At 41.9% G+C, this 144,179-nt stretch overlaps 1 protein-coding gene and 1 long non-coding RNA gene across 4 annotated transcripts; one reads left to right on the forward strand and one right to left on the reverse strand.

Moving 5' to 3' along the window:
- The first annotated feature begins 50,347 nt into the window (after nt 1–50,347).
- MSC (musculin) lies at nt 50,348–52,401 on the forward strand. The gene is made up of 2 exons (XM_075415243.1): nt 50,348–50,915; nt 51,515–52,401. Exons 1-2 carry the CDS (start codon nt 50,373–50,375, stop codon nt 51,599–51,601), a joined length of 630 nt encoding a protein of 209 aa, XP_075271358.1. The 5' UTR covers nt 50,348–50,372; the 3' UTR covers nt 51,602–52,401.
- A 4,390-nt stretch (nt 52,402–56,791) lies between these two features.
- LOC142360840 (uncharacterized) lies at nt 56,792–115,010 on the reverse strand. Of its 3 annotated transcripts, none has more exons than XR_012763425.1 (7): nt 114,836–115,010; nt 94,086–94,150; nt 92,186–92,402; nt 91,143–91,297; nt 72,653–72,764; nt 71,322–71,394; nt 56,792–56,996 (listed from the first exon to the last, which is right to left on the reverse strand). It is a non-coding gene; the product is annotated as an uncharacterized LOC142360840 (long non-coding RNA). The 3 variants fall into 3 exon arrangements; XR_012763423.1 differs by lacking the exon at nt 56,792–56,996 and adding an exon at nt 67,764–68,126; XR_012763424.1 differs by lacking the exons at nt 56,792–56,996; nt 92,186–92,402 and adding an exon at nt 67,764–68,126.
- Between the last annotated feature and the right edge of the window lie 29,169 nt (nt 115,011–144,179).

The raw sequence follows: 144,179 nt of genomic DNA on the forward strand, positions 1-144,179 counted from the left end.
CCTTTGTAAGTATCTGTGCTTGTGGATTTATTAAGTCTCATTAGTGCTTATGCTGTGGGGAGGAAGTACAATACCTCCTCAGAAATCTCTAAACAGAAGCTAAAAGCAGTGTTCCCCAGCCCCCTGTCCAGGAACTATTAGTCAATATTAGACACATGACAGGCAAGGGAATTGTAAACATGTTCTTTTACAGACAACAGACTCACAGGCACAAGCTAGCAAGTAAGCAAAGGAAATTATGAGAAATTAATGTAATAAATGAATAGTCTTATTTAGTCTGATTTTTAGGAACTTTTGTAGAAGGCTAAACAATTGTTTACTGGTTTACTTCAAGAAAGGTAGAAACTGATCTAGTTAAAGAAATGGTGAGAAGATCTGGTCCAGAAAGTCCAGACTAGAAGGAGATTCAAAGCCTGATTTTATCCAGGGTTTGGGCAAGTGAATTACGTCTGCGTCCGTATCATCTACAGTACAGGCCTAATTTAGGTATATCTGCATATGAAGATGATCTGAATAGAGTTCTTTAGCATTGATGTAGTGTCAGATTATAAAAAGCATAGACTTTTCGTGTTTATATGTTTTAATATTTAAGTCTATGTGCATTTGATGCTGCAGATTGAGGAGAAAGACATGGATAAACTCTCTCCAGCCAGAAATAGAAGGCAAGGTATGTGGTATCACAAAAAAGAACAAGGGAGTGTGATGGCTGGGTAACAGCCTTAGAAATCAGAGCTAGATGAAATGTTAACTGAGTCATGTTCTTTTATTCATTCAGCTCAAAGAATACACTCAATGCTGTGCAAGGCTGAGAGGAAGACACGATCTTTGTCCTAAGGACCTTACCATGTAACCAAATGGACCAATGGAAGTATAAAGGTAAATCTATCAGAGAAAAATTAATCCTAGCAAGTTTTAAACTCCTTCAACTTCTTTCTTTGTTTTCCCAGAAAACGGTTCTAGTGCTCTGGGGCTAGAAACAGCTGTATGAAGAGAAGCTTGAAGGAAAATCGTTTATAGAGTCCCTTCTTGCCAGGTGCTATCATGTCAAGAAAACGAAAGAAAAGAGAAGAGAAAAACTTGTATTATGCTTGGGCAATAGCCCAGGAATATGTGGAGGAGGACTCCCATCCCAGAATGTACTTCAGGCACAGCCCCTAAATCTCAGTAAATTGTATCTGGGTTCTTATTTTTCTCAGTTGTAAAATAGGCTTAATATTAAGGCATGACAAAAGCTCGTTCATCATCTGCCAAAAAGCACTTAGATATTGCATGGCAATAAGAGGATATGTGCAGAGTTATTGGGATGGTTGATTTTATTACTGTGCATTTTTGGCATTCTGTACAAACATGAACATTCAGCAGAATCTGGAGCCAGCGCTTTTTTGCCAATCAAATCAAGAGAATGGCTATGGTTTGTTTCCAGGGGCCTGAGGACCACACAGTATTGTAAAGGATACTACCATTCTCCAGACTCTTCTTCTCAATTCAGTTCTTCGGTTCAGCGTCCCTTCAACACCAACTGTAACAGTGCTCTTCTTACCGACAAGCCTTGAGGGAGAACATATGGGTGAGACAGCGCTTTGCCATATATATACGTGGGAGCATTTCTGATTCATATATTGCTTTGTATCTACACCTATTAGGCAGAATGAAATCCTTAGAATTGGTACTGACTGCCTTTATTTCAACAAAGTCCATCAAAATGGAAGTCTTTAATGTAATACTTTATCAGATGGGCAGCTGTTTTAGACCCCCTTGCTCTGTGGCATGTAGAGCCACAAATCTAGATGACCACAATAGTCCCTTCCAGCTTCAAGGTCAACGAATCTCAGGTAGCTCTCCTAAAACCCATTAGCTGTTCTGAGATGATTTTGTTAGGTTTTTAGTAATTACTTAGCTCTCAGAAATGCACAAGACTTCTTGTTTTCTCTCTGAAAAAATCCAGGTATATTGGTTTTATCGGAAGTAAAATCTTATCTGACAGCATAAGCCAAACACCTTTATTTTACTTTTTGAATTTAATACTCCCTTTTTGTGATAGCCTGGACTTCTCTTTATTCAGAGGTTGTGAAAAAATATACACAAATCTTTCAAAAATTTATCACCTTCTAATATCTCAAATCAAAAATTTTACCACAGTACATTCTGGGAATTATGCCAGCTAACGAAGTCTTTACTTATTACATCATTTTATTACTCTGCCACTGAAGTGCCGCTTCAGACTTTAAAATAGTTATTGAAAATGAGAAGTTTATTGTACGTATGCATATCCATTACTCTTAGCTAGTACCAGCAGGAGCTTGACTATGTCAGCTAAGATGATCCTGACTGTTGTGGATGTCACCACTGAGTCAGTCCAAGTCTCCATGCTTTATTTGGCTTCCTCTGTGGTCATTAGGTAAAAGAAGGAAATTAATTCTTATTCACTATGATTCAGCTACTCAGGCCTATTTTTTTGCAATCTCGACCTCCGCAAGCGATTTTTTCTTGCCCAGTTGAGTAGTCTTGTCCATATGCAAGGGACTCCCACAGATTTACTTGAACGAGTTTTTCAAGGCAGCAGACAGATCAGAGGCATGAACAGAAAACATTTTCACTTTCAAATGGAATTGTGGTCCAGTCCAAGGGGTTTCACTTGGATGCTGGGCTGTGGATGCCCTCTTTAGGAGTCCATCCTTACTACAGTTCTTTATTGAGATGGACTGGAAGGGCAGGATTCTTCTCTCCCAATGGAGCTGTCTAGAGGCAGATGCCTTCATCCAAGCTAGGGTCCTAGAATCCCATTATAATCAACATCAAGAGACCGGTTGGAAGAAGTGATTGTTCCACTATAGTCAGCATTGATGTGGCCTCACCTCAAGTACTATCTGCAGATTTGGGCTTCACAATGTAAGAAGGATATAAAAATATTATAATGTGTCCAAAAGAGAGCAACAAAGGGGAAAGAACAAGAGGGCACAACACATGAGGAGTGACTGAGGATATTGGGTATGTTCAACTTAAAGTGGAGACTGAGGAGTGACCTCATCACTGTCTGCAACTTCCTCGTGAGGGAGAGCAGAACAGGAGGTCCGGATCTCTGCTCTCTGGTGCCCAGTGATGGGACGCAAGAGAATGGCTTAAAGCTGCTCCAGGGGAAGTTCAGATGGTATATTAGGAAAAAGTTCTTCACTGAGAGTGTGGTCAGGCACTGGAACAGGCTCCCCAAGGAAGTAGTCACGGTCCCAAGCTTCTCAGTGTTTGAAAAACACTCTTTGTTTTTTAACTTCTAGGTTGCCCTGTGTGGAATCAGGAGTTGGACTGGACTATCCTTGTGAGTCCCTTCCAACTCAGGGTATTCCATGAGTCTGTAATTTGATGGCTGGCACTTGCAAAGAACAGTAAACTTCAGCCTAAAGTAGATGGTTAAAAACAGGTCAGGTGACAGTGCTTGCTGTGCACAAGAAGTGCCTCTTTCTCTCCACCATATAGCAAAAGGGAAGTGCAGTACATGCCTGCATTACAGAGTTTCAAGTTAAAATCAGAAAGATCTTTCTAGAGAGTTACAGTTAGTGCAAGACATTTGATGTCTTTCAGTTCTCAGATTTTTTTTTTTTTCTGGAAGTCCTCTTTCACCTACTACTCATCTTGACAGTGCTTAGGCAATATAGTATGTATGTGCACTGTTGTTTGACAGGATTTTCCTTTTTCGTAAAATATGCTTCAGTATAATTCCAAGGAGAGGGTTTAGATTTGTGATCAACTCAAAACTGGTTCTATTCAGAGACTTACATGTTAATCTGGGTGATAATGTATGTTATAGTTCATTTATGATCTTCTGTTTGAGTTATCAAGAATAAATCCTGTCTAGTTAAAAGGAGGTAAGTCAAGATCCTAGAATTTAGAGAAGTGTCTTCTGGGCAAGAGAATATAACCATTATTGTCTCAAATGTATTAAAAGTTGTATCTAAAATGAAATTCTAACTTCTGATTCATCTCTACTGCTGTTCATGTCTGGACTGCTATCTAAAAGACTGGATTTCAGAGATTCTTAGATTAAAATACAGAAGTTCAGAAGGCCCCACTGTTATCATCCAATTTGACTTCTTGTTTGTCTTATTCCTTTAATTTCATAGGCTGTAGCCTTAATTGTTGCATGAACAAGATCATATATTAGAAAAAAAAGATGCTTCCCATATACTTTGAATCATCCTGTCTTGTTCTGTAAGTACTTTATATTTTCTGCCAAATAATTTTATTAAATATATGAATAGAATCCCATTCCAAACACAGTTTTTGTTGACGTTTTCCCACTTTAAGTCAAAGCTTAAGACCTATGTGACAGACTACTTTCAATGTTTTGGCATCTTTAATGATTTTGCACTATATCTTTTTTTTATGCAACCTTTCTAATTTTAATTATTTGACAGAAACATTTTCACCACTTGTAGCAAGTTAAGAAGATGACCTATTCCAGGTTTAACAGGTCTTCTTCACAGCATTTGAGACTTAATTACTCCAAAGACCATTTTGGAAGATGAGGATTGTTAAAGAGAAAATATGAAAGTCTCAAGGAACTTCTTAACAATATTTTGCCTCTTGCTGTCTCCCAAGTGTACTATACTTCTTTCAGAAGCAGTTGGGTTATGTCTCTGCATCACTCCTGCATTCTGCAGTCACAGATTATACAGCACTGTGCTTTGAACAGAAAGACACAGTTTCCTTTTTATAACATTTACCTCTCTCGTTCTTTGATTGTAACGAAAGTGAGTTCCTGCTTTAAAAGTGTATAATTCACCCTGAAAAGAATACCAGGGCTGAAATTTGATATACAACATGCTGGTTACGGAACAGACATGCTTTGTTTTGTAAGAGATGCAGGTCTGTGCAAAAGCAAGCTAGGCATTTTCATGTTCATACTTTCTGTTTATCTCTACCAAAGAAAAAAAAACCCTACCTGCCTTTTTTCAGCAACAGAGTACATGAACGAAGGGGAAATCTTTGTTTAAATGCTGAGGGGTTTCTGCCAGGGATATAGGTTTTAAAATAAATCAGTAAATTACATACAAACTTGTTCCCATTAGATCTAATCTAAAGAACAGAATTTTAATTTATGTATAATTTTAATTATGGTCCTTCAGCAACTGACTGAAGTAGTGTCTGTGCAATACCTATTTCAGTGTTTGTAGACATTTGAAATGAACTCAACACAACAAGAGTCTATGTACTGTTGGATCTTTTCCCTCTTACACTTTAATGACTGATTTGGTGTTTAACTGAGAAAATACTGTTACTCTTAAGGCAGTTGTGTGATAAAGCAAAATTTAAGGAAAAGTCAGTCACGCAAGCTGTTCAGATATGAACCCATCCTGACTTAAGAGAAGGTTAATTATGTTCACCACTTGCTGGAAGGAGCTCCTCTTGCATGATTTCCATTACTTTTTCTACAAAGCTCTCAAGCATTTGCTTATTCCTTTGCTGAATCTGGGCCATGGCCTGGCCTTGTCCCATTGCGTTCCCATGTGTGGGAGCACCTGATTCATACAATAAATTCAATCTTTTTTGCAGGCAAAACCAGACCCTTGTAGCTACTTTTGTACATGCGAATTCTCTTTGAAACAGGAAAATTATTTCTGGGAGATTTTTCCTTGAGATACTTCTTTCTAATTGTTAGTGCCCTGAAGAATATGTAAGTCAGTGACTTCATCGACCCCGTTCGCTTACAATTTCCTTCTGTTATCTGATACCTCTAGCTCTTGCTGAAATAATCTTTCCTCTGAGTTCCTCTCTCACTGACTCTTCCCCTCTTTGTCTGTCATTCTCTGCTCCATAACTTCTTGCTTGGGTCTTGGCCAGCTTGCTCCCTTATGATCTTCTACTTTCTCTTTCATCCTCATCCCAGACCGACTCTGACGCTGTAACTGCAAATCCACTGATAGCCATTAAATATACAGCAATGCAAATCAAATCCCATGAGGAAAGCCCAGCTAATTATGTGCCGACTCCCTTGCTGGTACCAAGACTTGGTTGCCCTCATCAATCATCCCCAGCACTCTACCGACTATCAGACCCTGCTGTGTGTTAGTGACTCTCCTCCATGCCCTCTTTGCACAATATTCAGTCTCTTTCTTTAGCCTCTTACTAATTTGTGGAAATCTTCCTTTTGAACATTGGAAGATTCATGGATCCACTATTATCTTGAGCCAAGATGCAGAAGTTCAGCTTGATTTACCTCCAGCCTTCCTTGTCCTGTTTTAAATCTACTGATGCACTCTCCATTCTCTGCAGTTTCTCGTTTCGCTGTTAAATCCTCCATTTATTTGGAGGTCTTCCTTTGTCTTCAAATGCTGTGAGCTTCCTTGTGCACTTCAGGGTATTTAGTTAGCTTGTTTTTTTGCCTAATTTCCGCTGGTTATGGCTAAAATGCTGTTTCATTCTGATTCTTTTTCTGATTCTTACCATCAGTCTGGGCTTCACAGGACAGAAGATTAATTGTTTCTCCTGTGCAACAAGTGGTCAGACCCACCTAGAGCCACAGATGTAAACCGTGAGGGTTCAATTTGTATTAGGCAAAGTCAACGCAGCTGCTGATGGGACCTCTTGGCAAATTTCCTCAAAGACAGCAACATCCTAAAGCCGAGGTCTGTGGCTCCAGGGCAGGCTGCTAGGAGTCTGCCGGTCCTTGCCCCAGCAGATGTGCAGCCCTTGGTGATCCAGGAAGGCTGTCCCAGGGATGGTGATGCTGGGATTTCAGTGCCTGCAGGTCCAGGGTGGGCACACCGTGCCTCATGAGGGGACATGGCTGCAGAGCTGCTGCAGGAGTGCTGAAGACTCCCACAGTCCCACCCGGGGCTGCGGTTTTCTGAGCTGCCCACCAAGGTGTTATACGTAGGGCCAGCCCCAAGTTTTCTCTGCTCCCCTCACAGCAGTAGGAAAAAAATGGACAGTTTCAGTAATGGCATGGCCTGGACTGAATCACTGGGTACTGAAATACCCTGTTCGCTGATTTAAGAACAACATAGTCTCAGAAATTCTGGTTCAATCAGAGTTTTTTTGTTTCCATCGTAAGCAAAATATTGCTATTCAAATCTTGTACATTACAGGAAAGACCCTTTGTTAGTTATTTTAATTGCATTCCGAGTGTCAGCTGTTACATTTCTACTATAAATACTAGTGTACAATTATCACATTTTAATTCCAACAGTTGCTGAATAAACTTTTTTTTTTAAATCTTTTCACAATCTGTTGTTATCTTCATACAATTTAATGGTAGATGTAACTTTGATAGGCATTTATGGATGGCTGATGAATTCAGCTTGATATTATTATACACCTGCTAATACATAAATCATGTTAATGCTAATACCAGTACACATCTTTTGGCAAATCCTTTGTCAGGCCAAGGGATAAGAATTAAGTCATTAAATCTTGAAAGATGGAAAAATATGGAAGAAAATATCGCTCCTGCCAAAATTTCACTCATTAGTCATTAGACGTGGCAGGAGTTTGTATAAAGGCAGTCGCTACTTTTAAGCTTGCAACTGTCAAAGACAACCTTAAAGAATCATAGAATCATAAAATAATCTAGGTTAGAAAAGACCCTTAAGATCATAGTGTCCAACCATTGACCTAACACTGCCAACTCCACCACTAAACCATGTCCCTAAGCACTACGTCTACATATCTTTTAAATACCTCCGGGGACTCAACCTCTTCCCTGGGCAGCCTGTTCCAGTGCTTGACAACACTTTCAGCGAAGAAATTTTTCCTAATATCCAATCTAAATCTCCACTGGTGCAACTTGAGGCCACCTCTTCCCATCCTATCATTTGTTGCCTGGGAGAAGAGACCAACAACCACCTCACTGCAACCTCCTTTCAGGTCATTGTAGCGAGCAATGAGGCCTCCCCTCAGCCTACTCCAGACTAAACAGCCCCATTTCCCTCAGCCGCTCCTCATAAGACTTATTCTCCAGACCCTTCACCAGCTAAGACGAGGTCTCGGCAGGAAAAGATCTAATGGTAATAATTCACACAGCAATGGGTGAGCACTTTCAAGGCAGGGACTTCAGTTTAGTTGCACTGAGGTTTAGCAGATCAACAAGAAAACTATAAGCTGTACATTTCATCAGAGTGTACACTGATCCTAGACGATCCTGGATGACTCCCCCTTCACCTATTTAGTGTTACGGAAAAATGAGGGGATCGAGACAAGAAAATTATGTACAGAATCTACCTTTTTTGCTTATATCTGTATAAATTTAAAGTCTCTTCAGCTGCCAAGGTTAGATCGCACTGTATTAGCAGGTCCTGTTCAAACAGTAGAATGAGTATATTGAAGTCCTGCACAGAACAGAAGAACCATACAAACCGTATTCAGTAAAAAGACTTGCCTTTCTTTTAACATCACTTTTATTTTCTGCTTTAATATGATAATAAGAAAAATTCACTTATTTGAAAAAATCTTGACAGTTGATTTGAATACATATGTGCATTTTCTTAATACATATGTGCATTTTCTGGGATTTAAACTCTAATTTCCCGGTCACTGAATACTACCATTGTATTGTATGAGGCTGAGCTACACGATGAGCTGAGTTACGCTAACCTTTATCAGTGAAGCGCAAATAAAACTGCTTCTTAGGGCCTGATGCTTACATCACAAAAGTAAACAAACTGTACAGACAAAAAGAAAAAGTTGGTGCAATAAGCTGAAGAAAAAAGAAGACAAGGATCAAACACACATGGGTTATTCAAAAGCAGAACTAAGAGGAGAATGAAATAGCCCATGATTTCTCACCATCTTTTCCTATCCCCTCATGTTCTATTAAAATCTAGGGATATAATAATATGTCTCTTTCCCCGTACCTGGAGGAAAATCAGGCCTCTTTCTTCTTTTTCTGTGTGAAAATGTTGAAGGACTAAGGAGAGAGATAAAGAAGGTAAATGACATGGCTCAAAGCATTTGCAACTTTTGTTCTTCTTATAAGAGCAGGAGAAAGCAACAGCGTAATTGTGTGTATATAAAGTATGGATTAAACTTTTTTCTTTTACTACCCTTCTGGAGCTCTGCAGCAAGTTCTTGGGACCTGATTCTGCAGTTCCTGGGGGACCGAAAACCCAGAGCTGTTTCAGTTGATAAAAGGCTGCAGACTCCAGCCTTATATGGCTTTGTGTGCTGTTTGAACGTTCCCTGCTGGGATTTCTTCTTCTTTCTGATTGCACATGTATACATTACAAAAAATAGAAAAAGAGAATATCGTTAGTTTTGGCATCACAGGAAAGAGTTTTATTATGGCTGCACGGCTTGCAAAAACTTGCCAAAAGCCACAGGGAAGCTTACTAAAGAAAAAATCTCATTTCAGATAATGAGCATGGGCTCGATACAAAGCCCATGGAACACTATAGAGAGACTGCTGCTGACTGCAGTTATAGAAACCTTCAGATCGGAGTGGAAATTAATTAATCTATATTTTTCCTGGTCCACTTTTCCTGCCCAGGCATAGCTTCCTATTGGTTTATAAGTCACCTCTGGAAACTTCACATCGCATCGTTGTTTTGGAAAGTTTTTGATTTGTTGTGGGATATTTAGTAGCTTTGTGTCCTTGGCAAAGCCCTCAACAAGTGACAGAGGCATGTTACAGAGTTGTAGCTCTTCAAAAGTCACCTGTAAACAAAGTAAATCAGGACCATATACGTAATCACACATTTAATCTCCAGCAGCCTATCTCATAGCCACGTACTAGATGACTAGTATGAATGTGACCTAGGCTTTTTTTAACTAAAACTAAAAAAGCTGAGACCAAAAGAGCTACCAAACAGTTTCTACGATTCCTATATTTATCAGCTACAGTGTGGATTTATTTTTCTTTATAACATGAACACCTGAGCTGGCTCTTTAAATAGGAAAAACAAAAACAAAAAAGCCCTACAGCAAAGTTGTCAAAACATTTTTTTCAAGCAGTTTATCCACTTTCACCTAGGAAGTCAGTGGCCTTTTTGGGACTGAAACCATAATCTTCCAAATATCTTACAAATAATTAACCTAGGAGGAAAAATCTATCTGTGGATATTCTTGTAGAGTTCAGAAGGTTATTCATAAAATAAAGTCTTCATATGAATGAAAGCATTAAGCTTATATTAAGCTCATAGTAAAGACAAACTGAGAGTATAAATTTCTGTGAATAATTATCAAAGCATCCAGTATTCCCAAAAAGAAATCCACTACACTGTTACAGAGACTAAATAACATTTTAAAGTGGTTTTAATTAGATTTTGTACTTAACCTCTTTGGTGACCATTTCTTTGTAAATCCCTTTTATTTCCTGCTACCATGCTGTGATACCGCTTTTGTATGAATGAGACACTAAGTAAACCAGCTGTGCTGAATATGTGAGTGATTAGGGAATAATTTACTATAAATTACGGATTTGTTAAAGGAAAGTGGTCTATACCTATTCCTAGTGTTTGAAGCATTTAAAAACTCCCCTTTTACCAGGTTCTACAACTTCACTAACTTTTAGCCTATAAAAAATACATGGCTGACACTAGGGTGGAGGACTTTAAAAAAAGTCCTCATACTTAATCTTTGTTCCTGGATCACTGCTGTATTTTAAAAGGCTTCTTTAATAAACTTTTCGTGCCTGTGTCTGAATTTTGCTCTGTATCTGTTTAGTCAAGAAATTCCTAAATATCTCTGCAGAAACATGGATGCTAATACAGACACAGAGAACTGCATTGGGGAGTTCTGCTTAGCTTCTTGCTCAGTGTCCTGATGCCATTTTCGTGTGAAATCTATATGTACAAATTACCCTATTTTCTTCGCTACACTCTCGTTTCCATTCAAAGCAATCCCAGCATTCACCCCCAACCACCTGCACCTCCGTGTGCTGTGCCAGTTTAGGTGATCAGGGGAGCATGATTCTGTCCACACCCAGGTGCAGTACAGTCAATAAAATATGCATGTTATAGCTACTGTAAAATTTTCAACTCTGTCAATTACTCATGCTAACTCACCTTAGTATTGCTACTTCTAGACAAACCTCTTGATTCTTTGAAGTATGGGGGCTTTTATTTCTTAATTGTTTATTTCTTAGAAGAATCACTTAAATTTAGTCATTCTCATTGGATGTTAGCTCAAAACTCTAAAATTGAAATGGTGTGTTGGCTTGGCATTATGTTTAAATGAAAGACCTTTCAGAAAAAAAAAAAAAACCAACCAAAACATTCCTTATTCCATGCTGCCTTCATCAGCTTTTATAAGTGATGGGAACAACAGGATTTTCAGTGCACCCGAAGACTATCAGAGAATTATCAAAATGGATGATGTCTCACAGCAAACACTCCACCAGCAACTCCCTCTTAAAGACCTTCATTCTCCTGAGACTGCGTCATCAGGTGAAAGGATTTGGGGATTTCTGAATTAAAATCCAAGGTTTAAAACCTAGATTCCACTTAGATGCTTTAGAGAAGCCAAAGTTATCAATAACAGCCAGAGTTTAATACAGTCACCACACCTCCATTTGCCAGACAGGCTACAATATTCCAAACTATTCTTAGTGCAATGCTGTATTTCAAGTGCCTAACAGCAACCTAAGCCTGGAGAGAAAGCTGTTTGGAGAACTATGGCAGGGAGAACTGCAATCAATTTAGAGAAGAAGCTTGACAAGGTGGGATGGAGCTGTCCTGTGGTTGCAGTTCATACCTGGGCTTTCTGCAGGCTGTGCACCAGTGGTGACTGCAGTCATTCTGGAGTAGTGTTGGTTTACCTTTCTCTCCTGCTAATGTTATCTCTGCATTCATTAGATTCTAGTTCTCTTTCAATTTAGCTGACTCTTCAATTTTTTCACCCAGGGTGGGGGAGCTTGTTCTACCATTGTAGCCCCAATCAGTCAAGCATGGTGGAGATACAGAGGTAGATAATATCAGCGAAATGAATCTACTACAAACTGATTCTTCTCTAGCGCTCTGTCAGGCCCATGACAGAATCAGTCAAGGTAAGGGACAAAACAGGGCATTACAAAAAAAGAGCTCTGGGGTTATGTAGCTTGAAATATCTGAAATTATTTTTATTCTGTTCAACATATCAAACCAAAGCCCCAACATTTCCTGCTGCCATTAGTGGCATTGGAAGATAAAAAAACAACCTGCACATGCTTTTGAAATTAGACTGACAGATACAGATCTTTATGACTGAAATGAGTGTGAAGCCACAATTATTGAACAAGTATCATCAGTGGATCCAAAGCTATTTCTTAGGACACGGTATGACTGAACCATTTGGTTTCATCCATCTTGGTTGGAAAGAGCCCTTAGGCTATGTATATTTTATTAAATTAAACATTCCAGCACATTAACACCTTTAGGAAATCTTCCCGAGGACTCAAACTCAACTATTGATATGGTTAAAGTGCTAGAAAGGTTTTGGGAATGGCTCTGGTCTGGACCAGAAAGCACTCCCCGAGACAACTCCCTGGCATCGCCTGGGGGAATGTGTAGGTCACAGACACTTCCAGGTAGGCAGCTGCATGAGGCTGGCCTTTTCTGGATGAAGAAAGAGTTTAACAGTATGGACACCGGCTACTCTATGCTAGTTGGCCTCAAAGACAGAGAGCTTTTCTGGGCAGGTTTAATTCACTACGATAAAGAAAGTCTTAGAATTTTTTGGTCTTGCAAAGGTGTGAGTTACTCACATGCCGATGATCCAACAGGGATCTGGTGTCTCCAGGAAATCCATGGCAAGTGACAGTGCAGATCTCTCCTCTCTTATGTTCTCTCCACCTATGACTGCCAGAATGCAAAGCACAGATATGAGCATTTCCCACAGAAAATCCAAGCCATTCCTGGCCTCCTCAGTTTATACCCAGGAGTAGATACCAACCTCTGACTGTCCAGGAGCCCTTTTTCCCCTTCTCAAGCCCATAATTGAAAAGCCTGATGAGTTTTTCCCATGCCTTGCTTACTCAAAAGATATTTTCCATTGCCGCTTGGCGAAGGTTTTGAGGCAGCTGGGTGCCTGAGCTGGCCTCTACCTGCAGCAGGAAGATCCCCAGAAGTCCTTCCTTCCCACAGCCTCTCAGCTGCTCCTGGCTTAGCTCCTGTAGGTCCCGTTTCAAGTCAGTCTTTTCCCAGCTACTGTTTCCCGGGCTCCCTGCGGCTGCAGCAGCTGTTCACTCCTCTTGGTCTCCCTTCCTTGGGAGAAGTTTGTCCTCCCCACCAGCTGCCTTCTCCCACCCCCTCCCGCCATTCAAGTCCCAGTCCTGTTCCCTTATCTCTTCCCAGTTCTTCATGCCACCACTTACCAAGCCCTGCAGCCTTCCCTCCACACGCAGCGAGGAGGCTGCTGGCTCTGCTGCTCGCTCACCGCCATTTGAGCATGGCTGCCTCCCCTCCCACCTAGAGAAGGAGCCCAGTTGTGGCACTGTGTGGTGTTGTCCAAAATTATACACCTGTCCAGAGCACTTTGTTTCAACAGAAAGTCCTACTGAGGGAAAGGACAGCTATGGAAGACGCGTTGAAATATAATCCAGGACATATCTTAATTTATCTCTTTTGCATGTGAATTTAAGCTTATAATGCAGATTTGCTTGTCTAAAACCTCTTGGGTAAAATGTAGAACTCCGCTGTAATAAGCAATTTACCCTTATTGGCTTGCAGCATTCCCCATACCATCAGACTGCTGAAGTCTGCACGTTATGCTATGTTTGTTAACTCATGTATGTTAATTTTTTCATGTTTAATAGTTCTAGCACCATCAGTGCAGATTCTGTGAAACTGTTATGTTGCAAAAAGCTATGTCCAGTCAACTCAGTCAAAAAATTCAGTGAACTTACTTTTAGAGTGCTGCTACAGAAGCAAAGACATGGAGAATGTCACAGAAAGTTGGTTCAGAAAAACAAAAAATATGTTATTTAAGAAGAAGTTGTATGCAGTTATTTTAGGATAGAGTTAAGGTTTTATCTGAAACAAGTGTTTTTAACATAGCACTCTTACTTTCATTTTACTTTAACTGATTTCTTTGATTTGAAATGTTTGGTTCTTTCAAACTTTTCTCCATTTTAGATGATTTTTTGCTGTAATTAAATGTAACTTTAATAAATAGATCACCTTAATAATCAATGAATATTTCTGCAAAGGCATTGTATCATGCTTCATAATACTGTCTACCAATGTGAGGAGAAACAAACCTTGCATACAGCTCTGAAGTGAATATTAATTTATTAAATTGTGTTTGCAAAACTCTAGATGAAAAAATATGTCTTTCAGTCTTAGAAAAATTTAGGAAATAAGTAACATTTACATTCCCTTCATAGGTAAATTTTTAAAAGATGTGCAACTTCCTGTTAAGGGTCGTTTATAATTGAGAGATTCCTGAAATTAAACAGTTAGATGCAATAACATTTGTTCAAAGTCGAGAAAGAGATGGCAACTTGCCACATTCTTAAGATCATGTAATTGAGTGAAATCTGGAATTTAATACCTCAGCAGATGACAAGTTCAAGGATGACCCTGTTTTACAAAAGTCCAGTTGGAACGCATAAAGCCATCTGATTTTCAGTTTTCATGTGAAACATTTTAGAGCAGCAGGATTAATGAATGTATGAGAATGTGTCCTTGGATTAGAATGCATTCCTTTAGAATGAGAATAAGAAATATGAGAAATATTAAAAAGAAAACAAATGCAGCATTGTTAATTTCTTGCTATGTGACTGAAACACTTGTAACTAAGTGTCTATAATATGACTTCAGTAGTGGCTCGTTTTCTCACAATGCACCTGCATGTCTTGGAAACTGTTGTAAACAGTACATGATTCTGCTAAGAGACAGAGCCCATGAACTGCCATTAAACTCTGCTTCGTCTTCTGTAAGAGCTGGTAGATTCCTCTTCTGGAACTAACAAGATAATAAATATAAGTCTTCTCACATTTCTGGTTTAGACCACAGCGTTTTCTGTCTAAGAACGGACCTTTGTGAGGAGATGAAAAATATCATCTAAAGGCATGTGGGATAGTCATGAAAACCCATATTTGGCAAAAAAAATAAATTGGAACTCCGGTTTAAAGGAACACTAGTATCCCAGCTGCAACACAGATCTTCATCTTATGCTCCTTAGTTTAGTTGATATAAGAATACCTGATGAGCACAGGGATTGGTGAAAAATATTTTAGATGTCTACTCTATTTGTTTAAAGAGAAAGAGAAGAAAAAAAAAAGAAGAAGAAAAGAAAAAGAAAAAGAAAAAGAAGAAAAAGAAAAAGAAAAAGAAAAAGAAAAAGAAAAAGAAAAAGAAAAAGAAAAAGAAAAAGAAAAAGAAAAAGAAAAAGAAAAAACAAAAAGGAAAAGAAAAAGAAAACGAAAAAGAAAAAGAAAAAGAAAAAGAAAAAGAAAAAGAAAAAGAAAAAGAAAAAGAAAAAGAAAAAGAAAAAACAAAAAGGAAAACAAAAAGGAAAAGAAAAAGAAAAAGAAAAAGAAAAAGAAAAAGAAAAAGAAAAAGAAAAAAAAAGAAAAAGAAAAAGAAAAAACAAAAAGGAAAACAAAAAGGAAAAGAAAAAGAAAAAGAAAAAGAAAAAGAAAAAGAAAAAGAAAAAGAAAAAGAAAAAGAAAAAGAAAAAGAAAAAGAAAAAGAAAAAGAAAAAGAAAAAGAAAAAGAAAAAGAAAAAGAAAAAGAAAAGAAAAGTTGTCTGAATTATGAACTTAATTTAAGTTCACAGTTCAGTTCAAAGTGTCCCAGCTGTTCCATTAGATAATTCCTTGGCTAAAGATCATTCTGTTAATAAGAATGAAAATGTTCACACTCTCTAATGACAAAGCATAACCACTGAAGAAAGAGAATTATTACAAACATTCAAGATGCCCACGAAGCTGACTTTTTCCCATTACTGTATCTGCATCCTGAGCCAGAAAACAAATCAGAATATGCTGTTGGGTTCAGTATTTTAGCAATTTGTGTAAACAAGAAGGCAGTGTCTGCAGTAGCAGCACAAAATTTCTGCTGATTCTTTCAGTAGAAAACAGTTGCTTTTTAAAGAGTTGAGGGCTGGACACTACATTTCTTTAAAACTGGCAGGATGTATTTACTACCTCTTGTGATTGCAACCAGTCTGATCATTCTGGAGGTTTTCCATTCAAGCAAAGTTCAATTTAGTAAAAGACTATATCAAATGGGATATATCCTAGCTCTCAAAATCCATTTCTTTGGAAAGACACTAAAGTTACCTACATAGTGGAAAGGACAGGAGGAGTTATGGCATCATCAGCAATCCATGACAAAAACACAGGTGGGTGTGTTGATAAACATGCTCAAGCTGCAGCTGCTGCTGGTTCTGATGGGAAAAATGCTGTTCTAGGGATTAGGAATACACTGTAATCATGCCAGCCAAAACATGCATGACAGTTGAAAAAGAAAAGAGTGCAGCTATATAAATGGCCATGGTAACCTAAGGGATTTCTTTAAATTCACAAAAGGAACATCTTTGTAAAGTTTTTTGCTCCTTTTTGCAATGCCAGTCTCTTCATAAGAACATAAAGAGAAACTATATTTCCATGCAAAATACATTTTTAGTAACTTGCTGGGAAATTATTTTAGCCCTGCTCAGGTTTAATTCATAGAGTAACCTGAATGCCTGCAGAGCAAAAAAACATGTACCTCTTTTTCCATTAGACTACTCAGGGTGTAAGGGGTACTCTTCCTGAGAAAGGACATCAGAGTCTAGTCTGGGACATTCAGAAAGGAACCATGTACTCCTTATTCTTTTACCACCGAAGACATTTCATACCACATATGATATGCATGGCTGACATAGAGTAATACTATATCCACATTTTTCAAGCAGAGAGTAGTTGATGTGTCCATTTCCAGGGCAGATGTTTTCCAGATATGCTACTGTCACTCATTAAGATAGTAAGACTTGTATGATTTATGATATGGCACATACTATATATGCCAGCTCATCCATAAAATACTACGGATTTCTCAGATAATTCTCCCTCCGGCTTGCTTTAATCATTTCAATATGACTCTTTTGCCAACAAACTCAAGACAAATTTTATATATACCAATTACATTACAAGCACTATATGAGAAACAAACTGACAGTAATTGTTATGGATTTTTTGCATAAAATGTATTTATTGTAACCTGTACATGATTGTAACCCTTTGCCTATGTCAGGGGAAACAGAGAAAGCTGCAAGGCCTTCAGAACTTGAACTGCATTAGCAGGGGGCATAGAATGGTACAATTACATCAAAATTCTTTGTACAGTCTAACACAGAGTGCTTTCCTATGTGCTATCTGTGCCATGACAATGACTGCAGGACCATCTTACTGGCTTCTCTTTCTTTTATTTTATTTTGGGAGTGTTAACTTTGTTTCCGGATAGATTGTCCCATCTGCTAGGCTGTTCATCTGTTGTCCCATCTGAGGCAAAAATCAAATTTCCAAACCATGTTGTTGCGTTTACAACCTCTGTGCTGCATCTGGAGCACAAAGAGAGGAAAGTGCTTAGCATCCATGGGCCGAAGGCATTCTTGATGAGGTGGAACACACAGTGTCTTCGTCGTATTTTGATAGCCTAAACTGTGCGACTGCACAGCAGGACAACATGTGGAAGTGGCTGGAATGAATTTAAATCCTCTTTTTTTTTTTTTTTTTCGCAGAGGGAGGCTAAAGGACTCAGCCTGTATCAAGGCTAGAGCTAGCACAGAATATTAAAGCCACAAGTGCATAACAACCTCTCATGGATAAAGAAACACACAGTTACATCCTGCATCCCAGGTTGAATGTATTTGCTTTCATCAGACCTGGGGAGTTCACACTTGGGCAGATGTCAAGGACTGACTCAAGCCATTCTGCTCCAAACCCCACCCCTTCTGCAGAAGTGCAGCCTGTGGCTGTGACTCAGAAGCGGAATTGCTAGCATAGGCAGCTACAGAATATCTCCTTCCCTCCTTCCTCTGTCCCTTTCCTCATGTAGGAGATAACCAGTGGTTCAGGGCACTGCCTGACTTGGCTCCCATGTCTGGACATTTCCCTCTTGCCAGAGCCAGTGAGTCTTTTTCTGGACTGGCTGTTGTCTTGTTGAAGGGAAGGCGGATCCTTTGTTTGGCAGGTTCTGCAGCTCTTTCTAGGTTAGATCGCATTTAGACTGAGCTTACTGCACAAAACATGGGATGCTAATCATCCCTCCTGAAAGTTAGATGTCTCTAGTGTAGCCACCTCTACAGCCATGCACTATATTCATGTAGTCACCATCAGCTCTTTGTAGAGTCGATGAAGAGAAGTAAGGCCTGTTAAGACAAGCTGTCAGACAGCTTGCCTATTTCAGTCATCTGTTTTAGGATTAAATAAGTAATCTAAACAGAAGACAGGGTTAATTATGCCCCAGAAAAAGCTGAAAACAAAATAGCCTATCTTCTTTCTAATTCACCATTACTTACTTAAATGACTTCTGTTCTGCTGAAGCCTTCAATTTGTTGCTTCTTCCAACGGTTTTTGTACTTCCTTTCCTACTTCCTGAACTTCTACCTGCACCTGATGCCACCAGTCCTCCTAAAAATTTTCCCTGAGCCCTCCTGCTTTACAGCAATGACTCTCGAGCATTCATCTATTCACTACTTCTTTCTTTCCCCATGTCTCAGAGCTCTGGTTCTTCACCAGGTCTTCAAACTGTATATGAACACACTTCCAGATGTGCTTGGTAATTTTGGAGGATGTGGTAATCCTGCAGCGTCAAAGATTTAAAAAGAATAAAATCTCATCACCACATGTGAAATTGGGCTCTTTATAAGGACATGAAGCACCCCAGAGATTGCGACATAGTTTATGGAATTCCTCCTCCACTGAAGGCTAGGTTGCTTGACTCAGCTCTGACGTACCCTTCATTGTCCGTTTTCAAGCTAACATGAATGTTCTAGGCATGATGATGGTCTGTTTCTACATTAGCTAAAACATCTCTGTTAATCCATTTTAAAGCACACGTTACTTTCCCAGTTTTGTCTTGCCCTTGCAGGATAACCATTCTTGGACAAACAAAAAGAAAAAAAATGTCAAAACTGAGTAGTTAAGAACAATTTATTAAGCACTACTAATAAATATATTTGTATTCACTTGCTAGCCATGTCTTTAAGCTAATCAGGCAACTTAGCAAGAACACAGACTGCTTCACTGCATGTTTAGTGTATGGCTTATTCCCTGAGAGGCAACAGTGTCCTGCCCCACAGCTCCTAGACAGCAGAGGATGTAAGGCCCACCCTCCCTAAATCCTGAAGGGAATTTGTTGTGTTTAACCCAGCAGCTGGCAGCTAAGCACTAGACAGCCACTCGCTCACCCCTCCCCTTCCCCCACAGCGGGATGGGGAGGAGAAATGGATAAAAGGGGAAACCCATGGGTTGAGATAAAGACAGTTTAATAAGACAACAAAGGAAATACTAATGCTACTAATAATGAACATGCAAAACAAACTATACACCATACAATTTTCTCATCACCCAATGACCGATTTGCAGCCAGTCCCCAAGCAGTGACCACAGAACCCAGAACTTGCGAATTTTGCAAATTTCGCAAAACTCCCGAAAAAGATCAAACTCTTGGAAAAGTTCAGACTCCTAGAGAAGAGAGGATTCTGACTCTTGGAAAAGAGGATTAAAAAGAAAGGATATTCCTGTCTCCCAGACATCTCACATTTATCAGCTGAGCACAACATCCGTGGTATGGAATATTTGCATTGGCCAGCTTGGGCTGGCTGCCTGTCTGTGCTCCCTCCCAGCTCCTGCACACCTGCTCATTAGCTGAGTCTGGGAGACTGGAAAAAGTCCTTGATTTCCTAGTAAAAACTACAAACATCAGTGTTATCAAAATTCTTCTCATACTAAATCCAAATCACAGCAGCTACTGGGAGCAGAATTAACTCTATCTCAGCCAAAACCAGGACAGGATTGAGGCAAATGTTAGTGCCTTTTTTTCAATTTTTTATTTCACTCCAACTGCAGGTCAGAAGAAATGATCAGCTCTTGTTCTCTTCTCCTCAACAAAAGCTTTTGAGCTGAAATGGAGTTAATTTTCCCCGTAGCAGCCCTCACAGTGCTGTGCTCTGTATTGGTAGCTAGAAAGGTGTTGCTGACATCCCAGTGTTTTGGCTGCTGCTGAGCAGTGTTCTCACAGCATCACGGCTGTCTCTCCAACGTTGCGCCCCCCACCAGTAGGCTGGGAGTGGGCAAGATGTTGGGAGGGGACATAACTAGGACAGCTGACCCAAACTGACTAAAGAGATAATCCATACCATGTGACATCTGCTCAGCAATAAAAGCTTAGAAAAAGGAAGAGGTGGGGCGGGGCATTCGTTATTATGATGTTTGTCTTCTGGAGCAACCGCTGTGTGTACTGAAGCCCTGCTTCCCGGGAAGTGGCTGGACATCACCTGCTGATGGGAAATAGAGAAGAAATCTTTAGCTTGCCTTTGCATCCATGCACAGCCTTTGCTTTCGTTTTTATTAAACTACCTGCATCTTGACCCACAAATTCTTTCCAATTTATTTTCTCCCCTGTCCTGTCCTGCTGAGGAGGGGAGTGACAGAGTGGCTTGGTGGGCAACTGGCCTCAAGCCAAGGTCAACTCACCACGGGCAGTGTTTACCCCACAGTGCATTGGGCAGTTGAGAAGCGTGGAATTTTGTATATGCTTGTCCTAATACTACTCTCTTCTCTAGCAATACACTTTCATACACTGTCACAGAAAAAATACTGAGCTAGAGTAACTTAGTCCAGCTACTGGGTCTGACCAAGGACAGCACTTGTACAGTCTGGCGGTATGCAAGCATTTAAGCAGCATCAGTGGGAAAAGATTAAAAACCAGCAGGTTAGAGTTGTTTCTGTAACATTCCTGTCCTCCTGGACAACCAGCGAACACGCTTTTTGCAACACTTCATGTTTTTCAGGGAGGCCACCAGATCTACTTGTGAGAAGGAGCTTAGTTTTTTTGACAAACCACACCAGATCTTTGTGAGACACCACATTTTTGTTCACAGGTACTCACCTACTTCCTCTCTGTTGTGGGCAGATGAATCCTCACACAAAATGTGTGATGCAGGTAAGGCTTCAAAATCTACAGCATGATTTTTCTGGAAGTTTCTATTTAGAAAATCGCTTTCCAACACAATAGCTGAGAGCGATGCATCCAGGCCAGCTGGAGGCCATGGAGTCTTTGTAGGACATTTTTTAACGTGGTCATCTTGTAGTGTGTTGTGGATGAATTTTGTTACAAGGCCTTTCCCACTCGTGAGATCTCACTCCATGAATAACACTCTGGAACTTCTGTTCTAGCCTTTACTGCACAGGAGCTTCAATAGTAAAGTTTTCCTTACAACATCAAATGTTCAGACTGGTTGCAGCTCCTCTAATGTTCAAATGTATATGTCGTATTTGTTAGGGATGCTGTACCTAACAGACTAATATAAGTTTGTTTGCATATGTGTGTGTATTTACATGTGCATTAACCAAGAAGCAAAAGTAAGAGAAACTTGATGAAGAGGAGTTGGGTTCATGAAGAATGATATCCATGCACTTAATGTAATTCACATTTTCAAGTCTGAAAACAAAACCTGAAGCTTAATTGCTGTGGTCATCTTCCTTCCTCACCCTTGTCGCCATAGCACACATCTGGCAGACAGGTGTAAGTTCTCAGTATCTGGGTTTTCCTGACACGTCTCAGACCGATCTTTCAGGATGTTTAATCGCTGTCAGTAAAGTCAGGCTCCGTATCATCCTCAGAGAAAAATGTTAAGGTTATTATCTGGTATTTGTTTTTCACATCAACTTTAAAGAATGTTCAATATATTGAACTTGGGTAATGCCTCTGCTTCCCACTGCATCAATAACATATCCTCAGAGTAAACACTAGATGGTGGAAAAATCAAGTGCAGAATAGGACATGTTACTGATGCCCAAGCATATTAGTTTTTTTCTCTTTACATTATTCAGTGCTTTTCATTTATTTGGTAAATTAAAATACGATGTTAATAAATGTTGACTGCCATATTGCCATTTGACTCTTGTTTCTCCCACAAACTCTTGCTGCTATTTCCATGCACTCAGCAGTGTTACCTATAATACAGAGTGAAGCTTTATTGCTGATTTTTAGAATCTGGACATAACTTCTGGGCTGTATGCAATGCTGGCAGACACAAGTGGCTGTGTGAGGAATAGCTGGTTGAACAGAAAAACACATTCTGCCAAATTTTCTTCTGGCACCATTTAAGTTACTGGAGTTTCCACAGGATAAACACAAAGTAGGGTGAAAAATTAGGTCCATCGTTATAAATCTAGAAAACAGCTGCATTGCAGAATAAAATTAGATGTAGGGCTTACTACTCACTTTGTTGTATTATTCTAGCTATGTCTATAGGAGGCTGCTCAAAGTACAGGAGTGTGTTTATCCACACAAGCATTGGATTCCCTTGTTGCATGTGACTTCCGTGAAAAGGTATCCATTAATTTGCCTGTATGAGGAAGTATCAGTGCACAAAACATTTTAATTAAGTGGGTTTGTGTGGAAATCCAGCACATATGGAGGTTCAGTGAAAATCATGCACAGTTTGAAGTTTAACTGAGCTCATTAATAATACTCTTCAGCAGTGTTCAGTGCTTCCAGCTGTTTACAGTACAAGAGCTCAGATGTACCAAAAAGCTAAACATGAACTAAACAATTCATGTTTTACCAGAGAATGAAGTGTTATTGGACTGAAAACATCTTTTAGTGGTGAAATCTAGAAGCTAATGGTACTAAAGTGACAGGTCACATATTGTCAGGCTTTGTACCACACGGCACTGGTGATAGAACTACATCGTACCCATTTATACTATGCCTATAGTCATTTTGTCATTAATACAAGAAATTACCACATAACAGTTAACAAACTGTATTATACCTGGAAATAGCTGTTTATGTTTGGTCAATCTTTTATCATTATTTTGTTCAAGTTTCACATGTGGGATCTACACTAGGAACCAGTCTGAGATAAAGTTGCCTGAAAATTTTCTCCATTTCACAAAGATAGAATTTATTCTACTACAGCAGAACAACCCACTCTTTTCTTTTGCCAAGTTATCATCCCCCGAGCTGCTAGTAGTTTTTTATTAATAGGTCCAGCATTGTAACTCAACAGATTCCTCTGACTGACAGATCCTGGATCTAACTATCTTAAAACTTCTGCTTTTCATTGTCCCTTAAATGATTGCTATTCCAGGCCATTCCTACTGTACGTACACCTATTATGTCACATGCTTTCCAGCATTTATGGACTTTCTTTTTTAATGTTTACCTTAATTTAGGTCTCATGAGATGCAATCAATAATTTTTTCTTAATGGTTACACAAACACAAAAGGTCTTGGCCATGTTCCAAGTTTTTCTCTGTTGTACTAAGGTAATATCTACTTTTTATGTCCCTTCCCATTTCTCCATAAAGGCAGCCTTGTTTTCTAGCTTCATTAAAATTCATTACACAGAGAAGAGATGGCCTTTGAGATGGCATTTCCTGTCATTGGAGTTTCTGTCCTTCTTCCACAAGACTAGGTATTACAAATTGGAAATACAGTTCAAGCTGGTATATTGATAAGTCCCATAAGAGCTTTGATGTACCCCATTCTGGGATGGGTTACCACTGCAGAATAATTGGTTGGCAGCTGAGCGTTCTTTCTTCCCTTAGTGCTGAATTTGATAAATTCAACTGTATGCTGAATTTGATAAATTTACAAAAGCTCTTGATTGTTTTTCATGGATAGAAGCAAAGAACCTAAGGACCTACAAGTTCTGTGTAAGAAATTTCACTACAGGAGCTGAAACACAATCTTTCTTTCTCCACCCTCCCCCCCCCGCCAAATTTTAGGGATTACAGAAAATTAGGAGTGAAGGAAACATATTTAAAAACCGTTGTGTTTCAGTGTTCATCTGCATTCAGCCAGGTCACTGTGACAGTGTAACAGGCACTCAGACATAAAGAGGAAACATATCAGAAGTGGAAGAAAGGACAGATGACCCAGGAGGAATGTAGAGACACTGTCAGAGCATGCAGGGATGGGGCTAAGAAAGCAAAAGCCCATCTGCGGTTGGATCTGGCAAGGCACATGAAGGGCAGCAAGAAGGACTTCTGTGGGTACATCAGAAGCCAAAAGAAGAAATGTGGACCCACTCTTGAATGAGGCAGACCTGGTGACAAAGATATGGGAAAGCCCAAGGTACTCAATGTCTTCTTCACCTCGGTCTTTACTGGTAAGATAGGCCTTCAGAAATCCCAAGCCCCTGAGATCAGTGTGAGAGTCTGGAGCAGGGAAGACTTACCCTCTGTGGAGAACATTCAGATTAAGGAACACGGATTTATGAAGGGGAATTCATGCCTGACCAACCCAATAGGCTTTCATGATGAGATGACTGACTTGGTGGATGAGGGGAGAGCAGTGGTTGTGATTTATCTTGACTTTAGCAAGACTTCTGACCCTGCCATCCACACAGAAAAACAGATGAAATACAAGTTATTTAAACCAACAGTGAGGTGGACTGAAAACTGGCTTAACTGCCACATTCAAAGGATTGTGATTAGTGACACCTATTCCAGCTGAGGCCAGTCACTACTGGTGTCCCCCAAGGTTTGATACAAGGACCAGTCCTGCTTAACATCTTCATTAATGGCATGGAGGATGGGATGGAGCAGACTCTCTACAGAAGTGGGAGGAGAGGTCTATACACCAGAGGGTTGTGCTGCCATTCAGAGAGACCTGGGCAGGCTGGAGAAACGGGCTAACAGGAACCACAGGAAATTCAGCAAAAGGAAAGGTAAATTCCTGCACCCGGGGAGTTTGATGGCTGTGAGCGGCAGGGTCTGGGCAGGAGAAGGCTGCTGGGGTGACGGGTGTGGGAAGAGGCTGTGGACCACCCTGTGCCTACCACAGCCAGTTCCCAAGGGCTCTGGCACCGCGTGCACCAGAACTTCAGGCAGTCAGAGGAGCCCACAGGGCCTGTCAGCAGATGATTTAGGAAACGGGCAGCTGCGAGGGTGGAGTGGGGCTGAGGGGCACATGCACACACCCCTGAGGGACTGCGGACATGGGCCACCTGTCGCAGGACAGGGACATCCCTGAGGGACTGCTGCCACAAGCCACTCAAGCCAAGGCAGGGACACTAAGAAACAAGGGGGGGTGGCGAAGCATTTGAAAGCACAGTACAGCTTTGAAAAATAAGCACAGAGTGTCAGACAGAAATCATTCAGCAAATGACCCCAGCCAGCAGTGAACATAGAGGACACTGACACTAGGAAATGGGGTAAGAGACGGAGAGATGTTTACTTCGGTGTTTGTTTAATTCTTTATGTCTTCTATTTCTCAATATCAATTCAGTGATTGGAAGTTTGTGCTAATTAGCAATAAATTAAATTAAGAAAATATTCACTGCTGTGAGACATTTTTGCCTGCAACAGGGATGATAGCCCCCTGTGCCAGTACAAGCTGGGGGCTATCTGACTGGAAAACAGCTTGGCAGAGACAGACCTGGGGGTTCTGGTGGACACCAAGGTGACCTGAAACCAGTAACGCACTCTCACAGTAAAAAAGGCCAATGGCATGTAGGCTGCATTAGGAAAAGACTTGCCAACAGGTCGAGGGGGTGATCTGTCCCCTCTACTCAGCACTGGTGAGGCCACATCTGGAGTGCTGGGCCCAGTTCTGGGCTTCCTGGTGTATGACATACTGCAGTGGGTCCAGCGGTGGTCAAGAAGATGATTAAGGGTCTGGAGGGTCTGTCATACAAGGATAGGCTGGGACTGTTCAGTCAGAAGAGACAGCTCCAGAGGATCTCATCAATATGTACAAATACCTGATTATGGGAATGGATAAAGACCAAGCCAAACTCTTCTCAGTGCCAGGACAAGAGTCAATGGGCTGTCAATCTCACCCCTGACCCTGGCATGCCAAGCCCGGGCTCATCTCTACTGAGCTGGGCGATGTCCCCTTCCCCCTTCGAACCTAGTTTAAAGACCTCTCAATGAGCCCCGCCAGCCCGTGGCCAAGAATCCTTTTCCCCTTTGAGATAGCTGCACTCCGCCTGTCGTCAGCAGGCCCTGTGCTGTGTACACCTTCCCATGATCAAAGAAGCCAAAATATGACGGGTGGCACCAGTCCCTGAGCCATTTGTTAACCACAGAATCACAGAATCACAGAATGGTAGGGGTTGGAAGGGACCTCTGTGGGTCGTCTAGTCCAACCCCCTGCCGAAGCAGGGTCACCTACAGTAGGCTGCACAGGACCTTGTCCAGGTGGGTCCTGAATATCTCCAGAGAAGGAGACTCCACTACCTCCCTGGGCAGCCTGTTCCAGTGCTCTGTCACCCTCAGAGGGAAGAAGTTCTTCCTCTTGTTCAGACGGAACTTCCTATGCTTCAGTTTGTGCCCATTGCCACTTGTCCTGTCGCTGGGCACTACTGAAAAGAGCTCGGCCCCATCCTCCTGACACCCACCCTTCAGATATTTGTGAGCATTTGTTAGGTCCCCTCGCAGCCTTCTCTTCTTCAGGCTGAACAAGACCAGCTCCCTCAGCCTCCCCTCGTAGGGGAGATGTTCCTGTCCCCTCACCATCCTGGTAGCCCTCCGCTGGACTCTCTCCAGTAGCTCTTCATCTTTCTTGAACTGGGGAGCCCAGAACTGGACAGAGTACTCCAGATGAGGCCTCACTAGGGCAGTGTAGAGGGGAAGGAGAACCTCCCTCGACCTGCTGGACACACTTCTCTTAATGCACCCCAGGATGCCATTGGCCCTCTTGGCAGCCAGGGCACACTGCTGGCTCATGGTTAACCTGTTGTCCACCAGGACACCCAGGTCGCTCTCCGCAGAGCTGCTCTCCAGCAGGTCCGCCCCAAGCCTGTACTGGTGCATGAGGTTGTTCCTCCCCAGGTGCAGGACCCTGCACTTGCCTTTGTTGAACCTCATCAGGTTCCTCTGCGCCCAACTTTCCAGCCTGTCCAGGTCTCGCTGAATGGCAGCACAGCCTTCTGGTGTGTCTACCACACCTCCCAGTTTGGTGTCATCAGCAAACTTGCTGAGGGTACACTCTAACTCTTCATCCAGGTCATTAGTGAAGAAGTTAAACAAGACTGGGCCCAGTACTGACCCCTGAGGGACACCACTTGTTACCAGCCTCCAACTAGACTCACCGCCGCTGATTACAACCCTCTGAGTTCTGCCATTCAGCCAGTTCTCAATCCACTTCACTGACCACTCATCCAGCCCACACTTCCTGAGCTTCCCTAGGAGGATATTATGGGAGACTGTGTCGAAAGCCTTGCTGAAGTCTAGGTAGACAACATCCAGGGCTCTCCCTTCGTCTACCCAGCCAGTCATGTCATCATAGAAAGCATGATTTCCCCTTCATGAATCCATGCTGACTACTCCTGATAAACTTCTTTTCCTCCACTTGCTTGTTGATGACCTCCAGGATACAGGCCGGTCAGCCTCACCTCCATCCTGGGAAAGGTGATGGAGCAGCTTATCCTGGAGGCCATCATCAAGCAAGTGGAAGAAAAGAAGGTTATCAGGAGTAGTCAGCATGGATTCACCAAGGGGAAATCATGCCTGACCAATCTGATAGCTTTCTACGATGACATGACTGGCTGGGTAGACGAAGGGAGAGCCGTGGATGTTATCTACCTTGACTTCAGCAAGGCTTTTGACACAGTCTCCCATGATATCCTCCTAGGGAAGCTGAGGAAGTGTGGGCTGGATGAGTGGTCGGTGAAGTGGATAGAGAACTGGCTGAATGGCAGAACTCAGAGGGTTGTCATCAGCGGCGCTGAGTCTAGTTGGAGGCTGGTGACAAGTGGTGTCCCTCAGGGGTCAGTACTGGGCCCAGTCTTGTTTAACTTCTTCATCAACGACCTGGATGAAGAGTTAGAATGTACCCTCAGCAAGTTTGCTGACGACACCAAACTTGGAGGTGTGGTAGATACACCAGAAGGCTGTGCTGCCATTCAGCGTGACCTGGATAGGCTGGAAAGCTGGGCAGAGAGGAACCTGATGAGGTTCAACAAGGGCAAGTGCAGGGTCCTGCGCCTGGGGAGGAACAACCTCATGCACCAGTACAGGCTTGGGGTGAACCTGCTGGAGAGCAGCTCTGCGGAGAGGGACCTGGGTGTCCTGGTGGACGACAGGTTAACCATGAGCCAGCAGTGTGCCCTGGCTGCCAAGAAAGCCAATGGGATCCTGGGGTGCATCAAGAAGAGTGTGGCCAGTAGGACGAGGGACGTTCTCCTTCCCCTCTACACTGCCCTGGTGAGGCCTCATCTGGAGTACTCTGTCCAGTTCTGGGCTCCCCAGTTCAAGAAAGATGAAGAGCTACTGGAGAGAGTCCAGCGGAGGGCTACAAGGATGGTGAGGGGACTGGAGCATCTCCCCTACGAGGAGACGTTGAGGGAACTGGGCTTGTTCAGCCTGAAGAAGAGAAGGCTGCGAGGGGACCTTATAAATGCCTACAAATATCTGAAGGGTGGGTGTCAGGAGGATGGGGCCGAGCTCTTTTCAGTAGTGCCCAGTGACAGGACAAGGGGCAATGGGCACAAACTGAAGCATAGGAAGTTCCGTCTGAACATGAGGAAGAACTTCTTCCCTCTGAGGGTGACGGAGCACTGGAACAGGCTGCCCAGGGAGGTTGTGGAGTCTCCTTCTCTGGAGATATTCAAGACCCGCCTGGACAAGATCCTGTGCAGCCTACTGTAGGTGACCCTGCTTCGGCAGGAGGGTTGGACTAGATGACCCACAGAGGTCCCTTCCAACCCCTACTATTCTGTGATTCTGTGATTCTGTGATAAGCTGCTCCATCACCTTTCCCGGGATGGAGGTGAGGCTGACCGGCCTGTAGTTCCCTGGGTCCTCCTTCTTACCCTTTTTGAAGATTGGAGTGACATTGGCCTTTCTCCAGTCCTCGGGCACCTCTCCTGTCCTCCTGTCCTCCAGGACCTCTCAAAGATGATGGAGAGTGGCTCAGCAATGACATCCACCAGCTCCCTCAGCACTCATGGGTGCATTCCATCGGGGCCCACGGATTTGTGGACGTCCAGATCACTTAAGCGATCCCTCACACAGTCCTCCTCGACCAAGGGAAAGTCATCCTCTCTGTAGGCTTCCTCTCTTAACTCTGGGGCCTGGGATTCTTGAGGGCCAGTCTTAGCACTGAAGACTGAAGCAAAGAAGGCATTCAGTAGCTCTGCCTTCTCTGCATCCTCCGTCACCAGGACACCCACCTCATTCAGCAGCGGCCCCACATTGTCCCTAGCCTTCCTTTTACTACTGATGTAGCTGAAGAAGCCCTTCTTGTTGTTTTTGACATCCCTTGCCAGCTCCAGTTCCAGATGGGCTTTGGCCTTCCTCGTCGCATCCCTGCACTCTCTGACCACATTCCTGTAGTCTTCCCAAGTGGCCTGCCCCTCTTTCCACATTCCATGGACCTTTCTCTTCCACCTGATCTCTGCTAGAAGCTCCTTGTTTAACCATGCAGGTCTCCTGCCTCCTTGGCTAGATTTCTTTCTCAGGGGGATGCACCGCTCCTGAGCATGGAGGAAGTGTTGTTTAAAGAGCGACCAGCGCTCTTGGACTCCCCTGCCTTCGAGAGCCCTGGCCCACGGGATTCTTCCCAGTAGCTCCTTGAAGAGGCCCAAGTTAGCCCTCCTGAGGTCCAAGGTTTTGATCCTGCTTATCGCCCTGCTTCCTCCACACAGGATCCTGAACTCCACCATTTCACGGTCTCTGCAGCCGAGTCTACCTCCGACCTTCACATCCTCCACCAGTCCCTCCTTGTTTGTTAATACAAGGTCCAGCAGAGCGCCTTTCCTTGTTGGTTCCTCCGCCACTTGCATCAGAAAGTTATCGTCGATGTTCTGTAGGAACCTCCTGGATTGCGCCTGCCTAGCTGTATGGTCTTCCCAGCTGATGTCAGGATGGTTGAAGTCCCCCATGAGAACCAGGGCCTGTGACTGTGAGGCTGCTTGCAGCTGCCTGTAGAAGGCCTCATCAACTTCCTCCTCCTGGTCAGGTGGCCTGTAGTACACACCCACCGTAATGTCACCCATGTCAGCCTGTCCCTTAATTCTAACCCATAAGCTCTCAACTCGTACCTCATTTTCCCCCAGGCCAAGCTCAATGCATTCCAGTTGCTCCCTCACATATAGAGCAACTCCACCACCTCTCCTTGTTGGTCTGTCTTTCCTAAAGAGTCTGTAGCCATCTATGACAGCATGCCAGTCATGCGAGTTGTCCCACCACGTTTCTGTGATGACGACCAAGTCGTAGCTGTCCTGCTGTATAATGGCTTCCAGCTCCTCCTGTTTATTGCCCATGCTACGTGCGTTGGTATAGACACACTTGAGCTGGGCTGTCAATCTCACCCCTGACCCTGGCACGCCGAGCCCGGGCTCATCCCTACTGAGCTGGGCGATGTCCCCTTCCCCCTTTGAACCTAATTTAAAGCCCTCTCAATGAGCCCCGCCAGCTCGTGGCCAAGAATCCTTTTCCCCTTTGAGATAGCTGAGTTCCACCTGTCGCCAGCAGGCCCGGTGCTGTGTACACCTCCCCATGATCAAAGAAGCCAAAATTTGACCGATGGCACCAGTCCCTGAGCCACCTGTTAACCAGGTGAGTTTTCCTGCCCCTTTCAGTGCTGTCCCCTGCCACTGTTGGGATGGAGGAAAACACCACCTGCGCCCCTGATCCCTCATCCAGTCGCCCCAGTGCCCTGAAGTCCCTTTTGATGGCCTTGGGACTTCTCTCTGCTATCTCTTCACCGCCAACCTGCATTACCAAGAGGCGGTAATAATCAGAAGGCCGCACCAGACCAGGGAGTTCCTTAGCAACATCCCTAACCCGGGCCCCAGGGAGGTAGCAGACTTCCCTGTGGGATGGGTCCAGTCGGCAGATCGGGCCCTCTGTTCCCCTCAGAAGGGAATCACCTGTGACAATGACCCTCCTTTTTTCCTTAGCCGAGGCAGTCGTAATCGGGTGAGTTTTCCTGCCCTTTTCAGTGCTGTTCCCTACCACTGACGGGATGGAGGAAAATACCACCTAAGCCCCTGAGCCCTCCTTTAAATACACTTTTTTAGTTTGATTTTTTTAAAACTGAGGCAGTGAGGTAAGAGCAGTGAAGCTCCTATGACAGCAGCTGCTGCTAACAGTGTTGGACCCAGGCTGGTACAGACCAGCAGTGCTACTGAAGGCAAACATCAGCCAGAGATTTTTCCTTCTTTATTTCTTAAACTGATTGACGGAGCACTGGAACAGGCTGCCCAGGGAGGTTGTGGAGTCTCCTTCTCTGGAGATATTCAAGACCCGCCTGGACAAGGTCCTGTGCAGCCTGCTGTAGGTGACCCTGCTTCAGCAGGAGGGTTGGACTGGATGACCCACAGAGGTCCCTTCCAACCCCGAACATTCTGTGATGCTGTGATTCTGTATTTAAGGCACCAACTTCATGTTATAATAGGGAAGACTAAAGCATTAGCAGAGTAAAATGAACCAAATGCATCAAAACCATCTGCACTGTCTCTAAACAGCACTTTCTCAGACACTTGAGCAAATGATAAATCAAAACTGACATCTGAAGCATAAGCAGATACATGAGGGTGATCCGTTTGCTGAGAAAACTATTGCATCTGATTAAGAAACAGTTACTGTACAGATGGAAAAAGCTAGCAGATATCACAGAGGTTAGAGAAATCATGGCAACTAATTCTGAAATTTATTAAAGACCAACAGAGGACAACAGTGGTTAAGTGCCACGTGCGGTGGATCGCATATCACAAAAGCAGCCAAGCACCAAATAAGCAAGACAGATCATGAACGGCGAATAAAAAAGAGAACTGTTGTACTGGTGTGCAGCTAACTTGGCAATAATGTTCCCTCGGAAAGGGAAAAATGATGTTTCTTGATTACACCAGCACTAATCAGATAAGATACTTGGCTCCTTTAATGGATTAAAGGAGCTCTGCCTCCTTTAACGGATTAATAGATATTCAACTATACATACTCTTATCTTTAAGATAAGGTGTCTCCTGAAACGAGTAAAAGATACTTCCAAGACAAAGAACTTCAGGACTGTAATTTTATTATAGTAGTGTTATGAATCATAGGATTGTTGCATTTTAAACTGCCTATCAACTTTTGTTGCTGTCTTTTGTCCCAGAAGAAACTATGTATTCCTTCAGGAAAAGTCATGTGAAGGTTACATGCTGAATATCACTAATACGTTGAATACAAGTTTGAGAACGGTAATGTTGCAGTAGTCGTATGTGTATTCCTGACGGCAACATAAGACACCATAAACAACCAAAGACTTCTTGCTAAAGGAATACTGAAATTAAAGGTCAGCATACAGTGTGGCTGACACAAGCTCTATGAGAAAATCAGTGAATTTATGTAGGAATGCTCAAGAAACAGAGGCAATGGCAGAGACAATGAAGTGTCTTATCAGGAAAGATGCTTTTGCCCATACTATTCAATGAACCTTTACCACAACAGACTACTGCATCAGCTGTCAAGCAGCTCAGCCACAGAACCCTAAGCAAATCCCTTTCATCTCTATGATAAATAGTTTATTGTAATTTGGAACACGGTGCCATTTGCCTACCAACCATGACTCCTACCAGAGCTCCAGTGGTGCTTAGTAATGCTGGATCATGAGCTTTGCTTTAGGTTTCTTATGAAAAAGACAAAACCTCAGGTAGGTCCCAAAGAGTAAATGCTGAAAAAGTTCAGTTATCTGTGGAAGATCAACAAAGTAACATTGTAGATAGTGCATTTGCACACTATAATTCAACAGGTCAATACTGAAGTCTTTCATGGAAATAACAGCACATGCAAAGAAGTTTGATATTGTATTGAGTAACTGCTAGTATTATTTAATCCACCATCATTGATAATGTAAACCAATGAATGTGACCAGTCCATGTATGTGCCAGGTAGGATGAGAGCAATCTAAATGGAAGCAGAAGGCACACAACAGACTGAAAACACAAGACTGACAAAAATTACATAGATTTCTTGTCACCCTCTTGTTAAAATGGCAGTGATATGTACATAATTAAGAATTTGAAGTTCACTAGTCATTTTTTTAGTGCAGGAATGGAAATGAATGGTGTTCCCAAATATCCACCTGTTGGCAATGAATCCAGCTAGCTAGTCTGGAGACATCTAAATTATCTCCAGATGAGAACCAGGCAGAATAAAAGACAATATGCAGAAATGGGACCTTCGTAAAAACATCGACACATACAAACCCCAGGGACACCTATTGACTCTTGAAAGATTCAGGTAACATTGAGGGTCAGACCATGATGGCAGAAAAGATGTTTAAGTATTTGTCCAAATTAAAAAAAAAAAAAAATCTGTTAGCAGAGAATAAAATACATGAATTCAAAGGCAGTGATACCAGGCTGAGAAACTATGTCTGCACCACTCTGAAGGAGGACTCACAAGAGCAAATGGGAGGTGGGTGTGCTCCCAGATCTGTCCCATGTTTATATCGCTGCCAGCTGGACAGCCTGCAAATTGAATGCTGACAATGAGGAAGGTCACGCAAGCAGTCAAGCCTAGATACACAAGATACTCAAGGTGCTTTTAGCCCCATTTGAGACCTTGGTTCTGGATTTGGTGTCCGAATAAACAGTCTGGTCTTTAGCGAAGTTTCAGGACGCTCTTTGATAGGCAGCAATTTCATTGAACTGAATTAAGTTGAGTTGGTTGAGTATAGTTTAAACAGATACTTTAGAATTTACTTGAATAGAGTTTATTTAAGTGAGAAAATAAAAAAGGACAGGCTTTTCAAGCTTTGTCTTGCCATTTTAACTCAGTACTCTGTGCTATTTTGTTTTAATTGACTAACAGATTACATCGTGTGTTGAAAAGGATTACATGTGTCATCACAAATCTTTGCTGATGACAAAACATTTAAAAGACTGTGTCTACTGTTTGGGTCCAAATCAGGTCATGTAACCACACTGACAGAGGAGCATATCTCAGAGATTCAGTTTGGAAACAGGGGGTTTAGAAAGCTTTCTTCTCAGCCAAGTTCAGTGCAAAGGTACATTGCAAAAAAAGGAAACTTCTCCCCACGAGAAAAGCTGCACCAAGCTAAGAGACATTATTCACTTTGAGGATCCACGAGAGTCCTGTATAAATGCAGCAGCTACCACTTGGATTTCCTCAAGAGCTGTTTTTGGTGTCCATACTGGCTGGAGTTGACATAGGTAATTGATTTCTGGCAAGTCATTTGTTTTAACCACAGCTATACAACTAAGCCAAGCCAAATGTAAATTTTTCCAATCCAACAAATCATTTTTTAATTTTGAAATAACGGAAGGAAAAGTCATCTTGCAAAACTGATGGAGGTGAGGAGGAATATTGACTCCTGAGTCCCTCATTTGTTTAGACCACACAAATGCAAATGTATTTTACAGCTGTTTAATCATGGTTTTCTGTGTTTCATATTTCAGATTTGACATAACCTATTTCATAAAATTATATCTGGTTGAACTTATTAATTTCTTCCAGGATACAAATAATAGATTTTCATGGATAGATAATTATTAGTAGTACATCAACTATATATAGGGCAGACCTATATAAATCTTACTTCTTTTGTGCCTTCAGTAAAGATGTTGACCACCAAAAGAAAATCGGGAAAATGAGCAGAGAAAGAGGACAACGCTGTTCAGGTCCTTCTTACAGTTTAATTTCTTAAAAGAGTATTCCATTAATTTTTATCCCAGAGAGTAACAGAAATGCGCTTATGCAAGTCACCCCACAAGTCTGGTCCCTCTTTCAAGAAGAATGCATGATTTAATGTTGATGCTTTTACTGTTAAATGATAGTAATAAATCCAAGGTGAGGTTGAACAGGGCTCTGAGCAACCTGGTCTAGTTGAAGATGTCCCTACTCATTGCAGCAGGGGTTGGACTAGGTGGCTTTAAAGGTCCCTTCCAAACCAAACTATTCTATGATAAATTTTTGTATGCTTCCCCATCCTCTGCACCCGTAAATTATGAACTACATGCCTGTAAATATAAGCCTATACTTGTCTAACGTTACCATTCAATTCTTCGGTTTATCCATCAGATTGAGCAAGAATTCAATGGATTCTGGGATGCCTAATCATATTTGTGAGGGTAGGCTCTTCGTAAGAAAAGTGCACACAGCAGTGTTACGGAAATTAACTGCAGAAGAAGGCAGTATTAGACAATCTCATGCCCATCAGTATTCCCCTCCCCCTCTCCAAAAATAGATATTCTAATTTCTAGTAGTATCTTAGTACCAGAGATGCTTTGCTTCTGGTTTCACTTACCCTTATAATTGCTTCTTGTAAATGATTCTTATGAAAAAATACTGAATAAATAAAAAGGGGTGAAATTAACCGCACTTTGCACCACTCACTGAGCAGCACTTTGTAGTGGTGGTTTCTGGAATCTGCTCTCTCAGCCTGAATGAGATCCACGGAGTACTTTTCAGGACTCCGTGAAATATGACTAGGAAAAGCAAGTTCAGCCACATGATGTCTCCAGTGATGGCACGGAAAGTTCCTTGAAACTTTTCATTCCTAATTGATTCCTTGTCTCCTGAATTGCCATGGAAGTCTCCTGAATCTTTTTAAGCAAGTTTTTGGGAGGACTGTAGAGGTCTGCAAATTTACCACTGCTACCCAGAAGGCTTTTGCTCAAGAATTCATTGGTATTTCTGAAGCTGCTTAAAATTTTCCCTTGGACCAACAAAATTTTCTCTTGGACCAACAAAAACTTTCCTGTAAACATCTTTGACGGAGATCTGACAGCAGTAAAGCAAGTTGCAAGAAAAGCATCTGCTTTCTGGGTTGAGTTTTTTTCCCTTTGTTCCATGTGGTCATCTTCCAGATTTGGGTGCCGGCAGTTTTATGCTAGGTCAGAGAATTATCTCTGCTTCCACGTCCAGAGCATCCCATAAAAGGGAGCAATGCAAAATCAGTGGGCTTAATCTCAAAAAAGTTGTGGTCAGGGACTTTGATGGGTCTTGCAATTCAAAGCATTAGCTAATAAAAATCAGAAAACAGCTGGTCTTTGCTTCTTCCTGAAAATTAAGTATTTTGACATCATAGGCAGAAGAGAATTTGCTGCAAAACAGAAAACAAGCCATGTCAATGACCCTCCATGCACACTAAAGCACTTGGGTCTCAGTGTGCAATCCCCTGAACTGCAAAGCCCAGTCAGCGACAGAAACCCTCCTCCTACCCGCAGGGACAGACGGGAGCATGGCAGCCCTGAGGGAACAGGCAGCCAAGCAGCCTGCGCCTCTCAGACAGCGCTGGAGCTTGCCAGACTCACCGAGCAGCTGAAGGTGTTCAGAACGAACTTGGGGCCAGAATGAAGAATAGTAACTACTTGCCTTGTTTCTAGATGAGTCTTCAGGAGTGTGCTTATTGCCAACTTACTTGCATATGAGAAATACAGGTTTGAAAGAGGGTAGCTGGAAGATTTTTTGGTTCTACCTATGCAAAAGTGAGATACTTTTTATGGAATACATGTGGTTGTTAGTCTCATACAAGAAGATTGTATTAACTGGGTGAATGAATAAGGATTTGTACATATCATAAAAGATCAGCAACAAGAAGCTCAGATGTTCCTGTTGTAAAGTACTTGATTCGAAAATGGACGTCTCTTCCTGGCCTTCTCTATAAACCTGTAAGCTACCTGGGCAACAAAGTAACGGTGGTTACTTTTTCTCTTGATTTAATAATCCATTTTTAATAACAAAAAAGGTCCCCAAATATTTCAGTGTTTGATTGATGACACTAAAGCATTTGTGAAGAAACTTCAGTTATAGGTGTCTTCAAGAAAAGAAAACTGGTACACTAAGCTCCTGAAATCTGGTGTCTAGAAACCAATGGTCAGTCAATGGCAACAAAAAGAGTAAACTAAAGGAATGTTTGTTTAATCAAAATAAATTATTTCACTGAAGACTGTGGTCCCATTTTCAACAGTACCAAGGAAGATGAGTAAACATTTCACTGATGGAGGGTGGAATCTTCAATTTATACAGAAACTCCTTGGCTGATACTAGTTAAAACAGTAAAAGGGATTTGGCAAATGAAAGCATTTGGTCTTTCCATATATTTTCAGAGACAAGACATGAACTGTGTTTAGGAAAAGTACGTTTCATCAAACAGCTTATGGAGAAATTTCCTATGATAAAGCCACTACAGGAAAATTATCCAAACTGTTCGTGATTCTGAAGCTCTGTTCTAGGTCGTTGCCTTTGATTGTAGTGTGACTTACTGGACTTTGCTTGCAGTGCACTGTGTCCTCCTTGTAAAGTTGGGGAAACCCAGAGGTGGAGGTAATTATAATGTCAAGATAGGCACACAGTGCTGTCGTCTCTTGCTGTTCAGATGGCACAAAATGCATCCTGCAAAGTTTGATGCTAATGCTAAGGGATTATAACCCCCAGGACAACCATGTGATCAGGCCCAGTCAGCATGGGTTTATGAGATGCAGGTCCCATTTGATTAACCTGATCTCCTTCTATGACAAGGTGACCCACTTCGTGGAGGAGGGAAAGGCTGTGGGTGCTGTCTGCCTAGACTTCAGTAAAGCCTTTGATAAAATTTCCTACAGCATTCTCCTGGAGAAACTGGATGCTCATAGCTTGGACAGGCATTCTCTTAGCTGGGTAAAAAAATGGCTCAATGGCAAGGTCCAAAGAGTGATGGTGAATGGAGTTCAATCCAGTTGGCGACCAGTCACAAGTGGTGTTACGCAGGGCTCAGGTTTGAGGCCAGTTCTGTTTAATATATTTACCAATGATCTGGATGAGGGTACTGAGTGCCCCCTCAGTAAGTTTACAGATGACACAGAGTTGCGCGAGAGTGTTGATTTGCTGGAGGGTAGAAAAGGTCTGCAGAAAGATCTGGACGGGCTGGATCAATGGGCTGAGGCAAATTGTATGAGGTTCAACAAGGTCAAGTGCCAGGTCCAGCACTTGGGTTACAACAACCCCATGCAATGCTACAGGCTTGGGGAGGAGTGGCTGGAAAGCTGCCTGAGTAACAAGTGATAGGACGAGAGGCAATGGCCTCAAGTTGCGCCAGGGGAGGTTTAGATTGGATATTAGGAAAAATTTCTTTACTGAAAGAGTGGTCAGGCATTGGAACAGGCTGCCCAGAGAAGTGGTGGAGTCACCATCCCTGCAGATATTTAAAAGATATGGAGATGTGGTGCTTAGGGACATGGTTTGGTGGTGGAGTCTCAGATCACAGTTTGAATGGAGTCTCAACATGTCTTCTGTCCAGCACTGGATGTGATGAATTTCCGTCTGAACATGAGGAGGAACTTCTTCCCTCTGAGGGTGACGGAGCACTGGAACAGGCTGCCCAGGGAGGTTGTGGAGTCTCCTTCTCTGGAGATATTCAAGACCCGCCTGGACGGGGTCCTGTGCGGCCTGCTGTAGGTGACCCTGCTTCGGCAGGGGGGTTGGACTAGATGACCCACAGAGGTCCCTTCCAACCCCTACTATTCTGTGATTCTGTGATTCTGTGATTCTGTGAATCCACTGCACCAGTCCCACCCAACTGAAATGCACATTCATAGGAAATATGGCACACAGGATTAACTACGTACATCCAATGCAGACAACACAGTCTGCATATATGATTTTGTGTGCTCTGCAGTAGCCTGAGTCTCCTATAAGGTTCTAAATTCACCCTTACTCTGCTCCTAAATTAATGAAAGTGATTTGTCACCCTATGTGTTTAATTAGGCTTTGCTGCAGAATACTGGAATGGTAAAAGCATACATGCATTCCAAAGTCAGCTCATGGCAGAAAAATCTATCAAGGTCCATTACATTTAAAGACTAAATGTCTGGCTCAGAAAATTACTGAAACTCAAATCGTTGGCTGTTGAGAGAGTTTTCTGAGGAATATCACTGCATTCTTGTTCTTTACACACACACTTTTAGAAACTTACTTTTAGCCACTTAGGCAGGACTGTATTGAATGGACCTTAGGAGTCAACATAATCTTTCTTCTTAAATTCGTTTTTGATGTGCTTAAAAAGCAAGACCTGGGGGAAGGGAGGGAGTGGAATATGTTATCCTATTCCTGAATACTTTATACTTCCCGATTTTATGTTAAAAAGGAGATTATGAATGAAGACAAGTGCCATGGCAGCTTGGAATGGGCAGTCAATATTGTTTTGTTCAGATTAAATTACTCAGCATAGCAAGGACGAGGAGAGGAATCAAAACAAGCATAAAAGTCAAATGTGTTTTTTTATTGTAAAGCATGCTCCACTCCAGTTTAGATGTTCATGATGGAGTTGTAGAGACACAAAGGACACACCATTAAGGTTTCTCTTGTTCCACTCATATACATGATACAAGACCTAAGCTGCTTCTAATCTTTTGCCTCTGCTGAAAGGCAAAGTTCTCCAGAAAAGAATGATCTTTTAATTATATTTCATTTCCTGTTCAGGCATAGTATGTGTTTCTGCCTGAATGTGCCCAAGCATCAACACCTTATTCAACGATGGGACTCAAGGGGAGGAAAAAAATCACTTTTGATGCATTTTTTTCCTCAAATGTTTACACAGAGAAAGAAATGGATGTCCATGTAGTATTTCAGTATGCTGCCCTATGAATGCCTCCCACATTTTGGCATTTCAGATAACAATTTTAACAAGATATATTTTGACCTATAAACTATCATTCTTGCCACCATTCTCCGAACTATTTGAAGTGTGATACCAAACCTTGAGATGGCTGAAATTAGGTGAGATTAACTCCACCCTAAACAAGATTTATGCTCATTTATCTACATCTCAAAAGCTACACATAGCTAAGTACAGAGGCATTAGCTATATATCTCACATAAATGCCACTTTTGAGGCAAAGCGTGGCAGAACCTGTCCCCTTGAATCATCCTACGATCCTATGAGCAGAGTGATTTACATAAAATCATGTAAAGGATTAGCCTTATGGATCTTGGACATGACCTTATTCTGCTCACTTCTATTGGATTTGCACCAGACAGATGCCAACATAAATTATTTTTTTAAAAATGTATCATAAAACTGAAGAGAAAATTATCTATACATTCTTGAAATGAAGTGTCCCTTTGTATATTTTTGTTTTACTGTGTATTTCTTCACTGGAAAACTTACCCATCATTAGCGCAAGTGGCTACTTCTGATGGCAGGCACACTTAGTTGCTTTGTGTGGTCATCATCTATCTGTGTCTTAGCGTGGCAACAGCTAAATCTTGGCTTGCTAAACCTTTCAGATGCTTTTGATAAAAAGAATCTGTTGTTTCACTAAAGGCATCAGAAGGTATGTTCGGACCTGCCTTCCAATGTTTCCACTTATGCTGATTATGCAGGCGTTGATCAATATAAATGTATGGTTGATATATTTGTTCCAAACGAATACATAATCCATCCAAGTTCTTCCCTATCCATCTTTATATCCTTTTCATAATCTTATGCAATTTCCAAACCCTGGTAACAATCTTTTCAGATTGCATAAATCTCTGCAGCATTTACTCTGTAAGTCCAGGCTCCGTTTAGGATGACTGCTTCACCAATACTACTGGGAAGCTTTTGTTTCTGAAGTAGTATGGGAAACCATACCCGTACCCTTCCTGTTGACTCCCGACATGCTCTTTTAGATAAGCAAGTTCAGCATTTTGGTCTCACATTTGGTTTGTCTTTCCACAATGTGATAAATAACAACAACCTTGAATATAACAGTTACATCTTCAAAGGTCTGTTAGTTGGACTGTTTGCTCCTTTATGCTTGGCTGGAACTTAAGGGCACAATTTTTTACCAGACTGTGATGTCACAGGTTTTTTAAAAACACCTATTTCACTCACAGAAATGTTCAGTGCTTGAAGGACTGATTTTATGTAGATCTTTTATTACGCATATCCTACCAAGAGTCTGAAAATCTGGTAAAATCGCTGAACCTGGTGAGCATTCCCCGAAGCAGAGCAATAAACTGTCTGCTGTACCCATGCCCCCCCAGTTCCCAGTAGCCTTGGAGTTACTCATCTTTCACCTTATTCTTTCGTTTTTATGAACAGCAGCCAAATAACGCAGCCCTTATTTTGTGTTGGGTCTGTACATCAAGCCCTCACAAAGCAGAATGCACAGCAGTAAGATTGGGACAGGTCCAGCCAAAGCACTAAGTGACATTTTAGGCGATTCTCTCTGTTTTCAGAGCCTTGTTGTAAGCTAACAGGCATAACGTACACATTAACATAGGAATATCCTCAAAAACTCAGAAGCATTTGGTCTTTGCTTTTGTACACAATCTTGTGCAATAACTTTTGACTCTTGCTCATTAAGCAACTGTCGCATTTCTCCAAGTACAATGAACACTTCACTCCTTAGGCCAAATAAACTTGATAGAGTAGACATTCAGAAAATGGCTATATTAAGCAATGCAGCTTTTCCTGCTTTGAGGTTAGATAATTTCCATGTTTTAAACATCATGTTATTTGAAGTGTTTCTGGTTTTGTAGGGAAGAGTAATAGCTCAACCATTCACTTTTCCTTATTCAACCAACACTATGAAGATTAATGTGTTTATCACAGGTGCAAACTATCTTCATAATTTTGCTTTAGAGACCTTAAACCAAAGCATAATAAAAGCAGACTTGCCAGCAACTGACTTCTTGAAGTTGGTAGATTGGATAGCATATCATAATTTTAAGAAACAGAGGGTGAATGCTTCACAGATCTCAGTCCTATCTTCTATTCAACGTTCGTTTGAAGTAAATGTAGGATTGGTTAGGAACACTTTTATGCCAAAATTAAAAAACAGGAACATATATTGATGTCCATGCAAATTAAAGTAATTTCTCATCTTCTTTGATTTATCTCCAGATGCAGTTAAAGCTGATAATTAAGTCATTAGACTTAATGGTGAATGTGTGTGAAACCTAACATCCTTGAGATTTCTAAATCTTGGGTTGGAACACGGGCAAACAATTTACTGCCTCTGCATTGGTATTAGGTTGAAACAGGGAACGAATCAGTTTCAGATAACCTTGTAATTTGAATCAGATGATACTGTGATTGTCTGTTGAAAGATATGTGTGTTCAGGAGTTTCAGAGACTTTAAGAAAAATACAAAGATAAACACATAAAACTTGTAATTGCTCTAGTCTGTGAGTCACTTCTTCCAGGGCTTTTCTAATTGAACTGTAAGGAAAGTATTCTGTTGCTGGTTTGACTTGGAAATCTGGGGCAATGAATGTACAAATGGTAGAGCATCATGCTCTTCAATAGATATATCAGCTGCACTTCCTCCTGTACAACAAGTCAGTTTAATTTCTGGTGACTGTTTCATTGCTTTGTTTGAATAGAATAGACGTGTGAATTCGGTCTACAAGTACACAGACCAAAAAGAATTAACACGTTCCAAAACAATCATAACAACTTGCTGGAAGCATTATTTCCAGTTGAGTGGGTTGCACTAACTTCTGCCTTGTCAATCATGTCACTATCCTGCCCCTTGTCACTTTGCTCCACTTGCAGCAGAGCACTGGCCATGTAAAAGGCAATGTTCTCCATTTGACTCTGTAACACACAATATGGTGCAGATCCATGAAACCGAAACAGCATCACCAATTACTTTTTTGGCACCAATTACTTCATGGCATCACAGGATCGTGACCTCTCCTGGGCAGTGCGATCTCGAACCAAGTGCCTCGTGGTGAGGCAGCGCAACCACAGCCAAAGAGGTAAGAGGACAACTGCAAGTAATAACAGTCAGGGTAAGTCAACTGTAAAGGTACTTTCCTTTAACTACCAATTATGAACAGTTAGAAATGGGAGGGCACATTGCACCTGCACTTTTTAAGCCAATTAAGGTGAACAAATCAGCAAGTCTTGAAGCATGTTATGCAGTAGTCTAGTGCAAGTGCACACAAGATTGGATAACAAGGCCATAAAGCCATTATATTGGTTCCTGAAAAGCTTTCCTCAGAAATGGTCAACCAGTAGGACAGTAGACTTGCACTAATTAGAATTTAAAAGAATTTTGCAGTAGCTGCTATGGAGATCAAATTTCATCTTGAAGTGGGCAACACTACTTTTGATAAGACCCTGGGTGCTTCCTAAAATAATCTTTTCTTTTTTTTTTTCCCTAGTGGAAGATATCTAAAATTAATTCTGAGAAGCTTATTTACCAGGAGAACAGGTATCTCACTCTGTGCTTGTTTCCAAAAACAGGTGTTCTTTAATACATACAGCTTTGTACACTGACAACCATCCAAGTTACGCTAAGTACACCTGTGAGAGAATTTGTAAATGTCCTCAAACGCAGGTTTCATACAGAAAAACATCCTTGAGAGAGGACCATGGTAGTCTCACTCTTGGAGGGGCCATGGAATCCATCACTGAGTATTTTCAGTTGCATCAAGAGGTCCTTAGTCAAGCACTCATTTTTTCCAGATCTATGCCAAATGCAATTCTACTTATTTTGGCATGAATGTTTCCTGTTTTAACCCAGGGTCCACAGGAAAAGACCTAGACATTGTGAATGAGATTTTCAACTTGTGTCACTGTGTCAGCTTAGTTAAAATTGGTGTGTTTGTAGTTTTTTTATGCTAATCGATGAACTTGCTCAATAGTTTGTCACTTTTCTGTTCACAGGCGTCCATTCAAAATACAAGGTATGCTTCCAATTTCCAGTGGGAAGCTGCCCAGTGGAAAAGTATCTCGGGGTGTTGCCTGACAGCTGGCTGAACATGAGCCAGCAGTGTGCCCAGGTGGCCAAGAAGGCCGACAGCATCCTGGCTTGTACCAGGAACAGTGTGGCCAGCAGGAGGAGGGAGGTAATCATGCCCCTGTACTTGGCACTGGTGAGGCTGCACTTGGAGTACTGTGTTCAGTTTTGGGCCCCTCACTACGAGAAGGACATTGAGGTGCTGGAGCTTGTCCAGAGAAGGGCAACAAGACTGGTGAGGGGTCTAGAGAACAAGTCTTATGAGGAGCGGTTGAGGGAGCTGGGGCTGTTTAGTGTGGAGAAGAGGAGGCTGAGGGGGGACCTTACTGCTCTCTACGACTACCTGAAAGGAGGTTGTAGTGAAGGAGGTGCTGGTCTCTGCTCCCAAGGACGAGAGGCAATGCCCTCAAGCTGCATCAGGGGAGGTTTAGATTGGATATTAGGAAAAATGTCTTTACTGAAAGAGTGGTCAGGCATTGGAACAGGCTGCCCAGGGACGTGATTGAGTCACCGCCCCTGGAGGTGTTTAAAAAATGTGTAGATGTGGCACTTCGGGATATGGTTTAGTAGGCATGGTGGTGTTGGGGTGATAGTTGGACCTGATGATCTTAGAGGTCTTTTCCAACCTACGATTCTATGATTCTATGATTCTATGAATTTTGCAAGATTAGGTTAACTGCTTTATTTAATTTTAAGTAATAATTCTAAAAAGGTTCTTGTGTGATGTGTACAGGTTTTTTTTAATAGCACGGGTTCATCCTTGCCAAGAACCCTGGTATTGACAGAGCAGCCATTTTGTTTAGCATAACGTAGATAAATACAGATAAATTTTATTTTGCAACGGCTGACTCAGAGAAATCTACCATGAAAAGAAGAAAGAAAAGTACTTTTTGCAATGCTGGTTTGCTCTTGTTAATCAGCTATTAACATAATTCAAATTGTAAAGTAAGGAAAGGCAAAGGACAAAAATCTGTCCCCACCTGTGCCTGCTATGAACAACAAAAAGTCAAAGAAAAACAGCAAAGTTTAAAGGTCTGTAGAGAGTAGAAAGAGATCAGTTCCCAATGGCATTGGTTTAAGAGCTGATATTCCAATACAGAAATTCTACAGGATTGAATCATCTGGGGCATATCTCCTAGCAGCGTGATCATCACTATCCGAAATCTGAATAGCTTTTTCTAAAACAGAAATTTGCTCTTGAATATAGAAATGAAAGACAAAAACCTTCTCTAAAGGTTCACTATTCAAGTTGTGAATATGACAGCTATATCTATGAAAGCTTATTTCCCTGCCGTTCGTAGGGCATCTGCTCCAGGCGTCCATTCTTTTGTTCAGGTCTTGTTCCTTCACCTAAGCAACACAAATTTTAAAAGGCCATGTACATTAATATGGCCATAATCACAAAATAAAAAATGAAAGCAGACTCCAAAATAACTTGTGAAAAAACTAATCTTCAGCCATCAAGAAGCATCTGCAGAGAGCATAGTGTAAGATGGTGACAGGAAGCAGCCTGGGAGACTCTGGAACATTTTAGCTACTTAAAATATAAAGCACTACTACAGTAATGAAGTGTTTTCAGATGTAGGAGCATTTTTTAGAAGTACTGTAAAAAGAACAAAATTTCTGGTTTAATACTATGTAGGATATGGAAACAAGCATTCAGAAAGTGGGAAAATTGGTGTTAAAACCTCATAGCTGAATTCTTAACCTAACAATTTAAGCTCTTCCTTTTTAAATACAGACCTACCTATACATGTCAAAATCACATGGTAGAAGAATCATGTGTATTACAGCTGAAAAATCATTGTCAGGACTGGGTCATCCACCATACATCTCAGATCCAGAATTAACACAGCAGTGAGGGACGTGGTCACCTGTAATTTTGTCAACTTAAAATCTAGGTGCATCATAGGCCACCAATTCAAATAGCTGGAAAAGTGAGTATTACACTCGGATACACAATATTCTATGAAGGGGGAACCCAGCACAGCCAGAATGATGCTGTTTCTTACAGGAGAAATAGCATCTATCCTGACATGGCCTGCACTTGGTTTGGAAGCCGAGCGCTGTTGAGGTGTTGCAAGATGCTGACGTGCCTGGTGTTCAGGAGGCTGCCTAGGTGTCTTCCACAAAATACTATTCCCTAGCGAAAACGAGGAATAATTTCACCAGAAAACTGAATGCAAGGCTGCCACGACCGCAGTCTGCGTGTGTTGTACGCCCTTTGCAGCGTTCCCTCAGTACAACTGGTGACACGGTGCCAGAGTGACAGAGTTTTCTCTGACTCCAGACAGCTCTGGGCAGTGATTTTCCCCCTGCTGACCACGAAGATGTCTCACGGGCTGTGTGAGACCCCCCAGTGACTTCACCAGCGGTTCCTAGGGAGGCTGCACTCCTCCGCCTGCCCTGCTGTAGCCCAGCCAAAGCGAGCGAGCGTGTGCTGGAGCGTTCAAGTATAATGAACTGCTGTAGTGGTGTTATCTCTCCCCATCTCTTCCGTCTTGCTCTGGTGGGCTTCCCTCTCAGAGTGAAACACAAGGAGGAGACTAACACAGTGTTTCCTCTTGCCTGATGTTTGCTTGTTATTCCAGCTAATCTGCTTCAAGAGAAGTGAACTGCAGTTCAAACTGCACCATTAATTCTGGTCCTTCCAGGCCAACAGCGCATCTCCAGGCACCATTTAAAAAATAGAATCAGTGAAAAAAAACTTATTTCTCTTATTCTAATTAACAAAAAAATCCCCATCTCCCCTGCCTCCAACCCCCCTGCTCGGGCTGATTGACAAAGTGAGCAGAATCCATGTTCTCACACCGGCGGGTATCTATTACATGAGAACTTTCTTCTGGCGCCAGGAGGTATTTAGAGAGTTTGCCTGGCTATTCCACGGGGGAAACCCTGCTGAAGGTTGGGGATACCTGAAGAAAGCTCGCTGCTGGCCAGACTCCGGGGAAAGCGGCGATCCCTTGCAGCTGATAAAGTCTCGTTGTCGTTATGGCGCTGGAAATGCCGGGGAGGAGGAGTAAACACCCGGGAGAGACGTCTTCCCTCGGGGAAGATGCTCCGGCCTCCCACTGCGGGGCGGGATCCCCTCTGGGGAAACTAACGGCTCCAAGGACAAAGCTGCGGGGCTTTTTAATCCTAAAAGCATGTCCCCGCTTACTCTCAGGGTTGCCAAGCGAGGAGCACGACCCCTCTGCACCCCCCCCGCCCCCCAGCCCCGGCGATGTCACCAGGCCCGCAGCCGCCCGCAAGGCATCCCCGGGATCCCCCCCCACCCCGGGCACCCCGGCAGGGTGCGGGGAGCGGAGCGGGGCCGGGGCGGCGGCGGAGGGGCGCGGAGAGGCGGGTTTTAACCCCGGGTGTTTGCAGTCCCTCGACCAAGTGAATCCCTGAGCATGTCCCTCGATGGGAAGGTTCGCACTCGCTAGGCAAAAAAAAATCTAGTAAATACTTTCTTTTTTCCCCTTCCAGCTTTTTCCTTCCCCTGTTTGCTTTATTTGACATGGCTTGACCCACTGACTAGTTTTTAATTTTCTTCTAGGTCAGAAAGCCACTTTTTTGGGGAAGTCCCCCCCGCCAAAATACACACACCCATCTCCAACGGCTGCTCGGGCGGGCGGTTCCTGCATACCCCCGCCATGCTTTCGGGGTCCCCCCCAGCCCCAGGGGAGCCGGGCCAGCTCACAGGGAGCATCCCCAGCTGGGTGCCTGCCGGTGAACCGGGACACGGGCTCCGCGGCGCTGCCACCTCGCGAAGCGACCATAGGAAAGGGCATCGTCCTTCGGCAGCTTCAGCGGGGAGGGAGACTGGTGGGGGAATGAGGTACACCGCACGCTTCAGGCGCCTTTGCCGGGGGATCGGAGCCACGCAGAGGCGTGTTTGCTCTAGGTGCCATTTAACAAAGGTAAGAGTAATTCATCCACCCACTTGCCGTGCGGGTCCGGCGATGCCAAGCACCCCGCCCGCGGCAGAAGCCCGCTCACGCTGGGGAGGGGACCAAGGCCGAGCCGTGCGGGACCCGCTTCCCCTCCCCCCCCCCCCCCCCAAGCACCCTGCCTTTCCCACCCTGCCTTTCCCACCGCTGCGAGAAACCCAGTAAAAACGCCCTTGCCGCGCTGAGGTCTTTCCGAAAAAGTCCGAGTCCACTGTAGGTCGGAGCGCAGCGACTCGGTAACGCCGCCGGGTTCGAGGAAAGGACAAAGGCCACCGGGAAGCCTTGTTTAAAGCGCTTTGTCGAGAACACATCACCTCCCTCCTCCCCCCGCTCCGTCGCTGCCAACACCCCAGAGCACGGACGCGAAAGACACGGGGCTTTTAGCAGTTAGCCCTCCGATCCTCGGAGGTAACCTGCGTTCTACAGACATGGCTCTGCACTTTTTTTTTCTTTTTTTTCGCTCTTTTGCTTTTTTGCTATAGTTTATTCTGCAAGTTGAGGAAGAAGATGACAGGGTTACCCCCCCCCCCCCCCCCCGCCTCCGCCCGGACGAAGCCCGCCGGGCGGAACACCCCGGGCGGCTGCGGCACAGAGAAAGGAGAAATCCGGTGTCGGTGGACTCCTCTCTGCTTGGGTTGGGTGGTTACAATTATTTACCAAATAAATCGCCTTCTGGAAAAGTGTCAGCAAAAAAACCTACTCCGTCCCAGTGCGTGCCGCCTTCCTGCCCCCCCCCTCCCCTTCCAAATCAGGGATCCCCCCCTCAGCAGAGAAAAGCTGCTTTTCGTGGCCTCAGGGCCAAGGACGGTGGCAGAGGTCCCCGGGGAAGGCCCTCTCTGCAGCTTCTGCCCACGCAGGAGCCGTTTTAGCTTCTGCTCCTCTGGCTTTGAGGACCCGGGCTGCGCCCGCCGGCACCGCACCCGGCGCGCGGGGACGGACCATGTAGTGCTTTTACCTTTCCACGGAGAGAAGGGAAAGCGACCGCACCTGATAACGGGCGTAAAATGTTGCCCTGACACACCGGGGGAATTTCCCTACTCAGCACACGGAGAGCATGAAGGGTCAAAGTCTGGACTAGGGGGCGAATGGAAGGATGACGTCATGCCCCGGCCCCATCAAAGTCTCCATCCTGAAAACGGTATCTCGGTCAGGATCGCAGAAATCAGCGGTTTGATGGATGTGAGGGGGTTCAGTTCTGCTCGGTTTCGTTGGGTGTAAACCCGAAGTAACCCCTGAGGCTCACTCCTGGTTTACTCCACTGCATTTCCCGCTCCCTTTGCCAACCAAGCAGCAGGCAAAGACGGTCTGAGAATTCGGCTGTTCGCAGACCCCCTGCCCACGCACAGCCCCTGCGCTAGACGGGACGGAGCGCGCTCTGTGCGTCGCCCTCAGCCCGCCGAGGCAGCGGTGGGCGCGGAAGGTGAGGTTGGCTATCGTGGCCTTGGAGACCGGGTACCGTTTTCTTCTTTGTTTAAAGAAATTCGGCACTTTCTGCCATTAATCTTTAGCAGGGAAAGCGCTCAGCCGGCACCTGTATAAACAACCCAGGCGGGGGGAAAAAGTAAACCTATCTCTCTTCCCCGGCAGTATCTTTATATATATATATATATATATATATATACACACACACGGATGATGTAGGCTAATTGGGGAGGCAGACCGGAGCCCCCCCCCCCGGTCAGCCCGCCGGACTGGGGGGGGCGAGGGTCGAGGGGGCGGCCGGCGGTGCCAGGCAGGCCGGGCGGCAGCAGCCGGGAAGGTTCCGCTCGTCCCGGAGGGAAACGGAGGGGAAAAACCGAGAGCAAAACTCTCGGGGCAGGATCTTTTCCACCTGCTGTAGCCATCAGATTCCTTCCCGCGAGCTGAATTTCTGTGCTGGCTAACCGCATCCAGGCCGGGAAGGCCAGCGAGGAACCAAATGCTGGTCATTCGCCTTGGAATGAGGAGACATTTTGGGGTGTGGGAGGGATACAAGTTGCCGGTTGGGTATTTATTTATTTATTTGTTTGTACCCCTGCTGAATTTGCAGACCACCATCTCCCGCGGAGGCTGCGGCCCCCCGCTCCCCCGCGGACTCTATACAAGCTGTAGGCAGGAATTATTTTAAAAAACCCCGCGGATCGCCCCAAGAGCTGTCTCGTCTCATACGCCCCGCGACACCGAGGCGTGCAGAGCCCGATTAACTGGCTTTTAATTAATCTCTCTGAGGAGGGGGAAGCCCTTGCACACGCGTCGCTCGTGGTTTCGCCCCGCGTCACCGACACCACCGCGGCCCGTCCCGCACCTTCCCAACCGCGTCCCGCAAACCGCGAACCCACCCACGAACGCCCGCCCCGGGACCCGGGGGGAGACCCGGCTGGGAGCGGGGCAGGGGGCTGGGGGTCCTCCCCTCTCCCCGTTGCGGGACGGGCCCCGGGAGTGCCCTCGGTGCTGCGGGGCGGGGGGAAGGCTCGGTCCCGGAGGGAAGGCGCCGCCCCCGACAAGGGGCTCGGCCCGGTCCGACTCCCCCCCCCCGCCCCCCCCGCCCCGAGCGGCGGACCTCTCGCAGCCGATATATAGCGCTGCCGAGGGGTGCATCCCCCCCGCCACCCCCCCCCCCCCCCCCCCGCCCCGGAGCCCCCGCGGCGGGGCCGCCCCGCTCGCCTCGGCCGCCCGCCCCCTCCCTACCTCCCCCCCCCTCCCCGCCCCGGGGCCATGTCCGGCGGCTCCGGGAGCGAAGCGGAGGAGCTGCCCGAGATGGACCTGCGGGCGCTGCAACTGGGCTACCCGCCGCCGCCGCCGGGCAAGCGCCAGCCCCGCGGCGAGCCCTTCCCCTCGGGGGACAACTCCTCGGCGGCGGAGGAGGAGGAGGAGGAGGAGGAAGAGGAGGAGGAGGAGGAGGAGGAGGAGGAGGACGGAGAGGGGAGCTGCGCGGCGGGGCCGGCGGGCGGCGGCTGCAAGAGGAAGCGGGCGCGGGGCGGCGGACCCGGGGGCAAGAAGGCGGCGGCGGGGCCGCGGGGGCCGGCGGCCGAGGGGAAGCAGTCCCAGCGCAACGCGGCCAACGCGCGGGAGAGGGCGCGGATGCGGGTGCTGAGCAAGGCGTTCTCCCGCCTGAAGACCAGCCTGCCTTGGGTGCCCCCCGACACCAAGCTCTCCAAGCTGGACACCCTGCGCCTGGCGTCCAGCTACATCGCCCACCTCCGCCAGCTCCTGCAGGAGGACCGCTACGAGAACGGCTACGTCCATCCCGTCAACCTGGTACGGTGCGCGGCGACGGGAGCCCCCGCGGGGGAACCCCCGGCCTGGCGTCCCGCCTGTGTGCGTGTCCCCTCCCCCGCCGCCCCGGGGGCCGGGCCCGCGGTGCCGGCGGGTGTGTCCGCTCCGGGGAGCCGGAGCGGGGGACCCCAAAGGGATACATTCTCGGGGCGTCGGGCGAGCTCGATGCCCGAAGCAGGGGCGAGCCGCTCTGCGGGCTGGCCTGGGTCCGCTGCGTGCCGCGGGGGTCGGGAGGTTGCCGGCGGAGCGGCTGTTTCTGAATAGCTTATAGGCTTCTTGTTAACCAGACGGCGCAGACAGCTGCGAAGCGAGAGAAATGTTGCGGGTTTTGGCGAGAGCGATGTGTCGCCGACCGTCGCAGCCCTGTCGCGGGGCGTTTAACGACAGCGAAAACCGCAATGAAAGCATTTGTCAGGGGAGCTCGGCGCTCCCTGGGCTTCCCACGGGGGCCGAAGCGCGGGGACGCGTTTGGGGCTGAACGGAGCTGGACGTCTATGGGTAACGTAGCTCCGGTTTCGTACCGGGACAAAACTGTCTTTCTCATGCGAAATGCCTTTTTTTTTTTTTTTTTTTGCTTGCAGACTTGGCCGTTTGTGGTTTCAGGAAGACCCGACTCCGACACCAAAGAAGTTTCTACTGCCAGCAGATTATGTGGAACTACCGCATAGTCAAAGTAAATAGTTCTTTGCTGATGATGATGATCTTTCTTTTTTGTTTATGGGATGGATGCTTTTAAGAGCTGTGATTTATCGGCTTGAGACTAGAAGGTGGGGACAAACCCCCATCCCTAACAGTGTTAGACCTGCGTCCCCCGCCGTTCTTTTCCCTTCGAGTTCCGAGGGGAGTTTATTTAAAGCAGTAAAGAAGCGAGGCGGTGGAAATCAGAGTTTTTATCAGCCGACTGCAGCAGCTGAAGTCTGAGATTTGGAAATGCCCTTCTTCGGCTTCGTCATTCTTGCCACTGCCTCAGGACCTGTTCTGAGGCTTTTAAACTAATGGAAGAGGAATATAATGACATAGAATTAACAGCATGGACCAAAATGCAACTCTACAAACTAACCCCAAGCAGTGTTATTTGTATTCTAAAGCAAAGCAGTATTTTAGAGTAGCTTTGAAACTCAGATAGATTTATAATATATTTTGATGGCTTTTGTATTCATGGATCTGGTTTACTGCAACTATGCAAGCAGTTTAGTAATTTTTTTTTGTCTTTTAAACAAGAGTTTTCTTAAAAAACGCGTAAGTGGCTACTTCCTGCATTTAGGCTACCGTCCACTGGAATTAAACTAATTCCTTTGGTTACGTCCTGGAGTGCCACATGCGGGGCTGTCCCTAGAAACGTGGCAGAGTTTCTGTGCCTTAATCCGGAAGGGAATTCTGCTTACTGTAAGGCCAGGGTGCATGTGCTGTAAAGAATGAGTTTGTATGATGCTGCAAAAGAACAAGAATTCATAGTATTTTAAACATTTTTCCTGTACTGTCATGCTTATCTTTGAAAAGTTTACCCTCAAATGAGTTCTAGTGACATTTCTTCACTGACACAAATGCTGTAATAAAAGAGGATGCCATCAAATATGTTGCAAATGTAAATAACTCTATTTTTTTATAAATGACATTAAAAGCTCGGTTAGAATGACTTACTGGTACTGTCATAGTGTGTGGCTGCATCAGGAACATCTTTGTAACGCACGTTCTTGCAACCCACTTTTGTAAACACGGTTATCTTCCTCGTCTCTTCAGAGCAGACACATCTCCAGCCAAAGAGTCAGATAAGAACACTTTCACCCCAAATAATTCATGTGAGGTACAGTACTGGATCAATCAGCAGAGGAAATCACATTTCAACAACTTATAGAATTCACTGTCATGATCTCTTCTGGGAATCAGGAAGATTAATAAATGCAGATTAAGTAATGGATGTCAGTAATTTGTTCTGCTTCGTAGCATAAAGGACAGTGTGATAGCTCCTTTTGCTGTTCTTTGTCATTCTACATTCCATCCATTGTCTGTTTTGCTTTTATTTGTATTTGTGCAGTGGGAAAATCAATTTAGTTTTCCTAGTTGGGAGCAGACTTCTTCTGTTTCAAGAATAAAACTCCTGAGATAATATTTTCTTTCTCTCAAAATACATTATCAGCAGTTAACTCACAGTAAGGGAGAAGACTGAATTGCTTTAGGGAAGCAAAAGCCACCCCCTCTTTGTTTAAGCAGCCAGGAGGAAGAAAAATTTGCTTAACGAGAACCAGTCTAACCTGGTTTCTTGTCAGGTCGTCCTACGTCATGGATTTCTGTTTCGAAATACTGCACAGAAGCCCAAGACTGGTTATTGGGAGTGCCTTTCAAGTAGATGAACTGCAGAAAATTGCTTTTCTTCTTGTAAAGTGTAAAATAGTCCAGAGCCACTGCAAAATGAAATGAAAGCTCAGTCCATGATCTGCTGAAATTACTGCTTTCGGTAATTTGAGGGCAAGCTGTACAGAGACCATAATCTAATTTATCTTCCAGTTTTATCCAGAGAAAGGCTGTGAAGGAAGGGGACTATCCTAATTTGCAGTTCTGTAACTGACGTGGGACTCCAACTGACCTTCTCTAGGAAGCTTCATAAAAAAGAAAAGAATATAATCAGTAAATCAAACAGGAAGGATCTTTAGGAAGGCATAAGGTATAAGAAAACTCAGCCAATGTTTATCTGAACCCTAGAGAAAAGATTATTCAGCAATTTAACTAAGGTGCCACTTGAGATAATCTCAGTTATGATACTTAGCTGGTTTTGGCCTTGATCCCAGCTGTAATTGGTTAACGACTCTCGGAGATCGGAAAAACAAGGAAAGCATGGAGAACTTTAAACAGTATAGAAAGGTCCATGCGAAATGATGGAAAAAAGTGTTCAGGGTGAACTCCCAAATATGGAGTGGTTATATTAAGTAAACACAGTAGGTCAAAACTGGGGGTGAGGAGTGTGACATGAAGAAAAACACAGTATTGCTCCATCCATGTGCCGTGCTACATGCTCTCAAAAGCTTTTTTTTTTCCTTGTGGTCATAGAATATATAAAAATATCTTCTTCATAAAACAATGAATGCACTTACTGTATTTATTACTGTAACAGACACATCCACATGACGACGGTGCCCCAATAGACTATCACTGGTTTTAGAGCAGAAGCACACAATGGCCACAGATGACATTTCAGGTCAAAATCCAGAGAGAAAACTACAGCTTTTAGATAGCAAATGTTGTAAAAGACTCAATTCTTTGTTTTGAACGCCTCTATACAGAGATACATGTATTAGTGTGTCCTTATTTATCTTAATATGGCAATTACGCATGTTTGGATTTCTCTAACAAGGATCTGATAATTCAAGTCGTTAATTTTAATACTTGGGTTCATAAATATTATTATTTAAAAGTAAATTAATCTTCTTCTTCTCTCTCAGTGAGAAGTATTATGTGATTAGGAACAGGTTCAGACAATTGAACAGGCTCCTTGTGGGTTTGCCCTGAGATGCAGGCTGCTGTCTTGCCAGGGACATGCCAGGTAGGTCACGTATTCTGGCATTCTGCACCTATAAGGAGACACCAAGAACACATGCATGCAGTTTTGAATTCTTTTTTTAAACTCACGAACAGATGAAACTCAGATCAGTGCTTTACATGAATGAGGTAACAAAAACATTCTAACATGCTATTTTTAACAGCATTAACAGATTCCGTAGGAAGATAATGTGTTTTGGTCCTTTTTTTTTAATGAAGTTTTTGCCTACCTGATAGAGTAAATTGATTTCATTTTTAAAGTCTGAATGTTTTGTTTGACTGGGTATAAGTTACAGAGCTGGGTGAAGGGGAGACTTAAAATGAAAAACTACCTTACATTTCTACGGTCCACAAGCATGGAAGGTAAGAAATAAACATTTTTTTATTAGATTTGGCAAGTATACGCTTGATGATTTTTTTCTTACATTAATGACATCTTTGTTCCTTGGCACAAGGTACAAGGTGAACGCATCTTGATCCCATAAAGGCATACAAATCTTGCTACAGCTGTTTTACAGATAAAATGCCAAATCATCTGCAACTCATATTCAGCCAAGACCTGCTTCATGTGAAATCTTAAAGGCAGAATACCTGCATTGACTTTCCTGGCAGGCAGTCCATATATAAAGAAGAACAGTTGTCTCCCAAAAATATTTTAGTGACTTTAGAGTTGTAAAAATGTTGTGTACAACTTCGTTTTGTCTGTGTTTTATGGGGCACTCTGATAGAGCAAATCATTACCCAGAAAGTTTGCTTCTCCATTGTGAAACCATTCCTTTCCAAGACGTGTTTGCTTACACACGGAAAATACATCTCTCATGTTGGAAATGTTAACAGTTCTGATCCGAGCAAAAGAAACATAGCTTGCATACAAGAAATACCTAAGCCATACCTTTCCCATTTAGTGACTTTATATGAGTATTATTTAAAGAACTCTCAAAAATTCAAGTTTCTCAGCTAAGTAAAGGTGACTGTATGAGAAGTACAGTTGCCACAGGGGTCTCCCAGGCGAAAGAAGTAGAAGAAATTAATTTTAAGATCTCAATAACCATCTGAAAGTTGCTCTGTCTCTGTTGACTCCAGAAAGACCTTAAGGTGACCGGCTGCATGACTCAGTTAAATATCTAATGTTTTAACTACCTAATGTTGGGAGGGATAAAGCCAGGTTTCAATGACCAAGATTTACATAAGCCAAGTAAGATAAAACGCAGGAAGAAGTGGGATTTAGAGCTACCCACCAATACAAGCTTATAGTAACCTTACATTATAAGCAAATAATAGCTATATTATTCAAATGAAACAACACAGAGAGCTGTCCATTCCACTGGAGAACAGTCACTTCTTCACAAGTAGCTAATTCTATATAATAGTGAATTTACATTGGGTATGGCAGCACAGATTCTCACCAAGGCTAATGGCAATTATACCTAAGAATTAGGTTCCACCACTGGGCAGTGTTTATCACACTGCACTCTAGCTGAAAGATGTGTACACAGATACTTTCTGCAGTGTGGAGAGGATGGATGCTGAGTTGCCTTCCAAACCCTAAATATCTAAATTGATATTTTTAATATATTCTGCGAAGACTGCATTGGCATCAGTTGCTACATTATGCACGGACTTGCGTTCCAACAGTGCAGGCTGGTTAGGGTTCAGGTACTAGGAAGAAACATGTCTCAGTCTCTTCACTGGCTCTGAAAAATTTGTAAATGCAAATTAGTAAAAAATAACTGGAGAAGTGCCTTATCTGGAATGCAGCACACAACAATCTCACTAGAGTTAAAATTCCTAGAAAGGCTAACACAGCTGAAAAGATTCACACAGGATCTATCCAACAGGACAGGCAAGACTGAGAAAAACTTGTGGCTGACATAGCGCTGAAGAATCTCTGCTGTGATGGTGGGGTGCTGGCAGTCTGGTGGGGTCTGGGAGTAGAAACATGTGGTGACATTCAGAAGAACTATAGTTAACCTTGGTGATGTGATCGGAATTTAGCCAGCAAAGGTAATCACCCAATCTGCTCATGCTGGTGAAATTGTTAAAAAGAATTCAAAATGTGACAACAAGTCAGGTGGAGCGGTGAGTCAGAATATATACACAGACACAACCCAACCCAAGCAAACAGACTGCTCAGCATCTGGGACAAAAAGTCACACGAACAGCAAAGGATTGCATCACTTCATAAGAGTTACACAGGCCCGTGCAGCGAGCACAGCATGCATGAAGGGGACAGACAACAGCAGCTTTAGTTTATAGGACTCATCATAGAAACAACAAAAATAAGACAAACAGATAGCAATCCCCAAAATAAACAGATCACTTTTTTATTTTAATTCCAAGTTCCTGTGATGGCAGAAGCAACATCATTAGCACTGTAAGTCCCATAGTCTGTAAAAGACAAGAAGTAAATGTAGGCAGGAATGTTCACAGAAAATTGAGATTGTAACAGCAAAAGGAACTTCTGTATTCCTCAAATACAAGCAGTATAAAGTAGTTCATGTCCTTAATATCACCAAGAGGGCATGTCATCTAGAGGAAAAGGGGACAAAAGTGAATCAGAAGTCTGTTGCAACAAGGAGATGAAAGATTCCAACTGTCCTGTGATTCATTCCTTCAGGGAAGTCCCTCTTGCCCCGTGAAGATGCCTGAAGAGGAGTGCAGTAGGTCAACGTTCTGGGAAGCCTCAAGAAAGCAGATGAACTGCCAGAAGAGATACAGTCTGTGGTCACTATGGGGAAAACCAAAACAAACACAATGCCATTTCTCCTGTAGAAGTGTCTCCTCCCACCCTCAAAATAAACATACGTGCATGAAATGTTTTCCACGATCTAGAAGGGAGATCTTGGGAAGATGGTTAATACCACATCTTTTTACTTGCACTTGGGGCACATGTACAGTCTGGACCTGTCTGCATCCCTTTCGGGCAGATACTGAACACATGCAGTAACGTCATCTGCTCCAGGGAGCAACCTGTGGTCCCCACTCCAAGCAGCAGAGAGTGCCTTGCATCGCTTGATCTAGTCTCTTTTACAGCAGACTGGTTGGGTCCACCCTGGAAACCACTGTTCATCCTCCTCCTCTGGGTCCCAGTGAGACATCAATAACCTTTAAAAGGGGCAAAATAATGAGAGATACATTGCTATTTACTAGGAAGGTGATTTGAAGTCCTGAGGAAACGTACTATATTCCTGGGCGTGCCATTTTCATGCTACCTATGGGTATGCTTGAGATTTGTAAGGACTATTAGGAAAGCTCTGTAGAACTGCGGAGGTTAAACAAGGCCGCCCCTCTGCATGCAGGAAGATCCCCGGGGCTGTCCAGTCCCAGAATCACAGTTAGGTTTCAACACAGGAAGAACACACATCCATTTGGGTTGTTGCCCAATTTTTGCTGTGTTTCATAGGAAACACAGCAAAACTTGTGGTACTTGGGGGAGGACTGAGTAGATGGCATTTTGACATGGGAAAAAAAGGAAAGAAAACAAAGATAAATTGAACTAATTTCTGTAGAGCCCCTGGATTAAAGCTAAACTGTCATATTGGTGAAGTTTTGTGCATAAGAGTAACTGGAGGCAGAAGCTAGCAGATTGAAATGTACAGGCAGACCATACTAAGAAATAACACCTCAAGAGTAAATTTGTCTCCATCCATTAAAAATGACAGTGTCAGCTAATACATGGATATATATGTATAAAATTTAGCTGTCTGTAAAGATATTCGGATTAGAAGTTTAGTGTTTAACGGCATGACAGTGGTGTTCATGGAGCATGAATGTTCATGGAGCATTTCTCTCTTGAAAGAAGGGCCTGAGGTGTCTTACATTGGGTAAGGCATAACTGTCATACATATGCGTTGCAGGTTATTTCTCAAGCCATTAATCGTAACAAAACACCTCTAACTGCAAGACCTGCTACCAATCTGTTTCTCATAGTAACTTGTTTTGAGGTGCTTGCTCGTCCTATGAACAGTTCTTTTATCTCAGGGAACAACAATTTTGGAATTCTTTTCCACTCTATATAATTCCCCCTGAATTGATATGCATATTATGTCATAAACACCTTTGTTCATGAGGCTTCACAAGCAAGAAAAAAAATTTCCCCCTTCTAGGCTAGATACAGCCATGATGTGGATGGACCAGGTGTGCAGATAAACCCACTTTTGCTTTTTTGACCTCCCCCACTGTAAGTAAAGCCACACCAGCATTCTCCATGAACTGCACATACTGTATCATTTGGGCATATCCTTAGTTTGTAGGATAGAAGTAGTCACCATAAATTAACACCACTGGTATTGCCAAAATTGTCATCACTTTGACCACCACTTCAAGTTCTGGAACAGACGCCAAGGGCTTGACTGACACTTGAGAGTCTCCACTCCCAGAGTCTCTGTGCAAAGGGACTGCAGCTAGACTCATTCTGAATGGAAACACGCTACTCACATACTCGGTTTACGATTTGTACCTCAGCCTACGCTAAACCTGCTCCATGGTGATGGCACAGTTACTACCAAAAACACGGTGCCAGGGAGCATTCCTGGGCCCTGCAGCTTCGGTGCCTACGTATGCTGTCACATCGTTGGAGAGGTCCCTGCACGGCTTGTGGCTTTGGTACGGCCCCGGGCCATTGTCCCAAGCAATGCCAAGACAGAGTTTGTGAGTCAGCAACAGACAGGGATCATTCACAACGTACAGTTTACACGGAGTCATCTTATTCTGAAGACTGAGAGCGCATGGGCATAAGCAGTAAGGACACAAGCTAGCCCAGGGCAGTTGGCCTTGAAGCCAACTGTCTTGGTATGAAGTGTCTTGGTATGAGGACAGTCGTGGTATGAAAGGACAGTTCTTGATGCTATTTAGAAGTTTAGACGTAACCTCTGTGTGTCGACTGAAGTCTTCAGTTCACAGCACCTCCCATGTTTTATATTTGTTCTAGATTAGTCTGTAAGCTCTGCTAGGCAGAGACCATGCCTCCCTTCATTTTTATGTACGTAGCACAAAGAAGCCTTACATCTCATTAGGATGTGAACTAACTTCAGGAGCAAAATGAGCGATAATCCTGACATTAACTTGTAGATCCTACTGCTGAAGCTGAATAGGTGAGTGATTTAAGGCTTTATGTCCAGCCCCCTTGTAATATATGTCTAGTGGCAAGTCTAGCAGTGGATGGAAAGAAGGCAGATCAGTTCTTCTGAGCGCGGTTTAGCACTAAGAAATAAAACCTATTTTTTCACTTCTCAGATAGGCCTTTACACCACCATTATTGGAAAGCCAAAAAAAAACACAACAAACTTTGGACGCCTGCACGCCCAGAAAGCCACAGCACCCCAGCCTGCGGAACCCCACAGCAGAGCCCCCAGCGCAGCTCTGACCCCGGACGCTGGTGTGGGCCAGGGGTACGGGGAGAGCCCCGGGACAGCCGCCAGCACCATGCTGCGACAGCCCTTCCCTTCCCTCCCCTCCCCTCCCCTTCCCTTCCCTCCCCTCCCCTCCCCTCCCCTCCCCTTCCCTTCCCTTCCCTTCCCTTCCCTTCCCTTCCCTTCCCTTCCCTTCCCTCCCCTCCCCTCCCCTCCCCTCCCCTCCCCTTCCCTCCGCCGCCATGCGGCCGGCCTGTCCTCCGCCCGCCCGGCCGCCACGCTGCCTCCGCTGAGGGGGGTCCGGCGAAGAACCGGCAGTCGGGCGGGAGAGGAGAGCAGGAGGGAGCAGTGCAGGTGAGAGGGAGAGAAAAGCGGCTCCCTCCCTCCTCCTGCGGGAACGCCACCGGGCGGCGGCCGGGCAGCGGGGCAGGCGGCGCACGCCTCTGGCGGGGCGGGGCGGGGGCGCAGCAATGGCCGCCGAGGGTAACCCCGCCTCGCCCCTCACGGCAGCGTCCCCGAAGGCGGGGCGCGGGCGCCACCCGGTGGCCGCCGCGCCGAGGTGCCCGGCCGGGCTCGGGCGCGGCCGTGTCTCCCTCTGTCCGCCACCCTTGCCCCAGCAGGCCCTGTGTCCGCCCCAGGCAGGGCCGGCGACATGTTCTTGTGGTGAACGGCTGTGGGGACACGGCACGGGGATGACCCCGGGCTCCGTGTTTTTCCAGCACAGGCTCCCCGCAAGGCGTTCCCCTTCTGCTTGCATTGCCCGGCTTACTCGGTAAAGCAGTGAATGCTGGTAATCTGCAGGAGAAGCGTCGGTGTGGAAGGAGGCACCTGCAGGTTGCCGTTGGAACGAGGGACGGGGAGTGTTCTCGTTTCCTGGGCTACATAATGCCCATCTTTTAATTTACAGAATCACAGAATCACACAATGGTAGGGGTTGGAAGGGACCTCTGTGGGTCATCCAGTCCAACCCCCCTGCCGAAGCAGGGTCACCTACAGCAGGCTGCACAGGACCTTGTCCAGACGGGTCTTGAATATCTCCAGAGAAGGAGACTCCACAGCCTCCCTGGGCAGCCTGTTCCAGTGCTCCGTCACCCTCAGAGGGAAGAAGTTCTTCCTCATGTTCAGACGGAACTTCCTATGCTTCAGTTTGTGCCCATTGCCCCTTGTCCTGTCGCTGGGCACCACTGAAAAGAGCTTGGCCCCATCCTCCTGACACCCACCCTTCAGATATTTGTGAGCATTTGTTAGGTCCCCTCGCAGCCTTCTCTTCTTCAGGCTGAACAAGACCAGCTCCCTCAGCCTCCCCTCGTAGGGGAGATGTTCCTGTCCCCTCACCATCCTCGTAGATCCTCCACTGGACTCTCTCCAGTAGCTCTTCATCTTTCTTGAAGTGGGGAGCCCAGAACTGAACAGAGTACTTCAGATGAGGCCTCACTAGGGCAGTGTAGAGGGGAAGGAGAACCTCCCTCGACCTGCTGGACACACTCCTCCTAATGCATCCCAGGATCCTGTTAGCTTTCTTGGCAGCCAGGGCACACTGCTGGCTCATGGTTAACCTGTTGTCCACCAGCACTCCCAGGTCCCTCTCCACAGAGCTGCCCTACAGCAGGTCCACCCCAAGCCTGTACTGATGCATGGGGTTGTTCCTCCCCAGGTGCAGGACCCTGCATTTGCCTTTGTTGAGCCTCATCAGGTTCCTCTGCGCCCAACTTTCCAGCCTGTCCAGGTCTCGCTGAATGGCAGCACAGCCTTCCGGTGTGTCTACCACACCTCCCAGTTTGGTGTCATCAGCAAACTTGCTGAGGGTACATTCTAACTCTTCATCCAGGTCATTGATCAATAAGTTGAACAAGACTGGGCCCAGTACTGACCCCAAATTTCACTGTGCCATGCTTGCCTTGTGGCTTTCAGGTATGTGTTCAGCTCCGAAGGCCCTTCAGGCTTTGTAGGAGAAATTAAAAACAAGAAGTAGGAGCAATGGCAATATTTTGTTACTATGACTATCTTTCGATGATTAGAAATTATGAAAAGATAGCCATAGTACAACAGCCTGTGCTGGTGTTTTCATGGATTGAATGGTCCTTCTAGTTTGCCTCTCTTTTTTTGCCTTAGATAGGAGAGAAAGAGACTTTTCTGTGGCTGCTGTGTAGCAGGAGACTGCTTGAGTCAACCCCTCCGCATAACTTTCTGATCTTTTTATTGGAATAAACAGTGTTACACATTCATTGCTAAATACTTGTTTTATGCTCAAATGAAGTATTGAGGGAGGAGAAGTGAAGCTGACTTGATTTCAGATGATCCCACCATCCACTGAAGAACAGTTTCTCAAAGTGGGCTCTGCAAAGGGTCAGGGCCAGGACAACTGGCTGCAGGGATGGAGTGGGAGGGACAGGAGCCAGACGCAGCCCTGTGCCGTATGGCGCGGCAGTTCTCAGCTGCGTGCCTGGGCAACAGGAGCGAAGCCTCGTCCATGCCCGCAGGACTGAAGCTGGTGACTTTCCAGCAATGGCCAGCGTAGCAGATGCACAAGACCCTTCACATTTCTTCCCATTGTTGCCTTAAGTGCAGGAATGAAAGAAATAAAACTTTTCCCACTGCTACTTGTCCTGTCTGACAGCTGCTCATCCTTGCACAGGGATTAAAGAAATGAAACTTCTTCCTGTTACAATTTATGCTACCTCACATCTGCTTATCCGAGGTAGAGATTTCAGTCTTATCTCTCCAAATGCAGTACACAGTCACAGCATAGAGGAGGAGATGTACCACTTCTTAAGCCAGAAGTTCTGTGTCAGATCAAGAAAAAATGCAGAAGTTTCTTCTTCCTGCTGTATCCAGAGACTGATTCAACAGAGATATAGTGACTGTAGCTAGCAAAGTCTACCGATATCAGATCAGTACCAGCCTGTAGGAAGAGTGGAAATGGCACTACAAGGATACCTGGAATTACTGTGTCTCTGTGTTGTTTCTTGTTAAGTAACGAAACCAGAAACTTGAGATATCTCCTTGTACCTTCTCCTTTTCAGTTTAACTCCAAGTTGATAAGCTAAAATCTAGCTTGACTGGAAAATGTGGTAATGAAATACTGACTTGGATGAAAAACTGCTGTCGAAAATCCTTTTGGCATTAGTGGGATAAGATTCATTCTAAGAATTTAGCACATTCAGATTTTTTCTCTTTCTGCTCTTCTAGTTTAGTAGTGATCCAGTATGAAAACTTTTACTGGTGTGAAAAAAACTAGATTTAATGCATCAGAAACAAATTTGTTCAGCTCCTGAGAAAAAGCGCTTCTACCTTTTTAGCCTTTTTTTTTTTTTCTCCAAGATTTAAACAACCAAGAATCTTTAAGGAGGGCCCGTGTCATCACTCGCCTTGCCTGGATAGTGCAATCCCTGCCCTCCTAGGAATCCTGTGTCCCTGGGTGCTGGAGGGCTGTTTCCTGGGCAAGAGAAACTCTGTAAACCACTGCTGCAGAATGGCTGTATGGCAGGAACAGTGTTCCTTGCAGTGTGGGAGCACAGATGAAACGCACATGAAAGGTGATGACTGGCTCTCTGTTGTGTTTTGTTTTTCCTTATGATCTTCTGACACTCATTCTCCAAGCATGAAGTGGAAAGACTGTGACAGCTTCATTAAGAAACTTCTTTCATCTTGCCTTAGATGCTAGCTTTTTCTGTGTCGAAAACAGTCTACCCCAAAAGCGAAAATCTGTGCGGGCAGAGTTGCAAATTTTGTCTATGCACAATAGGTTTGGACTGAAGATCTTGACTGTCTTAGATTGCAACAGCCCTTACAGAGCTGTGGTGAGACCCTTTAGGCAAGCCCACTTCATATGGTCTATGAAAGACTCGGAGGTGAAAGGCTGGGTTGCCCTGACTGGAAGGTGAATCAGGACGTACAAAGCCCTCTTCTCTCATCTGCCTCGTTAGATCCCGTTAGTCTTGGTCCACCAATAACTAAGGGTGTCTGAGAAAATGTGGAATCCTTGTTTTCTTCCCAGTTTTCTTAAATGGACTCTTGGGGATTGAAAGAGGAGACCAGTCTTTGTCTTGGGAAGGGACAGTGTGTATTACTTCCAAATCAGCGTATCATCACAGAGTTCCATGTCTCTGAGACAGAGTTCTTCCCAGTTCCACTCTCTCCATCTCTGTTCTATGTTACCATATACAATGGACCCCAGGGTAAAAGCACATTTTATCCCAGAATAAATTTTTATAATTCAGGGCTATACGTCAGCTAAACACAGCAGAGATTGTTTACGTATGTCGGTATTTAAGTTTGCCTGAAGCAGTCATTCTGCCACTGCAGTAAGTCCTGCTGGGATTAAATGCTCATTTGAATCTTTGTTCTTTTTGGTTTTAATCCAAGAAAGTGAGAAAAGGCCAACAAAGCTTTCAGTATGATATTCAAGATATTAGCTCTGGAATCTCAGCTGAGTTCTTCAAGCGTAGAACATGCTAAAACTGTGGCTGCTGAAAGTGCCTTGGACCCAGTAGATTCTCAGACTATAAACCTGTTCCTGTGCATAACAAAAGTGATGAAACTGTTGCAAGAATTTATTTCAGAATATTTCAGAAGCTCTTTCTACTTCACATCATGTATTTCCCATTCAAGTCAGTAAGAATTAAAATTTAAAAAATCTTGTCACTAGAATTTTTATGCCTCTACAAAGAAAATTGTCCCTTTAAACAGCAAATTGTAAATTTGCAATGTGGTTTGCCAGTTTCCGGTAAAGTGACACCAAGCAATATATTCACTTTTAAACCATAGGAAGTATGCACACATTCTAATTTCAGGCATATAATTTAGATAGCAGCTAAGATCATTTGCAGAGAAACTGAAGCGTGCTGATTTGCTCTCCAGACAGATCTGCTTTTCATGACTCACTGTATAGGAGGTGCCTAGTTTCCTTCCTAATTTAAACATATATTTTGTATGCCTTTAGTTAAATAATATGGCATTCCTTTCCTCTTGGTGTCTTGTTCTTTGAGCTACTAAAGGCTACCTCTTTTGTTCCCTGGGCACTTGCCGTATTTACTCAACAGCACAGCTGCTACTGCCCCTCAAAAATGCCTTAAAAAAGCAGTGGAATCAGCTTCAGGTACATACAAAGAGTGGTGAACTTGTATAAAAGCATGACTTCTTGAAAGGACAGGTTTCAATGCGCAAAAACTGTCTCATATCCTCAGATTTAATAAGGAAGCCTAGCTCACTGGCACTAATTTAGATTATTTTGTTGACACGTTGTAGGTATGCAGTTTGAGTTTCAGCTACACTGCACCTTTCCTATTACGCCTGGCAGGCGTAACCTGCGCATACCTTTCTGTCCCCTGCAGGTCAGAAGCAGTGATACTGTCAAGCTTCAACACCTCCAAACTGTGGTAGCACAAAGAGATCTCTCTGTGATGGTGGAGAATGTCGTGTGCCTGCTGTCCCAGAGGTGGACATCCAAGAACCATAGTGGAGGTGTGAGATACAGGCTTCCCTCTGTGTTGCTGGGGCGGTGGGAGGAAGGGATGCATTAACAAGCTTCTCCTTGGAGTCAAAGGGTGACACTCATTGAATTGCCTATCAGCAACTCCAAGTAGCTGATGTGCCAGTCATATGGATGCATGAGCACATGTAGAGAAATGTGTTCCAATCAAACCATACTAGAGCCATAATGTACTTGCATGACCTTTTTAAGCTTAACAATAATTTTTTTTCACATTTATTTGTTCCTAGAGCAACCCTTTATGTCCTGCAGCTCACTGCAAGAGTACTAATGTGAAGGCATTTTTCTGGGGAAACTGAATTTTTTATGATGAAAAATATCTGGATGCATTTAGGCTGTGTGGGAAAAGATGGTACAACCTGCATGAGAACATGTGAAATTTAACTGGAGGTTGAAGTAATTTGCCCAGACAATCATTTGGTTCTTATTTCATGAAGTCTGGAAGAATTCAAGCCAAGTAAGAGAGCAGAATGTAATCTTTGTGAGGTGATGGTTCTGAACACTTCAATGCCCCTATTTTGTCATTTTATAAAACCTGAGGTAAAAAGAGTTATGTTTTTGCTCAGCTAGACTAAACCATGCAGCTCACACAAGCCACGCTCCATGGCTTGATGTAACATTGTTCTGCCTGAATTCATGCCAGTAACAGTTTGTACACCACAGCAAACCACAACTTGCTTTATTTGTGACACTTACTCAAGAGAACTTACTGTAGAGTTTTAAAATTACTGGCTGATACTAAATTTCATTACCCCATCATTCAGGAGAGAAAAAAAAATTGAGGAAAAATATATATTAAAACCCTCCAAAATAATTTTAAACAGCTTTTCTCTAATCAAAGCAGTGTATTTTGAAAATCAGTACTTAAAATGCTGGGGTTAGAAGTGAATAGTGGTCTGTATATATCACCAAAAACATACTGAATCCCACTGTACAATATTCTGTTGTAATACACTGCACTGAATTGCCAGTCTGAAACAGTACAGTTTTATCTGGCCTGTATGTTTGGTAAGACCAGTAACAGAGTGAGAAAACAATTAATTTTGTTTTGGGGTGGAGAAAAATTGCATTAAAAAAAGACCTCTCGGTGCTTCAGAATCCAAAGTGCTTTATTTAAAAAATAGACACAAGTAATGAAACTTTTCTGATATCCCAATTACTTGTTTATGTGAAATCATTCTCAAAAATATTCTCTAAATTTACACAATGTCATGGTTGTAATTATATCATAGTTTATGTATTAATATAGAAAACATAATATAGTATTATATCTTCTATTTTTTTCAAATAAAGCATATGTACAAACTTTTTGCCCCTCTGTTTGGCATATATAAAAGAAATACATGACACAGACATCAAAAAAACATAAAGTAGATAAAGTGTTCAGCTGCCCAGAGGTTGGCATCTGGGGGAATCTGGCTTTTTAAGCGTTCAAAGATATAAAAAAATTCTTTGTTTGTACATTCCAGGTCTTAATCCATAGTCAGACGACTAGATTTATTTCCCCATGGCTTCCATCCTCATATGAAACAACTTCAAGAACAAAAGACTCTATGAGTTACAGAAATTTGAAGGCTAAGGGTTTTTTTGTTGTGCTTGTATTGCTGTTCTGATACCTGAGCCTTCTCTTTATTTGATGAATTACAGTTATGACAATTTAGGATTCTCAGAACACCTGCCAATGTACATCAATAGCCACCTTCAGGGAGGAGGATGCAGTTTTATCCATATTGTCCTTGCTAGAAATTTAAATGACGTTTAATTTAATAGTTTGCTTCGGAGAGCAGAAAGTCTGCCAAATTCTTGTAGGCCATAGAGAAGTTAAGATGGAAATTATTATTTGTTATAGATGGAGTGAAAAGCTGTTGCAGCCGGCTACCTGTGCCTTACGTATTAGTTTTGATTATTTTCAAGCTTGAATCATTGTTTTTTCTATATACTCTTGACTTATCATGATATTTCTACTTATAGTTTCTGTTTTTCACTTCTGCTAGCTTAAGAAACTTCTGAATATTTTTTTTTATCTCTGTAATCATCTTCTCTCCCTTCAGAATTAGTTTAAGCTCAGGGAGGTGAAAAATCTTGAAGGGAAAAACAATTTCACTCTCCAAACTCATGGGTAAATACTGTCGATCCAGTCTGTAGTTACACTGGGTCTGGATTTTCTTGCCATTTCACCTTTAAACAGTTTACACTGAAAAAAGGCACATAAACTGTAGGCTCTTGGCTGCTTGCATTTCCACAGAGATTAGTCTGACTAAAGCCTATCTTCCAGAGAGGAACTGGTCCCAGTCTGACTACAGTAAGAGATGACAAATCCACCACTACCTTTTTGCAGTTGTTGTGGCAGCTATTAAAAACATGTGCACTATGCCAGGTCATCAGCCCTGACTTTTGGGACCAGGAACTTCGTAAGAGGGAAAAATAGGTTGAAAGGAGGGAAACAGAGTTGAAAGCATGTTTTATTTTTTACTGCTCTCAGGGTGTACGGAAAAAAGTACCTAAGTCCTCTTCTTATCCTTTCCCAGCTATTTCACTAATTCTCAACCCTCTTACCCTCAGACACTGATCCACAGAGCCCCCTGCAGTCTGCCAGGAATAACAGACAGAAATTTGATGCTGAACCATCTTTCCCCTCTTTCTCCTGCTCTCCTCAGTGATATAAATCCAGTCTTTCTTGTGTGATGCAGGAGAAGCTGCACCAGTGACCAGTTGCTCTCTTGGCCATCAAATCTTCGTTCCAGTCTGGCTTTAGGGAGATACATAATGCGTATTTAGTCAGGCAAGAAGACATCCATAGAGGAGACCACCTCTGAGCTGCAGATGGATACAAGGAATATGTGCCTCAGTAGTTTCTTCCTAGACAGTAATCTAGCAAATGCCCTCACATATCACTGTATGTTTGTTTTAGCAGAAAAAAGGTGTTATGCCCAAGTTTTGACTGCATAGACATAGGAAAATGGGGTTAGTTTTCCCTTCTAAGTAGTGAATACACAATATGAATTTGCATCAACATGTTGTGGTGTCCGAAATCTTCTATTTTGGCAGTGTGTCAAGCAAATTTCTTCTTTCTTTCTTTCTTTCTTTCTTCTTTCTTTCTTTCTTTCTTTCTTTCTTTCTTTCTTTCTTTCTTTCTTTCTTTCTTTCTTTCTTTCTTTCTTTCTTTCTTTCTTTCTTTCTTTCTTTCTTCTTCTCTTTCTTTCTTTCTTTCTTTCTTTCTTTCTCTCTTTCTTTCTTTCTTTCTTTCTTTCTTTTCTTTCTTTCTTTCTTTCTCTTTCTTTCTTTCTTTCTTTCTTTCTTTCTTTCTTTCTTTCTTTCTTTCTTTCTTTCTTTCTTTCTTTCTTTCTTCTCTTTCTTTCTTTCTTTCTTTCTTTCTTTCTTTCTTTCTTTCTTTCTTTCTCTTCTTTCTCTCTTTCTCTCTTTCTTTCTTTCTCTCTCTCTCTTTCTCTCTTTCTTTCTTTTTCTCTTTTTCCTTTGCATTTTTTTTGTCTTTTTTTTATGTTCTGCAAACATGAATATCCTTGCCATAATGCTGAGCTATTCTGTGGAAGAAGCGTAGTGTGCTTTTGTTCTGCATGTTTATGTGCTGAGGCTCTTTAATCACTACATATATTCTTGTTTTGCTATAATTGCGCTAGAAGTCAACACTACCAACTTGAAACAGATTTCTCCCTCTGTTGGTTTTCTGGTTGGTGCTCTTTGAAATAGAGAAAAAAAATATATATATACTGTTTCTACATAAATGGGGTATATAAGTGATGATAATTAACGAGGGGACTGCAAACCACTTAGTGCTTTACCAAATCTGTGCCTTTCATTCCCCTATGCTGTTACAAACAAAACACTCGCAATATCTATGGCCACACTGGAAAACACGTGAGTATTGGTGAAGCTTGGAGGTGTAATTAAACTGCCCTTGGATTTTTACATATGATGAATGACGGACTTTAAAATACTCAAAATGATGACTCCAAATATCCAGATGTAAGACAAAGAGAAATTAAGAAAAAAAATTATGGCAAATCTTTTTTCCTGTTATTGACTTTATCTGTACCATAAGACCTCTTGATGGAGGGCTGAGTTTTATAAAATGGAGTTGAAGATAAGACTGTCTCACTCATGAGGAAACTTTCCTTTCAGTTTCTGCTATTCTTTTCTAAGGGACATTGTGCTACGTAGTAAATTGCCCGGAGCCTTTGTGCTGAGCTCAGTTAACTCACCTAATTCCTAGTCTGTTGAGCAGAGCTGTAAACAAACTCAAAATATAGACTTGACACTATGCAAGAGCAAACAGCGAAATGATATACCAAATTGTTAGCACAGTGTTAGTGCCTGTCTTCATAAGGTGTCTGCGGTCCTGTGAGTAGACTGTAGGGGTAAACAGGGTAGTGATGGAGGTATTTTGATCCTGGTTATTTAGAATCAGCTCATTCTCGTCTTGAATAAAACCCAACACTTGAAAATTATCATAAATGCAGAGAATAAGAAGGTGTGGAAGCCATTTTTAAAGATACACCACAAAGACAGGGAGGAGACAAAGCTTCTCTGTTTTAAGGATTTGTGTTGCAAAATGAAAGTATCAAACAGAAATCCATACTGGTAAGCAAAATCACATACATACGTGAAAGACAAAATTCATTTAAAGAGTAGCATTTGAATTGCTGTAAAAATTGATGACGATGAGATCTGCAGGATTTGTTCCTGTCTATCACTAATCCAAAGCATTGCAAATAATTGAAAAGCCTACTTTAAGATGGTAGACATAGAGTGACTTATTTAAACTTCTTGCTTTCACTTAAATTACATACCAGCTTGTACATGATGAGACTTTTCTCTGTTTTCCCCTCTAACCGCAGCCTATGTGTAAAACCAGGTAGCAGAAATTTTAGCCCACATCTCTATTAAATTGGGTAATGACTATTCACCATGCAGTTTTTGGCAAATAGAGACAGGGCGACTGTTCAAGAAAAACAAGAAATTTCCTGCTGTATATGAACTGCTCATAAACACTTGAGCCCTGGCACTTTTTTACTCAAGCCCTGCAGGTCTCAGATGCCTAGTATTAATAGACACTGCTAATTACAAGCAGTGTGGTTAAAGCAAATGCTTAGCCATACAAGAACATTTACTGACACTGTTGTTGGGGAAAATGAAGGGCTGTCTGTGGGGGGAACTGTTTTCCCAGCGAGAAGGCTCAAGTCACTGCAGATTTTGCCGTTTTATTCATATTTTCCCAAAGCAGGTCTAGATTTAGACTGCGTTCTCTGCCTTAGAAGACCAAGGAGGGAACTGTGATTCAACAGTTGCTTTCTGGCTCCCCTGGTTCAAGGTGGGAGGTATTCCCCTCATGACCTATTGCCACCAAGTTTCCACAGCCGTGCCAGCCAGGCCTTTACGGGTGTGAAGTCAAGGTCTGGTTTTCTGCCTATGGTCCTCTGCTCTACCTACCTGTGTCTCATGTACGAATACCTTCTGCCCCTGTGCCTCAGCTGTGCTGGGTATCACAGCAAAAAAAAACCAAACCAAAAAACTAAAGAGGGCCTCCCATTCTTTTCTGAGCTATTCAGAGGATTTGTGCTAGGTGATTCTTTCATATATCTCATATTTCTGGTCTTCGTTCAGTAGCACAAAGCCTGTCTTTAGAATATGAGATTTATTAGCTTGTTCTGGCTGCTTCTTACCTAAGGAGCTTCCATTTTAACTTTGACTGGACTTGAAATCCCATTGAGTCAAACCACCAGCTTTTAGGATGAAATTAAGGACGACAGGAGCACCTTGGGTCAATAGCCAGGACGCTAATGAATATGAGTTAACCAAGGAGGATGTATAAGACATAGTGGTCAGGATATATCATATACTTACACAGAGGAAAGGCTATTAGATATGATCCCTAAGATTTCACCTTTCGCAGCATAAAGCTAGTCAAGAGCTAGAGAAGTTGTCGCTAGTAACAGAAAACTCTTAGCATACTCTATTCGTTCAGTATCTCCAGTTGTGTGGGAAGAATTTTACCTTTATGAAAAAAATTGAAGACTAGAGAGACTACATCTAGGAAATCGCCATGGAAATGAACATCTCATCTGACCTAAGAAAGAAAAAAGTAATTTTTCTTAATTTCTCAGGAAGAATTATAAAGGTTAATAAGCTGAACAGACAGCTCAACCCTTTTTTTCTGTGATTTGCTATTTTGCAGCAAGTAAAACCATAGTGTTGCAGAAGCAAGGGGCAAATGCCTCAGTTTCTGGAGTGTGCGGTCACTCTGCAGAGCACAACAGGCGTTAGGATTCAGCAGGTTTCTAACAGGAGTCATGCCTGACGATGGGGCTGTATGGAGGGAGTGGAGCAAGGCTGAAGGAAGGACAGCCGGGGCAGTTAAAGCTTAGATCTTCCACTCTCCCTCTAAAGTGGAAATACAGAGGTCTCGGTGGGGTATATTTCGGACTCTGTATTTAAGTTAGGTAGGCTCTGCAGATAAACTGTGCCATCTGTAAGGAGGGAGCTGCGCGTTGCCTGGTGAACCTGCAGAGGTGAAATGCCTGAAATGCAATATTTTCTAAAAACGTCATGAATATATTCATTGCCAACAGGATCAGCTTTACATAAAAACATTACAGCCTCATTTGATTAATGCTGGTGTGAGAATGGACATTGTATACCTCCCCTCCTCCTGTCCAGAGCACAGCAGGTTCTCATGTATTTTAACTCTGCAACGTTACATCCAGGTGTTGATCTCCCACTGTACAAGAGAGGGCAGCCTAGCCCTGGTAATAGTGCCTCCGGAGCTCTCGACATCTGGAAAATCTGTTACCTTATTTGTTATGCTTGACTGTAAAAATTACTGCGTAAATTGAAAATTAATCTTTGTTCTTCATTTTATGGGGGACGGGAGACTACTCTGAGACTTCTTACGTTTGAAGGAAAGTTACAAAATAAAATCCTTTGTTTTATTCATGGGAAATTTCTGCTAATGTGATACAACTATGTGGGTTTCTTCAGTGATAAATTACTTTACAATTTGTAGTGTGAAAGCCGAGCTGAATCAGAGCCCTGTGTCTGGACCGATCTCATCAATTTTGGTTCCTCAGCAGGGACTTGGCTTTTGATCACACACTTCTTAATAGACCTAAATAGCTAGACACTGTGGCCACTTGTGTTTAAATCCTTGCTGCTTGGGTTTATTTCATGCATCACTTTTTGGGCTTAAAAGCTAAGAGGTGCAGCGCAGGGTCAGACTGAAGGTCTGCATTGTCTGGTAGTCTGTCTCTGAGAGTGGTTTATAGCAAATGCTTAGGGAAGGAATATAACAAAGAGGGAGAACACAGAGGGATCGTTGTCTGACATACCTTCCCAACTTCCAGCAGTCACCGCTCTAAAACAACGATTTCTTGAGCCAGAGTTTGTATCTTCACAGCCACTCTTTCTTTCCTCTGAGGACATTTCATGTGCTCAGTATACCTGAGAATGGGAAGACGATTTAACTATTTTTCTTGTTTGATTTTAAGGACTGTTGCTGCTTGAGATGGACTTTCTCCATTCCTGAAACTTTCTTTCTTTTGTCATTCTTTTTCTTTTCTCCCTTTTTCCTTTGATTTTCTTTCTTTAGTCTTTTTTGTTACATTCTTCAGAAGTTAAGCCAGCTCAGTCTCAGAATCATGCCCTGTTTTCTGTCATAAGCCCAGATGCCTGCTGAGACTGAGATCTTCTCCGTTTTATTTCTATAAAGTATCCTTTCTAGACTTCTGTATAAGAGAGATATCTATCTTTTTTGTCTGTTGGTTCCTTTTACATTGCGCTGCTATACCCCCTCAACTCTATCCATTTCATTTTTACTTCAGTATGTTTCATAATATTTATTTCTCTATTTCAAGGTATCTGTTTCAGGAGTGTCCTTTCTGTGTTCATGTGCCCTCCAGAAAAATCTCCTAAAATGAGATTCCAATGAAAACCAGACTTGGGTGATCTGATTTGCTGAGATGTGGGAGGTTGAGTTCTCAGAGATGGCACTAATCCTCAAAAAAAAGGTCAAAACTCATTATTATCTTTAAAGAGCAAGGGGAAAGGACTGTTTCACTGCAGAGGCTAAGTTAACAGCAATTAGATATGATAAAAAGGAAGAAAAAATGTTTGGATGAAATCTTTCTCATCTAACTTCCATCAATCAAAATGTCCCCACAACTTACCTTGCTCATGATTCTTGTTATTACTGCATGCCTGGCCTGCCCACACTCTTGCTGCTTGAGCCTTGCCGTTTGCACGGATTAAGGACACTCTTACCTTTAACATTCCCTTTACATGAGACTTGTCTTCCTTGTTTAGAATATTGTGGGACACAAAAATGAAAGGGAAACTCATGAGTGCAGACAAGTTGTACACTAGTTGGCCTATGGCTGCTTGCTGTTCATCTTCTGCTCCTAAGCTTAAAGCTCCTGCTATCCAAACACTGCGTAAGTGCCTATATTCTTCACTGCAGAGCTGCCTTGCTAAAGAGACGGGGTTCTGGCAGCCCTTGCTAGCACATCAGTGACATTAATTTCTTTGATGATTAGTATAATAAGGAAGCACGTGCCTTCTGGATTTTCCTATCTTCAAGCAGCTCTGATGTGATGAGGTGTTGGCAATGTGGGTATTTCTCAGTATGCTAATTACAGCTTATCATGATTTATGGATGATACATGGATCAGCTAAACCACAGTCTTGGTGTGAATGCCCTGGTTAGCTGTGGAGGTGATGTGTTCATGGAAAGCAATGATTTGACTCTAGGACTAAGTTTCAAACCCACAAAGTTCAAATAGGTTCAGAATTTACTCAAACACATTCTCACATTCCGCTATTTTACAGACAAGGGTAATGATCCTAAAAGCAACTGCCCTGCAGCGTCACTGGAGTGAAAAATTGAAGGGTTGTTTTCCAAGTAATCTGACTCTGTACAGCTGGATCAATAGTCAATATTGCCAGGGCTTGGTTGCCTTGCTTCTACCTAACTTTTACCATTGCATATCACAATAAAGCCCAATGTGGAAGACCCTCCGGCATCTGGAGGAGAAAAGAGGACAAGAAACCATACCTGCTCTCAGTGCTCTCTGCATTTTAATATACAATGTGCATTGAAAATTCAAGCAATTGGGTAGGTTTATAAATTGGATGGAGATGTGTAACTCCTTGTAAAATTGAGAGTTGATGCCTGTTATTTGCAAAGATACTGGTACGCCATAGGTCTTTTGCTCAGCAGAATTATCCCAGAACTGTCCAGGCTCATGCAGTTGCCTGTTTGTAAAATGGCACAGGAGTGAGTACTGCCCAGTCTTTAAAGCTAAATTTCAGCCTCATGCTGGTCTAACTTTTCTAGCAGTACTTCGTACCCTCCTCCCAAAATTGTTTGGGTTGATTTTTAATGTGCTCGTACCAATCCCAGAAAAAAATTCTAGTAAGCTTGAATCAAATTCATGGAGACCTTGGAGCACTGGGGGGGGAAAAAAAAAAAGTTTCAAAAGCTTGTGACAACAGTTTTTAAAAATTATGAAATGAGTCCCCTTGCCATCCAGTCCCATGCCTTGAAAGCTTCTTCAATACAAGAGCGGGTTTCTTTCTCCTCCTTTTACCCCTCTGGAAATTCTGCTTCGGGCTAAGACGGACATGAGCAGGACTTGTTCTTTACAGCTAGCTCTGACAGAGAGATAAGGAGGGCGCAGTGGGTGACAGTGTCTTCTGCACCAAGCAGTGCTCTGCTGTACAATTGCCAGAGTGAGGGGAGGAGATCAGACAGCCAGGGTTTTATGCAGGTCAGTCCCAGACCTAAGACTAGTGCATGTTACAGACAGCTCCTTGTGACTGAAAAAAATGGCTCTGTGGCAGCGCTGCCCCAGTCGGGCCACATGTCGGAAGGGGAACAATTACCTGGCGGGGACATGGATATGCCAGGAAAGTGGGGGTTTTTTTAGTGGCAGAGGGCTCCTGACCAGCAATATGTGGCTGATTTGTGACCACAGATGCCACTTGGGTGGTGCAGACAAGCTCTGACTGCTCTCAAGAATTTGTCCAAGTAGTTCTTTAGAAATTCCACCTGGCGAGACTTAAAATATACCTTTTCAGGACGTTGTCACTGACTTCCTCGAACATCTGTAAATAGCTGGTTTGTATATGTTCATGCACCGTGGAGGATAGAGTTTAGATTTTTTTACTAAGGTTATCCTTTTGACACAGGGCCAGATTGTCAGGGAGTCAGATCTATGCTTGGGAGAGCTGTTTGGTTGACTTAGTGGGTGGCATTCACATAGGCGAATAACAATTTCTTTGTTTTGTTATTGTGTCTTTATTCTTAAGGAAAGGGCCTACTGTGTTTATATATGAGCAGATTGTTCTTCTGTTTTTGAAAGCTATGTGTTTTCATCCTGAACACTGCTTCTCTTCCCAACCTTTACTAACACTCTCCCTAAAAATCAAATTTAAAAAAAACAACCCAGATATGCAGGGGCAGGTCGACAATGGCTTCATTCATTTTGGAAAATCCTTACCTAATAGCTAAAATGAAAAGGACCAGTAAAAAAATCATTCCTATTCATCTATTTTCTGTCATGGATTCTTTTGGCTGCTCTATGAGAAACAGTGAGAACCTCTAACAAATCATCTCCTTTGCAAGAAGAATCTATAAATTTGACATTTCACATGTCTGAATGACTTCAAAATTTAGACTCCACTGCACTGAACCTATGAATTTAGGACAAAATTAAAATCCTATTTAATAATGGTGATAAGATATGTATAGATCAGGGAAAACACACCAAATCATTGGCTGATATTCAGGGGAAAAAAAAGTGTATTTATCATGAAACATGATTGTTGAAAGCTAGCAATGAGTAATGAAAGTGGTGTTTTCTCAGAATCAAATAATAATTCACTGGATTTTAAATGATCTGCTTCTACAAAAAATAGGAGAAAACCAAAAATAAACACAAAATTTAACAATTATGTCTTGAAAACTTTTTGTCAGACAAAACGGCTGATTTGGTAAAGTTTAGTGCAACTGGTAAGAAAATGTGGGGATATACCAAATGTGGACAAAATGAAAAGTGGGTAGATTGCTTAATTTTCTGATAATTTAATGAACAGTTTTTAGTCAGGAACATTTGTCATGAGGTTTTGAGTAACTCTGCTTGGATTCTCAAGCTATTCACAAACCCACAAACCTAATTGGTCTTTTTTTTTTTCCTTCTTTTTTAATTTCTGAAAGAAAGGGAAAAAAACATGAAGTAGTTTAATTACACTTGGACTGAGAAATCAAATGTATTAAAAGCAGGAAGTTCTAAAATATTGAATGCTCATCGGTAACTTTTCCCCTGGTGGCATATTACTTTGATAGAATTTGTCATCTTTCTGCTTGTTTTCTATATTCTCTCCAAACATTCTGGTTTTCCTTCTCTCTTTCTTCTCACTATTGCTAATTAGTATTCTGGTAAACTCTTGTATATTAATTACCATTCAGCATTAGAAGAGATGCATATGAGGTATAAAAATATATTTTACTTAAGTTCCATATTCAAGTCTACATGTAACACTGATTTTTTTGAATGTGAGCTTGTTTTCTAGATGCATAGCAGTTTTATTAAGATAGTTACTTTTATTTTCTTTCTGTTAAATAATATGCTTTTGTAATGACATGGGATATTAAAATTTGGAAAAAATAATTCACCCCTTCAGTCACATAACTCTTTAGCACAAGTCTGCATGCTCTTTCTGGTTAGTGTTGGTTCCTTCAGTTTGTCAGGCCCTCACCAGCGAATTTGGGCTCTGTGGGATGGAACACATCTCTTGTTGCTCAGAAGAAATACGCCAGTGTGTTTCTTCTTTTTTTTTTTTGGCTGCCAACATAGTCATGGAAAATAAGAGGGCCAGCTACTAGGAACGTAATATTTTATAGCTCTCTCTTGACTTTCCTGTGCCTAACTTTTAAGAAACAACTTCACTTTTTTCTTTTTAATCAATATCTATAAAATCTGTTTCAAGTTCATGCTTACCCTGTGCACTCATGCTGTTTTCTTTGACACATATATATATAATACTTACATATCAGACAGATTTTAAACTTTGTACTATGTTTAAGTTATAAGGCTTCAGTTCCACAAATGCACTGAAGCCTATGCTTAACATGAAGCCATCGAATTCCAAACATGTGCTTAAGCACTTTGATGAGTGGAGGAAGGCTAAAGTAACTCCTTCAAATGAGCACCTGTCTCAATTTTTCTCGAAATTGGACACTATGAAAGTACATTCTAATGTCTGTTGATAGCTGCAGCTGAAGAAGATCTCAGAATGTTGATAGGAATAATGCAAGCAGAATGAACAATCCTGTGATCCTACACATACTGCACCCAAAGCAAAAGCTTGTCCTTACTGTGCCTTTACTGTGGGTTCCCAATAAGACACTCTGTGTCTCTGACTTCATATGGTTGGGCAAAAACAGTGGTTTTAAAGTTGCAGTGACTTTCCCATCATTGGCCTATATCCAGGAAAATGCCAGTTCATCTTCTGAAAGAAAGTCCTGAGTGTTTGGTACCTAGCTTGGAGCAGAAGCAGCAGAGGTTGGCTGTGTTGGTAATCATGTCTGGACAGACTACGCAGGTGCTAAACCTTGTGATCCCCTTTGAAGAACAGTGATTGTACTCAGTCTCTCAAAAGAGAGTGCACTGGAGGGGCATCTTAGGCTAAGAAGCCAACCACATGGTGTCTTCTTCTCCAGGAATAAGCTGCCTTTCAGATGGTAGGGTCCTGATCTGCACAAGCCCTGCGAAGCAAATACTGTGGTCTTTTGCCTATAATGCTGATGTTGAATCTTTACAAAGCTTGTAGTTCTGTTTTCAAAGGCTTGGCTTGGGCTCCAGCTACACAACACAAAGCCAGTGAGTGGTGCCTCTGCACCACAATTGGGTTTTCATCTTAAGGCATTGGCAAAGGCTTCCCAGCAGCTGTTAATCCCAGCAGCTCATGTGAATCCTGCATGTACCCTGTTCTCATCAGTCATTGCAGTATAGAGACTGTATTAAGGGCATGTCCTCTAAAGTTTTTCTCTTCTTCAAGCAGCAGAATGCATCCGCATTTTCCCAGTCTGCTTGCATCCATGTGGGATTTGCCAAAGGATCCACCCAAAGAAGGGGCTGAGGGTCTTCTCTCCTGTATTAGTTTTCTTTGGAATGACCTACAAAGAGTTTCCATTGCTTATACACATTTCTGGCTCTTCAGCTCACTAGAGAAAAACTAACACACAGAGATGTTTCTGTCTCCTTATGCCTAGCTCGCCATTCAGTTGTGAGCCAGCTGGCTGATCTTTTTCTCCTCTTTTGTCCTCTCTGATTCTTCTCACTGAGAGTGCCAGCTTCAAACTAGTGATCAGTACGAAAAGAATCTGTAACTATATGAGCTCAGGTAAATGAGGCTCATCAGCACACTACAGCGTGTGATTTACTTACGTCAATGGATGCTGAAGCATGTCCTTCAAACACTGGTCCAGGTCATGTGACTACAACCAGTTCCCGAAACCCATTTTATTTCTGGCTTTATATAAGACCAGAACACTGTCTTTGCAGGTCCTACCTGTCTTGTCTAGCAGGTATTAATTAAACAGCAAAACAGACTGCAGAGACAAAATTTTACCTTTGACCTCTTACATCTAATGCTCTTTGACATAAATTACTGCCTGTCATGTTGTGCCATGATACATCAAAGTAATCTCACACTTTTACTACAGAAGTATCATTACAGCAGATCTATGATGTGCACAGTAAATCCACATTTTTCCTGTCCTGTAAATCATTAGATTTACATTTTTCAGGTGAGTGGTAGTGTGGTGACAGCAGTTGTAACCAAGAGGTAAGACCTCCTGTTGCCTTTGCATGTATCTTTAAAGAAGTCCAGGACATTATTGCTGTAAGAAAGGAATGGAGATAATTTTTTTTAGCCTAGTAGGCTATTTAGAAAGAGAACGTTATTATCTTAGAGAGGTTCTTTATGATCTACAGAGAAAAGATGCCACAGAAGTAAAACCTTTCTCACACACTGTGCAAGACAGTATTTCAATGGTGTCACTCATCTTTTTTCAAAATAAAACTGGAGAATAATTTCATAGTCATTCATCTTAAAACTGGCAGGAAACCCTGCGAAACATCTAATTTGGTAGCAGTATAGTAAATCACAGAACTTAATCCAGGCAGATCTGATCCACACCTAATCAATTGTGGCTGAATTGAATTGTTTTTGCATACTGAAAAATTCAGAATTGCATGGATACTTCAACAAAAGAAGAATAGTGCAAGCCAGACAAATGCAAATCATTTAGGAAAGAGCAAAATACTCAATCAAGATCAACCTTCTAATGAGGAAAGATTATTTTTTTAAACACTGCCTTGAAAACAACAGCCTCTGCAGAATTACTTAAAATGTCTCCAGAGTGCAGCACAACTACTCTGAACTCCTTCTGTTTCAAAGATGTTGGCTAAAGACTCTTTCAACTTCTAGATCACCAAATGTCCTTACAGAGCTATGTCCAAGTCGCTTCCACACTCGCCCACAGTACAGGGTGTGGAGAGACGACGTGAAAGATAGGTACATACGGCCGCATGAAAGTACGCTTGAATTCCTCTGTTCAAGCCTCAAGTTGGCTACGTACAAGCAGCCTCTGACCTGGGAACCTGCTTTAACATTAGCAGCTTTCCGGGCCCGTGCCAGTACAACCTACAGAGGTGCTGGGTTTAGCATCTCGGGCGCAGCACTGTGCTAATCCACCCTTGTTCCTTAGTGCTGGTACCTGTTCAGCCGACGCAGAGTGTAAGTCAAGGCGCCTGGCTTCACCTGCATGTGTCTGTGTAGTCTTTCCCTAATAGACACCTGCTGACAGTGGACGTGATTCAAACACTTTTGAAACTTCCCCATGTGCTTTTTCATCTGAGACCAGTGAGGTTGGTACAGACCTCTTAGTGGGACAGATACTTAGTTGTTGCCAACCTTGAGACTGACTGTAAAATGCTGGCTTTGAGCTCTTACATCCTGAATTAACCAGAGCTCAAGTTATAGGGGAAACTGCCTCCCGTGCAATGTGCCACAGCAGTGCTGGAGGAGGGGATGAGGGTGGGATTGTGCTCTGTGAAAATGAGATCTCACAGGAGTTCAGCTACAAGTCTTGAGCAAGCATCCACAGAGCACAAAATAAACTAAAGTTTTTGAGAGGTTTGTGTTCTGGCAAAATGTGGTTGGATTTTTACAGGACTAGCAAAAGGCATGTCCTGGATGCTGAGGCTCTTCTGAAGTTCTCTTTCCAAAGCACAAGTATCTTAGAACTTCTCAGCAAAGATATTGTACAGTTTATTTATGTTTTAGAAGGAACGTAACATTGCACTTTTCTCTAAAAGACTTGGAAATGACTGAACCATTTTGATGAAACTTTCCAAAATAAGTCAGCCTGAGACAGATACCTTGTCTGGGAAAATTCAGCCCAAACAGTTAAATCTTGGCAAACTTTTATAAACAACTAAAAACAGCATCTAATAATGGTAGGCATTGGGCAGCTCAGCTGTAGTTGTCGCTACCAGCTCTGCCCAGACTGCCTAAACTGTCAGAAGCTGTTCGTGTTTCAGAACATTACTTCTACAGTCTGTTTGAACTGGCAGATGTTTGTTTTTTGGCTGCCAGTATTACATTTTGCTTGAGATAAGTGAGGTGCTGAAATTCCAGCTCAGAATGTGCTTGGCTTGTAGCAATTTCAATTTGTATCACAACTATGACAAAGCAAGCAGGTTCACATTTTTAAAATATATTTTCTCTTTAGGATGGGGACTTCTGTGCGGGCCAAACCGAGGTCTGCAGTGCCCACTGACCACGTGAAGGTTAGTCTGGGGCGCGTTTGCTGGCTCCGATGCACATCAAGTGAGGCCTCGGGCAGGTGCACAGAATTTGAGCACTCACCCACTGGAAATGTTTGGCCCAAGTATTCAGATTCTTTGTGGGTGGACTGACTGGGGAGAGTGAAAGCCACATCAAATTGCAAGGCATAGCTTCAATAGCATTATTCTGTGCTAGCAGCTGCAGTATTGCTCGCATCCTCGCTGCTCCTGTCACACAAATCCTGTTGATCATACGGCTGCTCTGGCTTTTTCTGTTCACTCCTTGCAGCCTCCTCATCTCTACCAGGATGACAAGGGGAGCTTTCCCACTCGATGAGTCTTGTGCAGTTCCAGGAGACACTTTGAGTGGGTAATGTGTAGGTCTGCATGGGCACAGAGGACCCTTTGTTCCTCCCCAAGGAACCAAGAGTGAATTGATTCACAGTTGAATAACTAACACACAAGCTGAAAGCTAAAACTGTCCGTTCCTCCCTAGGAGATAGAAAGAAAGCACTTTTCTTCGCATAATCCTCCAAGATGAAGAACCTAAATTTCAATTTGTTAAATCAAAATATATATTTTTTGATGTATGTATATAACATAGGTACATAACTTGAATGCATGTGCACAAAAATATCTCATTTTTTTGAAGGATTTCAAGACTTCATAATTTTAATTCTGACTCAAAGCAGTACATTGTCAAGAAAGAAGATTCAGATCATTGCTTCAGGTTGTAGGAAGCACAGAATTATGGAAAATATAAGCATTCCATTTCTGTGTTGATTTTTCATTTTGTTTTATAAAATGGAACTGAACAGAAAATTTAAAAATTAATGGAAAAAGTTGCACAAAATGTTCCATCTCATAGAAAGCTTGGACTTTTCCTTTCCCACAGAATTCCAGAATCCTGAAAAATTACCAGAAAATTGGCAAAATGATCATCCTTTAATGACACATTTCAATTTTGCTAGACATATTCTGACAGCGATACTTGGTTCTGAGCTTCTACACATGCAACTAATTGCAAACACATTGAATTAATCCTACCAGCTCAGTGCTTCCATAAACGACAAGAGAGCAGGATGCGAGGAGCGTTTCTTGTACGTCTCTGAATCTCTGTGCTAGATACCCATTTCAACGCAGCTGAACACAGTAATGGAGCAGTGGTCTGCACCACACGTGGATTTGCTGTGATACACACAGAGCTGTGCGTGTCCTCTTCCAACACAGATACACCGGTGGCTGGGTGGCTGGAATGCGTTAGCTGAAAATATCGAGCAGCTGCAATACCTTCTTAGCTTGTTAATCATCTGGAATCATTACTACGCTCCTGAGCGTTCCCTATACAAGAGTTTCCTGTAAGTCTTGATCAGCTAACTTATTCCGTGCCCTAGAGACTTTCTTGGTAGATATGCTCTTCAGAAGGTGATATCTGTAGATTAATTAGATGATCTTTCCAAACTGTTCTTAGTATTGCTCTGGAGGCCTGGCTAATAATAGTTCCTTCTTATATTTGTGCTCTCTTTTCATGCGAAATGGAATTTCAGTCCTTTCGCTAGAAGTCAAATATTGCTCATAAGAGAAATCATATCTCATGATATAGGATATGATGCAGATCTTGGTATGTTTAAAGTAATTCTTGCTTATTTGGATGTCTCCTTTCAAAATAGTGCTGCTGCATAAATTTTTCCACCTGTCCAAATTTTTTGTCTTTTTGGTTTTTGGTTTTGTTTTTTTCGAGAGATTGTGATCCTGTGTTCCTGTTTCAAATGCTTATAAAGCTATGGCAGATGACATTGTCTTGTTTTAAAATTAGGTAAAACTTTCTGTTAAAAGACACAGTTTTCTTTTGTTTGCAAACCTTTAATTGTTTGGCCTGAAATACCGGATGCCTATATCAAGTTAAATTTCCTGAGAAATCTAAGCAAAGATGACTTGGCATGGGAAGAATAAATTGTATTCTCGGAATTAAAATATTGTATTAGTTGTACTGTCACAGCTATAATGGTCTAAAGCAGTCTGTGGGCAAGGAGTGCCTGATAGATAAAGGCAAGGTCCTTTATATCTATATTGCCATGAATTGTCCAATAAAGCCATTAGAAATTTCAACACTGCTGCTGAAAATTCCCAATATTGTGTCTACCATGAGCATGTATTTATATGCCATTGGACTGAATGCAGTGTACACCATAAAACAACTAAATTTATTCTTTCCGAGGAAGAAACAGGAGGAAGTTTCCTGGAAAAATAAGGAAGCAAGATTCTCCCTTCTCTTAATTTAGCTTGGTGATCCCCATGTCCGAATCTTCTCTCGGTATTAGTGAGGTCCCAACGCAGTGTTAAGGATGTTGTGCTGCTTGAAAGGCTGGCAACAAACATTAAACTGTGTTGGGTTTGTTGCTGAAGATCCCACCAGGCTACTTGGAGGAGTGATGGTGTTAATTTGGGCATCAGTCAGGACTGCCTTTAACACCTCTTCCGTCTTTTTTCCTCACAAATGTTTCCTTTGGCATCATTACTTACAAAAGGAAGTGTCAAAGAAAGCAGTGCAAACAATGCTAAGAACCGTTTTCCAGGCCCTCACCCTTCAGTAGGACTGCTTGTTTATCTCCTCTTTCTTTGCCACCCTCTCATTCTGTCGTGCCTGGTACCACTCACAGAGCGGGGTTTCTTCCCGCTGTCACAGTCCTGGGGATATGCAGGACCTGTCCCCGCCATGCTCCCTCCGCCTGTGCCATGGGGAATAGTAGAGTTATAGAATCATTAAGGTTGGAAAAGATCTCCAAGATCATCAAGTCCAACCGTCAGCCCAACACCAGCATGCCTGCTAAACCACGTCCTGAAGTGCCACATCTACACGTTTTTTGAACATGTCCATGAATGGTGACTCCACCACTTCCCTGGGCAGCTTATTCCAATGCCTGACCACTCTTTCAGTAAAGAATTTTTTCCTAAAAGGAAAGCCTGGTCCTCCTCCACCTTGGCAGGGTTCGGGGGCTTCCCTCTTCAGGGTTTCACTGCTGCGTGCATCCCTGCAAGATGAGCATGGTGTCTAGCCCTGGTGTTCCGAAACCTTGATGAACTTGGCACACAGACCCTTGACCATCTCTTTCTATTTTGAAAACTAGTGGAAAAAGCAATATCTGAGGAGGGTGCAGCAGGTGTTCCTGAAGCTCAGAAGTATTTCCATTTTGTTACACAGCCAGGGACTGTGGGGCTCAATAAGTTCCTGTCTTTGTGCCTTTGCTCTTACACTTGCTTAGAAATGCTGCAACTGCAGAACGCTTTAAGAAAATCTTTTCACCTTATAATAATTGGAAATATCAAGCCCTGGCAGGGTATCTAAAAGGTGAGGTTCTGGTGTAAGAGTTAGTTTAGCTGAGGTATTTAAATGCAAAAGTAATAAACAACATGGAACTTCATTTTTGTATATCCTGTCGGGTTTTCAGGTATATTGAAATGAGAGCTGAGTGAATACTGCTAAAAAGGAGATTTAAACATTCATTCAAAGGATTCGGACGTCTGTGGTAAGATTTTACGGACTTTGCTAAAACACACAAATGAAAAAAGTTAGTTGACAGGGAAATAGCAATGTTTAAATAAATATTCTGAGGGTTTCTGTAGAACACACCTGAAAGCGTATTCACTTGTGTTTACACCAGTTGCCAGCAGTAATATTTATACTTGCTGCAGGAAAGGCAAGCCATTCTGCGAACTACTGATTTATACGTTGTACCCATCAGAGATATATTCTGATCTGATGGGATCAAAGAATCTCCACTGGAAACTGTGACACAAGCAAAAGCCATGTGTGGAAAGCCCAGTGCCGGCTCTCCATAAAACTGTCACTGAGCAGCCTCAGCCCATTCATGGAATGGCTGAGGGAGAGCTCTGGGTTCATGAATAGATGGTTAATGATGACTCTAAGTTACAGACACACAAATATACGGATTCAGGTACTTCTATACATGAAAAATAGAGAGCTAGCCTGATTAGAAATGTATTGGTTTGGGATCTTTTTATACGTACCTAAGTAGTCACAAGGAGATTTTCTGTAACTACTGATTATCAGGAATTTTTTGGTCAGAATTGCATTGGACACTGCTTTTTCCCTTAAGACATTTAAAAGCAACACTTTATTTTCTTCTCTGTCATGCGAGTTTGTACTTGCAAATTTTTTTCCTGCTCACCTGATTAGCTGTAGATGATCTAACTCCCTGCAGCCACTTAGGAAGTGGTGAAGTGCTTCCTAGAAGCTCGTATTATTTTTCAGCAACTCACTGCATGCTTTTCAGCACAAGTTGGAAGGAACATAAGTAACTGAAAAGTCATCACAGAAGAGACACTAAATACGTTGGATCTGCATAATGGTTCTAAGTGAGGCACGTGAATGCTAGTTTATAATTTTTAATGGAGACCACAGCTCAAACTCCACTACGTTTACCTTCAAAATATACTTTAAGAAGTATTTCAGGAAAGAACCTAAAGACGTGATATTTCCTTGTAAATAGTGGTTTGATCACACTAGTAAGATAAGTACTCAGGGAAGTATTAGGAACATTTTAAAAATAAACACATCTGTGCTGTCATCCCTTTAGAAATATATTGTATTTCTTGTAGAATTATTTTTCAGAACATGTTTCTAGTGTTTTGCTTTTTTAATTCAGTACAGACGTACACAATACTGGTACTAGTCATATTAGGAATCTCTTATGCCTTTTGATGGATATTGACTCTAGATGAAAGAATTCTGTCTCTTTGAGGGTTGCACAGGTTACATTTAAATACAACTATAACATACTTAAATCTGTCCCTGAATAACACTAAATGGATTTCTCTGTGTGTGTATCCGTGCACACTTAAAATATGTCTACACGTATATATTTTGTGAAGAGTAGGAAAGAAATTTGGGTACAAAACGTACCTGCATTCGGTAAAATTAAAGCTGTATCTTCATCTTAGAAAAGATTATGGAGATTTGTAGATATTGACTTACGAATGTGTTATTTTTTGAACCGAATGGCAAGAACTTGAGTGGAAGTTTAAACTATGAGTTATTCGTCCTGCTGCGTTCATAATGAAACAGTGATCAATTTTATAGGTTTTTGATGCATTTTTGCCAGCAAGGACAATGTGTTCAGCCTAGTCAGTTTTTACTACAAATTCCTGGTAGATTTCACCTTCAGGGTGTCATCAGCTACAACAATGCTAAAGACAGTGGGATCATACATTTATTAATAATACAATTTTTAAAAACACACGGACATTAAGCTGGATTTTACAGGCTTATTTTTCTTACTGTTTTTCTTGTACTAATAACAGATCTGGAAGATCTATTCTAAGTTAAAGAAACAGAAAATCTGAAATATCAGCAAGAGGATACTATGTGTCTGTGCACATTTGCATGTGTCTGTGTCTTGAAAAGAGCTTCTTGAGTGCCAGGAGCTTGCTAGTAAATGATATCTATTTTTCCCACAAAGGTCTTTCTCCTCTGCAGTATGCCATGTCAGCTGGCTCTCGCAGGATGGTAGCTCTCTGCAGGTTACAAGCAAAGAGCAGTTTTGTTTTTTTTTTTCTAAACAAAGATCCTCACTTCGATTACCTAGCCCAGGTCTGCGTGCTTATCCAACCAAAACAACATCTCCTAGGAGCATTAACTGTATTTCTTCTTCAGATTAGCTGGATCAGCCATGGGGAGAGTGGAAGGAATAATCTTGTATCTAGGGGGGTTTATTTCTCTCTTTCTGGTCTTTCTAATTGGTGGGGAAAAAAATGGATGGCACAAGTTTCATTAGCAACTCTCCCTTACTTGGCTTTATTTTTATTTTGTCTGGCATGAAGCAATGAAGCCTGTGTGAGTTATTACTGTCTCATGTCTCAGTACACAATTAATTTTTTTTTTCCCATCCCAAACTGCCAGGGCCCGGCTTTCATCCAATCTTTACAAAAAGACTACTGTGTGAGGGGGTGTTTTTTATTCTTTTTTCCAATCATGAAGGCAGTACTGTAGAATTTTCTTATTTTAAGATCTCTCCTTCTGAGGGGAATAAAAAAAGACTTTAATTGGTAAGTTCTAAAGGCACAGCATACTGTAGGTAGGGCTGACTTTTTTTTAGAAGGGTTGGTGTATTACATGTTTCTTTCCTAGCTGAGTGTTACAATATAGGTGTTAATTTCCTATCCTGCATATTTTTCCTCGGTTGGTTTATAAACAGGTAAGTTCTTTCAGGCAAGTAATTACCTCTTGGAATTTTTATATTAAATTTCAAATTTTGATATCTAATTAACTCTTATTAACTGTTATTGAGGTTGCTGTTTTTAAAAATCTGAGCCTTTAATATAGTGGCCCTTAGCTTTATAAAACTATCTATCACAGATTTACACCCAAATTTCTTTTGTCAACACAGGAAAATGTCTGGCTTTACTTTGAATGGTCTCAATGGATACCTGTAATTTAAGTCCCTGTAGGATGCCAGTGCTCTGGAGTTAACATAAGAAATTACTCTTATTAAAATAATGGAGTTCCAGACCTGATTCAGAGTGGGTTTTTCATAATGGAAGCTTCACAGTGTAAATCCTCTTCAAAAAGAAGAAAAAGTTTATTTTACACAGACTTCACCATAACACTAGTATTCGGGTCCTGAATTATGTCGATTACTCACTTGGCCTGTGAGCAAGTCTTCTATTTCACATTCCTTTTATTTCCATGTGTTTACTATTCCTATGGAAACCAGCGTTGTGGTATTCACTGCTTAGACTCACTTCCTAGCTGAAATTTCTCAGAATAGTATAAGAACCTGTGGCAACATATTGGGAAAAAAGATGGAAAGACAAGAGCATGGAATATGTTACACTGAAGTGTTACAAAAAACCTTTCTAACTTGCTGAAAATTCAGGTCAGTTATGATAACCAGTTAGCAACGTTTGGACCTGTGCTTAAAGTTGTAATATCAACAACAGTCATCCAGTCCTATCTAGTTCTGGAAATAGATCATACATGTCTGTATCTTCACCCGTAAAATTTCATAGCTGTTTGGAACATCTGGATATGCTTAAGTTGTGACATCTTTGACCATGTTAAACAACTAGATTTCCATTAAGCAGAGTGTACCCCAGCAAGTTTGCTGATGATACAAAACTGGGAGGAGTGGTGGATACACTAGCAGGCTGTGCTGCCATTCAGCAAGACCTGGACAGGCTGGAGAGCTGGGCAGAGAGGAACCTGATGAAGTGCAATAAGGGCAAGTGCAGGGTCCTGCACCTGGGGAGGAACAACCCCATGCACCAGGACAGGCTTGGGGCGGACTTGCTGGAGAGCACCTCTGTGGAGAGGGACCTGGAGGGCTGGTGGATGACAAGCTGACCATGTGCCAGCAGTGTGCCCTTGCTGCCAAGAAAGCCAATGGTGCATTAAGGGGAGTGTGGCCAGCAGGTCGAGGGAGGTTCTCCTTCCCCTCTACTCTGCCCTGGTGAGGCCTCATCTGGAGTACTGTGTCCAGTTCTGGGCTCCTCAGTTCAAGAAAGACGAGGAACTACTGGAGAGAGTCCAGCAGAGGGCTACAAGGATGATGAGGGGACTGGAGCATCCCTCTTGTAAGGAAAGACTGAGGGAGCTGGGCTTGTTTAGCCTGAAGAAGGGAAGGCTGAGAGGGGACCTTATAAATACTTGGAAATATCTCAAGGGTGGGTGTCAGGAGGACGGGGCCAAACTCTTTTCAGTGGTGCCCAGGGACGGGACAGGGGCAACAGGCACAAATTGAAGCATAGGAAGTTCCATCTGAACATGAGGAAGAACTTCTTTACTCTGAGGGTGACGGAGCACTGGAGCAGGCTGCCCAGAGGGGTTGTGGAGTTCCTTCTCTGGAGATATTCAAGACCCACCTGGACAAGGTCCTGTGCAGCCTGCTGTAGGTGACCCTGCTTTGGCAGGAGGCTTGGACTACATGAGATTTCTTCCAACCCCTGCCATTCTGTGATTCTGTGATTCTAAGAGTCACAGTTCATCCTCCATTCCTCTCTGGAGACCCTCAAACAACTGCTGTGAGCCCTTCTTCTTTGTCATCCTAGAGCATGTTGGAACTGTGCTGAATTTTCCCTTTCACTTCTGAGAAGATTTACACCTCTACACATGGCTTAATGAATAGAAAACCAGCTAAAGCTACTGACTTGCACTTGGACTAAAAAAGGACCAAAAGAACCCAGAATTCCTGAATGTACAACATTTGCGCAGGTGATGGGAGTTGAAGATCCAAAGATTTCAGGCAGATTGTAATGAGCAGGTTGCCTCAAGCATCGACTTCAGCAGCAGCAGCAGGTTAGACTAGGTGACCTCCTGAGGTCCCTTCCAACCTGAACTATTCTCTGTTTCTGCGAGTCTTTAGGGCTCTAACTCCAGAAGGCAGCTGAGGATTACGAAATCCAAGTGGCAAAGAAGGCCTTTCTATAACCAGCAAAGGTCTGTGTCTTCAAGAAAGCAATGCATTTACAATGCAACCTTTTTTCCTTGCTGTTTCTGTCATCTGCTCAGGGATCTGACTGTTCTGAGTACTTGGTTTTGTGGTTCTCATTCCTAAGAGACCAACCTGCCAAGCACAATGTAGAGTGCTTAGTTACTGGTTTCATTAGGTGGTGAAACAGCTGTACATCAGTAACCCTTCTGTTTGGGCCTATCGCTGCTCCAGATGAGGGGGTGGTGTAGTTTGTTAAAGCCTGTTAAATCACACAAGTCCTAATCCTTCCAGCATTTTTTTCTTGGGCATGTATTTCTTGCTTTCCAGAAGTGCACGTTACACAAATACAGTGCTGACCTATTTGTTGCTACGTGTCTGGTTTCCATTTCTATGAAATGTACCTAATGATTCATAAAATAAATCAGGACAGGAAAGATAAAGAACTACCTCAGATTAGAAACTGAACAAAATGTATAAACCAAAGAATATTATTAGTCAACTTCCAATGCTGCTTGAAGATAACAATAGGATGTGTCAGCAAGGCAGAATATATCTGTCTGTTGACTGTTATGTACAATTGTTAGTGTTGTTTTCAATAAATTAATGAGGTAGAAATATTTACCAATTTGTGTTAAGCAGTTCATACTCGGAGAAGGCTGTGAGAAACTCCATGAAGAAGCAATCACTTTTAAAGTAACACAGATGAGTACGTTTATAAAAAGAGTCATTGTCAAAGATGACAGTGCTTTTTCTGCTTTCCTTGTTGAAAATAAGATTAATATATTGCTTAGGATATCAATGGATCTTTGACATAACAAAAATCTCTAACACATCCTTGTTTCATGGCTGGCCTCCGCATATCTGCAGTTTGCAAGTGACCATATTTGATCACCATCTCAAGGTCATTATGAAAATCTTGCGTTGTTTTGATCTGCAGAGTTTTAAGGACTTCCTGACATGCTGCAAATGTGACATAGATGTCATTCATGAAGATGATACTGTTACCTGCCTAGAGGTACAGCAGCTGCTCTAACAGCACAGATTCTTTGTTTTCCAACTGATGTTAAGGAAAGGTCAGGCTAGAGGCTGCAGAATGACATGTCAACTTGTAGCGTGTGATAGTGCCCAAGGTGCTTCCTTTCATTGAATTTGGAATCCAACAACTTGTAAACCTGCTGATATTTTGTCCCTCGCTACTAGCTCTTTGTTATGATTGGTGAGTAATGATTTTCCTGAGCAAAACAGCTGTGTTAATCTGAAAACAGAAGAGGAATACACACAGAAAAATTACTTGAATACTATCTAAACAAACAGACAAGCTGGCATTGTCTGTGCTTTTTCTATCTTGCTGACAGATTTTGATGTGAAACGAGCATTCAGAAAAACAGGCAGCTTCAGAAGGACTTTTCAGAGTAAATATTCTGAGGTTTTTATGCAATCACCTAGCAAGCTAGTGAGAAGTATGATCCACCTTGGCAGTATTTCTAACATAGTAGTAACATAATTAATGTACTTACTGTATCAGCTGGTAAATTAGGAACAGATTTGGGGGTTTTTTCATCCCTTAGTTCTGGCAGTTGGATTTCCACAGTAAAATTTCAGATATCAAGGCTCAATGCTTTTCAGCAGCAGAAGCAAAATTGGTATTTTCTTCCAATAGGTAAAATATGGCCTGTGGCAAAAGAAATGGTTAAGATAGGGCAGACAGGCAGGTGAAAAATCAGTCTTGCTGCTTACAGCAGCTGGGAATGTTGATGAGCAGCAGTGATCGCTGGTACCAGAGGGTGCCTGTCCCAGTTCCTAGCAACAGCTGCTGCCCCATCATGGCTGTTTGCTCTCACAGCAGTAGCAGCATCTGGGCTAGATTTTCAGAGTTTAATCTGTGCGAAGTAAGCAACCTGTTATCCCTGGCCATGTGTTGTCATAGTTCTGGTTTTGTTTTGAGCTGACTTTCATGACTAGAGTGATCAAACACTATGTTGTTAGCACACGCACACAAACTGGTATTTCAGGAATAAAGTAGTTGGTGTTACAGATTCCCCATCAAGAAAATCTCCCATCTCTAAATGTGTGCCTTTGCTAAATTCTTTTTTCCCCCTTTCACAGCAACATCAGCAAGGTAGAAGTGAAAATCCCTATACTGGAAGAACATTTCTGATACTGTGGAAACTTCGTTATAGGAGGCAAATCTGTAACAGGACCCAATCAGCTCGAAACTGAACTTAAACAAATTTGGAAATAAGATGCAGGTTTTTAAGTGAGGATAATTGACCGTTGGAGCAGATTTCCAAGGGATGTTGTAAATTTGTCACTCGGCATCTTTCCATCAAGATTGACTGTCTTTCTAAAATAAGCAGTCCATTTTAACCACCAAGTTATTGAGTTCTGTTACGTTGTAGGGAAAAGTAATTACCTTTGATGTGGAACTGATTAGCAAAAATTTTATGTCTTTTGCTGGACAGTAGTTCAGACTACTGATTTCTTGTGAGTGACATGATTACAGCAGTCCTTTCTAGGACTATTGTTAATATTCTGTAGAAAAAGCATGTAGCTGACCTACCATGCACTGGAAGGCACAAGTGTCCACAGAGGTCCACAGTCAGTCCTTTGCACCTTTGGACAAATTCGCATGATGGGTTGTGCAGTAAACCTGGGATGCTTGTCAAGATGCCGCAGAAAACACAGTCCTCCAGCACACTGCAGGTGGCAGGAGGGATCTCCTTCATTTTCTTCTGCACTCATCACACAAATGACTTCCTATCCTAAAGTGAAATCTCCTAGTGGGCAAGACATCTTCCATAAAGACCCTCTCCAGGTAGCAAAATTAAATTTATTTTTGCTATTTATTCTGCTGTTACTATTATTATGCTGTTCAGCGGTCAGAATATACTATTCACATGAAATTTTCAGCTGTTGCCTTTTTCTGGGAAAATATGGAGTGATACTACAGTCATTTTGCTAGATAAACCAGAATTTTCTCTTTTGCACCACCTACAGCTACTACTTATAGCTACTACTCTTCTGCACCATTCATAGTTGTTAGCATCATGCAGACTGGACTTCTTACTTCAGCTGTTTGGGCTTTATTTTGTCATAGTTTCGTAACAGTCATTTCAGGGCTGGGGACAGACAAAGTACTGAGGTTACTGATCAGGTACTTGTGGAACATTTCTTACATCTTCACCTCACATGCACCAAACAGTAGGTTCTGGTTATTTTCTTTGCTGGTCTGTACTGAAGACAGGGATCTCAGAAAAGTAACCTATACGAGAGGTGAGAGTGGCCATTTGAGAAGACAGGTTGTAGGCCTAGCAACCCTGAAAACAGAGCGTCTTCGCCTTATGAGAAGTTGTGAATCCATCACAATTCATCAATTTACTGTTACTTGATTTTATCCATCAAGCCAAGTGATTGAAAAGTTTCATTTCTAGTGCATAGATTCGTGTTTTTAGATTAAGGTGGGAAAGAAACCTGCTGACAATACAGGTAATTACCCCAAAAAGCCATTGCTGGATCCACTCAGCCTCTATCATAGATGCCCGAAACTTTCGGTGCAATTCATGTCACTGGGACTATTTTTCTTTCCTGCCAGAGATAATTGGCACTAACTGGAGACCTTCAAATTGAGCCCACTATTTAACAATTTTTATTACTAGCAACTGCTTTTTCTTAAAGGGGAAGAAACCTCAAACTTTTCATAATTCTAACTTTTCTAATGCCTAAATTTTCATCTAAGAATGAGCTGGAATGCATTTGGTTTTTGTCCTAAGAATACAGATAAAGTATTGCCAAGCACCTGATTTAAATTCACCAAGTTAGCTTTCTCTTTGAAAGAAAAATAATTTACTCTATCTTTTATATTTTACAAATAAACAAAAACCCCATAAAAATGTGGGACAAATACTCACTCTGAGGATAGGAAAAGATCTATCCACATGACTCCATTTAATAGGAAAGAGGGGTAATGCTTAACTGTGCATTTCTGTGAGGCATTTGTTATTCTTGCAATTAAACACTTACAATAAGCAGTGTATATGTCTCCACTGGATCTCAATTTAATCCTCGCCGTTTGATGACATGTCAGACCTCATCAATTTGACACCTTTTTTCCCCTCAGAATGACTTTTCATTTACCGATTTCAATCCAATTACTCTTGCTTTCCCATTTCATCAGGCCTTGTAACTGTGAGCCCACTATACTGTTGTTGACGACTGCTAGCAAGACCTCATAAATATATTTTATAATTGATGGATGTTACATAACAAATGAATGCCTTAAAAATCACACTGAAAGGCATTAGAGCACCAGTCCTGTTGAGGGAAGAAGTAAAAGCCTCCCTCTCCACATCTGGAAATAAACTCATTTCGACAGTGTTTTTGCTTGTTATTAAACTTCTCTGTTTGCCTGTTGTGCTTGATAAGTTATTAGAGATGACAGCTGGCATTTGACTGAAACTTACCGTCAGTTACATATTCTGAACTCATGCAGAATTCAGAATTGTGCTGATGCAGACTGAAAGTGAGCCTAAAAAAAAGAACAGAAAAAATGAAATTTAGAAATTTTATGTAATATTACAAATTTGTACACGGAAACCCTGTAGAGGTGAAAAACGATGATTATGAGCACTTGTGCTATTATTCAGAAAGTTCACATCAACTGGGAACACAGCTTCCTCAAGAATGATCCTGGTTTGGTTGCCTACTTGGTTGTTATACATATGCCACTGGAAGATGACTTCTGCTATTTTTGTGAGTATGTATTTTCAGGTCTGACCAAGTGGATTTGCAGCCACCAGTTGACTTGGAAACAGGCTCTGGGAGAGGACTAATATAAATACGTTAGAGAGGGTGAAAAGGATGACTTTTGCATATAATATTCAATTAACTGTATAAATTTGGAAAATCCTCAGCTGTATGTTTTATATGTCTGCAGTAAAGTTGTAAAATTAGGTCCTGACATGAGTGAGGCTGGGCACACAACCACAGAGCCATAGAATAATTTGGGGTGGAAGGGATCTTTGAAGGCCCTCTAGTCCATCCTCCCACTCAAAACAGGGCTAACTTCAAAGTTAGACCAGGTTGCTCAGGGCCTTTTGAACACATCCAGGAATAGACATTCCACAACCTGTTCTAGTGCTTTATCACTTGCATTGTAAGTATTTTTTTTCCTTATATCTAGTGAGAGTTTTTCTTCCTGCGGTTTGTGGCAATAACCTCTTATTCTGTTGAGGTGTGCCTATGAAAGAGAGTCTGGCTCCATTTTGTCTACAGGCCCTCTTTAGACAGTTAAAAAAACTTGCAACTACATCACATGTCAACCTTCTCTTCTCCAAACTAAACAATATTTCTTCCTTCAGCAGCTTTTTCTAACTCATGGTATTCTCCAGCCCGCTCACCATTACAGAAGACCTACTCTGGACTTTCCAGTCGGAAGGCCTCTCATTTGTAGAAGGCCCCAAAAGTGGGCACAACATCCCAGTTGTGGCCCACCAGTGTCAGACAGAGGGACAGCTTCATAAAACCTGCCGGTTATGCTGTTTCTAGGTCAGTATGCAGGCAGCCTTCATTGTTGCCGAACTACACTGCTGACTCACGTTCAGACTGACAGCCTCCAGGATCCCCTATCTGTTTCTGGAAATCTGCTTCCAACCTAGTTGGCCCCAGCCAGTACAGGTGCATGGGGTTATTCCATGCCAGATATAGGATTTGGCATTTCCCTTTGTTGAACGTCTTGAGGCTCCTCTGTGTGACTGTCCTCATCATTGATGAAGATATCAGAGAGCATGATAAAGATGAACAGAATGTGACGATAAACAGTGCCGTATCAGTCCCTGAAGGATGGCATCCACAACCAGACGCTAGCTGGGCTTGTAACCACTGACCATTGCTCGTTTTGCCCAAGGGTCTTGCCAGCTTTTCAGCCACATTACAGTTCACCTGTACAATCCATCTCTCCACAGTTCAGCTACCACGACTCTGTTGGAAACAGTGTTGAAGGTCTTGCTGAAGTCTAGTTGACGTTCACTGCCTTCTCCTCATCCACAAAGCCAGACATTTCTTCATAGAAAATAGTCAAGTTGGTCAGGTTTAATTTTCCTTGATAAATCCTTGCTGGCTATTCCCAGTCACCTTGTCTTTTATAGGCCTAGAAATGTCTACCAAGAAGGATGTACTCTACAATCTTCCCAGCCACTGAGTTTAGGAGGAACATCATCCTTCTCGCTGTTTTTTGATATGGGAGTGGCATTTGGCCGTTTTCAGTAAGCAGGAGCTGACCACAATTGCTACAAGCTTATCAAATGCCTTTCAATCACTTAAGCAGTTTCTTTGACATCCTTGAATACCTCCTGATACGTCTGATGGACTTGTATATGTCCAGCTTACTTAAGTAGTCTCTAACTTCATTTTCCTCTACTTTGGGCAGTACCTGTCTCCCTTAAACCCTAAACACAGAGACCAGGGAGGTCTGTGAGCAGTGAACACTAAACCAGGGAACGTATTAGTACCTAAGCCTTTTCCACGTCCTTCAGCACAAGATCACCTGTTCCATTAAGAAGTGGAGTCACATTGTCTTTGATCTTGCTTTTGCTACCCATATATCCGTAGAAGCTCTTCTTGTACCTGCTTCACATCTCTTGCCAGTTTAAACCCCAGCTAAGTTTTAGCCTTCCTAATTCCATCTATGCTTGCCCTGGTGATGCTTCTGTATTCCTCCTCAGTTGCCTGTTCCTGCCTCCATCTCTTGTACTTTTCCTTTTAGCAGTTGAACTCACTCAGGCTGCACAGCTAGATCTACTCCTGCCATGCATGCCCATATTCTTGCCTACTCAGGTCAGGGTGGAGGATTCTTGTCCTTTGAGGGTGATGTCCTTGAAGACTGGCCAGTTCTCCATAGCTCCTTTGCCTCCTACAGGATCCTGTTTACCAGTTCCCTGAAGAACCCAAAATCTAGTCTCCTGAAGTCCAGGGCTGTTTTTGGCTGATTGCCTTGCTCAGTTCACTCTGGGTCTTAAAATCTACCATCTTCTTGTCAGCGCTGCAGCTATCGCATCTCCAACTAGTTCTACCTTAATCATGAGTAGCAGGTCCACAAAAACACCTTCCCTAGCCCAGCAACTGTATTAAAAAATTGCCTCTGACCATCTCCAGAAATGTCCTGGACTGCTTGCAGGTGCTGGGAGCCAAGGCCTGTGATCATGAGACTTGTCCACCTCCTTTTGTGGGCCCTTAACCTACCACCTCACAACATGTTCTCAACCTCAGGGTAAAACTCTATGTGAATAGAGTTTGGAATAAGCCACTTTATTCCATAGACAGCAACTGCCCCTTCTTGTTACATTTGCCTGTCTTTCCTAAACAGCCTGTGGGTCTCAGCCTTCCCTAGGACTGAGACAGCATTCTTTGTTATATTTTTGTGCACCTTTTTTCTATTTTGTTACTAAAAAAATCCCAGTCTGAACTATCAATAGATGTTTGACTAAAATAAATTCAGAACATATTCCTCATTTTTATCCCTACTTATCTGTCGTGAACATCATTTGGACGGTATGATGTAAGCACAGGGGCTTGTGTCTTGCCTTGTCAGGTGTGTGGCATTGCACGTAGTGCACCAAATTCACCTCTGATAAATCTTTGTTGCAGTCAGCAACCACATCACTCAGGGCCTCTGTGACAAACCTCAGCTGTAGTCAACCCACAGAATTGCTCCAGGTATTCCATCTTTGCAGAAGGTTTTCTGTGTATGTTTCCTTGATTTATTTTCACCCGGCACAGAAAATCTCTAACACATCATTTACCATGAAACTGGCTGTTACAAGGGATGATATTATGAAGAATAATTACTAACAGAAGCAAGTTGCTTAAAAATCATTAATGCAGCTCAGTGAAAATGGTTATTAATCTTCCCTTGCGAAAAATGATCTATATTTAAGATCCACAAGCTTTTTTCCTTCCAGTTCTCCTTTCCTTTCCTTTCCTTTCCTTTCCTTTCCTTTCCTTTCCTTTCCTTTCCTTTCCTTTCCTTTCCTTTCCTTTCCTTTCCTTTCCTTTCCTTTCCTTTCCTTTCCTTTCCTTTCCTTTCCTTTCCTTTCCTTTCCTTTCCTTTCCTTTCCTTTCCTTTCCTTTCCTTTCCTTTCCTTTCCTTTCCTTTCCTTCCCTTGTCTTGTCTTGTCTTGTCTTGTCTTGTCTTGCCTTCCCCTTGCCTTCCCCTTGCCTTCCCCTTGCCTTTCCCTTGCCTTTCCGTATTCACTGTCAGCACCAGAGCTGATACCTGAAGATTTGCCCAGTGGTGTTGCTTCAGGCTTTAGCCATCAGACAGAGCTAAGGGATTATGAGCAGATAACAGGAGCAGTGCTGCTTCCGAAGGCCTGATAAATCAAAGCAGCTGCCCTCTGCCAGGCACTCCAGTGGGATCCTGCAAGCAGGCTGCAAGACTGAACACACCTGCACGCTGAGAAAGGGGCAGTTTTAAGTCCTTGGGCCGCGCTAATGGTATCAAATAGACCATTTACTACTGAATGAACATTCTGTGATTGTTTCTGATGAATAATTACTATTAGAACAAGCCAGGGTCTTTCATGGAAAAGAAAGTTTCCTGCCTGTTGCAGAAATAGACACAACCCTAGCAGAACTTTCTCAGCCCCTGACATAAACTGCTGTTAGACGTGCAGCTAATGTTGAAACAAATACTTTTGTTTACTTCTGCCCAAGTTAACCTTATGGATTAATCAAAAGCTCAATTACACAGTAGGATGTTTAACATTCTTTTTGGCATATTTTTTTTATTTTTCTTTCTTTCAACTCTGATTTTCCCTAAACATAAATGAATAATCTTTAACTTTTCAAAGAACTATTGCCATGATTTTGGAGCCTTTAAAAAATATTAGATCATTGAGAAGGAATTTCACTGTTATACCTCAATAGCTGAAATTTTATTAGAACTGGAAAAAAAAAAATTTTGTACTTTTCAGTCTCACTGTCCTACAGATTTGCAAAGCACTTGATTCTTTCCAGTCAATATTTAATTCTGAAAGTAAAGATTTATATGGACATGTGAAAGTGTAATTTAAGGTAACGGTTTTTAAAATTTGGTTTCTATTAAACCACTCATCTTCTTGAAGACATAATATTTGTTGAGTGCATGTCATATCACTAGCATCAAGGATAATGGCATATAATGAGAGGCCAAAGTAACCTGAGAAAAAAACCTTCTACTAGCTTGGATAATCCTAAAGAAAAAAAAAAATATTGTCCTTTTATGAAAATAATATTGTGCCATATTATAGCAGCTTCCAGCATGTGAACTGTTGTAAAACAATAGAGACTGTCCTAATAATGTCTACTGTCCAATATCTGAATTAAGGCTTTGACAGGATCTATGCATGGATATGTCACATGTGTCTGTGCATCTGTGACCCTAACCATAGCTAATACTTTTGCTTATCTTCACAGGAATTTGGAGTATTGTGGGAATATTGTAGACAGGAAATTGAAGTATTATAATTTCTGTAAAAAGTGGCTTGGGAAGATTTCTTTAAAAGACGTTGTGAAGAAGTGCATCTAAAAAGACGTCTGTTATAGCATCCCACCAGGTCTATGAATCTGTACCATAGAAAACTGTATCAAGTTATCTCCTTTTGATAGACAATCAGTACACCTGAGAGCCAGCCTTTTCTGACAGGACCATTTCATCTGATAGAGTATCAAATGGCTTGTTGATTATTCTGACTTCAAAGGCCAACAGTGCTCATATCTTCAAGGTGGTCTGTAATGCCTGAGTGATGAGGCCACCTGTCAATGTGGCTGCAAAATTAAAGCGAATCTGTTGGGAAATGGAGGGTAAACTTCCTCTCCCTCAGATTAGCCTGATTAGCCTTGAACAATTTAACTTCTACAAATCAGTTTTGTAGCTATGGGAAAATTATTTATCAGTGACTACCTTTTTCTGGTGGGGGGGAAGCTGTTTGTGGGGAGTAGTTCTGTAAAATGTGTTCACTTACTTCAGAACCAGTTTTGCATGCATTGAGTTTAAAAATAAAGATAATTCCTCTTCACTTCAATCAATGTTTGAAGTGATTAATTTGTTTTGAAAGGTAAAAATATCTATTCCTCTGCAGCCTTGTCCTCTTTGCTTGTTTTGATGTTAATGCTCTGTTGAAGATAGCACAATCTCAGGAACTAAGACAAAAAACTTTCCTTTATTGAATAATAAGCTGGTGACCAACAAGAATTTCTTAGCTAACAACTACATTATTTTAATCTTTCTGACAGGAAGGGGAACAGTATTTTGCATTTGAGGAGGAAGATAAAGTGGGGACATAGGCTGACCTTCTCTCTTTTTATTGAACTAGGGAAGAAGGAGCCATTGAGAACCTCGAAGGTATCTATCAAAGTGGGGATTATGTGTTGCAATTTGGGGCATTTTTCTGCTTTTCTTTGCCTGTTATCATAAGTAAAGAAGGAGGCCGCAAGGAGAATCTCAGTGTTAGTGGGCTAATGCAGCTTGTTGATATTTAGGCTGTCGCATAGCCTGCTCACTGCTGCTCCTCTCCCAAGAAGCCAGTGGCCATCCCTGTCACGACCAGGAGAGCACGCACTCCATGGCTGAAAAGGAGGCATCTCCATCACCTGACAGGTACATCTCTGGGCACTTGTTTGGAGGGCAGATACATGTCAGGTCACCTGCTGAGGATGCCTAAATGTTGTTTTAATGACAGTCGTGCTAGAAAAATGGACTGTCATGTTCAGCTTTCCAGTGTCCCCTCTGCAGTTCACCATTTCAGGGAGTTTAGACAGATCTGCAGTGAAGTCTTAATAATCATGGTCACAGCGAGGGAAACACTGTGCAGCCACTCAGTAAAACCTTTGCCCGTGTAAATACTTATCTCCATTTATAGGAAATGATTTTAACAAGCCACCCACCAGAAATAGAGTCCTCTCCTGCCAAGGATGTGCTTTGTATGTCTGAATCATAATGCTTTGCACGGTGTAAATAATCATAAGGGAGGCAGAACAGAGAAGAACAATGTTGGCACAAGAATAAATGCACAAATTGGTCTTTAATATATTTTGGCTGAAGCAGCGTAGGATTATTTTAAAATGTTGCCTGCTTAGTTTCTGACAGGCATTGTGCGGCGTGATGGCCTCCAGCGGTACAGCCCTTCCCTACACACTCAGCCCACCCCGGGGACAGAGTGTGTGCCCCAATGTGTGTGGGGGGGGGTGGGGAGCAGGGGGCTCACCGTGCAGTGATCTCGCTTCTGCACTGACAGCCAGTCTGATGTCTGAGGCTTGCTGCTCGTGTGCAGATCGAGTGTATCCTGGCAGTCAATGATCTTCTGAGCTGAGGTCCTTCCTTAAGATGACACCAAAGCCACGTAGTACATCTGGATTCTAATGACCCAGGAGTCTCCTTCCAGTCTGTACTGGGTTTGCATGGCAAGATTTTGGTAGCGTGGGAGCTACAGGGGTGGCTTCTGTGAGAAGCTGCCAGAAACTTCCCCTATATGTCCAATGGAGCCAGTGCCAGTCGGCTCCAAGATGGACCCACCGCTGGCCAAGGCCGAGCCCATCAGAGATGGTGGTATCCCCTCTGCGATAACGCAGTTAAGAAGAGGGAAAGAAAAAACCCTGCGCAACAGCAATTTCAGCTGAGAGACACAAGAGAGAATATATGAGAAACAACTCTGCAGACACCAAAATCGAAGAAGAAAGAGAGGGAGAAGGTAATTCAGACACTAGAGCAGAGATTCCCCTGCAGCCCGTGGAGAAGACCATGGTGAGGCAGGCTGTCCCCCTGCAGCCCATGGAGGTCCTCGGTGGAGCAGATATCCACCTGCAGTCCATGGAGGACCCCATGTTGGAGCAGGTGGATGCCTGAAGGAGGCTGTGACCCTGTGGAGAGCCTTCACTGGAGCAGACTCCTGCCAGGACATGTGGACCTATGGAGAGAGGAGCCCATATCAGAGCAGGTTTGCTGGCAGGGCTTGTGACCCTGCGGGGACCCACGCCGGAGCAGCCTGTTCCTGAAGGTCTGCACCCCATGGAAGGCACCCACCCTGGGGCAGTTCATGAAGATCTGCAGCCTGTGGGAAGGACTCACATTGGAGAAGTTCATGGAGGACTGTCTCCCACGGGAGGGACCCCACACTGGAGTAGGGGAAGAATGTAGGATTTATCAACCCCAATAAAGTCCTGTTAGTAACTTAATGTAAGTAGTGGCTGTTTTTTTTAACAAGTCACCTTTACTACATTAGGTACTTGCATATGAACTTGTACTTCACTATGTTATGGACCTGCACCACCTTTGAAATTTATTGTCAGAAGAACTGACATTTTAATTGAAACAGTCCAGAGCATGTATATATCTTGCTCATCACTCCTCAGCAGGGTTGAGCTGACAGCAAACTTTGTGTACAATCAATTTATTTACATGCTTAGTTTTAGAATACACAAATCAGTGGATATGAAGAGCAGCAGTACAGCATTATCAATATGCACCTGTGGCTTGAAGAGGGAGATTTGTGCTTCTTCATTTAGCCCTAATAGGGAAATCGAGCCTAAACTGGGGCAGCCACAGCCTGCTGTTGAAATAAGTGATTCCCTTGAGTCAGAGCTAACAAGGCATATTTTCTTCTAGATTTTGATTGACTTGGTGTCGAAGAAATCTGATAGATGTGCCTATGAGATCTCTGTGATACGTATACGCTCCTGTGACTGATAAGCTGTGCTGCAAACTGTCCCTTACTTGGGGCATTTATCAGGCCTTCCTCCTCTACCTGCATATAATATTTGCAGAAACTTAATTATGGAAAGACAACTGTTCATTTGCCACTCCTGACTGACATCAAGCAGCAAGTGCAGAAGCTTCTCTGCAAGGGAGAGGGAGACAGAAATACAGTTCTAAACACACATGCACACAGAGACACAGTGATTGCATGAGACTGACTCCAATGGGAAATCAACCAAAAATGGCAAATGCTTTTCTTTCTCAGCACTAAAACACAAAACCAGAGAGAGAAGGATGAAAATAAAAACAGCAGTAATTTGGCATAGCTGCTGACATAGCAAGTCAGGAGCAAAAAGAAGAGACATACTCGTTTCTTTTGGCTTTTGATACTCAGTTTCTTACAAGCAGGGCACCAAGGCCCGTAACAGTGCTAACAACTGTCTTGTTGTGGGACAGTGTGCCTGGCTCACCTTGGAAATTTAACCCCTTCTTCCTGCAATGCTGCTACTTCGTGCCTCAGCCACAAAGCAGCAAGAGAATTTCGGTATCATTTAGTCAGACACGGATGGTGTGTTGCTGTTTGTGATTCTTCTGCAAAGTTCATTAATTAGTTTGATTAACGGAAATGGAACTGTAAACAAGATTTTTATAATGTTGCACCTAGCAGGCAAAGCAAGAGTAAGTTCTCCAGCTGTCGTCTGTAAGAGACAGGGCTTCTACTGCTCTGGCACACAAATAAACACATGCAAGGCCACAAGTGTGAAAGTGGTATGGGATACTGATAATTCAGTATCGGCACCAAGGCAGCTGATTTTCTTCTTCCAGCAGTGGGCAGAGGAAGGCATGGGGTTTCTGCTCAATACTGTATAGCAGAATTCCCAGAAAAGGTGACCTTCCCATCTGAATTAAAGCTACTGGAAAAAACTCCCTACAGACCATCTCAAACTACACGCAGCTGGCCCCGCAGCGCTTTGTGTATTTGATATTGAACATACTTCCTATAATTTTAGGTTTTAAGTTTGCAGTTCTAGCATTGGAGATCAACTTCCTTTGTCTTTTTCATTAGTCTTGGAATATTGTTTTCATTTTTATTATTGAACTTTTTCAGAAAGACATCAGAAAAATGTGAAGATCTTACAGATAGCATTTTGATTCCTCCTGTCTACTGTCACTCTCTTTCAGAAATGGCTGCAAACATTTGGTGTCAAAATAACATCTGGATTAACTGAATAAAAGTACAGAAGAGTTTTAATCTGTGTTGAATGACCCATAGCATGAAAGGATGCATTTCCTAGGCCACAAGAAAGTTAATTGCTAGTGAATGTTTGCCTTACTTCCTGAAGCTCTGTTGTCTTCAAAAATGTTATCTCGTGCTGAAAACTGCCCTTAAATACAACTTTTCCTGCATAGAGAAGAAAGACTGTCTTTTCTTGTCCTTTCTGCTTTTGTCCTGTTGTTCCAGAAGATGAAAATGTTTATGTTCTTCATGTATGTCAAGTTTTCTTTCTGATTTTATTAAGCATCTTTTAAAAATAACATTCTAAAATAGGGAGTTGATTTTTTTTATTTGCATGAATAGTGTATTAAGCTCACTATGCTTTCTCTGCTGCCATTTAATTATTTTTCATGCTTTATATTTTGGAAGGACTACATTGCTTTCTAGTTATTGTTATTTTTAATTCTGATGTCGTACTTCCTTTTACTTTCCAAACAAAATAGTCATAGCATATTTAATCGTTCCTTATATTGAAGTCTCTCCGGTTCCCATGACTTTAATTATTTTTGTTATTTTTTTTCTTTGGATATAATCTGCATATTAGCCTTAAACTCTAAAAAAATCAGTCATTGCCTCACTAACCTCTACTCAGTTTCCAGTCCTTCTGTAGATGCTTTCTCACACTTCATTAGCCCTGGACACAAAAACTTCAGAGGAAGATTCTCCAAGCAGAGCTTCTCTTTTGTCGTATTAACCTTTTTTTTTACTGCAGCTGAGCAACATACTCCATCCTCATGTCTCTGTACTCTTCCAACCCACTCAGTTCCCTTCTTTATCACTGCATTCTACTCTTTACTCAGCAATGTACAGGCAGTGCTACTATTTTTAGCTCCTGATAACATTTACTCACATTGAAACTCATCAGCTATTTCTTCAGGCATTCCCTTAATGTGTTTAAATATCGCAGAGAACGATCTATACCACTTAAAGTATTAAGATTTTGCTTTCATCAGCAATGTTTTCAGTGTGTAGAAAGACCATTAGGAGTAGCTGCTGACACTTCCCTGACTTAATACAGCAGTGATGGGCTCAGAAATGTATGGACTAATAGTTAGCAAGAAGTATCCGATGTAAATTAAAGAAAGAACAATTAGCTCTATCATGAAAAACAAATGCATCTGAAGTTTATTATAACCACAGGAGCAAGCTGGAGATACTTCTGGTTCTATCTAGCTTTATAATTACAACCTGCAAAGTTGTCCAGCAGATTACTGGGACACAAGAAGAAATAACTCTGGTTTGTTGGTTGGCCAAGAGGACTAAAGCTGTATCAAGCTGTATTTAAAGCAGGAAACTTAAGAAGTAAATGTTCTATAAGGGAAATTTCAAGTAAAGGATGGTGCATGTGTGTATACAAATATCCACATGTACACAGAGTAATTTTTTTTTTGTGTCCTAGAACTCCATCTTTATACATTGCTGACTGAGGAGACTCTTTCACTTGTCTGATGTAAAGCAGTTCCCTGCAGAGGGTACACACGAACACAGCTCTCTCCAGAGAGCATTACACATGTGCATCTTTCTTTTGGTTCCTTAGAAGCAGATACAGAATGTCACGTAGGCGATGCAATGCCGAATGCATTGTGCTTGCTCCAGGGCACCTGCTCCCAGATGTGTTCCAGCTCTCTGTGCTACGTACTGGATTTTCAGAGAAGACACAGACACGTGAGGACAGGAATGAAGATTGTCATGCTTCTGAGCAGGTGCTAAATTAGAGAAAGCACTGAGAAGTATTTTGAATCTCACCTTCTTCCAACATAATTTGCCCTCTACTTAGGACCCTGGTACAAAATCTTTTCCCAAAGGTGACACCTCACTAATTTTTAAAGTTAAACAGAATGATATAAGAGTTATTTTGAAAAATGAGTAGATGGAAGAAGAGAGATGGACACAGCTCACAATTAATATTCTAGCTACAGATGTGAGTGGTCCAGATGCCCAGCTTCACCCTTTTCAGCTCGCGCTCTCTCTCTCTCTCACCTTCCTGAAGAGCTCCCTAGACCCAGAGGCTATTTTGGAGCTCACCTCTCCTGTTTCTTCTGTCCACTGCATACTTTTCTGATGGGGCCAGAATAAACTTGTAAAAGAAAGAGTGCAGAATCACCTAAGAAGAGTGGAAATAATCTGAATGCCAGACCTTTCGTAAGGTCTATTTTTTCCCAATGGAGCTTAAACATGAAATGCAGAAATAATCCCCAAAGAGTTGTAGGAAAAGGTGGACCTAGAACCACGGCTTCTCTACTATGCACAGTCTGAATGACCTAACCACTAAGCTGTGAGGTCATAGGGACCACTTTGCCTCTAAGAAAGCAGATCTCTTTGCCTCTAGACAGTTCTAGTGGCAGACGAACAGCATTTATGCCTAATTTCCTGCAATACGTGCAGTCACCTCATGTCTAGGGTTTCTTCTGTGGAAACCTGGATTCTTCCGTCATTGAAGACAGCAGAATTTGGGTGGCCTTTAAATATTTAAGCAAAAAGAAAGGACAATTACTTCCTTCTCAGCTAACCTCTGTTAAAAAAAAAACAAACAGTAACTACTATGATACTTCATGTAAAACTTTCGTTCATTAAATATGCTTAGAAAACTCTTACAGACCTGACTTCTGGAAGGGCAGATGAGATCCTTGTTTATAAAAGTCTACTAAGTGTCAGTAAGTATTTGAAGTGTTGATAGCTGAGGAGGTTTTGAGCATCAGAGTGAGAACGTGGAGAACCTGAGGTGCCTGTGGAGCTGCAGGGTCAATAGTGAGGGATCTCTGTCATAGAGCCATTTTCAAGACTAGAGCTTTGATCTCGTGTGACTACATGTTGCTCACATCCTTCTTTAAGTACCTAAACACTTTTCTGAATCAGCCTTTATTAAAAGCAAAAGTGGTTGTGACTGAAACATGTCTGGCTTTTGCGTGTGAAATATATTTTTTCCTTTGGCAAGTGCTGTTAAACCATTTGCCACACAATCGTTCACCTGTAGTTGGAGATGGGGTGGAACAGTCTTTTGTTCTGTAACACCTCTGTAATTTCTAACAGAGCCACTTTTTCCTTCACCCTCCCATCCAGATTTATCTTCACCACAATTTATCTTCACCCAATGTACTTCTTCTGTATTAGCAACTTTACATTAATAAATATGAAACTATTTTCCAGCAACCAAGTAAAAATACCAGACTTTCCTGTTCAATTCACACAGAGCTGGACTCAATGCTGACTATTGGAAATTGATTAGTAGACTCTTAATGGCTCTTTAGTTATGAACAAAGCACATATTGATTTAAATAGCAGCTTGAATTTTGAAGACTGTGTGCATGAAAACAAATACAGTATGCCATGGTGCAGAAATGCAGGGCAATTAATAACGTGATCTAAGAGAGTAAAATCTACCTTGAAATAGCCAAACACATAAGCGCTGCTAAATCAAGGCCTTTATTTTCCTGCCTTTGTCTTTCCAATGTTTAGTTTCACAGTAAATGAAAGAGGCTATTTGAAGTGAGGGAGAGGAGAAGACAGGTCTGTGACCTCTAGATAGACCGTGGAGATCAAAGGCAGTCTCCATATGTGTTAGATATTATCTTTTTGAGGCAAGTGGGCATGATGTTTTGTGATGCAGCAGTGTGGAAACACACAAATAACCTGGTTAGTGACCGCTGAGAGAAGAGTGATTGACATTGTATTGGAGAAGCAGTAGTAAAACCATGAAAAAGAGATTTAGTTTTAGTTTACAGAAGAGTCCTTCAAAGCTCTGTAGTGCTAAAATACTGGTTTAATAGAAAATATCTGAGCTTACATAAATACTATAACTTACATGCAAAAAAGAATAGGTTGCTACAGCTGACAACATTTGAAAGTCAATGTCGTCTATAAATCTGTTAGTTTAAGGTATCTGTAAAACTACTGTTTCAACACACATATCTTTTTGTCAGTTCATTTTTTTCTTTTAAATACATGCATGATTTAGACTCTCTTGCTTCCTTGAGTGCAGTTTACTACGTGCATTACAAAAGCAACATTTTTAGTAGAAAAGTACAGAACTACTGGAAAAAAAAAATAATGTGATTTTGTGGTCAGAACAGTGGAACAACATAGAAAAACCCCTGCTCTGTTGCTCCCAACACAGCAAAGTGTTTTAGCAGGGCCATCATTTTAGCACGTGTCCCACTGCACAGAGATGTGACTATGATAAGGGCTTTACTTGCATGAGGCTCCAGCTCAAGGAAACGACCAACACATTTAACTTGTCTCTGTTAAGTTTTCCTTGCTATGTAGGGATACATGGTAGTATTATTCACTCAGAAAGACCATAAAATTTCCTTTGTGTAAACTTCCAAGTCTCGATTGAAAGGAGTGAAGTAAAAGTGAAAAGGATTGCTGCTCAGGATATTCCATTAGACTAAAAACACTGACAGTTGCCCAGGAAGACAAGCTGCAAAAAAAATCCTCTTTGTTTTTGTTCTGATTGCCAAGTATGTTGATAAGAGAGTGTTGTCAAGTAGCTGAATATCATCAAAATCAGCTTAAGCCTTAATGCCATTCTGTCTGCATAATGTCAGTCACCAGTCTGCTCTTTTGAAGTTCCCTGGTTCAAGAGCAAATATAACCAAAGGTGAATATGGTAACAGCTCCATAGCTGAACTTGACCTGTAAATAACTCTTTCGCTTTTCCCCACTTTCTTTTCCGATTAATCATTCACTTGGCAAAGCTGGAAAATGTATTTGTTCCTTTTATTATTGCACCTTTTTTTCTTTTAATATGTTTTATTTTTGGTTCTATTCTTAACTTGCATTTTTATCTTCATGTTATTTTTCTTAAAAATATATATTTTTAACCCAGGCCACCAGAAATATTTAGTTGATTATCTGTTTTATTATATGCTTGGGTATACTCAGGCTGCCCAAGTACCTGCAAATTCCTTTGCTGTAATCACAGAGAATTCTGACATCTCTTTTACAACGCACTACAATACCTGGAAAGTATATTTCTTTTTAGTATTTCTGAAAATGAACATCGAGATCCTCTTAATAACTTACAGTGAGATGGAAAATACAGAACACTGAAACCATGACTTCTGTGGAATGCAACACACATTCTTTAGTAAACCCAAATATAACTAAGAACAGTTCGTAATCTTTTTACACAGAGGCATGTGCAGTGCTTTGTTGCTTTTGTTGACCTGAGCTTTAAGTGACTGCTGCATCCCCATTTTGCAGTGTTCAGCCAAAATTTGTGTGTAGCACACACCTACAGAATATGCTTGGCTACACATCAGCTCTGCTTTCCGTACCTGTTACATGCCTTGGCCAAAGTCAGGACCACCTGTAAGCAAAATTCACTTGCCTGTACAGACCTGCCTAACCCACAGTGACAATGTGTGCTCCCTCGTTAAAGACTGCGCGGATGGAAAATAACGGAGTGAGCCACGCGGAAACTCAGCCTGAGTCAGACTCTCACTTGCGAAAGAGCAGTAGCATTTTAAGAGGTTACTGCCTCTTACCTGTTCATTATAATCCTTCACCTGAGATGAATTACATGTCCCTGTGACAGCTCTTCATCTATGTCAGCAGAGAGTAGAAAAGATTAGATTAATTCATCACTGAAAGAGATTTGAGCTGACTGATGTTACTTGCACTGAAACAGAGCCAGGCTGTACTTTGTCTTTGCCGGAAGAGTGTTAATTAACAAATAAAGGATTCAAAAGTCTTGATCTGACACACCTTCAGTATTGAAATCTTGACTCCCCAGATCTTCGTTCCGTGGAAGCTGATGGCAGCTATTGTGAGAAATGACAGGGCTCAGATTATTCCTTAAGGAACCAGGGGTGTCCCCTGAGAGAGTTGCAAATACAAATGCACATTGCAAAGTCAGGCCTTGGTACCAATCCAAAGTTTAAACAGCAGTGAAGATATGACCACAGTTGCATCCTCTGTCCTGAAAATACTGGACAGAAAGACTGGGAGGGAGAGTGGCCACATAATCCAGCACCAAACATTGCAACTAATGCATGGGAAATCATAATTCTGTCAGATGTTCCCCAGAGGTACAGATATTCCTAGCTTGCATTGCTCTACGACATTGTCGCCAGCTGATTGATGAGATGCATCAATGAATTCCAAAGGTAGGGAGCTCAGCCAGCTCTTAGCAACCACAAGCATTGTCAGAGTATAGAAATGTTAGAGCTGAAAAAATTGAGTAAACTATGTTCCCCTCAGAGACAAAAGAACTTCTTATATTTCTCTAATATATCCACTTCAGTGTTAATGTTCATTCTGTGTAACATCTTTCAAAAGTATGGGTAGAACACAGAATTGTTTTATTTAGATGCCACAAAAGGACTATTTTACCTTCTGTGAAAATATTTACAGTATATCTATTCAAACACTTTACGAGCAGCAATAAATAGCTCACAGAAGAGCAAGGTGTGAACAAACACATCAGCTGGTCTTTAGACTCATGAAGAAATAGACTCCTCAGAGTTAGTTATGGAGGAAAGACTACAATAAATTAAAAACAGTGCCTAGCTACTGCAAAGTTTCTTTTTTCAGCAGAAGCAACTGCTGATTTTCTAACCAGGAGCATGACGCTTAAAATTCGTTAGTAGAGTCAGTCTTGCACTTAACAATAAAATTGATATACAGCCTACTAGCAAGGCAGTCAACACTAATTTGCAGAGAACATTCTCTTGGCATATGCAAAAATAATCCATTCTTTTTGCATGATGTTACAATTTTACAGAATGACAGTCATGCTCCAAACCTTCATTAAAGCACCTTTACTTAGACACCTTCGTGTATCCTGTTGTTGCTGCATATTCAGCATACTCAGGACAAACTCAGTTCTGTTGGTATAAATCCTGAATAACTGCACTGAAATCAGTGGATTATTTCAGATTTATGATTAGGTAAGTGTGAATATCTTTAATACAAAGTCTCCAATAGCTCTAGGCAAGATACCTTTGACAATTGGCCTTATTAGCAAAAGATGTTTGGATTGAGGCAAACACGAATAGTTACTGAGCTTACCACCTTAGTAACGCACCCAGCTAAATGTTATCAAAGCCTTGGCAGAAATGGAGACTAGGGAAAATCCCAAGCAATGCAAGTAAGCTGTTTAAGAACAAGACAGAAGTATGAATGAGTTTTATGTTCTACATTTTGACATAAATCTTTGATTAAAACGTGAAGGAAAATATTTGGATGAAGAAATGGAAGAAATGGTGAGAATGTGTCTCAAATTCCCACATTGCCACTTGGAAGACTGCCTAATAGTTCGGTGTGCTCATCCCTCTGATGATGTTGTTCATGTTTTGGTCCTTCCTTCAGCACTTCTGTACTTGTAGTTATTTTAGGGAGGTCAGGCAGGGCAATTCTGACAGAGGACGTGTCACAACCTGTCTGTGAGCCAAATTGCTATGCGAGTTGTGGCCCTAGCCCTCTGCTGCCACAGGGAAAATCTTCTGACCCGGGTTTGGTGACCTGCTCACCCCTGCGGAGAGGAGGGAGCGTGAAGCTGGTCGCGCTCAGCACAGGTGGTAGCCAGTGCCTTTGCAATGAGTATGCAAGCTAGGGCACTTGGAGCTGACATTCCCCCGTTCCCATCCTACAATCCATAGCACCACTAATAAGGGCGATTCACCCTTCTTCTTTAGCCCACTAGAGGTTAAAATAGCCAAATAATTATAATTCCTGCTATATAAACAAATCAATGTAAACAAAGTACTCTAGAAGATGAAAACACAGCCCTGCAAATAATTCTAATGGCTGTGATGCGCTTCCCCTCCTCCACCTCACTTCGCTGCTCTCATATCTCTGGTTTTTATATCCTCTGATTACCCTCGAAAATCTTTTTCCCTGTGTGCTGGTGGGGTGCATTAACGTTTGTTTTATGGTTTCGTTTTTTTATAAATGTGTCTGCTTTGAGAGGAATTTAATTTCTCCAGAGAAATGGTTATTTATCACAGCAGGTTTGATAGTCCTCCCTCTGCATCTAAGGTGTCCCAGTAGTTCATAAGCAAGGTAAAGTTGCCCAGAGCATCAGTATATGAAGGGTTAGAAATCTGCTCTAGCTACAATAAACTCTTACTTGTAAATAGCTTCTCCCTCTGAGTCTTCTTTCACAGATGCTCTGCTATGAAAACACTGCAGTTTGGCAAACCTGCGTTCTTCGACAAGCCCTTAATTAACAGAGAGTTAGGCATGTCCTTTCCCATAGCCTGGAATGCAGTATGATTGGACTGCCCCACAAAATTGCCACATAACTTAATGAGCCATTGACACTTTAATTTTATAACACACTTCCCCAATTAAGCTCTCTAGACCCCCAGACTTAAACAGCTGTCCACAGCTGTTGGAAAGTGATTTATCACTGTCAGCCTTCACAGCCAAAACATTCAAAGGTGCAAGTTTTAAATATCACTCAACAGATAAACATTTGTCTGTTTTCATCTGTTTTAATGCTGTTTCAATAAACCTAGAAGTTCTGTGCATCAATTTGTGTAGCTTTTCGTGCCTACCCTACAATATGCAGATTCACGTTAGTTCTGCATTCTCTTCAAGTCTGCCCAGAACAGAAGAAGACCTACTTTCTGATAGTTTTTTTGTCCCTGTGAAAAACACAAACGCGATCAGAAATCCTCCAGCCTTTCTGTATGGTTGGTCATACTAAGGAACAGACTCTTTAATTTGTGTTAAGAGCAAACATTTAGACTCTAAATGTATGCAAATGAAGTTATGCTTAAAAGTGTACTTCGCTAACCTTTCCTTTTTAAGGGAATCTGTCAGCTATGATACTGTCTTATAAAACAGGCTGTAGAGCCTCCTGAAGAACAAACCTGATAAACCGACGTAAGAATCCCAGCAGGGAGGATTCACAGCTGAAACATTCAAAGAGGCAGGTCTCCTGCATCATTGAATAGACAAACATTCAACTCTTCTCGTCCATTTCAATACTGTTTCAACAAGCAGAAGTATTATGAGCATTAACCTCACATTTTTTTCATACATATCTTACGTTTTCAACTTTAAACACAGGATATTTTATTTTGTATTCTTGTATACTATATTTTGGTATAATTTGTGGTATTGATTTGGTATATCACACTCTACTTCAGGGTGATGTAGGAGTAAATTTAGGAGATAAATAAAAGAGGCTATTTTTTCTGGTTGCTAGCAATTAACACAAACAGAAAAAAGGCTGGTGTTAATTTTAGCAGGAAACTTTATCGGAGACAGTATTGATTTTTCCATAACTTGACTTACTCCTTCCAATACAGGTACCAAAACATTGATACTATGGTGAGGAGTCACACTATCTTACTGTATTCTGCTTATGTGACTTTTCTTAAATGAATTCTCTATTGCCTTCAAATTCAGAAACAACAAAACGTATATGCCTGTAGAAGCAGGTAATCCTCATGCTCAGCACTGCCAATGCAGTTGAAAGCATTAGTCAAAAATGCTTGGGCAGTTCATGGGGTTAGAAATAATGGCAGACTTTTTCCAGTTCTGAAAGTTTCACGGCAATAAAAAGCACAGAGTACAGACAAATGGACGGACTTGAAGATCCGGAGAGAGAAATGAGGTTTCTTACTTGTGTGTCTCTGTCATCTTTCAGTCACTCAGTGGCCTGTGTGGAATTAGTGGATAGTCTTGTCTCAGTGACTAGCTAAGCATTTGCCGGTGCCTTATTACAGAGGATGCTCATAAATGAAAGGTTTTATTCCAACTCATTTACAGTAGAATAATAATAACTGAAAATGCATTAAGTATAAAAATAATAACTGAAGAGAGAGATTACTTATGCACTTCTGTTCCTTATTGTGAGGGTCACGGTCAACAGAACAGTGATTAAAGTATAGAACAAGAAGCAGTAGAGCTTTTCCAAAGGAAAGACACATTCAATTCAGTTGGAGTTGGTGAGGTCAAAAAGAGAGACTTGACGCAGTGATGCCTTCTAGCGAAACAGCACAAGCAAAGGAAAATGTAGTTCAGCAATAACATTGTCTTTCAAAAAAATGCACATAGAACAATCCAAGCAGAACCGAAACCTTCAGGTCGCACAAGCCTGAACTGTCACCAAGATGTTGCTTGCCTTTGGGGGTGGGACAGCCTTGGAAGGTGGGAAGGGATTGTCTTATTCCCCATCCAATTTTCAACAGAGAAACCTGGAGAGAGGTCTTCATTTCTTTCTCTCTGACACCCTTTTGTCATTAGTAGGATGCTCTGCATTCCAGATGATCCCAAATAAATTCATTTCAAGAGGTTTTAATAATGGATTATGATCTTGTGCGTTAAGAGGGTGGATCATTTAATCCATTTATGATCACAAAGGATTAGAGAGTTTATTTGAAGCAGCTTTCAGTGCTACTCTTTAAATTGAGGACTAAACAACATGAACTTCTCCCTTCATTTGCATTTTCTTATACCCCCTTCTCTGCTAATTTATAAGTGCGTGCCAGGCCTATGGGCATCATGCACTAATTCAAACCAAATGCAGAACTGTAGACTGTAGCTTTCAACCAACACTGGCTGCTCTAAGTACCTCAGGCTTGTTTTGTACTCTCCAGAGTGCCTTCCTGATGCAGAAACCAGGGCACATCAAGAAAAATGACCAGTCAGAAGTTTTAAAAGAGGCAATCTCAAAAGTGATTTTTTTGTATTTAACTACTTCAGGACATAGTAAGTATCATAAATATGACTTGTTTAATAAGTAGATGGAACAGTTTTACATAATGGAAGTCTGCAAACCGTTACTAAGCACAACGATGCAGATTCAACTTTTAGCTCAGCAAGTCCCCAAGCAGTAAACTGCCAGAAGCAATAAGAGAGGGAGCAGTATGATGTGAAGTAACACCATTTACCTGTGCCACTCCTGAGCATTCAGCTGTGGACATTTTTCAGAAAGCTAGAGGACCCAGTAGCTACAGCTACTGGTAAATTTAGCATATCTTTGGTGTGACCCAATACAGACATTAAATTCCCACAGACTCTCCAGGAAAACACAGATACTTACTACTTCAAATGTTCAGCACATATCTTTAAGGTTTTGGGTGGGCTTGTTTCCCCTTATCTCAAGGACTGCTTTACACATCAAGATAATTGCCAATACAGCTATATCCCAAAATTATATCACTTCCTACACAGGTGTAAAACTCATCTGCAGGGAGAGAAAAATTCCTTCCAAGACTACAAGATGCGGTCCTGTACGCTCTGCTTACCTGCAATACAAGTTCCTTGAGCCTTGCTGCCATTAACATCAGACAGACGCTGTCTTGTGCACACTGAAATAATTAAAACCATACTAAAAAAAACCCTCCGTGTCTAAACTTCTCTTCCTGGGAGAGAGCTGAAAAGGCAAAGCAAACATAAAAGTCAGTCAGGGCACACAGCACACTGCTGGGAACCACTTTACTTACTGCTGCAATGGCCTGAACAGTGAACTTTGTTACGATCACGAGCGTGTTCCAAGTAGAGAAAAAGCCCTGGTTTGAGCAAGGCTTGTTGTCCTGCCTCCAAGCAGGGTACTAACCGAGGCTGGTCGGCAGCCGGAGTGAGGAAGGTTTATTCCTAAAGGAAGGGAGATTTGGTCTGGGAGAAGGTTTCAACAGACAGCACATACAACATTTAATGGCACAAGGATCATGAACTTGTGGGGCAGGAGCAGATGTAGTGCAGTGTTCTACTAAAATGAGTGTTGCTTTAAATATATGTCAGGCTAACCCAAGAACTGCCAGGGTGAGGGCCAGGCTATTGAATCTGGTGCCTTTTCAGTATGCCTCACTGCAAAGTTACCGCGAAATGTATGGAACTTGGTAGACAAAACTAAAATAAATCTGCTATGTTTTTTCAGTTTTAAAAACAGTCTTTCCAACAAAATTTTGCGCTGCTTTAGAATTAAAAGGAATCATAGCAACATTTTATCGTACGTACTTCCTTGCATGTAAAATTTAACGTGATCCACTGAGAGTAGCAGAATAATATCAAAACTTAATTTTCAGTTCTAGTCTGTGTTTTATGAGATGTTATCCTTTTTCTTCTTTAGTCAGCTGGCACCTCTGAATGACATTTTCCCACTGAACTATTTTTAGTTGAAGCAAAATCAATATTAGTTTGAAAGACTGGGAAAGGAAAAAAAGACTTCAGCATTTTCAGTTAGCAGATGTTGGAGAGATAGGGGGAAAGTTTCTTGCTAACAAAGTGTTTCTCAAGGATAAACAATGATTTAATAACAATTTGACCTAAAGCTTATTCTGCTGAGGAATTTACAGTATCTTTACCACAGCTATGCAAGTTACATGCGGCTGAGATGAGACACTGTGGCCAAGAAGTATTTGTGACTACCCTGAACAGGAGGAAGCTCGCTGTAGTCCTGCATTCAGTTTTCTACAGCTTTAGCCTGGTCCTGGATGGAGAGAAAGACTCAAAGCTCTCAACGGTGACTGAGTGGATGAAGGAGTGATGTAGGAGCATAGCTGATAACCTTGTCTTGAGCCGGAGGTGATCACACAGGCAGCTACTAGCAGAGCACAGTCCCATAGTATCTGAGCCCTAACAGCCTCTTAAATCTGATACATCATCTTCATCTCAAGTGGCTACCGCAGATTTAATTTCTTGCAATTGTTTTTCATGTGGGAAGAAGGGTATGACAACAGAATCCAAGGACTTCTGTTCACTTCCAAAGAGTACACAAAATCCCTTTTCCTTACAGGCAAGAGCCAAAAAGCAAAGCAAAGGTTTTTTGCAGAAAACTCTGTACCTCTTTGAGCCAGCACCTAAATGAAAAACTCCCTCTTCAAACTTTTCCTCTATCAGTCACGTACAGGGCTTGTTCCAGTTCTCTCTCCTGGCCTTCTAAGTTTAACTTCTCTCTGTCATGCACAAAATCCCATCAAACTACTATACAGTTATGCTGCCTATATCCACCTTGGTTTTTGAGTCAGAATTTCATGAACGGTTGATGGTTGGGACCCCTGGCTGGACTTTCATGTGGCCTGTGCCTTTAGTTGCTTTTTTTTAATTCAGCTCCCTCATTAATTAAGGAATATTGACTTTTTCTTGAATGACAGATGTACTGTTCACCTGCTTGAAGAGAAAGAGCTTCCTTCAGCCTCTGCTCTTCACCCTTACTTGATAGGAAAGCACAATTATGACTACCTTTCCAGATAGGAAGACAGAAAGAGGCAACAGAGGACGTTCTTTTCCGCACAAGCCCCTGGAATTTCATTTTGCACGTGCAACCAGGTGTCCCGGGCTGGCACCCCAACCCTTGCACATCCCACCTCACACCCTGCCACCTCTGTAGCCCCTCTTTCATATGACAACTGCATCCTTCCCAGCCCCAAGCACAAGCCAAGCCCCATGGCAAGCCACAGCCAACACCGGGGCTGCCCCACTCCCTGGGCTACCGAAGCCTCCTTTCAGGCTGATGCATTGGTGCAGCGTTGCACCATTTAACCCTGCCTGCCTGCAGGCTATTTTAAGCCCACCGGTAATAAAATCTTAAATAAACAGGTACTTTAATGAGTTCCTTTTGTATGATTAATTTGTCAATATAAAAACATGTTTTAATTATGATATTTCAGTTGTTTGCACATTTGTAAAGAAGTATGGAAAGGAGTGCTGCAGTAGTCAGTCACTGATAAGTAATATTGCATTTGTCTAAATTAGAAATTTATAAACCAGCATTTCTGTATACTGAACCTAGACTGGAACAGCTCAAGATTTCTTACAGCCTGATGCAAAGGGAAAAAATCAACAAAACATTTTTAATTCATGTGAATTGCCCAAAACTTAGGAATGGTATATCAAGTCCATACAGATTTAATAAAAGGCCTCTACACTGGCCACATAATTAGTACTTATTTAACTATGCCTGATAAAATTAAATATTTTTAGCATGTAAAACATTGCAACATGTGAGACTTATCCTCCTTTCCTGATTTGCAGAGTGGTGTGTAGAAGCATGCAAGTAACCTCATGCATGTGAGTATAACAGGGCTATATTCCTCTGGTACTCACTTGCACGAACATTTGTGGTATTTGAGCTTTTCCTTGTAGATTTTGGCTCTTCGTGAAAATCCATAAACTAGGATTCCAATAATGCAAACACTTGCGTATCTGAGTTAACACTGTGCATGTGAATAATCTAATTGAACTCACATGGACAAAATTATTCACATATGTTTGCAGGATCATGGCCAAAAGAATATTGATTACTATGACATATATTTATTCATTTCACTTCATTTAAGTGAGCTTGAGCCACAAAGTGCTGGCCTAATGCTGCATCTTCTCAAAGTGTGGGGGTGTTCTGAACAAGATCTTGGTCCCAGTCCAGTTCTTGCTCAATTAATGTTTTATATATTTCATTTGATTGTCTGTTTGTATTTCATTCATCGAAACAAAATCTATGACTCCAATCACTGAACAATACCTGGATTATTTATCTCATCTCCCTATGGTTAAAGAAAACATGAATGTACATACCCCAGTATAATAGGAAGCTCAATTTAGTAACTTACTACCTTAATGTAATGACCTTTTTCCTCTGAGAACTAGCTTTGACTCCAACCCAAACTAAGGCAGAGGAAACTCATTTTGACTGTAATGGCTACAAGTATAATGAGATTAGGCTGACAGAGTCCTGTTCTTTCCTTGCAGGCCAAAGGTATTCAGTTCAAAACCTCCTCCTTCGCTCGGAGGGGGAAGGTGCTAACACTGGACCAGTCACTTACCAGCCTACTTAAAACACACTTGCATTTTCCTCCATCAAACTGACTTCTGTAAGGAAAAATACTGTTCAAAACATGATATCTAATGCTAAATCTGTAGATGAAGTTGTCTCCTTACCCAATAAACTCTGCTAAGCCCTCCAAGAAGCCACAAATAACATGTTGTTGTATGGTATATGAAATTAGGGCCATAATCTTTCATTTCCTGGCATTCATGTGTGCTTAATGAACTTATTAATTTGTTAGCTTCTGCCTACCCCAACTAGCATGAACATAAGAGCAAGAAGAAAAGATTTTCACTTCAAGGTTGGAGAGACTTTCAAAGGAACCACCAGAAGCAGCATGTAAAATTTAAGCTTCTGCAAACCGTTTGAGGGAGCAGAGCTGCAGAGATGCTGGTAGGTAGCACAGCAGTCAGGCGTTCTGCTGCTACACAGGGTAAAACTCTCTTGCACTGCCCCTCCGTAATTTTCTGTCCAACATTTTAAGACAAGAAAGGCCCATTTTGGTAATTTAATTCTACTTCTTTCACCTAATTATTTTCGCACCAAAACCATCCTTCCTTCCAGTTTCAGTTGCAGCCTCACTTTGTGAAATACATCTCCTCCCTCAATTAAACCTCCCATATCAATGAGTCAGGCATGCTTTGAGAGAGGTTGTTTCAATTCCTCCACTTTGAAAAATATGCTGACTCAGCTGTTAGAAATCATTGTGTGTTTTCTGTGGGATTAAACAACTATCTAGAGGAGAAATCTTTTTCACATCAATATGTGTAAATTGATGTTAAGTAACACCTGTGAAGATCTGTGACCCAATCAGTGCACGGTCACTTTTTCGTGGGACAAAGGCAGACTGTCACGCAGTTTCACTGGAAAAGACATTTCAACATCAAGATCAGCTATATGCCCTGATTGCCACCACATCCCTTTTGGTATTTAACCAGCCTTTTTTCAATGGTTTTACAGTATTTAAATAACGATTAGCAGAAAATCATGCAGTCTTTCTGCACAAAAATGGCTTTGTTGTTTTGGTGTAAAGCAGAACTCCGCTATGATCTTAAAACAATAACTACATATTTCCAGGAGGAAAAAATTTCAACAAATCAAAGTACTACAAGCTTCCATAATTTCTTCCAGGAAGAAACATGCACATTTGCCTAATAAGTCGGTCCCCGTGTGAAACAAATAGGACTATTGTTCCACGTAGATGTTCTCCAAGCACTAAATCCATCAGACTTAGAGCTTATTATTCACAGGTTCATATTTAACATGTCATGAATCTCCTTATACTTCCTAACATTCTTGTTTCTGATCTCCTGTGATCAGTGCTGCTTATTAACATGGCCTGTGGTGCACCACAGACACCATTACAAACCTGCTGTTAAATCAATCACTGGGTGGCACCCAAGAGCCAGCTAAGAGATGTATTGAATTGCAGACACTCTCTAATACACATATTTTAACAATTTCCTCCGTCTTCAGTGAAATTATGCTAATATTTTAGTTGAGTTTCCTTAAGTCTGGAACTCAAATTAGGTCTGTCTGTTTCGTTTTTATGACAGTGCTTGAAATCACTTGCAGACAAGGGGTTGTTGGACCATGAGATTTATAGTGGCAATGCCACAAAGGTGAAACACATCCTGAGGAAGAGGAAAGCAATCTGTAGACCCAGTGTTTGCACTGCAGTAAAGTTTATAGCAGTATTAAGGGAATAGTTACAAATCAGTTTGATGGTGTTGATTTCATTGAGAATAAGTATATTTACATTTGCGAACTTTCTCTTAATAATTTTCAGTATGTTTTTTACACAATGGGGTTGGTGAAGGCTGAATCCGAGCATATTTCGGGAGTGACAAAATCTGTTTTTCTTCTTCCCACCCATCTTTCTACTTTACTTCAGAAAAATGGTTTTATAACAGCTCCTAAGGGGCTGAGTCAAGGTTCAGCTATTTTGCTGAGGCTCACTGATGTTTCTGAAGATGCTGCAGAATCTTTCATGTTCAGATGCTTTTGGTTATGATGCAAACATGTGTGGGAAGTAAAATGCTCACAGTGTATGAGTACCAAAAGCCATTCACTTCCTCCGCTGGCTCCATACAACCAATTAATTACCTGGAATGCTGGGGTTAGAGTATGTGATTTCCAAATATAAAGCATTATAAACCATGCAGGTTGTAATAATTTTTTTTCCCTGCTGGCAATTGAACTGTTCACACCTCATCGTGCCTCAGTAGTATGTGAACTTGTTACCTGCAGAATATGTCAAAATTCAGCCTCTTTGGGGCAGGGGTGAACTCTTAAAACATACACATGTAACAAATACGTAAGTGTACTTGGAGACTATTATATTAGGTAATGACAATAAACCAGCTGTCTTCTTTAGATAATATTCCAGCTGAGAGATCATGTTTCTTGAAGGACCCTTGAGTCTGAAAACCCTTTCCAGAGTGAACGGGGGGCTAGCAGCAGCAAAACCACAACCAGAGAGAAAAAGAAGAAAAGAGAGATTCTTGAAGGGTTTTTAACGGCTATTTCCAGCAAAGGCAAGAGAAGGGCACATAATGGTGAGTTATGCAGCAGCAGCAGCTGCATCCAGCCCCAACGGGCAGCTGGAGTGTACCCATTACAGGGGCCAGGATGCTGGTCAGCAGGCAGAGAAAAGGCAGCAGGGAAGGTCTAGCAGATACCTGTTTCAAAGGTATATTATCTAAAAATACAACTGACAGCGACAGCTTGTATGCCCTGAACCTTGGTGAACATAAGCCTTCTCTTCTCTCTCCTTCTCTTTTCAACTCTACCTGGAACTGTTTTGCAGCCAAGCATTTTACACTGTCAGCCTTCAAAAGCTTGGCTAAACGTTGTTGTTGTGTTGTCCTAGCACATCATGTTCAAAGTCTGCCCTCATCACAGCTCGGAACAGTGCAGACAGTACGCTCAGTGCTTCTCACTAACCTGCCTACCCCCACTGCCTTTCCCCTTTGCTTTTGCTCTGCTTCCTTCACATACACCCAATTTTTGTGTCTTTCTAAGTAAAACAGTCTTGCAGTTAATGTTTGCCTTTAGGATGGTGCACCCTCCACAGTGTGGAGCAAGGCAGGGTCACAGACCTCACTTCCTTCCTTAAACTAAGTAAATGTAATTGTATGGGCCACACAAAGAGGACTGTCCTTGTTCCTCCCCACCTTTGTTCATCCATGCAAAAGACTCCTACTATCCAGCCCTAAAGTAGTGAGGCGAACCATAGTTATACAGCTAAAATTAAGACACATTTGTCTTTGACAGGCATGAGAGCTCTGCTTTAAGATATAGCCACCACGTGCTTAACTTCTGTCCCCAAACAATGTATAATAAAACGTTAACATGCCTGCTCATACATGCTCACTCTTTGGAGTATATGATATAGAGCATCAATAGCTTGAGAAATGAGAATTCTCTAGAGATAAAAAGGTTAAGTCTTTTCATATAACAAATTAAGCTCCTATATAATTCTTAAGCTTTTTTATTTCAAGGGGTAGGAAAATGGTCTAGTTTTGTCAATTAAAATACTTTATGTTATATCCTTGCAGTGATTTTCTTTGTAATGAAAGAAATATTTTACTTTTATAGAGAGCAATGAATAGTTATGATAGTTACTTTTTTCTCTCATTTTAAAGAACAATAGGTCTATTGAAGAAATGTGGTTTTGTTCTTTTTATGAAGTACTTCAAATTTTCTAGTTTCCAGTTTCCTTAGTATAACGTTTGCTCATTCCTTGGAGTAGGAAATTAATATAAATCACTTATCCTAATGCCACAATTTGGGGTATTTTTTTCCTCAGATAATCTTATAACAGCAGAGCAATCATAATATAATGTCTTTATATTGAAGAGGTTTCTTCCTGTCCCAGTCACAAAAATGTAATTCATAATAGTGTGAAATATAATGTCAGGGTCTGCAATTTCCATGCTTCTGTGCAATACACACCCAAGGCTGTTTTTCTGTTGGTACCACTGGACTGAAACAAGAAAAACCTGTGATAGTTCATTTCCAGAAAGCATGTTTATACTGGAAGGACATGAGTGTCAAGGTGTATGCCTGTCTGAGGCAAAGTAGCCTCGCTCTTAGCGGTTCAGAACTGTATATCACTGGGTTTAACTTATATGCTCATGAGTGAGACCAGAGCTGGTACAAGTTAGTGACTTCGGCAGTGAATTGGAATAGAGATAGCAGAGCCTGCTTATACCCTGTCGGTTCTCCATCATGCGTGTGCTGTGCGACAAGGTGTGGATGTGCTGGTGTGCAGCTCACCTTTTCCCTCCCACACAAATCATTAATGCATTCATGTCTGCGTATTGTGCCCAACTCAACAGCAGCCAACAGATCTCCTTCTTTCAGTGAAGTTGTTACTCAGCAGTCCACATGGCTACACAGAAAGTCCTCTTGCAGTTTTTCATATTGGCATGTTGCAAACAACTCCTTTTTTGATTAGTGATATTTCAGTGTAAAACTATAATTTGAGATTAATCTGATGGACTACACAGTCTTGGAGGCTAATTAACATTAGAGGTTCAGAAATGTGAGGACTTGTCCTTCAAGTGCTTAACTAGGGCAAGTAAATGCCACTTACGGAGGTGTGGTAATGACTTACTCATATGTGGACTCTGCAGATGTAAGTTAAATACAAATACATTTTTCTACATCATTAACTTCAAATCCAACACTAGTCTGAGTTCAGGAGTCTGAAGTGGGAATGTACCCCTAATTCAAGATCCCAATGTAACAGTTTTCTGTGACTGAGAAACTGTCCTATTTCCCTCAAATATACGCTTGCAAGGCGACAATGAGTGAGTGGTGAGTAACCTGTAGATGATATAAAAGGATGTTCCTAATCTTGTATTTTTTTAACTAAACTTTCATTAGCCATTGTCCAAATGTTACCATTAGTTTCTAAGTTCTTCACTTGAAATAGCTGCTGTGATAGCTTAAAGAGATGTCAAATGGACAATATGCAAGGATTATTTTCTTGAAAACACCAAGAACGTTAGAACCTGGCTTTAATGAAATATAAAAATTACTGAAAGCAGTAGGTTTTATATTTCTCTTGGACTACAAGCTTTTAAGCACAGGGCCTCAGTTTCTTCCTTTGCTCGCTGTTGAGGAGCCAGACGACCGAGGTGGGCTCTGTGTGGAGTCAGAGCACGCTGTGCCTGGATGAACAGCGGAACAGGAAATCTGTCTGGAGAGGGCTCTTTCCTGTAACACAACAGCTGCTTCTGTCCAATGCGCTAGCTCAGATTCAGTCAAGTCTAGTCATAGAAGAGATTGCATCTTACCATGATAACTAAGGTCCAATGACATATTCAAATTCCTCTTCAAAAACGATTTGATCTTGAGTAAAATCGCTCTTTATCTCTATATAACACATCCTCTTCAGCCTAATGACTTTCAGTCTACTCATTTTATTTCTCTACTGCTCCCCCTTTTTTCTTCTCCTTGTCCTCTTTCCTATCTTCTGCTAATATACCTGAAGAATCTCTTCATCCATCACTTTTCGCTGTCAATAACCGAGTCATTCCTTCAATGAAGAAAGAAAACTTGACCTATCCCTAACATTTACTTCTCTTGCTTGTCTTACAGATGTCCTGCAGTGCGAGCAGATTTCCCAATGACCAAAACAAACTGCAACCACATCCATAGTTCCAGCTGCCTGTTCACCACATTTAACTGAACTCTCACATCTCTTGTCTCCACTTCAGCTTCCATTCTGCACTAGATACAGAGTTAGCTTTGATCTTTTCCTCTTTTGAGTAGGTGGACATTTTTCTTAGCTCATTTCTGTCTAATTGAAGAGTCTGGCAGGGGCATAAGAGATTTTTCTCCTTTAAGAAGCCTAATTCATAAACTCACCAGCCATCTGCATGCTGAGAAGTCACATGCCCTACATCTTTAATCTAAACTGAAGCTGTAGTCTCTCTGCCATCTGCTAGCATATACATATCTAGCTCTGGGCCAGTTATATGGAGAAGCTCCAAGGCTACCACAATAGTTCAAATATCAGATTGCAAAATACCTTATTTCCTACTAAGCCAAAATCACAGACCAATAGCACCCAGTTACTAGCAACTGATGAAAACATTGGCCCTCTGCTGAGCAGTGTAGCACACCTGTGCAGCTCTGAAAGTCCACCTCTCACCTTAGAGTTGCTCTTAGCTCTTTAAACCTCTGCTCCCAGTCATAAGAATTAATTTTTGTTGATTCACATCACCTGCATGTACCTTAGAAAGTTAGGTTTTTCTGGGACTCTGAAAGGAACCACACGCTTCATTGATCTGCCAGTCAGGTTCAATAAAGTCAAGGGAAATAGTGCCATACCCTTTGATTGCTGTAGAGGCTACTGCTCCTTGACTCAAGTTGCAGTTTCTACTGGAGACTCCCTCTCAAGCTCATATCTAATCTTACTGGTTTATTTCTATGGAGGCTCTAACAGCCTTTCAAATTTAGCCAGACAGCCAAATAATCATTTGAGCTCTCTCTTTGGTTGCTATCATTTTCCTCTGTCTAGCCTTGATAAATAACATTTAGTATCATCATAACTTCTGGGGATACTTTGTTATGATAATCTGCTTAGTTTATCCTTTTGAGTGTATAAGTTCCTCTATTGAGTCACTCACTTCTGTTTTATGTATTGAATAATAATTACTTACTTTCACTTTCAAGGTGATCATACCCTACTTCCAGCCTTCTTACAGCTCTCCTTCACCACTAAACTGAGTCCCTGAGCAGCATGCAATTGCAATCTCATCTGTTGGGGACATTTTGAAACAAATAATTCTATGCTTTCTCACAGGAACGGCAAAGATTTCTCTCCTGCTGCAAGATATCTCAGAGTCTTTCGTCCAAGCCCACCTTTGCTGGGATGGCTTCAGGAGCAAGCTGTGTGGCTGGACCTCACTTTGTGTTGTCTCACTCTTGGTCTGTGAATTCTTTGGGGTGCACGCTGTACTTCAGGGTCAGGGAGCAAGGTGAGGAATCTTCACATAGTGCAGTCACAGTTAGTCATTGTTCCTAATTGCTTTGATAACACAAATAGCTATTCATAATAACAGCTGCAGTAGCAGTAAATAATTACAGCTGTCTAATTTATCTAACAGGTTAAAGACAAGGAATTTTCAGTAAGGCTTTTCCAGTCGTGGAATTTATCATGAGTCTCCACATCAGGAGTCTTTGGCTGGTCTGGCTGCACAACAAAACTGTTTGATTTGCTGGGTTTTAGAAAGCCGGATGTGTTGACAGAATAGCTTTATCCTCAGGTTGTTTGACAGGTTATGGAAAATCAGTCTCATTTACATATTTTAAATGTTTGGAACCTTGGCTAGATCAGTCATATTTCACTTCAAAGGAAAACAGAAATGAATGAAAAGGAAATGACATAGTGAGACTGAGTGCACCCTCAGCAAGTCTGCAGATGACACCAAGCTGAATGGTGCAGCTGACACAGCAGAAGGACGGGATGCCATGCAGAGGCACCTGGACAAGCTCAAGAAGTGGGCCCGTGTGAACCTCATGAGGTTCAACAAGGCAAAGTGCAAGGTCCTGCATCTGGGTCGGAGCAACCCCCCCTATCAGTACAGGCTGAGGGATGAAGGGATTGGGAGCAGCCCTGCTGAGAAGGACCTGAGGGTACTGGTGAATGAAAAGCTGGACATCATCCACCAATATGCACTCACAGCCCAGAAGGCCAGCTGTATCCTGGGCTGCATCAAAAGCAGCATGGCCAGCAGGTTGAGGGAGGGGATTCTGCCCCTCTGCTCTGCTCTGGTGAGACCTCACATAGAGTTCTGCATCCAGCTCTGGAGCCCCCAGCACAAGAAGGACATGGACCTGTTGGAGAGGCTCCAGAGGAGGCCACAAAAATGATCCAAGGGCTGGAGCATCTCTCCTGTGAGGAAAGGCTGAGAGAATTGGGGCTGTTCAGCCTGGAGAAGAGAAGGCTGCGGGGAGACCTTATAGCAGCCTTTCAGTACCTGAAGGGGGCCTATAGGTAAGAAGAAGATCTTTTTAGCAAGGCCTGTTGTAATAGGACAAGGAGTAATGGCTTTAAACTAAGGGAGGGTAGATTTAGACTGGATAGAAGGCAGAAAATTTTTACTATGAGGGTGCTGAAACACTGGAACAGATTGCCTAGGGAGGTAGTGGAGGCCCCATCCCTGGAAATGTTCAAGGCCAGGCTGGACGAGGCTCTGAGCAACCTGGTCTAGTGAAAGATGTCCCTGCTTACTGCCGGGCGGTTGGGCTAGATGACCTCTAAAGGTCCCTTCCAACCCAAAGTGTTCTATGATTCTATGAAATAAAATCTTTTTTTTTTTCATTAAGATACAACGAATGCCATATATGATACCTCAAACATTTCAGGAAAACTCATATGAAAATCTTACAAAGTTTCAAAAATGTACACTGGAGAATAGATGTGCTAAATATAAAGTCACACCAGTTTTGGATGCTGGTATTCAATCTGTATTACTAGTTTTCCATTACTAGTATGGACATTTCCATAAGAAGTTTTGCACAAGAACGTGAAAAGGTTCTACATTGAAATACTATACTATCACATAATATAGAAATTTGAAGTTCACTTTGCGTCTCTTCTTACAGTGTGGACAGAATTTAATGTTTTTTCCCTATCACTGGAGATTTTCATTTTACATTAAAAAAAAAAATCTAAGGATTTTTTTTTTTGCAATATTATTGAAATGTGGTGTTTGTGATGGGTCCTTAATGTTCGTATAACCTGCTGGGAAAAAAAAAGTCGGTGAAGTAGTACGGTGTCAGTGGCAACTTTGAGGGGGTTTGTAGCGCTCTCTTTCTGTTCTCTGACTGCTCACTCTTGAAGATTTTTCACCTCGTAAGAGAGCTCAGACCTATCCCCATAAGATCTTACCCCATGGTGGACACTGCAGATGAAGGTGGTGCTAAAGTTCCACATCTCTCTTGGAAGCCATCACCCCTCTCCCTCCCACAGGACCCAGATATTCTCACTGACTCTGCACATGAGAACAACTAGAAGCAATGATTCTCCACAATTTCATTTGTGGAACAAATTAAGAAAAGAAGAAATTCAAGCTGTGGGCTCAGATTTTTTTTAAAAAAGATGGAGTAAAAGCCACAGGCTGGGTACGTCTATAAGCTGTCACCTCAAGCACAAACCAGAATCCCTCCAAACCTACCACTCTTTCCAACTCCAAGGAAAGAGTATTGCTCTGTAAAAATGAGTTCTTCTTTGCTCAGAGCTAATGTATCACCTGCTCCATACATCCTCTCGGGACTTACCATGCAACAAGCGCAGGAAAGCAACAGTGACTGGTGTTCACACAGGCTAAGCAGACCAATTTAGGCCCCTCTCACAGTTGCATCTGTTGTTGTGGACAAGAGTATCTGTCACGGTCCATTTAGGTCTCTCAAATCTACAGGACAATGTGTTCTCTGAATGCAAGTACTGAATACACACATTGTGGGCAAATAGTTTCTTAGTGTTTAGGCAGAAGTCCGCTGTCTAACAGTACTTAGAGTCAGTAAGTTATATTTTATATTGCATTACTGCTCATTTTGGAGACTAAGCAGCAGTTTGAACAGTAACAATTAAAGCAACAACTTGACAAAAAATATTATCCACTTTAGATCTACTTAAACTTGTCACATTCAGTAAACATAGTATAGAAAGAACAGCTAGGAAATGTAAATGGCTCTGCAGTAAATTTGTATTAGTCCAAACAGCTATTTCAAAGGAGGTCAGTAGGGTGCATTTTCTATTTAAGAGAGTCATCCAGACTTAACAGAAGGCATTATACATGTATTGGATCCTTCAAAGAAGAACAAAACATAGTTGGCAGGCAATTTAAACAAATACTAGGTTGCTAGTTAATCCTTATAACTGCATAGCAGGTATTTATTTTAAACTAGGGATCATTCTAGTTCACATTGTTTATACCTTATTTGATATTAGTGTTTTTAATATCCAAGTAGCACTGGAACACAGACTGAAGGGTATGCATAGTACTTATCTACACAAGCATCTCTGTCAATTTTTGGACTAGGAAATAGGCCAGTATTTCAGTTCTGCTGTGAACAGTGGGTGGTCAAACAAAAGGCTTGGTGCTATTAATGTGTTTAAAATTAAACTGTGGCGAACAACCACTAACACACATGCAAAGTCAAGAAATTCACCCTTGCACTGGTGTAAATTTGGAATAGCTACACATGTTTAAGTGCATGGCTCAAATTTACATTAGTAGAAAGCAGAGTGTGGTCCTAGTCTTATCAGAAGTAAATGAAGAATCTGTTATGTGCCTTCTGTCTACCATAAATCAATCTCAAATGATACCTTCTGCACTCCTAAAATCTGAAAACTTAAGCTGTCTACTCTCGTCTCATAGCTGGACCATACTGTCCCACCGTCCCCTCCCCTATGGCTTCTGAGGTTTGCAGGCAGTGAAAATAACTTCACTGAACAATGCGAAGTGGAATAAAAAAATGGAGAAGCAGGCAGAGGTGATCACCTCCGATGTGGCAGGAAAGTAGAACAGGAGCCAAAGTAGATGTGCGGGAAGAAGAAATGCACTGTTTGGATGCGGGGATACGTGTTCATCCTCTCTGTCTAACCCCCATGCAGCATGTGTGTGGTGGAGGGACTAGTAAGGGTGAAGGGTGCTGCCGGGGCACAGGGCTGCAGAACAGGCTGGGAAACAGTGGGGCTATGTCCTGGGGCTGGATGCTGGAGTTTCCAACCTCTGGACACCCAAAGAACATCTCACAGTGCAAGAATTTAAAGGTAAGGAATTTCAGTGCGGACAGCTCAGTAGTTCAGGGAAGCACTCTCACAAGTTGTCCTCTGAGCCTCTGCAGATCTTTGCTCTGTGACAGCAGCTGCTAGCAAATTGCTGCCTCTTCTCTGTCTTTGTGCAGCCTCCACTGAGTGCCTTTATATTTGAAGAGTTGTCTAACCAGGTTTAATCCTGTCTTGCATTAAACAGAGGAGTGAAAATTGCTGTGAATTGTGTTTCCACAGGAATTCCCACAGTGAGGGAGTGATCATTGCTGCATGTCTGTCTTTTCATGCTTTGTTAACAGATATTTATATTCCATAAATACCATCTCATACTCTGCCCCTTTCCTACAATGCCACCACTTTACTGGGAAACCTAAAGCCCCATCGGTCCTTTAACTCCCTTTTTACTCTGAATCCAAAGTAAATAGCATTGCATTGAGAAAGATTGTTTGAAAGATTAGGTTACTCAATTAGAAGGATTTATTCTACCTTACCAACTTCCTTATAAACATTTTGATTTGAATTTTTGAGAGCAGGAGTCCATTCTCATAACAGGCATGGGCCAGGCTCCACATGCCATCTGACATTTCTTCATATGGCTTGTCTTAATCAAAACTGAAAGCTTCTTTTATCAAGTCAAGTGTTAGCATCAGCACGGACATAAGCCACCATAGAAAGCTCGGAAAACCTAGGTCTCTGTCAACACATTTAGACATCAGCTGGGGCTCCACTAGTGACATGCTCCACATAAATGGGAAAAGTAGATGCTGCTAATATGCAGCAAGGTAATAGATAAGTATTGCTACTCAGAGGCTAAGATAAAAATATCATCTGGAGAACAGTGACATGAACATCACAAGATCACTTACTAAATTTCTTCCTGGGAGATGGCCATCATGCCGTGGAAACATCAGTGTTCAAAGCTCAAGATAGCTCTGTCGTGCATGGAATTGCCCATCTAGAGCTCCCTACACTGGTTAAAACTCCTAATGGTGGTAGGGAGGGTTCCTTTGTAGGTCTCACAGATTTATGGCTTTCAAGGTCGAAAGGAATCACTGTGGTGCTATCATCCAACTTCCTGTGCAATGTGGCCTACCGGCCTCCCCTGAACTAATTAACTGCAGTAAGTGGCAGTAATGGAATCTCTGTTTGCACAGTTAGCACTCAATAAAATGCAATACCTACAGTAGATGATGAGGAGCGAGAGTCTTGTGACTGACGCAGGGGTGCAGGAGCCAGAAGACCCAGGCGCTATCTCACCCGCTGCTGCTGCAACCCTCCTACGTGCCCACCACGTGCAATTGGGACCTTTGTTTCTGTCTGCCACAAGTTGCCACAGTGCTTGCCCAGGACTCTTGCATACCTGCAAATTGCATTTCAGACTTCAGAAGGAAGATGCCAGGGAGGCACGGAGCACGCGTTTTTGGATAGTGTGCCTTTCGGCATAAACCAACCTCATTCAACAGGCTTCCAGTTGGAGATCTGAAACCTCAGTGAGAAACAATGTACCGTGATTTAAATGGTGACACGTTCTAGTCACTTGCATATTACTGCAACCTAGAGCTGCTAGTCATAGTAAAGGGTATTTTTCCCATTCGGATAGGGATTGTACATTCAGATTTGCTTTTAACTTTTTTTTTCCCCTGATTCCTTTACTTTAACCTTATAGCACTAAACCACTGACCTTTATTTTTGACAATGTACACCTTATCTAGCCAGCAGGCCATTGGAAAGGACTAAGCAATATTTTACAGATCAGTGCCAAAGAATTTGCAAAGGTGTCAGTGTGAGTCTTCAGTGTAAAATATGCTGTCCTTTGCCTAGTTTTCCACCCTCATAAGAATTAGCTACAGAATAGGCTTTATGAAAAATACAGGTATTCTATTATTGTGTGACAAAGGGAAGGAATAGATCCAAGCAAGGAAATATCTTGAATAACCACATTTTTATGCAGTTCACTAGGAGAAGTGGCAAGAATCAACAGGAGCCCTGTGTCTCCTAGGGTCCTGCCTAATCCAGAGGTCTGAAACTGCATGGATTTGTTATGGTGCATCTGTGAAAGAAATGACAGAGAGAGACACAAAAGAGACAGGCAAGGAGAAATGGAAAATTAATTAAAAAATCCTTTTGCATTTCCAACCAGCTCAATAGGTAAGCAAATCTTGCCTTTGCATCCCCACAAAACCTCAACACTTTTTGTTTTGTCGATCAAGTAAATAACACTATTTGAGTTCACGCTTGGCTGGTGTTGATAAAGTACTACTGCTCCAGTATTAGCTATCCTGGAGCTGCTAATAAGAAATACTGTTGAGATTTTGGTCAGAAAGATTTGTACTAGATTTCTTAGCCATAGAAAGAGTGTTGCATAATGGCCATCTATGTGTGAGCTGCATCCACTTTACTCAACTTTTCAAAGGGAAACCAGTGGACATCGTATCAACATAGTGCAGAAAAAAGATACATGGCTCTCCAGGGAGCACTCACATGCTTAAAGGTAAGCATCTGTATAACATTTGCATAGTCAGAAGCTTACAGAGGGAAAACAAATATTTTAGAGTTAAGACAGGTCACCATTCAAGGTTAAGTTTACTTGTCACAGGGGAAAGCCAATTTTGCGTAGTATTTTTGGGATAGCAGAGTTCTCCATCATAGCATTTCCATTGTTGCTTATTCGCAAAACCTGCTTTTTAGAAATTGCCATTGGTTTTGCATTTTCTGTTCATGACCTGTTTCATCAGTTCATTCTTTTACCCCACCTCCCACTCAGAAACAGAAGGCTTTCTGTACTTTTTGTACCAAAAGTCTGCTTTGACCAGCATAAAGTCTTTAATGGTGTCAGGTGCAATACTGAAGAGTATACAATAGAAGTTACAGGAAGCAATCCATCCCTTAGGACATTTTTACAGTTTACAGGATTTGACACTTTAGGGGTTTTCTGAGTCTCTGGTTAAATACGAACAATTGTATTGATGGACCTATCCTCTAGGAACTTGTCTGGTCACTTTGGGATGTGGTTCAGGTGTCTGGCCTTCTCAACACCCTATCCCAATAAGTTCCATGGTTTAACTATGAGCTAGGTCAAAACATTCTTCCTCTGATTTGCTTTAAACCCAATGCCTAGTAATTGCATTGAGTGCATTGTTATTACAGAAAATAATCCTCCTCTGTTTACCTTCTCAACACCATTTGCTAATCCTACAGACCTCTATCAGACTCTCTTACCATATTTTATGGGAATTCAGAGACAACTTCTTTCCCAGAAGAAGAATCCTGCCCTACTTTGCCTCTCACTACGTGGCAGTTGGCGTATGCCTCTGACAACCCTTGTCTAGTTCAAAAGGGTGCCGTGATGCAGAGAGTATTCAAAAGATAGGAGCATCAAGATTTGGCATAACTATGGTTTCTGTTTCTAATTCTTTCTCCACAATTACTAAAGTAATACGGCATCAAGACCAGTCCTAGGCACTAAGCTGGCCAATTCATCTAGCATGCGGTGACTCCGAAACTCCTCTCTTGACTGGTCAAACCTAGTTTAGAGCTTTTGTATGAGCCATTTAGGTTGTCCATTTGGATACAGACAGCCTTTGCAATGTTGTTTTTATCAGCCTTGCTACTAGGCATAAGACCATGATTAAGTATTGAGGCCTTGTCCCTGTAGGAACTGGGACCACAACTCAGGGAGGGAAGAAAGGAGAAATCCTTTGACTCAGTAGAGAGGATATATGATAGTTACCTGTCTGATCTGCTATTTCTGAGATGTAAGATGAAATTGCATTTTGAAGACACTTTAAGACATCAGAATGGGTCTAAATGACAATTCTGTCCCAGTCACTCTGACACGCTGTGCTACTGGGACTTTTTTGCTGCAAGAACTGCATTCTCGGGCTTGCATAGTCAAAATCTGTTGATCTTAGGGACACACTGCAAGCCTGCTTTCTTCATTGGTCATTTGTGGTTTTCTGGGAAGCTGAGAGCAGTTTGAACAGTAGGAATGAGGAGTATCCATGGGTTGTCTGCTGTATTTTGTAATGTGGATCTTGGTTACTTCAACCTGGATTCTGGTTATTTTTTGCTCTTCATTGGGGGTGATATTTGAAAATGTCTAAATTACTTGAAACCTCACAGAAGCAAGTCTTTCAGGCTATAAGAGCAGGAATAAACAAATAAACAGAATCTAGCCTGCTGCTTCCCTCCCGTCTTTGACACCTGTGGCTGGAGCCAGTGGGCACCGTACCAGGTCCCTGGCTGTGCTGGCCACCCTGCCGCAACCAGAGCCAGCACATTGCTTCAGGACGTGTGCCAGCAGAATTGGCATCAGGCACCATTTACCATCTCTGCTCTGACACATCCCCGAGGAAGTCCAGAAGTACAGTACTTTGGAAATACATCGGCATGGCGATGAATGTAAAGTCTTTCTTCGCTTGAACACTTCATCTATTATCTAAAAGCTCCACGTTAAAAAGAAATATTTGTCTTGAAGGGAAAACATTTTACCATTCCTCATCTGTTTTTACAAATCCGCACTTACTCTGGCAAAGATATCCACTGTCATTTTAAATGAAAACTGACTGAATGTTACATCAGTTTAAAATTAACTCATACTGCAGTTAGAAATTATTGTAAGGCAGATGGTTTTTATTCCTATTTTTTGAAGAGAACATATGGATTATGACACAACCTATTAAATATCTCTGGAGTGTATCTGGGAAGCTGTGTTGCTTTACTCTGTGCTCCATCATTGAATTTCTGTCTGAACATCTTAGTCTCCTGTAGGCTCCCTTCAAGTTAGAAGAAGACAGAAACCAGAAAAGCCTTTTTTAAGCACGCTTGAAAATATAGCCGGGTGAATGGCAGAGTTTCCTTGCTAATTCTTTGTCTTACTTGCATGGGTGACATTTGAAATCAGTCCAGGCTGTTCTTTTTCTTGCCCTGGTTAATACAGATGAAATGTGTGCACTTGAATGTGTGAACTGGGGATCATCAGCTTTTCACCTCACCTCTGTGTTATCTGGTACAATGGATAACCTATTACACAGCAGTATCTTTTGTAGAGATTAATGGCCTGGCTTACAAAATGCTTTTATTAGATTACTTGCTATACCTAAAGTTTATGGCAAATATATTTCTGTCACTTTGTTCATTTTATTGTGTTATGGTAGCAGTGTTATCATATTCAGCAAAGCGAGAGAGCATTAAGACAGAACACAGCTGTCAGCCCGCTCCTGCAGTGCCCTGCAGCAGTTTCAGTACGAGGGTGAGTGAAAATAGCTTACTCAGTGGAAGCTGGATGGTGATTTCTAGGCAGGCTGAGTGCAATTACCTGGCTGGGAATTTGTGGAGGAAATGTGGTTAGTGCCCCTCCTCTCCTGAAAAGTGCATGGGATCTTTAGCAACCACAATGGTCAAGTTTTCAGGGTTTAGCTTAATTACTGGGAGATGCTTTGTGCCTTTAACACAGGGTGGAAAGGAGAAGTAGAGTTTGGTGTGGAGAGCATGTGTGTGTTTTAAATGCCATTTGATAGCCTCTAAAATTCTATGCTGGAGCAGCTCAGATGCTTTCTTGTTTAGAAAACTTATGAAGCAGAAATTCTGTTGAAAGAAACATTGCTGGAATACATTAAGATCTTTCATTTGTTGGCAGCTGACATTATGAATGTTACTGATCTTTACAAAGGAAAAAATGTAATATTTCATTTTATTAAATTGCAGAAATAGTCTTACATGTTGCACTGTTGCAAACTTTTCAAGTGTTTCACTCAGTTTTTTTTATAGTATACTTTGTGGTACCACCTGGTAATTAAGGTACTGATTCTGTAAACACTGTGCCTGTGAGTTGCTGCTGCGCTCCTTGCCTGTGCATTTTAAACACAATATCTACTGACACTAAAGGCAAATATTCATTATAATGAACAGTATCATTTATGACTTGTAACAATTTATAGAATCTTTAGTGTACGAAAGAAAAAAGTACAGTCGGATTGTTATGTTCAAAGTTATTTGCAAAACTGGCAGCAAAAAACATTTTCAGACTCAACAGCATGAGCATGTATGCTTAGTCTGTATGTTTCCGGCAACAAACACGCCATTTCTGAAGGAAAAAAACAGTCTTCTGGCAGTGGTGTTTAGGATGCCAATAGGAGAACAAATTGTCAATTCATCTTAAGAAAAGAGATGATTAGAGAAATATGAAGCAGTCAGAAGGAAATTAGAGGATCTGAGTATGTGAAGCTTCTCTGAAGGTGAGGCATTAGTGAAAGATTTCATCACACTGACCTATCAACCACCACTTTTAGCACTGATTACATGTCTGTGACTTGAACTGGAGACATGAATCAGACTACTGCTGACAAATCCAATTAATTTTGTGATCACAGAAAAGCATCATGCCTTTCTGGCACTATTTGCACTTGCAAACAGGAAGGCAGGGAACCAGCATGTATGAAAACTTACATTTGCAAATGTAGCAACATGCTCCTGAAGATCTACGAAGTGGAAATAATTTTTAACTTTGCAAGAAGAATAGCTGTAGAGAAAGCTTTTTGAGGAAAAAATAAAACCATTGCAGAAAAGCTAGTCTAGGAAACTGGTGTGTTAAAAAGGCATACTGGTCCACTGTGGTAACCTATAGTCAGTTAGAGGAACTTCACAGTAGGATGAAGTCTCTGAACTGCACTATTGACTTTTAAGGTAATACAGTTCAAAGTACTGTTCATATTGTTTCAATATTTAACGGTGGTGAAAATAATTTTTTTTGTTGTTGTGTCTGCATAGGAAGCTCATTTTCCACAGAGTGTCCAAAAGTCAGTTTTATCCTTTAAACATTTCCTACTGTGCATCTTTTTTCTCAGATGTCAGTGATCCAGCAGTTTGAATGAAGGCCTAATGGACCAAGTTTCACCAGGCATACAGCAGTTGGTGATCCCCTCCCCACATGATCAGGTGATGGAAAAGCATAAAAACATCAATAATTATAAATTTTATGGCCTCTTTGCAGAGGCAAGGGGACCACTGCATGCGACATGGAAGGATAAAGGGCGTGCTTCACTTTGCATTTGCCAGTGCTGAAAATACATTCTGCATTGTCCAGAGTAGAACGTCTGTTCTCCCACCACCTGCTTCAATACCAGACCACCTTCCTCTCAGCTTAGTCCAGCTGTAGTGGAAAAATGACATTCTTTGTATTCAAAAAAGTAACAGGTTTTTGGAGTTTTGTTTTTAATAAATCCAAAAGAGCTAAAATATTTTAGCAGAATATCATCAAGTAATCCAACCACCAAAGGCATCTCCAATCCAAGATGACTGGGCTTTTTGCAGTCACAGCTCCCCTTGTTCTCTCTTCCAGGAGCAGAGCATTTTCCACCGAGTGAGGGTGAAGGCAACTTCAGAAACACAGGGGAAAAAACATGTTGCTACTTTCCTGAGCTGTGCTTGGGTCAGTGAGAAATACGGGCTTTGTAAACCACCTTTGCTTCATCCAAAGTCACATATGACCAGTCATAGTCTTGACCATACTTTGCAACTTGGCTTCCATAAGTCTTTTTGTTTATAAGAATGTAAAGGCAGAAACAGAACAGGATTGGATGGAGGGATGCATAAGGATATGGGTGAAGGAGCATTTTCTTTCCTCAGTAAAAGTAAATTTATTCTTATTAAATTAGTCTTGAAATTGCTTTAACTCACCACATCAGGCTGCAGTTGGGGGACAGTTGGTATTGGTGTACAGACATATTTTAGTTTTTTTTGTTTGACAGCTATGAATGAGATGCAAACATGATTGTGCAAGGCACACAAGTCTGTATGTGAGACTATCAGTTTCTGAAGTAAACATTTTCTGAGAAAGATACTGCCTGAAATTCAGCCTTGGTGTGGCAACTGGAATTATATCCGTGCCAAAATGAGCAACTGGAATTGTGGATCTTCAACCCATTCTAGCTGTTCTCTGGGTGGTTTTCCATACCACGATGGACGAGCAAGTAACATAGTTAAAAAGGAATAACAAATCCTAGTCCCTCCTCACTAAGAGCATGAATTTCTGTTGTTCTCTCTGTGGGTCCCTACAGGTCTACTGAATTTGGTGGACCCTTCCCCATTGCAGCTTTAGAGCTATAGTCAAGTATTTTCCTAAATACTTGACTATAAAAAAACGGTGTGCTTACTAGATGCAGTCCACCTCCCAGACTGTCTTCCACACCAGTAGATTATTGTGGGTCTCAGGAATTGCTCTGAATAGTGGCTGTGGATGAGGAAAACAGACATTTTGCTTGCAGACCAAGTTACACAAATTCTTCTCTTTTCTAAGCACAGTGGATGTTTAAAAACTGTATCAATAGGTCTCTTAGGAGTTTTTGTCTCAATCCAATGTTAACCCTAGCTGTTGTACTTGCTAATTCTCAGGGCAAAATCTCATTTGTTCCACAAGACTCCTTTTCTTGGTTGACATGTGTTCTCCAGTGGGAATTCCATCACCCTTTGATTTAATTCTTCCAGATGTTTCATGCATCCTATTATGAGCCTCTTCAAAGAAAGAATAGTCACTGGTCTAGAAAGCAGTTGCATTTTCATTGTTCCAGGGAAGGTAATAATTTTATGCTAGGAAACAGGAGCAAAAAAGTGTATGGGTAGTTGAACATATATGTGTCTATAAGTATATATATAAATCAGTAATAAAGAAGTCCCTAAAATCTTGTCAGTTAAACCCAATGGAAATATACTACATTTAAGCAGTAAATACATACATAAAAAATACATTCTATCTGAAGGTAACAGTATCCTTGGGAATGGAAGATTTAGGGCTTTTAACTTCTCCCCTTTCCACATAATGATTTGCTGTGTGTTTATAAAGGGGTGTTGTTACAAAGAGGGGTAGTTTATTGCACCTGAAAGCCATAATGCCTTCATGAAAGACTGTAACAAAATAGACATTTGTAGAACAGATTTCAGATTTCGACATTTAAAGCGTTGATACACTTCAAAGAAGAAAAGTCAAAAGTATGACTGAGTCTCTGTGCTCACTCAGAACTTAAAGGTTGCTCCTGTAGTAATTATTTTGTGAATGTTTCCATGTTGGCTATTTGTATCACTTACTGCCAGCAAATTCACTGCACATATCACTCCTCTTCTAGCACAATGCTTTTTCATCATTGCCGTAGAACTATTGTTTAGGAATCATTACCTTTTTCTAATTCATTCATAACCTCTAGGCTTGGGCGGAAGGGTTAATCAGCTACATTTTCAAAGAATTTTTGACATCATATTGTGCCTTTCCTGTTCCTTCAAATAGAAATGACAGCTTAATTTCTCCTCCTAAATATTTGTGAGTACATCCAGCTAAACCTCCCTTGTAATTCACTGGCCTACACAAGCTCAAATCATTGGGTTATTGATTAATTACTTTTCAAGAGCCTCTTCAGTTCAAGCTACTTTTCCTCTCGGGAATCCTGGAAAGGCACAAATGTTCTCAGCAAACATCAAAATTTCTACCCAAATTATATGTCATGACAAACAGTTTGAAAATAACCTTTTATCTTTTCTTTTGTCTTAAAAATATGCCAAGCAGTGTAGATATTCAATATCATAAGCTCTGTTACCAAGACCTGTACCTTTCCAGTTTCAGCACTTCTCTCCAATAACACTGTCTTCAGACAATGATAAGGCAGATTTTGCTGTCCTGGAGTTTCACCAATAGATCAGGTGAAATTGTACTGGTTGCATGAGATTACAATTAGTCTTTGGTTCAGCATTCCTCATGACCTAACTACTCTAAAAGCAGAAAATGCTTCCTTCAATTGCACGCAGTACTGTGAGAGGGACCTAACTTGTAATGGCTGTTGAAAGGGTGTGCTGGAACAGCTGTGCTCAGCCTCCATGCTGCTGTCTACAGGCCACCTGGATCCTATCCTCTGAGGCACAAGGAGAACTCACCTTTCAATTTGCAATGTAAGAAGGGCAGAAGAGCTGAGAACCCCGAGTAAGAACATCCCACACTGGAAAAAACACCCTCGAACCCAAAACATAGGCAGAAGCACACTGATTAGGCCCACAAAACTTTGTCACTTTAGTGTCACAAATGTGTTGAAAATTGAACTAGATAGTTTTTGCTTGAAGTGGTTTAAATTCCATTTACCAACATTTCTGTGAGTTTCATGTTATGAATATTGATCTTTCTGAAATGTAGTATACATGCCAGGCATATATTTGTCCCTGTAGAAATATAACAGAAAGAAACATTTGGATTGAACTAACTTGAAAGACCCTTCCAAAAACAGCAGCTGGATGCAGCAACTTCAGACAGCCACATCTAAAATAATGTGCCCAGGTTTCCACAGCAACTCCAGCAGCAACTGACCCTCCAAATATCAGCATTTTTTCACCTGTAAAGGTCTTAGTCACTGCAAGTAAGACCTGAAGTTTCTTTGCCCTTACAAACTCTTTTGTGGCAGATAAAAGTAGAAACCTTTTAGAAAACCTGAGCAAGCCCACACTGTGTCCCAGGAATAAGTTAAGGTTTTGGTTTGACATCATTGACTTAGGTACAAGAGGAGACGACTGAAACCTTCCATGTGTAACTGGAGGTTAGGTTGTTATGGATTATTAGGCTCACAAAAACAACTAGATCAAAATCTGTAATTACTTACACGTGGCAACAGGGACCTCTTTGGTCTCCAAGACTAGAACATAGTGCAATCCAATGCCTACAGGTGGGACTAAAATTACTTTTTAAGTGTGTAATTACTCCCTAAAGCAAAATAATTCCTTATGGTCTTTGTCACTTGAAGCCCTTCAGCTGAACATCTTTATTCTTCAGTCACAAGTTACTGAGTCTGATAATGTTTACTAATTTGGGTGCTGATCTAATGACTGTCAATAAGGGTGATGCAAAGGAAAGCAGTTCTTTGACAGAAAAGAATGAAATCTTTTGGTCTGGAGGGAGCTGCCAATTAGGCTGAGTTAACACATTAGTCCCTCCTGAACATGAAATTTATAGATGCAACCCATATTCACATTGACTTATTTGAAATCAGGTTTGCCCCTGAGTCTTTTAAAATACATTTCACATTCAGTGTACATGTCTGTTTGTACGGGTGAGTTTATATCCTCATGTTGAGAGCGGAGTAAGATGCTGCGTTAGAGCAAGTAATCTCACTGTTTAGTTCTGATGTTTTTATCTCTGTTCCAAAGTCCGGGTGTTGATATGCTACTGATCAGTCATGGTGTAATTATGATGATCCAAGTGTATTATTGGGGTACAATCTGTAATTAATTCTCCTCCCTAACCTTGCTTCATGTTCACCCTTCATATCTTGCTGCTAATGATACTGTTATTATTTAGCTCTTAGGAAATTAATGTGATGCACCTCGAAGTGATGTTTTTGTTTGATATTGAGCATCATGCATTTCTTCTTCTGGCAATATCTTCTTATTTTCTTTGTCCTGATTTCCCTTAGTTTTGAAGAAAGAAGAACTTTTCCCAGAACCCAAACATCTCTGAATTATTTGAAATACTATTACTTACAGCTTAAGAGTACGATTACTTACAGCTTAGTAGCGTCCTGAGGGCCAAAACTCGTTGGGGTTCCATTTTACCAGAACAGAAATTTTTAAACGGGAGTGGCGTGTAACACACACTCGTAAGTAAGAGGGGAGGGAGAAACACCTGGGGGGAGAGTGTTCCTAGATGAAAAAGAAGTTGTATCTGTCACATGAGTGGAGGGTTTCTTTCCTGAGAAGGACCAGCAGATCAGCAGCAGTGGTGCCCAGTAGTCACCTGCCCCATGTGTACTCCAGCCGGTGACTCCTGCTTGCTCCTTCTGTGTTAGCAGAGGTTTTACTCTGGCTCAGAAAGAAGCAGGATGACCCAGTGTGAACTGAGTAGGGGGTAAAATGAGTGACAGAAGGATTCAGCAGTAATTCTGCATTTCCTTGATTTTGTCAGTTTAAAGTTGACCTCTTAACACGAGTGTAGATTTTGTCATTTATTTTTTATACCTGGTGTACCTACCTTAATACAGGGACAACAGTTCATGCTGAGTGTTTTATACATAATTTATATCCAATACTAAAACCCTTTGTACTGCTTTAAAGGGTTATAAATTCACTGCAGCCTAGCAGATACGCTAATGCAAAACTCCTGGCCTGCACATTTTACTTGATGTAAATTGCCTATGATTTTCCACCCTAGACGTTTTGCCAGCAATATATGAAAAAAAGAGTTACAGAATGTATCCATGAGCAATAATAAAAGCTGCCTTCCTGGGAATATTCACATCTCTAATAATAGTTATCCACCAAAGTTTGGATCAGATATTCATTGTTCACATTATTTTATTATCCACGAAGCAGTGCTATTTCCAAGACTTGTACAACATCCAAAGTTGTGGTTGTAGAGAAGTGCAACAACACTATATCCAATTTTATTGCACTCCGTCATATCAAGTTAACAACATACTGAGAGTTCTGTTATATTTTGTCTTGTTTGTTTACACTTTGGCTAAGATGAGATAAACCTGCTATTATGATACATAAAAGTCCTCCTAAGGATATTCCATTGTGTTCTGTGTAACTAATACTATAAAATACATCCAATTCATCTTCACTGCCCTATTTATTATTGGCCTTCCTATCTTTGCACAATGGCATTAGTGGTTAAGATGCTTTCTAGATGTGACAAACATAGTCCTATCCCACAAGAACTTGCACTTTTGGGGTGCTATTCTACAGACTGTGCCCTTTATATACTTTGGTTTTCAGCAGCTTGCAGGACTAAACATTAATTATGATGTGACGTAATGAAATAGAAAAAGAAAAGAAGAAAAAAGCATGTGCAGAGCCAAGACTGAGTAGTGTATGCTATCTGAAGGAGTTGTATTTGCATCTTTAGAGTTCTACAGTGGATGTTGGCACACATCAAGGTGCATGTATTGAAAATATCATTTCTGTCATGGGATCAATATTAAAAAGAAGAGATGATAGGGCTGGATGTTTGTTTGGAATCCATTGTTATTGCACTACTTTATATGTGTGTCATCGTGGTCCCTTCATCACCTAGATGGTGCTTTCTTTTCGCACAGTCTCCGTTCTTTGGGTCTCTACAACAGAGCCCTTAACGGAGAACTTTCCAGGTGGAGCCACAGTCACATTGCAGACCTGGCACGGAAGCAGACAGGTAAAGTGGTGGATCTCAAACATCAGCTGGGGCAGGAGCAATGAAAGATGTGGGAAACGAAGCTGGGTTGCATGTTGCCGCTTTGGTTGTGTTAAGACTCACCTGTTGTAGCAGGAGCTGGAGGAGACCTCCTGCTGCGCTAGCTCCTGCTGTGGCTAGACAGATGAGGATCAGAGTGCTGTTATTAAATCTCTGAGTCTACCAGTTTCCCCTTCCACCAAGAGCTGCTTAATACTGCGTAGGATCACGGCCTCTCTGGGTCACCAGGGATGGCTTGCTCCCCACCAAAAACCCAGGGGTATCCATTCTGTACCACAGAGCCAGCTTTTGTCTCCTGGAGAGGGAAAAATAATGAAACCAAGAAAACTGCAAGGGAAATTCAGGAAGCCAGATCATCATTATTGATGTTATAGTTTCTTATGAAAGGCTGCAAGGGATCTTTAAGGTTTAAAAGAAGCTTTCAGAGCTTTGGTTTTACGTTCAAATAAAATAAAACAAAAATGAAATGAAAAAGGGATTTCCTTATGGACACAGCTTCTCCTGAAACCACATGGGAGCTTTGATCAAACACAGAGCCTTGAGAAATTGTACTGCGTTATGTACAACATTTGTAACAGATCCCGAACTTCCCTTGGCAGCCTCTCATCCAGGTGCTTACCAAACCAAATACACCTTTATTTCATTCAGTCTTGTAGGCTCTCAGTCCATCGTGTTGAGGGTACAAGCCCCTAAGAAATATATAAATCTACTCTGGAAGTGGTACGGAAATGTGTCCAATGTGCTATGTACTGTTTCTCACAGTAATAAGTACACAGAAAAGCTGTCATCCCATGTATTGTTAAAATAATACTGCCTTGTTTGCCAGGGAAGTTGTTTGTTTGTTTCTCTGAAGGGCAGCACAATGGTTCAGGCTGTTGTAAACTGAGTCAAAAGATATTTCAGCAAAGAGTTACACTTCATTGAATTATTTGTGATGGCTTTGATTAATTGCAGATGTGCTAATCAGATTTTTTCAATTTCTTATTAACTATAGTACCTTTTTTTTCAGGACCTGATTTTTCTTCTTCGCTGGCGATAATGTAAACCTGACCCAAAGGCTGGCTTCAGTCCAGCCCTGGCAGCTTGCCGTCACTGCGTAAAGAACAGGTAGCCTCTGGCTCTTTGTTTGTTTTAAAGTTTCTGCGATGATTGCAATCTGGCAGTAAGAAGACAGATAAAGGTCTTGTTTTATACAATTGTTATAACACAGGGAAATTTTGTAAAATCCCTTGAAGTCAGTGATGAAATAGGATGATATTCTTCTGTCATTACACCCCACCAAATGCCAAAGAAGATCAGAATCTGTCCTGCATGTTTAGGAAGAACTCCCCCTGAAAATTAATTAAGACCTAGGGTTTTAAAATGTCATCAAAATATATATATTTAAGAGATAAAAGGAAAAAATGACTTTGAGGTTACAGTCAACACTTAAGCTAATTTAAGTCAATTCTGTTTATTTTACTTGCAGGCAGTGAGAGGCATCAGATTTCAACACATCACACACCTGCATCTTCAGGGTTTGTTTGCTTTCCATCCCACCACTGCATTCGGTAGACAATAGTAACAGTCAGTAAAAGCACAATATTTTCTAAGCTAAAATGAATGAAAATCTACATCTCAGTTTCTAGAGTTTAAGTAAACATTAGAGATCATGAGGGAAATTTGGGATATTGCAAACAGCCCGTAGTTATGCCCTCAGGTTGCACAGAAACCGCATTAGTTAACGCCGAGGCACGATCAGTAAGTGCTGATGTTCGACATTGGGCTGCTGCTGCTGAAAGTCAAGCTGTCACCTTTAGGTTTGCGTACTCCTACTTTAACATGCAATCA

Source organism: Opisthocomus hoazin, chromosome 3 (assembly GCF_030867145.1).
Source record: "Opisthocomus hoazin isolate bOpiHoa1 chromosome 3, bOpiHoa1.hap1, whole genome shotgun sequence".
NCBI classification, from domain to species: domain Eukaryota; kingdom Metazoa; phylum Chordata; class Aves; order Opisthocomiformes; family Opisthocomidae; genus Opisthocomus; species Opisthocomus hoazin.

What these genes read in the sequence shown, in the direction of transcription:
- MSC (XM_075415243.1), top strand. Translation starts at nt 50,373, where the DNA reads ATGTCCGGCGGCTCCGGGAGCGAAGCGGAGGAGCTGCCCGAGATGGAC. An exon ending in ACGTCCATCCCGTCAACCTG is followed by an intron (nt 50,916 to 51,514) that starts GTACGGTGCGCG and finishes TTTTGCTTGCAG; the next exon opens with ACTTGGCCGTTTGTGGTTTC.